Source organism: Balaenoptera ricei, chromosome 3 (assembly GCF_028023285.1).
Source record: "Balaenoptera ricei isolate mBalRic1 chromosome 3, mBalRic1.hap2, whole genome shotgun sequence".
NCBI classification, from domain to species: Eukaryota; Metazoa; Chordata; class Mammalia; order Artiodactyla; family Balaenopteridae; genus Balaenoptera; species Balaenoptera ricei.
The window spans coordinates 169,711,533-169,847,076 of NC_082641.1; the positions used below are offsets into that span (position 1 = coordinate 169,711,533).

General features: G+C 56.0%; 5 protein-coding genes, 1 long non-coding RNA gene and 1 other non-coding gene across 12 annotated transcripts; 4 read left to right on the forward strand and 3 right to left on the reverse strand.

The window, feature by feature from the left end:
- The first annotated feature begins 1,527 nt into the window (after positions 1-1,527).
- On the forward strand, positions 1,528-81,280 carry ELL (elongation factor for RNA polymerase II). 2 transcript variants are annotated; one of them, XM_059918083.1, is made up of 12 exons: positions 1,528-1,676; positions 52,849-52,896; positions 59,610-59,731; positions 60,107-60,270; positions 62,425-62,699; positions 66,250-66,374; positions 71,842-71,938; positions 73,188-73,659; positions 77,753-77,819; positions 78,042-78,213; positions 79,366-79,410; positions 80,154-80,362. In XM_059918083.1, the coding sequence occupies exons 1-12, from the start codon at positions 1,542-1,544 to the stop codon at positions 80,268-80,270; spliced, it is 1,839 nt and encodes a 612-aa protein (XP_059774066.1). In that variant the 5' UTR covers positions 1,528-1,541; the 3' UTR covers positions 80,271-80,362. The 2 variants fall into 2 exon arrangements, with proteins under 2 accessions (XP_059774066.1, XP_059774068.1); XM_059918085.1 differs by lacking the exon at positions 78,042-78,213 and having other exon boundaries at positions 80,154-81,280.
- On the reverse strand, positions 14,184-14,256 carry TRNAG-CCC (transfer RNA glycine (anticodon CCC)). Its single transcript has one exon. It is a non-coding gene; the product is annotated as a tRNA-Gly (tRNA).
- A 4,447-nt stretch (positions 81,281-85,727) lies between the features above and the next one.
- Positions 85,728-89,054, forward strand: ISYNA1 (inositol-3-phosphate synthase 1). The gene is made up of 11 exons (XM_059918086.1): positions 85,728-85,868; positions 85,975-86,103; positions 86,254-86,415; positions 86,783-86,915; positions 87,010-87,203; positions 87,395-87,544; positions 87,627-87,842; positions 87,953-88,117; positions 88,218-88,331; positions 88,405-88,622; positions 88,748-89,054. The coding sequence occupies exons 2-11, from the start codon at positions 85,984-85,986 to the stop codon at positions 88,947-88,949; spliced, it is 1,674 nt and encodes a 557-aa protein (XP_059774069.1). The 5' UTR covers positions 85,728-85,868; positions 85,975-85,983; the 3' UTR covers positions 88,950-89,054.
- Positions 89,055-89,289: 235 nt separating this feature from the next.
- On the reverse strand, positions 89,290-105,511 carry SSBP4 (single stranded DNA binding protein 4). 5 transcript variants are annotated; one of them, XM_059918089.1, is made up of 17 exons: positions 105,159-105,506; positions 97,064-97,136; positions 96,639-96,700; positions 96,468-96,552; positions 92,991-93,080; positions 92,211-92,270; positions 92,056-92,125; positions 91,821-91,888; positions 91,669-91,736; positions 91,291-91,336; positions 91,161-91,196; positions 91,006-91,060; positions 90,852-90,922; positions 90,695-90,773; positions 90,289-90,317; positions 89,912-90,135; positions 89,290-89,656 (listed from the first exon to the last, which is right to left on the reverse strand). In XM_059918089.1, exons 1-16 carry the CDS (start codon positions 105,215-105,217, stop codon positions 89,926-89,928), a joined length of 1,161 nt encoding a protein of 386 aa, XP_059774072.1. In that variant the 5' UTR covers positions 105,218-105,506; the 3' UTR covers positions 89,290-89,656; positions 89,912-89,925. The 5 variants fall into 5 exon arrangements, with proteins under 5 accessions (XP_059774072.1, XP_059774074.1, XP_059774073.1 ...); XM_059918091.1 differs by having other exon boundaries at positions 90,028-90,135; positions 105,159-105,503; XM_059918090.1 differs by having other exon boundaries at positions 91,669-91,888; positions 96,468-96,526; positions 105,159-105,511.
- A 2,879-nt stretch (positions 105,512-108,390) lies between these two features.
- Positions 108,391-112,644, forward strand: LOC132363997 (uncharacterized). The gene is made up of 2 exons (XR_009502680.1): positions 108,391-108,443; positions 112,171-112,644. It is a non-coding gene; the product is annotated as an uncharacterized LOC132363997 (long non-coding RNA).
- A 5,400-nt stretch (positions 112,645-118,044) lies between these two features.
- On the forward strand, positions 118,045-122,294 carry LRRC25 (leucine rich repeat containing 25). The gene is made up of 4 exons (XM_059919739.1): positions 118,045-118,247; positions 118,441-118,630; positions 119,147-119,946; positions 121,817-122,294. The coding sequence occupies exons 3-4, from the start codon at positions 119,156-119,158 to the stop codon at positions 121,953-121,955; spliced, it is 930 nt and encodes a 309-aa protein (XP_059775722.1). The 5' UTR covers positions 118,045-118,247; positions 118,441-118,630; positions 119,147-119,155; the 3' UTR covers positions 121,956-122,294.
- Positions 122,295-124,765: 2,471 nt separating this feature from the next.
- GDF15 (growth differentiation factor 15) lies at positions 124,766-128,011 on the reverse strand. Its single transcript, XM_059919740.1, has 2 exons — positions 126,986-128,011; positions 124,766-125,678 (listed from the first exon to the last, which is right to left on the reverse strand). Exons 1-2 carry the CDS (start codon positions 127,263-127,265, stop codon positions 125,035-125,037), a joined length of 924 nt encoding a protein of 307 aa, XP_059775723.1. The 5' UTR covers positions 127,266-128,011; the 3' UTR covers positions 124,766-125,034.
- Positions 128,012-135,544: the final 7,533 nt, after the last annotated feature.

Sequence of the window (135,544 nt, forward strand, 5' to 3'; positions counted from 1 at the left end):
CCCATATGTAAAACAAGAAATTGATAAAATGGCGCAGTTCCTGTGAAAAGCAGTTTGGCAGTTTCTCTGAAGGTTAAACATAGAATTACTGTATGACTTAGCAATTTCATTCCCAGGTATAGACCCAAGAGAAGGGAAAACATCTGTCCACACAAAACCATGTACATGAATGTTCACAGCAGCACTATTCATAATAGTGAAAAAGTGGAAACAACCCACATGTCCATCAATGGATGAATGGATAAACAAAATGTGGTTTATCCACACAATGGAATATTATTCAGTCATAAAAAGGGATGAAGCATTGATACAGGTAACAGCATGGACTAACCTTGAAGCCATCATGCTGGGTGAAAGAAGCCAGTCACAGGAGGTCACATATTGTATGATGCCATTAATATGAAATGTCCAGAAAAAGCAAATTCATAGATAGAGAAAGTAGCTTAGTGGTTGCTAGGGGCTGGGGAGGGGGGTGAGGAATAACCTGCTTAGTGGGTATGGGGTTTCCTTTAGGGGTGATGAAAATGTTCTGGAACTAGATAGTGGTAGTGACTGCACAGCAGTGTGAAAGTACTAAATGCCACAGTATTGTACACTTGAAATGGGTTAATTTTATATGTGAAACGTTTTTTTTAATAGGAGAACTGGACAACCACCATCTCTCAGGGCCCGTGGGGATGTAGGATTTTATTCTATTAAAAGGCTACTCTTGGGACTTCCATGGTGGTCCAGTGGGTAAGACTCCGTGCTCCCAATGCAGGCGGCCCGGGTTCGATCCCCGATGGGGGAACTAGATCCCACACGCATGCCGCAACTAAGACCCAGCGCAGCCTAAATAAATAAATAAATATTAAAAAAAGAAAAAGTCTAGTCTTACTGCCAGCAAAGTTTACCAGCCCCCACAATTCCCCAACAACCTTAGGGAAGCCCCACCAGCCCAACCCATCGTCCAACGCGCGCTCGATTTGTATAGTCACGCCCACCCAGCCTGCTGCTGGTTCCGCCCCCCCCCCCCCCCCCCCCACGTGCTTTGCGCCGGCCTGGCCCCCTCCGCGCCCTCGTTGGGGCTCTCAACAGAAGCCAAAGGCGGAAGACTTGGAGAGACCGCGTAAGTAATACATCAGCGGCTGGTGGGGCGGGGCTTCGACGGGCCTGGCTGTCAGCGTCATGAATAATACACATTGAGGCGGGGCCTGAAGGTGGGCGCGTGTCGGGGCGGAGTCCGGGCACGAAAGTGGACACCTCTAGAGTCTTGAGAGGTGGGGCCATCCGCGCCTTATGAATATGCAGGAAGTCGGGGCGGTGACTGTGGGCCTCACTAGGCCCACAGGGTGGCGTGGCCAGCCGCGTCTCACGAATAATGCAGCACGTCGGCGGCGGTTGCGGCGGCGATTGTGGTTCGCGTAGGATCCGGAGGGGGCGTGGCCAGTCGCGTCTCATGAATAATGCAGCACGTCAGCGGGCGGCGGGGTGGGGCGTGGCCGGCGCGCCTCCGGCCCTGGAGCCGGGAAGGGGGGAGGCGGGGGAGCGATGGTCGCAAGATGGCGGCGCTGAAGGAGGCTCGGAGCTACGGGCTGTCGTGCGGGCGAGTGAGCGACGGCAGCAAGGTGTCCGTATTCCACGTGAAGCTCACCGACAGTGCCCTGAGGGCCTTCGAGAGCTACCGCGCCAGCCAGGTGAGCGGCACGGGGCTTGGCGCGGCCGTCGGGGACGTCGGGGCGCAGGTCGGCCTCGCGCGCCCCTCTCCGTGGCGTCCTTGCCTGGGGGCTCGGGGTCCGGCGTCTGAGGTGCTGCTCGCGGGTTCCTGGGCCGGTGGGGCGCGGGGTGGGCGCCTGTCCAGCTCGGAGCGCGGGGAGCCTCGGCGCGGGGAGACGACCCTGGCGGGCGGCCCAGGGCGGCCGAGGGGCCCGAACTCGCGCGCCTGGTCCGGGGGACGTCTGTGTCGGCACCTGGAGGCGTCCGGGGCCTTTCCCGACTTACCAGGCACCTGGGCAGGAACTGGTTTTTTCACCTGACCAGGGGAGGGGGTGGAGGCAGCGCCGTCCGAGCACGGGAGGTGGGGGTTTGGGACTTCTCAGTCTGGCTCCTTGCAGGGTGGCTGGTGGGGATGGCTGACTGCACTCCTGGGGAGCAGCTTTTCCGTCTAGGACGCTGGCAGAGTGGGTCAGTGGGGCACCGCTGTCGGGGCATCTGTGGGTCTTGTTCCGTTTGTTTGCGGAGGTTGTGTCTACAGTTGGGGGCTGTCTTTGATGCTTTCCATTGAGGCCCCTGGAGTTGGGTTTACCCTTGGTTCTTGTGAAGGGGAGTTTGGGCAGAACCTGACAGCTTGTCCCCGGCTCCCTAGGTGAACCTGAATCACTGGACACCTTTAGAAAGTGGGAGTGTTTTGGGGGGGAATTGCTGGCATGGTGCCTCTCCCAAGCTGGGAGCCTGTTGTGGGCACCTGGGAAGGAGCTCTGGCCACTGCACCTGGCTGCTGACTCTCAAACTTCTCAGGGGCTGATTTGGGCCCATCTCGGGAAGTTCGAGGCGTTTCAGTTTTGCCACCTGGCCCGGGGGGTTGGGGAGAGGCGTTTTTGTACCTTCTTTCAGGCCTGACTTCGGGGCACATCTGGGGCCGTGGTCAGAAACTGCTTCTTCCCATTTCTGTTTGTGTCATGGCGCCCTCCTCCTGTGTTGGGACAGAAGTTGCAGGTGCCCAGTGGTCAGGTCCTGAGGGGAAGTGGTTTGGGAGCCCTTTTCTTCCTTTCCTGGAAAGTGGGGGCTTCATAGTCAGTGGCTCTAGGGGGAGGGGTCTGGCGTCAGGTTCAGGGAGGCCCTGCCGTGTGCGTGTGTGTGCGCGTGTGTACTGGGGATGGGGGGGCCTCGGGCGGGTGAGGAGAGAGACTAACTAGGAAGGAATGTGGCTTTCTTCCTGCCCTGGACTTGTTCGGCACCATTAGCTAAGCTGGGAATTTCTTCCCCTGTTTTGTTCCCAGTGCCCACCCTTCCCGCTCTTCTTCCCACTTTTTTGGACAATTTCCTTCCTGTCCTCGTGTCTCAGTTTCCCTTCATAGAACTGGGATTTCATCTTTCTGGAAGAGTGAGATCTCACCTTGTCAAAAGGGATTCCCCAAGGTGAGGCTGGGGTGCCACTGCAGGTGAGGAGGAGGGGGCACGGTGGCCAGCTTGAACCTCCCTTGAGGAATTCCAGCCGGGAGTCTTTTTCCCTGGGCAATTCTGACTTGTTCCCCTGGAAGGCAGGCTTTCCTAGAAACAGCTGGGGGAGAGCTTATGCGTCATGTAAATAAGGTGAGCTTGGTACCTGGTCACTGTGAGTTCGGAGCCCCGCCTTCCCTGCCATGCTGCCCTCCCTTGATCTAGTCGTCCGGAAGGCCCGCCTGTGCGTCCACCTCATGGTGTCACGCTGCTATTTTTAATTTAGGGTGTTGGTTACATCCCCTAAGCTGGATCTTCCTCCTGTGAGGGTGAAGGTATAACTGTAGACTCAAGTTCGTCCCACGGAGAGCCCAGCTGTGTATGTCTGTGTTGATCAGCCAGAAGGGGCTCCCTCGAAGAGCTTCTCCTTCTCAAGCTACTCGTGTTAACTTGGCTGACTGGGCTAAATTTTGGGGGTGACTCAAACTTTCATTTTTCTCAGAGGCTGACTTGTGATTTAAGTTACTTGGAAGTTTTGTATTTAATCTTATCCAGTGGGCAATGTAGGGGACTGAAGTAAAATCAGGGCAGCTTGGGCACACTCAGTGTTCTTGGATGGTAGGCATGGGGACGGTGACTTGAAGAACTTGTTGTGTGACTAGTGAAGTGTATTGGTTATTAACAAAATTTCATATGTTTGACTGTCAGTAGCGTCTAGAGTTTTCTGTTCTCTAGCGCTGTGGTTATATGGTTTGCCAGTGGCAACTTGTGGGGAGGGTTTTTACTTTTACTTTTTACAGTTGCCCCTTGAACAACACAGGTTTGAACTGCCCGGGTCCACTTGTATGTGGATTTTTTTTCACTGAACACATACTACAGTACTAGGGGACCCACGGTTGGTTGAATCTGCAGATTCAGCGTTCAGGATATGGAGGGCCGACTGTAAAGTTTATAAGAGATTTTTGACTGCTCGGGGATTGGTGCCCCTAACCCCCGTGTTGTTCAAGGGGCAACTGTAATTGCAGAGAGGTTTTTACAGACTCAGATGTGGCAGGGGACTGGAGAGGAGCATCCTTCAAAACTTTCTCTGTGGCTCCTGGGAGCCTAGCTGTTGGAGTAGCCGGAGAAGTCCCTGACAGCTTCCCTCTCCAGAGAGGTCTGGAGTCTGAGCTGCCTTTGTACAGACCTAGTGACCAGCCTGGAACATGGTGGAAGGTAAAGATGTAGTCATATGTGCAGCTGCCACCGTCCAGACTTGGTCTTCACGCAGTCTTGAGTGCATCCCAAGGCACTCCCATGGATCTCCCTTTTCACTGTGATGGGTTACTTCCGGGAGAGAAGAGAGGAGAAGCATAAACACAACCCATCTTTTGAAGACAGCATCATGCGCCTGTTCAGAGAAGTGTCCCTGACAGTGATTCTACGGAAGTGACCTTCCCTGGGGCGCCTCCCTCGACCACCTGAGTATTTCATTGTCGGATTTGGTGGGCTCTGTTACCGAGTGATCCTCCCCTCTCCCAGATTAAAAGGTCTTTGATGAAGAGTAGCATATTGTTGTTCAGCAAAAATAGAGGGCCCAGGGAGGGGCCCAAGCAACCTGGGAATTGGAGCCTATCTGGGTTTGAATCTCTGAATCTCGGCTCTACCTGCATGAGGCCTTGGGTCAGTGCCTGACCCCTCCCAGTCCAGCTCCTCCTCCTTAGAGCTATGAGGATCCCAGTGGCTGCTCTGGATCCTTCTTCTCTTTAGGATTATGAGTGTCCCAGTACCTGAGCCCTCTCAGCTCCTAATCCTTCCTCTCTCAGGGTTGTGGGTGTCCCAGTGCCCAACCCTCTCTGAGCTCTGGATTCTTCTCTCAGGGCTCTGAGGGTCCCAGTACCTGACCCCTCCCAGCTCCAGATCCTTCTCTCCGGACTCTGAGGGTCCCGGGCCCTGCCCTCTCTGAGCTCTGGCTCCTCCTCTCAGGGCTGTCGGGATTCCTTTGGCACATGTGCGGCTCTCAGTGCAACCCTGACCCCTCCCAGGTTCTCAGCACTTGGTGTCGGTACCCAGGGCTGGTTCCCACCTGGAGGTTTGAGCAGAGACTATGGGAGAGCCTGGGCTCCTACATTTTCCCAAATCTGATTGAGTGCCTGGTCTGTACAGGGACACTGCCCAGGGGCTGGACATTTATAAGTGACCAAATGGGTCCCCAGTCTCTCGAGCTGATATTCTAGAGGCAGGAGACAGATGATGAACAGGGTGGCACAGAAATCAGCATGAAGAGCTTGTCAGCAGTCATTGTCAGGAAGGAAATAAAATGGGGCGATGCGAAAGGGCGCTGCCTAGCAGATGCCAGAGCTGAGGTCTGCTGGGCGAGGGGTCCCCTGGGGGGAAGGGGTGTGGGTTCCAGGCATGGCACATGCATAGGCCTTGAGACATGAGGGGCTGGGGAGGGTGTTTGGGCAGGGGACAAGGCCCAGGTAAAGACGTGGAGGCAGCTGCAGGGCTGTCTCCTGGGACGGGCTTAGGAAGAGGAGGTCTGCAACAAATACTCTGTGACTGTTCTGGACCCACGCTAGGGGCTGCTTGCCTGCTGCTAAGGGGCTAGCTGCGTGGGTGTCAGCCTGGCCACCGGTGGCAGGAGGAACCTTAATTTAGCCTCTACTCCCCTCCCACTGTGAGGCCCCAGGAGGTGGGTTCGTCTCTCCTTCCTGGGGGGCCACCCCACTCGGCCCTAGCTAGGTCGCTTCTTGCCAGCCCTGTCTGTTTTTCACGTGAGCTGTCTTTATTTTTTTAATGTTTTTGGCTGCGTTGGGTCTTCGTTGCTGCACACAGGCTTTCTCTAGTTGCGGCGAGCAGGGCCTACTCTTCGTTGCGGTGCACGGGCTTCTCATTGCGGTGACTTCTCTTGTTGCCCCGAGCACGGTCTCTAGAGCGCAGGCTCAGTACTTGTGGCGCACGGGCTTAGTTGCTCCGCGGCATGTGGGATCTTCCCGGGCAAGGGCTCGAACCCGTGTTCCCTGCATTGGCAGGCGGATTCTTAACCACTGTGCCACCAGGGAAGTCCCCGAGCTGTCTTCAGGAATAGCCAAATTCGCTGCCCCTCCTGGCCTCTGGCCAGGCCCCTGTAAGCCCTTTGTCCAGGCACGTGTCATCTTCTTGACAGTCTTGGCAGGAAGGCTAGCTTATTGTTCCCACTGTTCATTAGGGGCAGTTGAGGCTCTGAGGGGCAGCGTTGACTGCCTGAGGTCACGCTGACTGTCCTCACTGGCCCAGGCTGCCTCTCCGGTTGGGCGGGAGTTTGAGCCACACCTATGAAAGGGAGTCCCACTGTGGTCTCAAGTCCTCATGACATGCCAGCATCCCAGGGTCCCGGGAGCATTGGTGACATGAGTGGCCATGCAAATTCCTGAAGTTGCCAGCTTTGACTGTACCGTGCCCTCTCCCCTGAGAAAGCCTGCAGGTGATAACCAGTGCCTGTGGATTGTGCCCTGCATGCCAGCGCTGGCCTGAGCTGTACATGTTACTTCATCTTGTTCCCTGGCTGTCAGCCCTGTGGTGGGGAGGGGTTCTCATTTCTCAAGTGAGGAAACAGGTAAAGTCTCTGGGAGGCCGAGTCACCAGAAGGAGTCTCCCAGCTGGGATGGGGCTGAGAACCGGGCATCTGGCTGGAATGCAGTGTGTGTGGCCTTGAGCTTTGCCTCCTCTGAAGGGTGGTGGCCGAGTGGACTGGGCTGGCCCATTGGTGTCAGGAGCATGACGTAGGGGTTCGGTTTGCCTGTGTGTTTCAAGGTGGGCACTCAATAGGTCTGGGTGGGGTGAATCCCTCCCAGAGGCGCGTGTCTCATAGGTACTGAGGGAAAGCAAGCAACCTGGGGTAGGGAGTAAGTGCTGGTCATTTCTGCAGATGGCCTATGAGTCTGTGTGAGGGGCCAAGCCCCGCATCTGCCACTGTGACCCTTGACTAGGCTTCCGGCAGCCATTCACCATGGTGACTGTGTGTAAACAGCCGATGGCTCTCGGAAACCCACCCTCTGTTGACTCATCGGCAAGGCCAGAGTTCATCACCCTTGAAGTAGTTTTGACATCACACCCGGATTGTGACATCTCTGGGGAGTCCTTGAAAAACAGGACTGTTTCTCCTGTTCCGTGCATCTCTCGTCCTGGAGCAGACCCTGGTTTTGGGAAATCTGCTTCTTCATGGCAACAGCCCTGCTCAACGTGCCTGGCTGGAAATCCATCCTGTGCCTTTGGGTTTTGCCCCCCCGGGTCCTTCACTTGTAGGGCCTTGCTCCCTTGCTCTCTGCCTTTATGACTTTCTCCTTGGTCTGTGACTCGCATGGCCTGGAGTTGTCTGAGATCTCATCTCTAGCGATATGTGGCCACTCTGCAGTCACCCAGAGACCACAGGGATGCTTTCTGGAACAATCCCTGCAAACATCCTCTGATCTGCAGTGCAGTAAGTGACACAGACAGCCACCATGTGCAGTTTTATCACTTTGCTTTTTAATAAAGAAGCTGGTGTCCAAGTGAACCATTCAGAGGGAGACCTCCTGTTCCCACACTAAGTGGCTGCACTGGAGTCTGATGCTAATTATATCCTCCTAGCTGGGTCCCTCCCTGGCCACGTTGAGATGCGGCTCCTGGCTGAGTCACCAGGTCCAAGGGGTGCATTGGTGACTCGCCACAACCCCTCCAGAGGGGAGGGGGCCTCGCATGTCTGTGAAGTTTGTGGGGTCACCGAACTCCTGTTTAAAAGCGACACATGTCAAAAGTTTCTTTCTTTTTCCCACAAAAGCTATAGAGTTCAGTGAAGAACACTAGCAATTCCCTGTTCCATGGGCTGTTGTTGGCACCTCAGCGCCTTCCTCTGTCTTGCATCCAGAGGAAGTGGACATCACAGTGGTGTTCTCATATAGTCTTAGGTCTTGATTCTTTTTTATTGCAGTGCTAAACTTTGTTTTTTAGTGGCTTTAGTCCTAGTCTGCTGTCCGGTACTGAGGGCTGTGCAGAGATGCTGAATTGCAGTGAGAGGCACCCCTGGTGTACCTGTGCATTTGCGAGTGGAGCTGGAGGTTGCAGGTGCTGAACGGTACAACTGTTGTATGTTGAAATCGAGGCCCAGGAGGGATATGGTCTGGTTTGTGGTGTTGGGTGCTCAGGGAGGTCAGGCCTAGAGGTGGGGAGGCTGGGGGTGGAGACTTTGATGGCCTGAGCTGGGGTCCACTGGGGTTCGGCAAGGGGACAGATGTAGAAGTATTTGGGCTGCCACCTGTACCTGGTTGGGGGAGGTGGACATTTCTAACCTTTCCTGATTCTGGCCATAGGATGGAAGTGTCTTTGCACACTCGGCTTATTGTCATGCCTGAGCTGGGTTTGTGAGAGTCGGGTCATGCAGGGCTTGATGAGACGCTAATGGTCACCTCTGGAGTGACTCTTGGCTGGAGGAAAGGCGACTGTGGCTGATCAGAGAGCTGCTGCAGGTCTGTGGTGGGTGAACAACATCAGCATCATCGTCATTGATGTGGGGCGAGGTGGAAGACGTGCGTGTGCAGCCGTGGTGATGCTGCTTCAGGGCCCGTGTCTTTCTGGGTTGCTGCCTTTGTCTCAGGGTGTGGATGTCATGAGTTTCTTGCCAGTGTCCTAACCAGTGCAATTTGAAGGTGGTTTAGAACGGATGTGGCGGCTGTGGAAGCCATCAGCCTTTCTTTTTCTGGTTCTTGGATTGTGTTCGTTGCTCAGGGGCAGTTGGATAGCAGGTTTCCTTTATTGTGCTGGCATTGACCAATTTCTGGACAGTGGGTGTTCTGGACACTGGGGGAGCCAAGGCTGGGCCTGGACGTAGGGGCTGCACCCTGAGACAGCATTTGGGTGTCAGTGTCAGCCCAAGTCAGCCTCATGGGCAGGCGAGCAGGTGGGCTACGCCGTCCAAGTGCAGATAACATTGGGTCGAGGGCCCAAGGCTTGCTTAGCACTCCCCAGGGTTCCCAGGCACACTCCATAACAGGAGGTCCTGGAGAAGTTCAGCCCGCCTTGGAGTGCTCTGCTTTCAAGAAATTAATGAGCCGCCTATGATCAAGGGCTGTGGTTAATGCTCCACATCATTGCTCCATCATCAGTGTTCTCCTGGTAGACCTTCAGAAAGGGAGACTGAGGCTTGGCACAGGACACCTTTCCCGAGTACGTGCCCTTCCACCTACCCCGGTTCCTAACCCAGGCGTACTGGGAGGGTGTCAGCTCCTCACTGTTTGCCTTGCTGCCCCTGTGTCTGTCTTAGATTCTAAGGGAGGGTGTCCTAACAAGGGAGTGCCTCCCTCAAAGGATGCTACACGTTGGGGTCAGGTAGCCTGGCTCCAGCCAGGTCCTGCTGACAGCCTGGGGGCCCCGGGCTGCTGGCTCTCTCCCAAGCCTCAGTTTCCTGGGTTGAAGCAACACCTGCAGTTGTAGTGGCCTCCCAGGTCAGATGGGCGAAACGTGTGGATGCTGACCACTCCTGCCCCCGTGTGTGTGTGCGTGTGCGGGCATACTCTACAAATGACCTGAGAAAGTGAAGCCCTTCAGAGTTTAAAATATCCATTTCTTTACCTCTACTGTCAAGGATTTTTTTGTAAAATAAAGAATGGCTAGATTAAATGGATTTCCCCAGTCTTTTTTAGCTACTTTCCTGCCTGGAAGTCCACCGCACTGTGTCGGAGGGAGCTGGGCCCTCTCATGCATCCCCCTTCTTGATCCCTCGAGTGGCCTCAGTGGGCAGTGCTGGTGGAGCAGGCAGTGAGCAGAGGCCAGATGGAGCTGAGGAGGGACAGGAGGTCGTGGCCGGGTTTCTGGAGACGTGTCCGGCTGGGCCTGGGGATGACTGCTGAGCCCGCTGGGTTGGTGGCCGCTGCCGGCAGAGTGTGAGGAATCAGCGCCAGAGCCCAGGGTGTGGTGGCTCCACCTTTGCCTTCAGGTTGTGCTCAAGCTTGTGAGTGTTGGGGAGTCACACAAGGGCAGTCTCGAGGGGCCAAACCCTCTCTCCATTCGAGAATGCTGTTCCCTAGGTATGTGAGGAGGGGTTCCTGGCCCTTCCATCATCCAGCTTGGCTGAGTGTGGCCCTGGCAAAGGTGTGCAAAAGCCGAGTAACGAGGGGCCATCCCGTCCGTCCCTTCCCTTTCCTGGGCCCCTCGGCTTCTTTTTGGACAGGAGTGGCAGGACACGGGCATGGGAGGCCTGAGGAGTCCCCGGCCTACCTCTCTCCCCATCTGGATGTGTGCCTGTGGCCTCCGTGTCCTGTTTATTAGACTGACTGACTTGGTCTCACCCTGCAGTCCCCACATCCCTATGGGGGAGGCCAGCCGAGGGCATGGTGATGATGGCTGCCAGGTGGGAGAAATGCAGCGGCGTTGGGGAGGGAGGTGCCCTCAGGAAGCAGGGCAAGTGAAACCATCCGGGAAAGGCCTAGAATGTCAGCGTGAGATCTGAGAGAGCGGCTGAAGGAGGGAGGCTGGGAGGGAGGCTGGGAGAGTGGAGCAGCCAGAGGAAGTTGGGGGTAAGGAGTGCCTGAGCCGGAAGTTGGGGTTAATTTCATCATCCAGGGAAGCCCTGAGTGAGTAGCTGTGGCTCCTCTGCTTTGTGTGGGTGTAGACGGCTGCAGCCCCTTCCTGGGGGCTCCCTGTGGAAGGCTCGACCCCATGGCTGATTTCACTCTATGCATGAACATTTTCCCTTGGGGGCTTCCTCCTGTGACAGGCAGGACTGGGGGCAGGGTTGTGGTCAGGGAGGCCTTGGGAGTGCTAAGACCAGCCAACCCCAGTCTTTACCTGGGATCTCTCAGAGCCTTTTTACAAAAAATTTTTTATTATTGTTATTTTTTATCTTTTTTTTTTTTTTTTTAAGAGTGAAACCATATATAGCTGAGACCACTCCTATTTATTTATAGCTGTGTTGGGTCTTCATTGTTGTGCACGGGCTTTCTCTAGTTGCGTGGAGCAGGGGCTACTCTTTGTTGCAGTGTATGGGCTTCTCATTGCAGTGTCTTCTCTTGTTGCGGAGCACGGGCTCTAGGCGTGTGGGCTTCAGTAGTTGTGGCACACGGGCTCAGTAGTTGTGGCTTGTGGGCTCTAGAGCACAGGCTCAGTAGTTGTGGCCCACGAGCTTAGTTGCTCCACGGCACGTGGGATCTTCCCGGACCAGGGATCAAACCCGTGTCCCCTGCACTGGCAGGCGGATTCTTAACCACTGCGCCACCAGGGAAGTCCTGTTATTTTTTATCTTTAATTGTAAAATTCACATAACATACATTTGCCATCTTAACCACTGTTAAGTGCACAGTTCAGTGGCATCAAGTACATTCACACTGTTGTGCAGCCATCACCACCACCCATCTCCAGAACTTGTTCATCTTCCCAAACTGAACCTCTGTCCCCATTAAACACTAACTGCCCATTCCCCTCCCCCAGCCTCTGGCAACCGCAATTCTCTTTTCCATCTCTATGAATTTGATGGCTCTAGGGACCTCTTAAAAGTGGAATCATACAGTATTTGTCCTTTTGTGACTGGCTTATTTCACTTAGCATAATGACCTCAAGGTTTGTCCGTGGTGTAGTATGTGTCAGTATTTTCTTCCTTTTTAGGGCTGAATAACATTCCATCGTTTTGATCTACCACTTTTTGCTTATCCATTCATCTGTCATTGGCCATTTGGGTTGTTTCCACCTCTTGACTGCTGTGAATGATGCTGTTATGAACATAGGTGAACAGTTATCTGAGTCCCAGCTTGCAGTTCTTCTGGATATACACCCAGAAGTGGGATTGCTGGATCATATGGATCATATTCTATGTTTAACTTCTTTTTTTTTTTTTTAAATAAATTATTTACTTATTTATTTTTGGCTGCTTTGAGTCTTTGTTGCTGTGTGCAGGCTTTCTCTAGTTGCGGCCAGCTGGGGCTACTGTTCGTTGCAGTGCGCGGGCTTCTCATTGCAGTGGCTTCTCTTGTTGCTGAGCACAGGCTCTAGGTACACGGGCTTCAGTAGTTGTGATGCCAGGGCTCAGTAGTTGTGGCGCACAGGCTTAGTTGGTCTGTGGCATGTGGGATCTTCCCGGACCAGGGCTCCAACCCATGTCCCCTGCATTGGCAGGCGGATTCTTAACCACTGTGCCACCAGGGAAGTCCTATGTTTAAATTCTTGAGGAACTTCCATACTGTTTTCCATAGCGGCTGCACCATTTTGTATTCCCACCAACAGTGCACAAGGGTTCCAGTTTCTCGACATCCTCACCAACACTTGTTATTTTCTCCTTTTTTGATAGTAACCATCCTGACGGGTGAGAAGTGATCTTGGAGCCTTTAAAATGTACTAAGATGCTTGTGACTCTCTGGTGAGAGTTAAGGTCTGAAGGGCCTCTGGCACTTGTTGGACCATTGATAGGCTCAGGAGTTCCCTGTGAAGGTGACAGAGAGCCTGACCCCAGCAGAATGGAGGCATGTTGGCACCCACACTTGAGGTGGGCTTGGGCTGGCTTCAGGTCCTGCCTGAGGGAAGATTTTGAGAGGGTCACCTGGGAGCAGATGACAGGAAGGGCAGGGAGAGCAGGTGTGGCCCCACCCTGAATGAGAAGCTGTGGTCCAGTGGAGATGACAGTGACAAGGGAAGGATAACGGTGATGAGTTGAGATAGCAGTGATGGTGTAGGAGCCTGGGCCCAGCCAGGACCCGCGTCTCTAAGTTGGGAGAGTTAGTACATACCTTGGGTGGTCTGGAGAACCTGTTGAGGGGGGCAAGCAGTGGGGGCGGAGGGCCAGGGAGAAGTGGGAGTGTGTGTGACATGGGGTCAGCTCAGGTAGCTCAGCTCTCTGCCACCCTCACCACTTCCTGCCCTTCCAAAGGCAAGCCTTCTGTGCTCCCCACTCCCCCTAAAACCAAACAGAGGCCCTGAGGTCATGTGACAGGGAGGGGCTGGGCTCGGGCACCTGAGGCTGCTGGGCCCTACCCTGGTCATGAGCTCCGATTGTGCAGAATCTACCCAACTTTTGTGAGTTTAGCAGTTTGTGTCCCATGTTGAATCACAAGGGGACTGTTTCGGAAAATGGGCTTTCTTCCAGGTGGGAAGCGGCCTGGAGACCCTAAGGGTCAGGCACTGCCCTATGTGGGGCACTGGGCAGGTGAAGGCTGAGCCTCAGCCTTCAAGACCACCAGTACCGTTGAGCCCGCTCCTGCCCTTGACCTGGCCTCAGGGCCTGTGTGAAGGTGCATGAGGGGGAGGAGGAGCAGTGTTTTTTTCTGGACCCTGTGGGCAAATGCAGCCCACTTGCCCTCGGGGGGGACTCCAGCAGGTGGGCTCCCTGTCCAGTCCTGCTTCTGCCTCCCCTCCTCTTGCATGGTGTGTGTGCATGTGTGCGCGCACACAGCGCGCACCCTGGCCCCCATGCTTTTGGTTCCCTCTATCCAGGGGAGGCTGATCTGAGAGGGCCCGAGGGCCCTGGTTGGGGTGACCACCCTGTTATGCTGCCCTGGGCTCAGGGTGACCTTGCCTTCTCTTACTAACCTGAAGAGAGTAAGTGGGCCGGGAGGTTCCTTTTTCCTTTTAAAGTTATATTTATTTATGTATTTATGTATTTATTTAGGCTGCACCAGGTCTTAGTTGCAGCATGTTTTAGTTGCGGCATGCAGGATCTTTTCTTTTTTTTTTTTTTTGGCTGTGTTGGGTTATCGTTACTGTGCGCGGGCTTTCTCCAATTGCGGTGAGCGGGGGCTACTCTTCGTTGAGGTGCTCAGGCTTCTCATTACGGTGGCTTCTCTTGTTGCGGAACACGGGCTCTAGGCGCGCAGGCTTCAGTAGTTGTGGCACATGGGCTCAGTAGTTGTGGCTCATAGGCTCTAGAGTGAAGGCTCAGTAGTTGTGGTGCATGGGCTTAGTTGCTCCGTGGCATGTGGGATCTTCCCGGACCAGGGCTCAAACCCGTGTCTCCTGCATTGGCAGGCGGATTCTTAACCACTGCGCCACCAGGGAAGCCCATGCAGGATCTTTTTTGTTTTTAGTTGTGGTGGGCGGGCTTCTTAGTTGCGGCATGTGGGATCTAGTTCCCTGACCAGGGATCGAACCTGGGTCCCCTGCATTGGGAGTGCAGAGTCTTACCCACTGGACCACCAGGGAAGTTCCCTCCCTTTTTTTTTTTTTTTTTTTTTTTTTTTTTACATGGTGACTTTTTGGGGAAATTCAGCTTCCTGCTGTGGACCTTGTGGTTCTCCCCACATCTGGAGGGAGGGATTTAACGGTCCCAGTGTAACACTTCCAACAAGGGGAAAACCCACTGAATTGAGTCAGGACAGCCTAGCTCACAGGGGCTAGAGTGGGGGCAAGCTCAGCTTGGCCTCGCCCTTGACGGTGGGTCCCTCCCTGCCACATTCTCAAGGTCCTGACGGTGAGCCAGTGCCACATCGCCCTTCTGACTGCTCCCTTTACGTGTGGGATTAGTGCTGGAACTGATGGGCCCTCTTTCTGGCCCTGAAGAATCCGAGGTCTCTTGTGCCCAGTGCTGCTGCTGTAGCTGTTGACCCCCAAGACCAAGGCCTCGGTAGTTTGCCACCATGTTAGGTGAACAGAATCGGATAAGGACGCTGATGAAGTGCACTGTTACGGCGTGTTCCTTTTTTCAGTGTCAGCCTTAGAGTCTAAAATGAGGGCCAAATCTGGCCCCCACCTGTGTTTGTAAATAAAGTTTTACTGGGACACAGTGCTGTTGTCTGTGGCTGCTTTCGCACTGCAACGGTGGCAGAGTTTTTGCAACAGGGACTATTTGGCCCTCAAAGCCTGAGACATTAACTCTCTGGCTCTTTACAGAAGAAGCCTGCAGTTGCTGGTCTGGAGTGTTGGGATGGGTGTGTTTAGCAGACTGTTGCTGTCCTGGGGGAAAGCTCAGGCCTCGGACCCCTGGTCCCTGGGCTGTTGCCTGCAGCCTTGTGAGCCCTGGCAGACAGCTTGCCATTGCATCTCAGGGCTAGACCGATGCTTCAGAGGGTCCTTTTTGTCCAGCCTCTCCATTTCATGGATGGGATATCTAGAGAATGGTGGTTGGCCCACGGTCACATCAGCATAGATTAAATCGAGCCTCAAACCCAAGGGTGTCCACTCTGGGACTGCCTGCCCTCCCAATTTCATGGAGACTCCGAGTGCTTCCTGCCCCTCTTGTGAGTCACTGGGTTTCCTGGGAACAGCTTTTCTCAGGCACAGTGACAGGCTTGGCACAGCTTCCAGTGGGCCTGGCCTTTTTATTTGTGACCTTCTGGTGAACTCTGGAAACATAACTGTGCAGCCTGGGTGGGAAGGGCTGTGTGCGCGTCCCTGGCCGAGCTGGGAGGGTGGGCGTCTGCCTCTGATTCCAGTCAGGCTCTGGCTGAAGTCCTTGTCCCACAGCCTCAGCTCCATGGGTGTACAGTGGGGCTGGTGTCACCTTCCGAGGGGGGATTGTGCCCAGTAAGGGGTCAGTTCCCACGGTGTTTTTGAATGTGTGTTTCATGACATGAGGAACAGTCAGATGACGGTGGTTTCAGATGGGTCCCTTGTGTGGAGACGGCGGGCAGCAGGCCTCTCCTGCTCCCCAGGAGTGAGCTGTCCTCAGGGGGGGCCCGGGGGTTGGCGTTTGGTGAACCTTTGGAGCTTTCTCAGCTCTGGACGAGTGCCACCTGTAGTTAGATCCTGACAAGTGCCATCTGTAGATGATTCTGAGTTGGACACTAGAGAAGGCCTTCTTGGGCAGGCCTCTGCCAAGGGTCTGCGGTTTCTGGGTTCTGTTCGCAGAAATGGCATGATTTTGCTGTTATCTGGTGTCGTTTCTCCCTTTGTAGAATCGGATGGGACTGTTGAGCTGTGGCAGGGTGGGCAGGGGGACCGTGTAGGGGGAAGTTCGAGGGAAGGGGGAGGTCCAAAGGGGGATCATACTGGGGACGTCCCAGGGTGGAGAGACTGCTGGGAGATGTCTGGGGCAGGGGCAGGCCACAGCTAGAAAAACGTGTTCCTTCCTCCTCTGGTTGTACTATTTTTGGTATTGGATGCTCACAGATGTCTGCTGGTTCCAGCAAAATATGCTCAGCTCACAGTGGATCTGGCTAGTGGGACGAGGACAACCAGCTCTGGTTGCCTATGTCCAGCTTGTCTCCTGCCTGCTCTGGGGAGGGCACCAGGCCCATGCTTGCTCCCTTATCTGTGCACAGGGTCCCACTAGTCGAGAGCCTTGTTTGTAGAGCCACATGACATGGTGATCCGTGCCAGCTTCCCCTGACAGGAAGCAGAGCTGTGTTAAGAAGGATTCTGAGGTGGTGTTTGGCCTGGAGTGTAGGATTAATGGTATGTGGCCCCTGGCCCTCCCTGGTCTTAGCCCTGCCATCTAGCATCTCTGTGGGGAGGGTCCCTTCTTGTCATTGAGCAGGTGAGGTTAGTGACCCCCCAGGTGAGCCTGGGCTGTGAGAGTGGGGCCAGTGAATGGGGTCTGCCAGTGACTGGGTGTACAGGGCGAGGCTCACAGGTTGTCAGTGGAAGGTGGACTGATGCCATGCCACAAATGCACAAGGCTTTGGACCTCTTTTCCCGCAGGGCTTGAAGGTGACTCACCAGAGTCTGTGCCCCAGAACTGTGGCTCTGATTGCACTTTGTCCTGGGATCTTCACACACATCCTGCCACCTGCCTCTCCTCCTCCTGGATTTGGTCTCTCATGTAAGAATTCACTGAGGCCTGGATGCTTTCGTGTGACAGGAATTGCCAAGTGTGTGATCTGCTGGGCACAGCTTAGCTTTGGTGAGTGGCTGGTCTGAGCGGATGTGGCTTCTGCCTCCACGCCCTCTTCTTGGAGCTCCTGGTGCTGTTCCTGGGGCTCAGCCATTCAAGAGCGAGCACACAGAGTGGGTGTTCCCCTGCTGTTGCTTAGCTCAGGGGGCGGGCGAACTTGGAGGTGTTGAAGCAGGTCACTGGAGGACGCAGGGCCCAGGCCTGGGGCAGTGAAGCAGGATACCTCGAATTGGCTGAGCTGGGGCTGGTTTTGAGCCAGCCTGCAGACCTGGGGAGGCTGCCCACTGCCCCGTGTTCATGTGGGCACCCAGCAGGCCTAGGTACAGAGGTTCCGGGTGTCTGAGCTCTGTCCCTCAGGCAGCTGAGGGCCGGGGTAGGGAGGCAGGCCGTATTGTTTCTGAACTCTCACTGGTATTGGCCATGCATGGGCTGGGTGGCTGCAGAGTGCAGCGCAGGACACGGGTTGGGGAGAGGGGACTGGCTGGACAGTGGTACCACCCTCTGGACCGCAGTTTACCCCCCTGCGGGATGGGGGTCATTTGTGGGGTCTGTGCCTTCCTTCCATGCTGCAGCCCTAGCTGTCTAGCATAAGAGTCAAGGCCTGGGGTGTCTCTGAAAGGTAGGCATTTGCTCCTCTGTTGGAGCCATAGGCCAGGGATCTCCTGGTTTCAGGCATCATAGACCTCAGGCTAGCCGGCTCCTCTGCTGCTCAAGGTTACGGGGTCTTTGCAGGCCCTCAGAGCCTGTTGCCTGGACAGGTTGGTGGCCGGACTCGGTGGTGGCTGTACAGGGCTTAGCAGAGTGGGCATGTTCCATTGTAAATAGCATTTCCCATGACAGCCCTTAGAGCACGTTAGAGGTGGTGAGCGGGGACACAGCTCATGCACAGACACTGCCGGGTCTTAGGCAGGATGCAGGCTGGGGAGCTCTGTTTGTTTAAAGTTGGGCCTTGTGTTCTTTGTTGTTACTTATTAAGCCATTGATTAACCTTGTGGGTGGTACTGAGCTGGCCTTAGGCCTGGCAGGTGGGGTCTGAGCTCTGCAAGCTGGCCAATTCTGGACGGAAGAGCATTGTTGCTTTGAAAACCGGGTCCTGGGATTGAGGATTCTGGAGCCTGTAGTTGCTTCCCCTTCTGGCCCAGCCATAGATGAACGTGACTGAAATCAGATGTGCACAGCAGTTTCACATAGGCGTCCAGGAGAAATCCTGAAGTCTGCGGAAAATTTAGGGGAAATTTAGAACGGTGATCCCCACGTCATCGTTTTCACTCAGGATGTGCATTGAGATTTTGGTAACTCAGAGAGTCACACGACTGCATTTAAAAAACAGAACAAGAGTGGCGTTAGTCAGCCCACGCGGGCAGATCCCTCAACAGGGTGGCTGGCCTCCTGCCTCTCTTCAGTCCCCTCCACCGCCCCAGCCTGTCTGCACAGTGGCTGAGCACCCGTTGCCCAGGGCCTGAAATGAAGCAGTGTGTGTCCTCTGCACACTGCAGCCACCTGGTGAGTCCTCCCCAGGCTGTGAGGCCCAAGCGAGGCCCTGGCCGCAGGGAGTAAGCAAGTGGGATGCTGACATGTGGGGTCCTGGTCAGCCCCAGGCATCTGGCCCAGAGCACCTGTCCTTAGGTGGACAGCCCGGGCTGCAGCCAGGCCCCAGGTGTGACATCCCAGTTTTGGAGTGCCTGGCCCTGTGCCGGGCGGTGTGGGTCCTGAGTGAAGAGCGACAGTCCCCTGGGCTCTAATTCCACCTACAGGTCAGGAGGGCTTGCTGGAGAAGGAACATTTGCTGAGACCTGTTGGAAAAGTGGAGTTCCTGGGGCCAGAGCCGGTGGTGGGGAAGAGCCTACACCCCAGGAGGCCCAGGAGGCTGTGCTGAGGAAGAAGCCCGGCCCTCTCCCAAGAGTGCCGAGATTAGACAAACAGGTCAGAGTGCTGGGGAGGGTGGCCAGCACATGGCACCGCAGGGCACAAGCTTCAGGAAACAGCGTGTGTGCCTGTGCCTCAAACACTTTTCCTCTAGGTCTCTGTGGGCCTCTCCCTCCCCCATCTTTGTAGTCTCTGCTCAGAGGGCTCCTCCGTGTGCCCCCAGCACTCAGCGTGTCCCCTGAGGCGTGTGTGCTCCTGTCCCAGCGTCTGGAGCCACATCGGCACGCTGTAGCAGCAGGGTGAACCGTACCTTATGAACATGTGGTGGGACCGTGTCCAGGAGGGGCGCAGGCCCTGTGTAGTTGCCTTGTCCAGCTCACTCTGCCCAGTCTGTCCTGTCACTCCAAGGGCCAGCATCCTGCTCCAGATTCAGGATGCCGTCAGCTCAGCTCCCTTAGCAGACCCCTGCCTTCAGGCCGTGACTGTTCTCAGTGGGGGGACTCTCCTCAGTCACATGTGTCTGATTCTCTCCCTTCCTCATTCTCCAGCTCTGCCAGATTCCTTTTCCAAAAATAAAAGCTCTGCCACCTCCTTCTCACCAGCTTTATCCCAGTTCTCACCCCAGGGTGGTGGTATTCCCTCCCAGAGCACCACAAAATCCCCTCTGGAGTTGCTTGGGGCAGCAGCGCAGGCCCCAGGGTGGACAGTGCCGCCAGAGCGCTCTCCAGACCAGCGGTTCACAGCACCTCCTCTGCGGTGGGCCTGGGCCTGGTGTGTTATGCTAATTTTAACATTTTTCTTTTTGAGTGGGGTTCCCTTTTTACCAAGTAAAACCAGCTTTAAAGGCCACTTTATAAAGCAGGTGACAGGGGTGACTCCGGTAGGGGCCGGGGAGTCCTACTGGGTGGCCCATGCCATGGGGGTTGGGCCCCGGCTCTGCCCAGGAACCCTTGGTGAGATTCTGGCCTCATCCCGGGCAGTGTCCTCCCACTCCCAGGGTGTTCCGAGCCTCCACAGCCTGCCTGGGTTGGGGGCACCCCAGATGGCAGCATTGGGGCATTTGCTTGGAGCCCCGTATTGTTACCAGTGACCAGGCTCCTTCCTGGGCATTGGCAAACCTTGCTAGGCTGCTGAATGCTTTCCTCAGGTAGGGGCTTTTGGATTCTGCATTTATGGGCCCAGAACTTCTTCCCTAAGTTGGCTCAGAAGCAAAAAGAGGAAAGTCTCTGAGTTTCCTCGCAGAACACTCATGCTGCACGCCCGCGTTCCTGCTCCTCTGTCCTGGAGATCTGGGGTGCGGCAAGTGGTGGTGCGGCTGTTTGTCTTCTTTCATGGATAGGGTTTTGGGAAACCTAAAAAGCCGCTGTTGGGGGTCCTGGAATGTCCTTGGTGGGATATTTGACCTTTTGACTCTAAAGGTTTCCTCCTAATTTGGCTGGTTGCAGGGTTTTCTGTGGTGGTGTGGTCCCCATTTGCAGAATTGACAAAGGCCAGCTCACCCTGGGTTCTGGCTGCCCCAGCGGTCTGCAGCACCTGGAGCAGTTGGTGCAGGCCTGCACCCCTCCCTCCCTAGGGGTCTGTGCCCCTTGCCCCCCTCACCTGGGATGCCCTCTGTCCCCTCCTGACTCACTCCTGTCACACCCACGACTCACGGAAAGCACTCTGTCAGCATAGATAGCTCTGTGGTCATGGCTCCCGGAAGCCTCTCTGTACCCACAGACACGAGGCCTGCCGTGTGTTCTTGTGCTGTCACCCCAGGGTCGCCGTGTCCCTTCTCTGGGTCCACTGCTTTCCTGGAGCCCTCATTCATCTCTGGCTGGGAGTGTGGGTCCTTAACAGGATATCCAGCCACAGTGATAGGGGCCACTCCTGTCCTACAGAGCTCTGGGACATTTGGTGGCCTAACATGGAGTTTCTGCCACCTGTTACAAACCCCTCATTTGTAACAGCCGGGTGGTGGTGCCACTCACTGCTGCTGGGGGCCACCTGTGGGTGGCGATGTGTGATTCACAGGGCTCCCAGGGACCCCGCTGCCCAGGCCCCAGCGTTCTCTCCTTGCCAGCCAAAGGCCTTTCTTTGAAAGTCTCCTCGGGAATTCCCCGGTGGTCCAGTGGTTAGGACTCCTCGCTCTCACTGCCTAGGGTCCAGGTTTGATCCCTGGTCGGGGAAATAAGATCCCACAAGCTGTGCAGCGCGGCCAAAAAAAGAAAGGTCTCCTCTTTAGGGTTGGTGCTCTTGCTACCTCCCCTCCTTCCTGCCCACCAAGAAGCACACTCCTGGAGTCCAGAATGCTCCCCAAGGACAGAGTGTGCATGAGAGGGCCTGGCACACACCAGGCCTTTGCCGTGAGCCTGTGAATTTGATTGGGCCTTCTCTTTCTGGATCAGTGGTTTCCGACTTTGTTTTGCTCTTATGTGGTGCAGCCAGCTCTTAGACACTAGCCAGGTGTGTCAGACAGACCAGTGGGAAGTGCCTCACTCCCGCAGAGCACACCCTGCTGAATGCTGAGGCCCCTCAGGTCCTGCCCCGTGACTCCAGTGCATCCTCATCTGCTCCCCTGAGCAACTGGCACCTGGCTCAAGATACTTGGCCAGCCCGACCACAGGCTCGAGGGAGGGCCAGGCTCTGCTGTCCTGTGGGTTGTGCCTTGTTCCCCACTGCTCCCAACAGCTGACCTTTCATGCCACCTCTGCGAGCGTGTCCCAGGACGTTTCCCACTTCTTTTTGCATACCAGATTGTCTCATTCTTCCTAATTCTGTGGTGGTGCTGGGCAAAAATGGTATCTCTCATTTGTGTTTTCTTGGTGGCTTCTCATGTATTTTAGCCACTTGTACCGTCTTCTCAGTCTGTGCCACTCATCACCTTTTCCTCTTGGTGTGTGTGTGTCTTTGAATGGGGCTCACTCCCGCGCCAGTTAACCCCCTCAGCTCTCTCACTGGGTGCCACCTGAGTGCTGTCTGCTTTCCAGAACGGCATTGCGGCGTGGTCATTTCTTCTCCCAGGTGTGACCCACCACACACTTCTTTTTAAAATAAATTTATTCATTTATTTATTTATTTTTGGTTGTGTTGGGTCTTCATTGCTGCACATGGGCTTTCTCTAGTTGTGGCGAGCGGGGGCTACTCTTCATTGTGGTGCGTGGGCTTCTCACTGCGGTGGCTTCTCTTGTTGCGGAGCACGGGCTCTAGGCGTGCGAGCTTCAGTAGTTGTGGCGCACGGGCTCAGTATTTGTGGCTCGCGGGCTTAGTTGCTCCATGGCATGTGGGATCTTCCCAGACCAGGGCTCGAACCCATGTCCCCTGCATTGGCAGGTGGATTCTTGACCAGTACACCACCAGGGAAGTCCGTGACCCACCACACTCTTGACCAAACAAGATCACCTCGGTTTTGGCCTGGCTGTCCCTGTGAGTGACACTTACTCATAGGCTCTTCTCTGGCAAGTCAGGTGTGTAAAGTTGGCAACCAGCTGGCCACTTGTCACTTGCTTGAGTGTGACCGTGGACCCAGCTGGCCAATGACTTTGAAGCACTTAGACTGTGTTGTTAGACTATTTTCCAGGGTCTTGGGTTTGCTTCCATTTACCTCAGTGACATATTAGTGGAAAAAACGTGCTTGTGGATTGGAAAATACTACAGTCTGTATAGCCCCTGTTGGTTCCCAAAGTTATTCCGTATATGTATAGTGTTTGAGCCCACGCCAACTTCAGGAAGCAGGGGTGGTCAGTTAGAGCCACTGTGCCAGGCCATGGGAGGCACTGCTTGTCCCTGGGGCAGAGTGAGGGCTCACTGAGAGGTCCAGGCCCCTGTGCCATGCTGGCCTTGGCTGGAATGAGGATGTGCCATCCATCAGGCCCAACACACCTGCTTCCCTGAAGGAAGCCATAATTCCCCTATCATCCCTCCATCCTGCAAGGGTGGTTCCTATTTCTACCTTTGACAGAGTCAATTCCTCGAGGAGGAATCTGCTGACAGGTCCTGCTTGGAGAAAACTGGATTTGACCTGCAGGATTTCAAATGTCATGACCAGAGGGTTGATGGGGCTGCTGTTAAAGGAATACACGACAGATGTCTGCGTGGTGAGTGCTTGGTGAGCACCATCTAAGGGGGTTCAGTCAAATGCTGAACATGCACCGGGGTCCTTACGGAGATACCCACCACGTACATGGCAGATGTGGAAACATGAGTGTGGCTAGTAGTCATGTTTTACTTAAATGAGCACTTATTATTATTACTTTTATTATTATTGACTTCTTATCACTTTGTTGAATATTATTTGAGGTCATCAATACAGTTTTGGGAAAGGATCCGTGGCTCTGATGGTTCCCTTGGTTTGGGGGGCGGGGCGCTCCCTTTGTCTGGGTCTGGCCTGTCAGCCGTCCCTGGTGGGGACGAAAAAGGCAGGAACAAGGTCATTCCCATTTCTCAGATGAGAAAACTGACCACACAGCTGATTAGAGGGTGGTTTCCCTCACTCTGGAGGTCCTTGGAGGTCTCTTGGCCTTGCCTTCTTCCTTGTGTCAGGGTTGGTGTTTGTTTGTTTTTTTAAAGAGTGTTGCAATGCTTTATTTTCCAGCGTTCAAAAGCTGAGAGGCAGGAAGGAGCTGGAGGTCACGTGTGTGGCAGAGCCGGTTTGTGCTGTTTCTGTACGTTGTTTCAGCACAGCCCCGTGTGACCGAGCCAGAGAGATTAAGTGTCTTACTTAGGTCACACAGCTCTTAAGTGACAGATCCTGAAGTGGAAGCGAATCCTCTGATCTTAGTTCTGGGCCCTGAGACAGAAGTTTTGCTTTTGAGTCCCAGCAGCTGCTGAAAGCCCCAGTGTATCATTCCTGTTCTTAAGCCTTTGGTTCCCTGTCTCTGCTGGGACCGGTTGATTGATGTTGAAGCCTGGCAGGTGCACTGCTCCGATCTCCTATAAGGAAAGGACAGGACACCTCCAGGTGCTGCCTCAGCTTTCAAGCAATGCCCAGCCCTTCCCCCCCAGCTATGGGTTGGGTTTGAATGGCTTGGAGTGGTGTGGAGGAGGGGACCCTGGACCTTGGAGGGGGTTAGAACCTTTTGGCTTATCTTTCCTGCATAAGGCTGTGAGTTTCATGTTGCAGTTCTCCTTAACCCAGCCCCGCGGGGCAGCATGGTGGTGATGTGAGGCTGGACCAGCCGAGGGCCCCCAAGTTCACCTGACCTCTCACCCTGGTTTATTCTGGGTTCCTAGTCTAGAAATCCAGAAAACGTTTGGACTGTACTGTGCAGTTTCACTGCCGATGCACGCGACTGTCAGTGCTAGCGAGACACTTCCGTCTTCCTTTCCTAAATAGACCTTCTGGTCCTCCTTCCGCTGAGGCGGCTGGCCTGGAGTCCTGCCAGGTTCTCCTTCTGTGATGGCGCAGATTGTAAGCTGCTCCCGAAATCTAATTTCAAGCCTGAGATAAAATGGTTTTGTTGACCTGAGGTTGTTGAGTAGGAAGGCGGGAGGCTTGAGTTTTCGTTCTAGGGGTTTCGTGTTGCTGGAGTGATGTTTGCTTGCCTAGAAGAAGACTCGGTATTCCGGCCATGGTGAGAGTCCACTCTGCTCCTCCCGTCGCTGAGGCTGGCCTCACTGTGTCTCCTACACAGACTACCCTTCTAGAAACTTTAAAAAAAGTTGTTTCTTGCACCTGACCTGGTTTTATTTATTTTCGAGCCCAGGAAGACGTGTTCTGTCACTCACAGGTGTGGCACGTGGCTGGGTCTCCTCAGGTTTGGCCTGTTGAGCAGCCGAGTGGTGGAGGTGGTACTTTCCTGGGTCACCCCTCGGGGACTCTGCTGCTTCCTGAGCCTGGAGGTTGCTCTGGCTCCGTTGTCTCCGAGATTACAGAATGCTCGCTGCAGGAGGCTCCTGCCTCTTTTGGAATCTCAGCCAGTGTCCGCGCTTGAGGTCCTCCTGCGTGAGGCAGGGGCTGCACCACCCCTGGGCTCACGCATGGCTCTCCTTTGCTCCAACATGCCACGTGGCACACACTCAGGCACGGCTGTCGCAGCTCGAGGTTGTCGAGATCTGAAGTTTGGCTTGGTGATGCCGAAAGGCACCTGCGTGGGGACCTGGACGGTCTGGGTTGAGTCCTCCTTCCCTCGTCGTGGGGCTCAGCATGGCCCGAGCCTCAGTTTCTCCCTCTGTGAGGCGGGAGCAGTTGCCCCTTCCCTGGAGGTTGCGAGGGACTGAGTGGAGTGTCAGATGAAGGGCCACGTGAAGGGGTGTCCTCTGCTCATTGCTGTCACGCTGAGGAGAGGATGCACTCAGCCACTCCTCCACGCCTGTCCAAACCCTGGACATCGTCTTTTGGGGCGTGCAAATCCCCGCCGTCAGGGCAGGGAGCAGGTGTGCCAAGGAGAGGCCCCTTCTGGAGAGTGCAGGGGACTCTGCTTGGCCCTCCTCCCTGAGCCCTGTCACCCCAGGCTCAGGTCAGAAGGTCAGCAGAGGCACTGGCCGCTGCCAGATCTTTCCCACAGCCCAGGCTGAGGTACTCGGGGCCAGCCCGCCCATCCCCTACCCTAGTGCAGACTCCCCGGAAGTGGCTGTGCAGGGGACCTGGCTTCTGCCAGCTCTGCCTAGCGCTGGGGGCCCCTCTTCCCTCCCCGTCACTCTGCTCTGCCCGGCTCAGCATCCTTAAGACTGGTCTCTCTGTTTGGACCCCCCCCAGCTTTCCTCCCTCAGCTGCAGTGGAGGAGCTAATGGGGACACGAGTGAGGAGGAACGGCAGAGGCCAGCATCTCCCATCTGGGGTCTCTTGCTGCTCCTTACTGTCTCCTGTTCTGTGCCCCAGCTGCCCAGAGCAGTGGTTGACAGGCGCATGGGACCAAGCAACACCCCTTTGGGTGCTCAGGCCCTTCTCTCCCTGCTCCGTTTCCCTGGTCTGGCCTCCCTTGAGGTCTGTCACCTCCCATCCTTCTGGTCTCGGCTCAGCGCCCCCTCTCATCCCATCACAACAGCCTCTCCCAGTGTCACTCTATTGTCCACTCTTAAAAACTGTGCCAAGGGGCCCTGAGTGGACAGGGCAACGTCTGTCTTATTGGCTGCTGGGTCCCCGCCTCCTGCCTCCATCCTTCCGGCTTGCTGTAGTGCTTCTGTTGCCTTCTCCAGCTATTAAGTCCTAGGCGAGATGGTTCTGAGATTGCACCTGCCAAAGGTGCCAGGTGTCCAGGTGTTGCCAGCTCAGGAAGTGGAGGGAGAGGATTCCAGTCTGGCATGGACAGAGCTGATGCAGCTCTGAAGGCAAAGAAGATGCTGGAAGATGCAGTTACCTGGTCTGGCGCCCAGAATGCTGGCAAGTGAGTGCAGGGTGGTGGGAGGGGTCAAGCTGAGCAGAGGTAGGGAGTTGGAAATTTTCGTTTGTGGTCTTTAGTGCCAGGTAGCAGAGAGGAGGGACCTGGGAGGTAGAAAGACCTGGGGGGATTTCAGGGGGGGGTCTTTGGTCCTTGGGGATCCTCATGCCCTGGGATAGATTTCTAGTATTGATTTTTGTTTCTGATTACCTGCCTGGTGAGAGAGACCTTACTGTGCCCTTGTAGGACAGGTCACCTCTTGGGGGTCTCTGGGACTGTCCTCTCTGGAGGACACCTGTGTGCTGGAACCAGAGCAGACAACACTGGGAAAAGTGATCAGTGACCCAGCAGGCCTTTCCCAGCCTGCAGGGTAAAGGACGGTGTTTCCCAGGGACCAGGTGGCTGGTGGGCCCTCTCCCTTTGTCTGTGGGGCTGTCTAGGTATGGATGTCCTGCCTGCCCTACCCGTTGGGTCACCTGGGTGGGTTAGAGAGGGAAAAATATGCCACGTTCTTATCATTTCATCCTCCTGAGTGGGGCGTCTCGCTCCCATTTAATGGTCTCTGGTTTTTGCCCAAGATGAAGCCCCACACCCTGCGTTCAGGGGAGCCCAGCCCTCTCGGCCCGGGCTGGCAGCCTCACAGGGGACAGAGGTGTCATTATGCTGCCTAGAGCCCAGGCAGGCTCTGCAGTGCCGCAGTACAGAGAGGGTGTTTTTTGGTAGGTGCTGGGTAGAGCTTCCCAGCAGGGCCTGGTGGGCAGCTCTGGTGACAGTGGCCCCTTCTCACCACCCTGGGGTCTGAGCTGCCTGTGATGGTGTCCTTCTTTCCTTTTTAGGTTCTCATACAAATCCCTGGGCTTGTAGAAATGGTTTGTCTTTGGCACATCCCCCGCTTTCCTTCTTAGTTACCCTCCTGGTCTGGTCTTGGCGCAGAAGACGAAGGCAGCCTGCCCTCGCCTCTGCTTGTCCAAGTTGGCTTTAGAAACCACACCAGATCAGGAGCAGCAGTTTGGCCCAGCCCGCTCTGTGAGGTGTTCAGAGCTGCTCTTTTCATTTTGGAGGTGGGAGGGGGTCTTAGGAGGAATTACTGGGTGTGGGGGGAACATGTTCTTATTCTAGCCTTTCCTGGTGTCATCTCAGCCTAGCTGATGGAGGCCCAGCTGAGGCCAGCACACAGGCTCTTCCTGCCAGGGGGTTTGGGGAGATGGGGCAGGAGGGACAGCCGCTCCAGGGAGTAGGCAGCCTGACGCTGCGGAAGGGCAACCTGAGTGAGAAGGCGAGGCTTTAGAGAGGGGCCTGCTCAGGGGGAGGTATTCCAGACAGGCGGGGAGGGGGGGGTGTCATTCATTTCCAAATGTCCTCTCAGTTGTGTGACATCTTGTGGCGCCTGCATGCACCTGTGTCCATGATGTAATAATGGCATTTTAAATAACTGGAACCAGATGCTCTAGGACTCAGCCATGTGTTCCCCACTGCATGGAGGACCCCCCACCATGGGCATCAGCAGCACTGGTGTGGAGGTCGGGGTGCTGACATTCCATGCCCGAGTTAGCACTTTACGTGGCTTAGCTGGTGATTCCTCACCCCCAGCTTTCTGAGGCCAGGTCTAAAATACTGTTTTAGAGACAGTGGATTAGTGGGGGTAATTTTTTTTGAACTACAGCCTACTTTATAAGCACCTTCCCAATCAGGCTGTCATGGCCGCACCCTATTTGGGGCAGCTTCTGGTAAGCCACTGAATCACAGACAGGGGCCTCGGCCCTTTCTGGGCATGATCCCTCTCAGATGCCTAAAATATGTAGAATTACCAAGGAAATGCGCTACACAGAGAGTGAATAAAGTATTAAAAAGGAATGTGTGACCTAGTAACAAATTTATTATGTTAATGTGTTAAGTGATGAGATCTAGCAGTAGATCTAGTTGCTGTAATTTTGAAATCGTGGTGAGCAAAAATGGTGTTTGAAGACAGCAACAAACCATCATTTGATGCGCTAAAGCATATCAGAGTTGATACTGCTCATAACTGCTGTAGTTTGTTGCCTACCTTTGTAACTGAAGGAAATGCTAAGTTACAGTTAGTGGAAATAGATGTGTTTTTTCTTCCCACCCAAATTCAAGGACGCCCCAAATGTGAGCCCTGTTCTGTACACTTCTTCCGATGTCAGGCCCTCAGCAGCTGTCTCGGTCATGGACCTCTGTAATCTGCTGTGAGTAATGAGGAAGCTTCCTAGTCTCAGTCTCGGAACTGGGGCTCCTTTGAGAGCTGGGCAACCCCACAGCTCTGGCCAGAACCTCTTGTGGTGCTAGGACGTCAGAGAGGGCTCAGAGGAGGGCAGGGATGAGTTGGGAGCCAGCACCAAGGACCCCAGGGCCAGTCTGAGACAATCTGAGTATCAGGATAAGTAAGGACTGGAATGCACTTGAGACCATTGCAAAAGGCAGTCCACAAGTCTGTCCATATCAGGGTTTTCCAGAGAAACAGAACCAATAGGAGTGAAGGAGTGAGAAGAGACGTGTGTGTGTGTGTGTTTGGCTGAGCCTCACGGTTTGTGGGATCTTAGTTCCCCGACCAGGGATCGAATCCAGGCCACGGCAGTGTAAGTGCCGAGTCCTAACCACTGGACCGACAGGGAATTCCTTTGTGTGTGTTAAAAAAAATTTTTTTTTATTGAAGTACAGTTGATTTACAATGTTGTGTTAACTTCTGCTGTACAGCAAAGTGATTCAGTTATACATATATATACGTTCTTTTTAAAAAATATTTTCCATTGTGGTTTATCATAGGATATTGAATATAGTTGTGCTATAGAGTAGGACCTTGTTGTTTATCCATTCTATGTATAATAGCTTACATCTGCTAACCCCAGTCTCCCACTCCATCCCTGCCCCATCCCTGTCCCCCTTGGCAACCACAAGTCTGTTCTCTATGTCTGTGGGTCTGTTTCTGTTTCGTAGATAGGTTCATTTGTGTCATATTTTAGATTCCACATATAAGTGATATCATATGGTATTTGTCTTTCTCTTTGACTTACTTCACTTAGTGTGGTAATCTCTAGTTGCATCCATGTTGCTGCAAATGGCATTATCTCATTCCTTTTTATGGCTGAGTAGTATTCCATTGTATATATGTACCACAACTTCTTTATCCATTCATCTGTCCATGGACATTTAGGTTGTTTCCATGTCTTGGCTATTGTGAATAGTGCTGCTATGAACATAGGGGTGCATGTATCTTTTAAAAAATTATTTATTTATTTGGCTGCTCTGGGTCTTAGTTGCGACATGTGAGATCTAGTTCCTCGACCAGGGACCAAACCTGGGCCCCCTGCATTGGGAGTGCTGAGTCTTAGCACTGGACCACCAGGGAAGTCCCATATGTATCGTTTTGAATTAGAGTTCTGTCTGATATATGCCCAAGAGTGGGATTGCTGAATGATATGGTAATTCTATTTCTATTTTTAGTTTTCTGAGGAACCTCTATACTGTTTTCCATATTGGCTGTACCAACTTACATTCCCACCAGCAGTGTAGGAGGGTTCCCCTTTTCCCACATCCTCTCCAGCATTTGTTATTCATAGAGTTTTTAAAAATTTATTTATTTTATTTATATTTATTTTTGGTTGTGTTGGGTCTTCGTTGCTGTGCGTGGGCTTTCTCTAGTTGTGGTGAGCAGGGGCTACTCTTTGTTGTGGTGCACATGGGCTTCTCATTGTGGTGGCTTCTCTTTTTGCGGAGCACGGGATCTAGGCATGCGGGCTTCAGTAGTTGTGGCACACGGGCTCAGTAGCTGTGGCTCACGGGCTCTAGAGCACAGGCTCAGTAGTTGCGGTGCACGGGCCTAGTTGCTCCACGGCGTGTGGTATCTTCCTGGACCACGGCTTGAACCCGTGTCCCCTGCATTGGCAGGCGGATTCTTAGCCACTGCTCGCCACCAGGGAAGTCCTCTTAGAGTTTTTAATGATGGCCATTCTGACCGGTGTGAGGTGATACCTCATTGTAGTTTTGATTTGCGTTTCTCTTAATAATTAACGATGTTGAGCATCTTTTCATGTGTCTGCTGGCCATTTGCGTTTGAGAAGAGACTTCTTTTAAAGAATTGGGTCATGCAGTCATGGGGGCTGGCAAGTCCAAAACCTGTAGGGCAGGCTGGCAGGCTGGAGACCCGGGGAAGAGCTGATGTTGTATCTTGAGTTCAAAGGCTGTGCGGGGGCAGAAGTCCTCCTTTTTCCAGAGGATCTTGGTCCTTTTTTCTCTTACAGCCTTCAACTGATTGGGAGGGCTGTGGAGGGTAATCTACTTTACTCAGAGTCTGTTGATTTAAATGTTAATCACATCTAAAAAATGCCTTCACTGCAACTGGTATTTGACCAAGCAATTGGGTTCCGTGGCCTAGCCAAGTTGACACATAAAATTCACCATACTGCTCATGGTAGCATGTAAATAAATTAGTGGGGAAAAGGGAGGGCTCCTGCTTATGGTGGGATGCCGAGGCTACCAGAGACAGGGACTGAGTTTTACAGCCACCACCGCGAAGCTGTGGAGAGTGGGGCTGGCTGAACTCGGGCTGTGGGTGGAGAGCAAGCGTCTGTTGTGACCTGCATGGGGAGAAGGCAGACCAAACAGGCTGGCCCTGCCTGGGTGATCAGAGTTAACCGTCCCAGAAGGGCAGACAGACCCCTCTGCGAGTGCCTCTGGGTGGGGTGCCGTGGAGGACGATGGTCACCTCCAGTCATGCGGATGGAGCACAGTGCAGTTCATCACAGTCACACTAGGTAGACCCAAAATGTAGCATGCTCTAGTAAAGAAAAGGCAGGGGCACCTGTATCCTCCAAAAATGTCAATGTCCTAAACGTCAAAGAACAGCCAAGAGGGCTTCCCTGGTGGCGCAGTGGTTAAGAATCCGCCTGCCAGTGCAGGGGACACGGGTTGGAGCCGTGGTCCGGGAAGATCCCACATGCCGCAGAGCAACTAAGCCCGTGCGCCACAACTACTGAGCCTGTGCTCTAGAGCCCGCGAGGCACAACTACTGAGCCCACGTGCCACAGCTACTGAAGCCCGCGAGCCTAGAGCCCGTGCTCCGCAACAGGAGAAGCCACTGCAATGAGAAGCCCGTGCACCGCGACGAAGAGTAGCCCCCGCTCGCCACAACTAGAGAAAACCCACACACAGCAACAAAGACCCAATGCAGCCAAAAATAAATAAATAAACAAACAAACAAACAGCCAAGAAACCTCCAGATTAAAGGTGGCTGATGAGACGGGGTGGCTCAGTGCTGTGTGCTGTTCTCCTCACTGGAGGGAGGGCAGTGGGAGGACACCACCGAGCCAGGTGGCAACGTGGAAGGTAGACAGTGGTGCACAGTGTCCCGTCAGTAACGAACATGGTGAAGCTGGCGGCTGTCATGTGGTTTACTCCTGGGAGATGCACTGAGTGTTTAGGGGTGAAGCACAGTGGTGTATGCAGCTCACTCTCAGTTGGTTTGGGAAAGCAAGTGTGCGCACCCAAATCTATATGTTATGGTGTGCATGTGTGCATAGGGGCAGAGAGCTTGTGGGCAGGTGGGGAAAAGTTAGCGGCAGGTCAGTGTAGGGTTTAAAGGTATTTGGGTGTTCTTTGTGCTCTTGCAGCTTTTCTGTGAGCTTGGGATTATTTCCAGATCATATTTAGGAGAGATAGCCAGGCAGGGGCGTTTGTTCCCTGCTCCCGGAAGCAGCGTCTCACCTGCCACACGGTGTGGTTAGGGCTGGCTCACGTCTCTACTCTGCATGTGGCTGAGCCCTGACTTGGGTGACCTGGTGCCAGACCATCTGCCCTGGAGACCAGCAGTGATAGGACATCCTCCCTCCTGGGACTCATCTTCAGACCAGCCCAGCATGTCTGTCAGGGAGATGTCCTCACCCGGTGGCAGGAGTCTGAGTGAGCGATCCCCACTGGGAGCCTTTCTGAGGAAGCCTCAGTTGAGGAGTCAACCAGGTGGATCCAGGGAAGAATGCCTCGGACAGTGGCTTGGGGGGGTCACACAAGTGCTGGGTTTGAGTATCGTAAAGGGGGTCACCGTGAGCCCCCAGGGCTGCAGGATGTGATTTGATGAATGCTTATAAGAGTCCTGGAAGGACTCCTCATTTACATCTACACTCTGTTCTTACTCAGATCCGCAGTTTGCTCAGCAGAACTCCAGCTGCCTCCTGGCTTCTGGGGCGCATCAGCTTTACACAAATACACAGTGCTTAATCTTGTCACTTTGAGCCGAGATCAGTCACTTTTGTTTTTAGGCAGGTGACAAGATGTTCTGTAAAAAGGTGGCTGACGGTTTCAGACTTCTGGCTCATTTGTGCTTTCAGGGCAAGGCTGTCCTCCAGCAGGCTGATGAATGAAAATGGATCTGCAGAAACAGGAGCGCCCCGTGCAGCTCCGGCGAGGACGCTGGTCAGACAGTTGAGGAGGGTGACAGGAGCATCCAAAGCAGCATGACCCCATTGATGCTGAAGGAAAGGCAGTCAGGGGAAAAGATCTGTCCTAAAGTAGTAGAGGGTCCTCCGCCTCCTGGTTTGGGGGGCAGTCCTGGGTTTGAATGTGTGCTCTGCTGCTTCCTGAGCTGGTGACCTTGAGCAAAGCTGCTGGCTTCCTTGAAGGCCTCAGTTTCCTCATCCACCCAGAGCTGATTGTGGAAACACGTGACCTTGTCCACGGGAGGTCCCCACAGTCAGGCTGTTGAGGGCCAGTGGGTGCAAGCTGCTGGCAGAACGCATGCTGCTCCCACCCCAGAAGAGACCAGCATTGCTGCCCCACCCGCTCTGCAGGATGGGCCCAGTTTGGTGACATTTCTCGTTGGGCTGTTTGCTCTGGGGGCAGGTCATGTTTCTGGGGGGGGCAGTCAGTTGGTGGACCTTGGTGGACACCTGTGCACAACTTAACCCAAGAACAGGGCTGATCCTTTTGTTTATGGGAGCCAGGTGGCAGCTGATGTGTTTGGAGAGGCGGCCTGGGCCAAGCGTCACTCGCTGCTCACCTGCCGGGGGCCCGTGGGCACATTTCTCAGAACTCCAGGTCAGGAGGAGTGTGGTGGAGGCAACCCGCCCCGCAGACTTCCCAGTCAGCCCGTCCGTGCTCAGAGACGGCTGTACTCACCACCTGGCAGCGGCAGCTGGCAGAGAGCCCTTTGAGGAGTTGGTCTGAAGCCAGTGGCTGGGATGACAGCTGGATGGGCAGCTGGGCCCCGCCTCCCTGGGCTCCAGCAGCTCCTGAGTGTCCAGAGTCTGAAAGTTCAGGTTGTTCCAGGAAGGTCTGTTCTGTCTGTCAGGGTGATAGAGGCTCCTGTTGTTCCCAGAGACTGACACCTGGGTCTGTTGGAAGCCAAGCAAGGGTCGGAAGGGACTGATCCGTTCTGGGCTCTGATAGTGATGAGACCTGAGTGCCCGACAGCCACACGGGTCCTCACTGTGGAGATGCTCTGAGGGTGCAGGACTCAGGGTGGTTTGGGTCCCAGGGCCTCCCCGAGGGTCCAGCACAGCCCGGCCTTGGCCAGGTCAGGTTAGGTTCTGTTTCTCAAAGACAAGTTTAAAAATGTACCGATTTCATACAGCCTGCTCCATGTCAGACCCTGTGAGGTTGAAGACTTTCTTGGGACATGTAGCTGGTAACTAGAGGCCCATATCTGAGCCAGCCACCTGGCTGATCAAAGCCCTATCCCCAAACTGCAGGCTGCACCCAAGCCCAGCTCCGTGCATGGCGCCCTAGTGCTCCTCCAGGAGAAGGAAGATCGTGGGCTGAATTCAGCGGTGTTAGCTTTCTGAGACCTTGCTGCCCAGAACAACACACACCTCACACGTGTTTGTCACATTTGTTCTGCTCTCTCCTGCCCCACACATTTGAGGGCAGGCCAGGCCGAGTCCTGGGCCCAGTCAGTGCCCACCCCTTGGTGCCACAAGAGCATGCCAATGACCAAGGGACCTGTGGGCGGGTCCCAAGCCCTAGGCCATCTTTTCTCCCGGATTTTTTTTTAAACAAATTCTTGTTTTATTTTTTTTGGCCCTGCCATGCAGCCTGTGGGATCTTAGTTCCTGACCAGGGATTGAACCTACACCTTTGGCAGTGAAAACGTGGAGTCCTAACCACTGCACCGCCAGGGAATTCCCTTCTCCCAGATTTTGATGGCTCTTTGAGACTTTTGGAGTTTTCTGGCTCAAAATATCAGAGTTGGGCTTCCTTTGTGGCGCAGTGGTTAAGAATCCGCCTACCGAGGCAGGGGACACGGGTTCGAGCCCTGGTCCGGGAAGATCCCACATGCCGCGGAGCATCTAAGCCCGTGCACCACAACTACTGAGGCTGCGCTCTAGAGCCCGTGAGCCACAACTACTGAGCCCGTGTGCCACAGCTACTGAAACCCGCGCACCTAGAGCCCGTGCTCCGCAACAAGAGAAGCCACCGTAATGAGAAGCCCGTGCACTGCAACGAAGAGTAGCCCCCGCTCGCCGCAACTAGAGAAAGCGCGTGTGCAGCAACGAAGACCCAACGCAGCCATAAGTAAATAAATAAAATTAATTTAAAAAATATATATATATATCAGAGTTGCTAGAAAGAGAGCGGTTACTCAGCTCTCTGGGGAGGTTGGCTTGTCCAGACATTTCTCCAAGCCTCCAGAATGTCTCTGGAACCCTCGGGAACAGTATCCCAGCCTGTGCTCCAAGGCCATGTCTCTGACCTAACCTTGTGGTGGAGGCAGCCTTTACTGCCCAGCTGCTCGAGAATCGGCTCTGCTCAGAGGCAGTCCCCCTTCCTGGGGTCCCCAGCTGGTGAGTGGTGGTGTGTTCAAGGCAGGGTCTGCATGGTGAGGCCTTTTCTGTGGTTCTGAGCAATTAGGATTTACTCCTTTGCAGTGGTAGAAGTGGCGGAGGGTGTTGAACATGGCCTGGAGCTGATGCCTGAAGCTGGTCAGAGGCTGGTGGGGTGGAGAGGAGAGGTAACATGGACTGGGAGCATGTGTCCGAGGTGACACGGTGGGACCAGTGCTGAGTGAGCTCCTAGGCTGGGAGGGCAGGTCCCTGACCTGGCAGCTCCCAGATCCAGATTGCAGGTCATTTGTGTGTGTGAGAGGGAGATACAAGAGAGTGACCCTGCTGTGGGCACCAGCTGGAGGCCATGGGGTGGGGTGGGGGATCGCATCTCAAAGGGGAGAGGAGGCCGAGTTCTCAGCCATGGCATTTATTTGTCTGTGATTTGTGCCTGCATCTCCTGAGACAGGTTTGGGGTGCTTTGCAGGTGATGAGAAGGGAGCAACTCGAGCTGAGCCCCGTGCCGAGATGCAGAGCAGCCTCCTGGGCTGCGCCCCAGAGGACCCGGGCCATCTAGGTGAAGCCCTCAGCTTCCTCCGCTGTAAGATTCCAGTCTGAGAGTGAGAGAGTGAGAGAGAGTGAGAGAGAGTGAGAGAGAGTGAGAGAGAGTGAGAGAGAGAGAGAGAGAGAGAGAGAGAGAGAGAGAGAGAGGTGTGTGTGTGTGTGTGTGTGTTGTCATGTTGCCCCCAGGCCATGGGCAGAGGACAGGTTTGGGCAGAGTGAAGTTTGATGCTGAGTTCAGTGCCTGTTGATGAGTTTCAGTGAGCATTTAAAAAGGAAAAACAGGGACTTCCCTGGCAGTCCAGTGGTTAAGACTTCGCCTTCCAATGCAGGGGGTGTGCGGGTTCGATCCCTGGCCGGGGAGATAAGATCCCATATGCCTTGCGGCCAAAAACCAAAACATACAACATAAAACATAAGCAGTATTGTAACAAACTCAGTAAAGACTTTAGAAGCGGTCCACATCAAAAAAAATTCTTTTTTAAATATTAAAAAAAATAAATAAATAAAAAATAAGAAGGAAAAACAAGCCCACCCAACATTCAGGCTCCTGGTGAGGCACGTCAGAAGCGCAGTGGTGCAGAGTGCCCCAGGTATCTTCCTGCCTATTTGTCTGCATTTCCGGAGTGCTTCCATCAGCCTTGTCAAGGGCTCCCTGAAAGTAAGATGAGGCCAAGGACACAACTCCCTGAGGTGGGCTCCTGCTCAGAGGGAGGGGGCCTCAGATCCCCGGAGCAGAGCAAGGGGCCTGGGCTGCAAACTCCAAGACACGGTGCTGTGGTTCTTTGCGCAAGCTTGCTCTGTTCCCACAGGGCAGCGGTAACACAGACAAGATGAGATCCGAGGTTCGGCCATCTGGGGACAGGGAGCTGAGTCCAGCGTGTGGACCTGGCTCCTCCACAGGCTGTGCTCAGTGCTGCAGGCTGCGTGTGCCGGGGGCGTGCAGCAGGTACTGACGTGGGGCGGCTTCTTAATTTTTCTATTTGAGGAAAGGCAGATGGGAAAGATGAAATAATAATGAGGCAAAGGTGTTGAAAAGAGGGCCTGGCACAGGCGTGGGTTGCAGAGCTCAGAGAGGTGGCAGGGTTGGTGGCTCATGAGAGCGCACTCCCCTGGAGGCAGGCCTGGGATGTGCTGCGGGCAGCTGTGGATGGAACAGGGCTCAGTGGAGTAGAAGCACTTTAATGTGAAGAATTGTTTAGCAAATGTTTGTCTCATCCCATTACCACGGGGTCACGTGCGTTTCACAAAGAGTTTGGATAAATTGTGAAGTTGGGATACAGTCTAATGGGGCGGTGACCAAGCGTGAGCCGGGTGAGGGCCCCAGGACTGGCCTTCCTGTGAGGTTGGTATCAGCTCTGCTGGTGGAGTGGGGCCCCCAGCCCTGCCCTGTGACCTCCAGCAGCCCTGTCCCCCCTCTGTACCTTATTTTCCTCAGTCGTAACAGCAGGAACCCTGATATCTGAGTAGTCGAAGATGGGAGTGAGTTTCTTGATGGAGGCCTGCTGTCCTTGATACCACAAGTCATCATGTTCAGTTTGGCTGTGATTTCCATGGAGAGCCTGTGCCCAGCGAGTCCGTGCAGCTCCCCTCCAGTCAGGGCTCAGATGCCGCCCACCCACCAACATTTAAGTAGAGCACACACCAGACCCTGCCCTGCGGGTCCTTTTGCCCTTCCTGTGTACCGACGTCCCCTGTGCTCTGATTTGTCTAGTGCCCCTCTGTAGAGTCACTGCTTTGGACACCTGGGGCAGTCGTGTCGGCTGGCACACGAGGGACACGGGACCCGGCAGGGGAGTGGTCTTGGTTCCACACGGCCTAGGCCCGACTTGTTGGCTTTATCGGTGTGTGAGCAGTGGAGCAGCATGTGCTGCCGCTCAGGGTGAGGCAGGGGTGTCAGGGGCAGGGAGGACACCACCTACCCCACCCCACCCCACGGGTGTTGTGAGGCTGAAACCAGATGATGTCCTCAAACCTTGCACCATCTGGGTGGTCAGCACCCAGGGAGTGTCTGGGGTCATGATGCAGAGAGCATGCAGACATGGAAATCTGAAAGAGACCCTGCAGTGGGATCTGGGGTGGGGGTGGTGTTGGACTCAGCAGTTCTCTGGAACTTCTTTTTGGGGAGAGGAGAGGGAAGTTGGTAAGAATTTAGAAGATTTTAATAAAACGGAGCCATTTAAAAAAAAGAAAGGAGCGGGACTTCCCTGGTAGAGCAGTGGTTAAGAATCCGCCTGCCAATGCAGGGGACACGGGTTTGATCCCTGGTCCGGGAAGATCCCACATGCCGCGGAGCAGCTAAGCCTGTGCCGCACAACTACTGAGCCTGTGCTCTAGAGACAGCAAGCCACAACTACTGAGCTCGCACGCCACAACTACTGAAGCCCATGAGCCTAGAGCCTGTGCTCTGCAACAAGAGAAGCCACCGTGATAAGAAGTCCGCACACCACAACGACAAGTAGCCCCCGCTCACCGCAACCAGAGAAAGCCTGCGCACAGCAACGAAGACCCAACACAGCCAAAAATTAATTAATTAATTAATTTTTAAAAATAGAATTAAGGACTGCTTTTTGAAGGACATTGTTAAGAGAATAAAAAGACAAGCCACAGACTGGGAGAAAAATCTTTGTAAAACTCATCTGCTAAAGCTCTGGTATCTAGGATATAAGAACTCTCAAAACGCAATAATAAGATGACCCAGTTTTAAAAAATGCGTTGGAGATTTGTATAGCTTCACCATAAAGATACAAGAATGGCAGATTAGTCCATGAGAACATTCCACGTCATTAGGGAAGTGCAAGTTGAAACCACGAGATACCACTTCACACCTACGAGAATGGCTAAAATAGAAAACCTGACAACATTAAATCCTGACATGGATGGGGAGCAAGTGGAATTCTCCTTCTTTGCTGATGGGACTGCAGAATGCACAGCCACCCTGGAAGCCAGTGTGGCCATTTCTCATGAAGTTAAACATACACTTACCATTCGGACCCAGCCGTCACGCTTCTGGCTGTTCATCAGGTGAAATGAAAACTCATGTCTGCACAAAAACCTGCATGTGAATGTTTATAGCAGTTGATTCATTAGTTCCCCAAACTGGAAATGACCCCAGTGTCCTAACTTAGTCTGCAGATGGATGAACAGACTGTAGTATAATATGGTGGGTTAATACTAAGCAGTATAAAGGAATGAACTTCTGGTGACAGCAGTGTGGTTGAATCTCCTAGGTATTATGCTAAGTATTGTGTGGTCAGCCGGATAAGGGCCCCCTTATCTATTGATGTCCAGGTCTTAATCTCTGGAACCTGTGAATGTGACCTTATGTGAAAAAAATGACTTTGCCGATGGGAGTAAGTTAAGGATTCTAAAGCAGATTCACAGATACAGAGAACAAACTAGTGGTTACCAGTGGGGAGAGGGAAGCAGGGAGGGACAGTATAGGAGTAGGAGATATTTTTAAAAAGGGTTATTATGGGATTATTTGAAATCATGTGGGTGAAACTTCTGAAAATTGTAAAGCACTGTAGAATTTAAAGAATCTCTCATTGAATAAAAAAAGTTTTAAAAAGTTTAAAAAAATAGTAAAATATGATAAATGTAAATCTATGTTTAGATCAAAAAAAAAAAAGCCAAGAAAAAATTATTTTAAAGAGTTAAGAATTCTGAGACGGGATTATCCTGGGTTTATGGGCGCTAAATGTGATCACAAGTGACGTTTTAAGAGAGAGCAGAGAGAGATTTGATGCAGCGGAAGAGAAGGTGATGTGACTACAGAGGCAGAGATTGGAGTGATGCAGCCATAAGCCAAGGAATGCCTGGAGCCTCCAGAAGCTAGAAGAAGCTAGGAAGGATCCTCCCCTAGAGCCTTCGGAGGGAAGTCAGCCCTGCCAGTGATGCTTTGATTTCAGCCCAAGGGTACTGATTTCTGGCCTCCAGGACTGAGAGAATAAACTTCTGTTGTTTTACACCACCAAGTTAGTGGTGACTTGTTACATAGCCACAGGAAACTAATACAGTATGATTCCATTTATATGACCTTCTAGAAAAGATGCAACCATAGGGACAGAACACAGATTGGAGGTCTCTGGGGATGAGGGGAGAGTTGGAGTACAGGTGAGCATGTGGGAATTGCAGCAGAAAGGAAGGTGGCCCGTCTGGTGCTGACCGTGTTTATTTGCTGACCCAAGAAGAGCAAACAGAAATGCATGGGAAGGTGTCAGGGCCAGTTGCAGGTGATTTACATCTGTTTTTCTAATCCTCAGGATGTCTTAAAATTTTTTCCCTAAGCTTTCTGTGCACTTCTGTGACTTCAGATAGAAATATTTGCTGTGCTGGCCACCATGTGGGTCCTGATTTACACCTGGCTTATGGCCACTCGGAATCCCTTTTCTTGCCTTTACATGTCCCTTCACATAATGATGAATGTTGTGCCGTCCTCCCGGCCAAGGGGAGGAGCTGCTGTGGGCCCCTGTGCTGGCCTGCCATGCCCTTGCTCTGCTGTGACCTCATCAAGTAAGGGTAGAATCTTATCACTGTGTCCGCCCAGGTTTCCCAGCTTGGCCCTGAGCTGGCCACGCCCACAGGACTGATCTGGGGATGCATCCCAGGCCTTTCTACCCGCCTGTGGTTCACACAGTTGGCCCCTCTTGGTCCCAGACACTGTCTAAACTCTCTATGGTCTCAGCATCCCACTCGGAACCTGCCAGGAAGTCGCAGGGAGGATTCCTGAAAGGCGTTTCCCAATCGTCTCTGCTTTACTGGAAATTGGGGGACAGTTGCCAGGAGGTCGGCTGACAGGCCTTTTCTCAGGACCTAACCTCCCCCTTTGCTGGCCACGCACTGCTCAAGAGAGGTTGGATCCCAGCTCTGCAGAATCAGCTCATGGGCTTCGTTTGTGCTTTGTAGAATCAGAAAGACAGACTGTTTAAGGAGGAACAGAAGCCTTCCCTCCCATCACTTTCCACAGGCAGCTGTGAGTTACGGGGGCTTCAGGCCACAGGGAGCGTGCTGCCTGGGCACAGTTGCCACTGTCCCCAGTGGGCACTTCAGGACTGAGAGGGGCAGTGTTGGGTACTGATGCTCCCCACGTTCAGCCAGTGGTGGGCATCCTGGGACTGTGTCCAGATCTGCCCCGTCCTTGATGGTCCTTCCACCTCCACTGGCTCCATCCCTTTCCCCCACGTGAAGCACCAGCTCTGTGCTCACCATCCTCACACCCTCCCACACCGTCCATTCTGTGTGCCTTGGGTGGGGGGTCTTGTACATGTACACTTTTTAAAAAAAAAGTATTTATTTATTTATTTATTTATTTTTGGCTGCATTGGGTCTTCGTTGCCGCATGCGGGCTTTCTCTAGTTGTGGTGAGCAGGGGCTACTCTTTGCTGCGGTGCGTGGGCTTCTCATTGCGGTGGCTTCTCTTGTTGCAGAGCACGGGCTCTAGGTGCGCAGGCTTCAGTAGCTGTGGCATGCGGGCTCAGTAGTTGTGGCTCACGGGCTTAGTTGCTCCGCAGCATGTGGGATCTTCCCGGACCAGGGCTCAAACCCGTGTCCCCTGCATTGGTAGGCGGACTCCTAACCACTGCGCCACCAGGGAAGTCCCGCACTTTTTAATTTTTTTAAATTTTTTTATTCAGCAGGTTCTTATTAGTCATCAGATTTATACACATCACTGTATACATGTCAATCCCAATCGCCCAATTCATCACACCCCCGCCCCCACCCCCCTGTGGCTTTCCCCCCTTGGTGTCCATACGTTTGTTCTCTACATCTGTGTCTCAATTGCTGCCCGGCAAACCGGTTCATCTGTACCATTTTTCTAGGTTCCACATATATGCATAAATATACAATATTTGTTTTTCTCTTTCTGACTTACTTCACTACTTCACTCTGTATGACAGTCTCTAGATCCATCCACGTCTCAACAAATGACCCAATTTCGTTCCTTTTTATGGCTGAGTAATATTCCATTGTATATATGTACCATATCTTCTTTATCCATTCGTCTGTCGATGGGCATTTAAGTTGCTTCCATGTCCTGGCTATTGTAAATAGTGCTGCAGTGAACATTGGGGTGCGTGTGTCTTTTTGAATTGTGGTTTTCTCTGGGTATATGCCCAGTAGTGGGATTGCTGGATCATATGGTAATTCTATTTTTAGTTTTTTAAGGAACCTCCATACTGTTCTCCATAGTGGCTGTATCAGTTTACATTCCCACCAACAGTGCAGGAGGGTTCCCTTTTCTCCACACCCTCTCCAGCATTTGTTGTTTGTAGATTTTCTGATGAAGCCCATTCTAACTGGTGTGAGGTGATACCTCTTTGTAGTTTTGATTTTCATTTCTCTAATAATTAGTGATGTTGAGCAGCTTTTCATGTGCTTCTTGGCCATCTGTATGTCTTCTTTGGAGAAATGTCTATTTAGGACTTATGCCCATTTTTGGACTGTGTTGTTTGTTTTTTTAATATTGAGCTGCATGAGCTGTTTATAGATTTTGGAGATTAGTCCTTTGTCTGTTGATTCGTTTGCAAATATTTTGTCCCATTCTGAGGGTTGTCTTTTCGTCTTGTTTATGGTTTCCTTTGCTGTGCAAAAGCTTTTAAGTTTCATTAGGTCCCATTTGTTTATTTTTGTTTTTATTTCCATTTCTCTAGGAGGTGGATCAAAAAAGATCTTGCTGTGATTTATGTCTATAAGAGTGTTCTTCCTGTGTTTTCCTCTAAGAGTTTTATAGTGTCCGGTCTTAAATTTAGGTCTCTAATCCATTTTGAATTTATTTTTGTGTATGGTGTTAGGGAGTGTTCTAATTTCATTCTTTTACATGTAGCTGTCCAGTTTTCCCAGCACCACTTGTTGAAGAGACTGTCTTTTCTCCACTGTATATCCTTGCCTCCTTTGTCATAGATTAGTTGACCATAGGTGCGTGGGTTTACCTCTGGGCTTTCTATCTTGTTCCACTTTTTATTTTAAATCTTTTCACATGGGACTGTGCATGGGTTGCTGGGACAGAGGTGAGAATAACGATTGCCCCCTGGCTGTCAGTCTCACCCTCTGAACTTTTACCCATCTTGTCTCAACTTTTCCCTGTGCCCTCCTCATCCCCCCGTTTTTGGTTTGTTTGGTTTTGCTAGAGCATCTTTAAAACGATCCCAGGTATCTTTTCATTTCATCCATGGCTATTTCAGTCACTGTCTTGACTGTCAACAGATGCAGACTTGTGTTTTTTAGACATGGCCTCCGCGCAGCTCCCTGAGAGCACCCTTGCTGGCCCTCCACAGGCTCCTCACTGAGGCTAGTTCAGGTAGGGTCCACACAGAGCCACACGCGACATTCGTGTTAGGTCTGTGGTAATTTATAGCACTCCATTCTTCCCCTCGAGCCATTCATCTGTTGAAGAAACCAGTTCATCGGCCGCAAGGAATTTCCCATGTTCTGCTCTGGCAGGCACTGTCCTCGTTGCCTTCCGCGTGGCGGCAGCTAGCTCAGGGCTTCTCGGCCTCGGCTTCACTCACATCTGTGGCTGGGTCACTCTGTGGTGGGGCCATCCTGTACACCGTAGTCTGTCGGGCAGAGTCTCTGGCCTCCATCCGTCAGATGTCAGGAGCAGCCCCCCACAACCAAGTCACGACGTCCTAAAATGTCTCTGCGCGTCGCCAGTGTCCCCTGGGGCAGAGTCACCCAGTGGAAAACTGCAGGTGTAACTTGTTGCCTTACCCACTGCGCTTCCTACAAACTGGTCGCTAGACCTGGAGGTGGATTTCATAAGCCACTTCCTGTTGCTTCACCCTCGAAGTGTTCTTCTCCATGGGGAGAGAGAAGAGGATCCTGGCCGTAAGCTTCCTTCTCGCCCTCGCCCCATCTTAGGGAAGAGGAGTTTCAGGCCAGGATTCACACCTTCTCCCACAGGCCTGCCTGTTCCCCTGACCGTCACTGCCCTGTGCCCACCCTGTTTTTTTCTTACATGCATCAACATCTTTATTAAACAGGTTTCTTCACCCAAGTTGCGCCCCCTGCATTGGGGAGCTGCCTGGGGGCTGAGTGACCTCAGGGCGTGGACGCCCCTGCCCTGCTGTGTTGAGGCCTCCCCACTGCCCACCACTGCCAGGCCTCCCAACTCAGCCCTGGGCTCTTAGTCAAAGCATGGTACTAGCAGTGACACTTGTCCGAGCAGCTCCTGGTTTCATCCTCCCTGCACTGCTAATGCGGGATGGTGTTCTGCTACTCGGGGTGCTGACAGGGCTGGTGTGGGGGTCGGTGCCTGCTGCTTGGGAGGTGCCACACTGGGCAGCTTGGCCCCGGGGGAGGGCGTGACCTGTGAGCCTGCGATGTGAGTGACACAAGACCTCAGAGGGTCTGAAGAGACTAAGTGTGTCGTGTGTAATGCTGCCAGCCTGAGGCGTAGCCCATGCATGTACCAAGTGTGACAGGCATGGAGATGGGCGGTGTTGTGCCTGGGGGTGGGTGTCATGGGAAGTTACATTACCTGGTGGCTTGTTAATCACCGTATGAGGGCTGACCCAAAAGCTGCTGAGGAGACAGGGACTTGGGCATTGCCCGGGCTAGTCCGTCAGTCCCTCTTGGTCCCTAAACACGTAGAGGAGGTAACAGGATGGCAGGTACCCCTAACAAGCGGTGCGTCCCTGATCCTGTGAGCTGTCAGCCCCTGCAGGGAACAGCCAGCCAGAAGTCAAGGAAGGACCACGTTTGCACATTCAGCCCATGCACCACCAGGGGCGTCCTAGCTGCTGGGGTCCAGGGCAGGCTGGGTGGGTCTGGAGGGTGACGCTGGTCCTACTATAAAGACACCTCTGCCTGTTTGCTCAGAAGACACTGTTGGTACCACATCTACTTTCTGAGAGGGCCCACGAACCCAGGGGGACCCCTGTCTCCCTCATACCACGGCTGCCCTCAAACCTTGCCTTCTCGGGCTTCCCTGGTGGCACAGTGGTTGAGAGTCCGCCTACCAATGCAGGGGACATGGGTTCGAGCCCTGGTCCGGGAAGATCCCACACGCCGCGGAGCAACTAAGCCCCTGCGCCACAACTACTGAGCCTGAGCTCTAGGGCCCGTAAGCCACAACTACTGAGCCCACATGCCACAGCTACTGAAGCCTGCGCGCCTAGAGCCCATGTTCCGCAACGAGAAGCCACGACAATGAGAAACCCGTGCACTGCAACAAAGGGTGGCCCCCACTCACCACAACTAGAGAAAGCTCGCACGCAGCAACGAAGACCCAACACAGCCAATCAATCAATCAATCAGTCAGTAAAACAAAAAAACAAAAACCTTGCCTTCTCACCCATGGCTGCTGTCTCTGCCACTCTTGCTGCCTGCAGTCCAGCTCAGTGTCTCCGCTTGATCTCCTTACGCCATGTGCACTGTGCCCCTTACTTCTTCCTTCCATGTGCAGTCACGGCCATGTGGTGTCCTCTCTGTGTCCAGCTGTCCCACTCTGTGAGGCATGGCCTGGGACCCTCGAGGCTCGGGAAGTACCCCTTGAGGGCAAGAACGGGTAAATGGTCCGACCAGGCCAGAGGTGCATGTTCAGCGTGTCCAGAGGCAAATATGCGGGTCCATCTGCTCCACGTCCCCAGAGCTGAGGTGCAGGGAGGCCCGGGTCAGCTCTGGCACCGGGAGACCATGCCCTCCCAGTTAATCTGCTGCAGTGGGTCAGATGGTGTCAGGACCCTGGGACAGTCTGCTCCCATCTCCCCCTCCTCCTCCTTGCCCCTGGTTGCCACCCATTTAGTGTTGCACATCCAAATCCCGCACTTCATTATTGTTATTTTTGCCTTCAACTATCAATTATCTTTTACAGAAACATAATGAGAAAAAAGTCTTTCATGTTCATAAACGTTCACCATAACCTGACAGTCTTCATCCTCTGTGCAGATCTGCATGTCCATCTGGTGTCACTCTCCTTTCCTCCTAAAGAACTTCCAGAACCTTCCTTGTAATGCAGATCTGCTGCAAACAGACTCTCTCAGCCTTTGTCTGAACAAGTCTTTATGTCACCTTCTCTTTTCACTGTATATGGAATTCTGGGTTGGCAGTGTTCTTTCCTCAGTATTTTGAAGATGTCCTGCTGTGGTCTCTGAGCTTGTTTCTGACATTTGGCCTCGTGAGTGCTTCTCCGTTTGTGGTGCATCAGTCAGCCCGCTGCACTTGTTTGCTTATGGTGTGTTGCCACGTGGTTCTTTGTTTTCTGCTGGAGCTTCTTAGATCTGTGGATTTATAGTATTTGTCACATTTGGGGGTTTGAGGCCATTATTTCTTTGGATATCATGCCCTTGGGATTCCAGTTACATGTATAATGGATTTCTTAGTACTGTCCCACAGTTCACCACGGCTTTTTTTTTTTTTAGTAATCTTTTTATTTTCCCATATGCATGCACACACGCATATCTACAGAGTTCTTGTCGGAGTGTGCAAGCGGCGTGGGAAGACAGTTTTCACCTAACATAGGTTTCTGGGCCATGGCCCCGCACCGCCATCTACGCAGCACTCCATGGCGAGGTTCCAGAACGTCCCACGCAGCCTCGCGACGCTCATTGTCGCGGTGAGACATCTGGACGTCTTCCTCATGTCCGGGCACTACTTCGGCTTTTCTGTGTTCCTACTCCCACAGACTGGCCTTGGGGCGCCCGTGGTAATACTCCTCCCCTCACGCTTCCCACGCCTGGATTTCCCACCGTCTAGGGCCACGGGCTGGCCTTCCTCACCTCCCACAGTCTTCAGACACGCAGCCGGGCTCACCAAGGCTTTGTTCATTTTCCTGTAGATTTTTTTCTGTGTGATTCATTTTGGGTAAATTGACATTACTTTGTCATCAGATTCACTAACCTTTTCTTCCACAGTGTTTAACGTTAATCCCACCCAGTAAGTATTTCATCAAGATACTGCATTTCTCAGCTCAAGAAGTTCCATGTGACTCTCCTCTGGTACTTCATATTCCTCTTCTCACCAGTTCAAGGTTCTCTTTAAGCCCTTGAGCATTTTAAATTTAGAATAGTTGCTCTAAAGTGAAACCCTTGTCTGATAATTCCATCTTCTCTGTCCTTTCTGGGTCTGTTTCCATTGACTGATTTTTCTCTTGGGTTAGGGTTCACATTTTTCTATAGCTTCACATGTCTGGAGAGTTTTGGTTTTTGGATACTGTGTGTTGTAGATTCCATGGGATTGTCTGCTGGATTTTATTGTCTTAAAGCATGTCAGTTCTGCTGGCTGCTGGCAGGCAGTTTGGTTAGCAGTGGATCAGCTGATCTTGGGGAAGCTTGTTTTTGAAATTTCTTAGTAAGGGGAATAAAAGAACCCCTTAAATGAGGGCTGGTTTAGCTCCACTGCTGAGTGGTGCAGTGTGGACTCCTCTGGGCTGGCTGCCTATGGTGTCTCCTGGCCCATATCCCTGGGCTTGGGGACCCACCTCAGGGAGAGACCTGAAGCCTTCCTGGGCAGCAGCTCAAGGCCCCGTGCAGGTGCCAGGAGCTGTCCCTCTGCACTGTCCCTGCCTTCATGGGCCTCTGCCCGCACATGCAGTTCCTTCAGCCTCCCTGGCCCGTGGTCCAGAGGTTCCTGGAGGCAGTGAGCTGAGCAGTCAGAGGCTCCCTTGGCCGTTTCCCTTCTTTCACATCTCTGGCCAGTGCTGCCTGCATTCACTTGGAAAGCATTGTTGTGTGTTTTGTCCAGCACCCTAGTTGTTGCCAGTGGATGGCTTGTCTGGTCCCAGGTGGTCTGTCTGGCCCTGACATGGGTGCCTGCTTGTGAAGAAACTGAGAAGGTTCAACGGGACAGCTATCTGTCCATTCACCCCTCCATCCATCCAGTGAATATTTCCTGGGCTTGGGTGGCCCACCATGGCCTTCCAGTGGTGGAAAGGCCTGCCCCCCTCTAAGTGGAGTGCAGGGCATGAGTCACCGGCCTAATCACCAAAATCTCCAGACAGAAGGTTGGAGGTGACTGCAGCAGACGTGGCTGTGTCCTCCTGGGGTCAGCCTACAAGTCCCTGAAGGGCTCAGAGAAAAGGAGGCTGCAAATGTGTGTACCACCCAGCACAGAGAACCTTGGAGGTGGCAGGTGGAGTTGGATCCTGGCCCCGTGTGGGTTTGGGCGAGTCATTTGACCCTCTCTGATACTTGAGGTTTGTGGTGGAGTTTAGCGATAACAAGCCTAAAATGCAGCTCTTAGCCTGCAGCCTGCAGGATGTGTTCCTGGGTGCCATGTGCCCTGGTCCCGTGGTGCCCCCCTGCTCAGGATGGCTCTGGGTCCCGAACCTTCACCAGGCTGTTAAGTCAAGGGAAGTGCAGGTGGGCTGTTCCTCAGGGATCCTGGATCTTTGGCTTTCAGTGTGGCCTGCCTACAAGAGGTTGTAAGTTGCCGGCCTGGGGCCTTGAGGCTACTCTGCCCAGGTTTCCCCGGAGCCTTCGGGAACAGCCAGCATCAGACCTGCACAGTGTGCAGCGCTGCTGGTAGACCACAGCCACTCCTACTCCCACCAGCCCAGTGGCCACCCACTGGAGTCAGGCACAGGCCTTTGATGGGTGGGGCTTGTGTCCTGAGCGCACCCAGTGTCCACCCAGCAACCTCCAAGTGAGGGTCCCCGTTGGCGTCCACTGCAGCTTGCTGGTTGGAGCGGGAATTAGCCCAGATGGTCCTGTCCTGCCTTGTTTAACAGCAGAGGGTGGAAGTGGGGCCATGGCCCCAGGTGCTGGGAGGCACCTCTGTCATTGTGAGCGACCCATATGGCAGGGTTTCCAGAGGGGCCCACGGCACTTGGGGTTACCCTCAGACTACCTGCCCCACTTTGAACCTGACTCAGAAGGAAGGGAGAGAGCTGATGAGTTATCACGTGACCAGCTTCCTTCCGGTAGTTTCTTGGAGGTGACAAGGCTGGATGCACTTTGAGTAATTCAAATAAAGTGTATTTGCTTCACAGGAAGCACCTGAAAACTTCCGTTTAAGAAGATAGAAACCTTACTTTGATCTAAAACAGATCTCCATTTCAAGTAGCCCCTGCGCCACAACAAAACAGTATGTGCCAAAGGCCACTTTGGTGGATGTTGAAGACGCACAAGTAGTTTTTAAGTACATTTTAGAACGCTTTAGAAAATTCTCTTTTCTTAAACCTTCTTGTAACAATTTTAATTTTGTTGTGCTTCATTAAAATGTTATTGGGCCTCCAAGCTGGGAGTCTGTGACAGGTGGGATTGTCACGTGCCAGTGTGCAGGACACTCCAAAATCAGAGACTCCTGCAGCCCTTGGAGAGGTGCCCTGGCCAGTGCCTGTGTTTCCTCTTGGAAACCAGATGGGGGGGACGCAGTGGTGAGCAGGCAGCTTACCTACAGGCACCCCATGTGGAAAGGTCTGCAGAAAGGGTCAAGGCTGTCGCCCCCAGGACAGAGGAGAACTGATGGGCGAGAGCCACAGCTAGCTTAGGCAGCTGCATTAACCCAGATCACTGAGGGTGGGCCCTCTGGTGCCAGCAGATGTGCTTTTGACTGCTCTTGGTCGCCAGCTGTTAGGCGGCATGGGCTGAGTGCCATTAGAATACACCTCAGGGGAGGGACTTCCCTGGCGGTCCAGTGGTTTGGACTCTCTGCTTTCACTGCTGAGGGCCCGGGGTCAATCCCTGGTCAGGGAACTAAGATCCCACAAGCTGCGAGGTGCAGCCAGTCAGTCAGTCAGTAAACAAACAAACAGCCGTGGAGCAACTAAGCCCGTGCGCCACAACTACTGAGCCTGTGCTCTAGAGCCCGTGAGCCACAACTACTGAGCCCACGTGCCACAACTACTGAAGCCTGCGCGCCTGGAGCCCGTGCTCTGCAACAAGAGAAGCCACTGCAATGAGAAGCCTGTGCACCGCAACGAAGAGTAGCCCCTGCTCGCCACCAACTAGAGAAAGCCCACACACAGCAACGAAGATCCGACGCAGCCAGAAATAAGTAAATAAATAAGTAAATTTATAAAACAAACAAATGAACGTACCTCAGGGGAAGTCCCTGGCGGTCCAGTGGTTAGGACTCTGTGCTTCACTACTGAGGGTGCGGGTTCCATCTTTGGTCAGGGAACTAAGATCCCATAAGCCGTGGAGCGTGACCCAAAAAAATGGAAAAGAAGAAAAAAGAATACACCTCAGTCATTGACCAAGTGTCATTGACTCCTCTTTTTGTTCTAAAGTCTTCCAAATGGGGCTCTTGTCCCCTCTGCCGGCACAGAGGCTGGTGGAATTTAGACAGGTCTTGGCTTGGTGTCTTTTTTGCTAATGGCGATAGACAGGTGGCCCATCACCTACGTGTGTGTGTGCGTGCGTGCGTGTGCACACACACGCGCACAGTGGTGTGAGTGAATTGCTTTGTTGTTGACGAGAAGGACCTGGCCTGATCCTCCTACTGGAGGGAGGAGACACCACAAGAACCCATGTGGCCCGGACCCTGGTTCTATGATGAAAGTCAGGCGGCATGGGGACACGCACTTGAAGCCAGCCCTCCTGGCATAGTGGAGGAAGCTTGGGCTTTTAGGCCTCTTGGCTAACTTCTATACAGTATAAAGTCTTATTCTCAGTGCCTTTGGGGATTGAATGACTTTGTGAGAAAGCAGTCTCCCAAATAACTTGCTTGACAACTAGGCCAGTTAAATGCTTCACTAGATGGCCCACAGGGAGCGTGTGATCCAGGGGAAGGATGGCCCACCACACCATCGAGTCAGGCAGGCACCAGGGGGGCTGCCCTGGTGGAGTCTCTTCTGGGAAGGTGCACCCTTCTTAGTTCCTCTCCTTCGCTACCTACATCCGGGCTCGCATCATTGCTGACGTCATGGCCCCTGTCCCCCAAGCCCCTGGAACACAGAGGCCTTGCTGTGTGTGGATGGCAGACACACATGGTGCTATGGTTAGCCCCGAGCTGAGTCTTGCATGGAGGTCTGGACCGAGAGACCTGGGGGCACGAGAACCAGGTCCTGCATGCTCTCTACTACCATGGTGTCCCACGTCTCTGCTCCGGGCTTTGCACTTGCTGTTCCCTGGCCAAGAACACCCTGACTTCCTACCTTTCATGATCAGGTGATGTCAGTAGAGCGCTCCGTAATGACAACAGACAGGGTGGCTTTACCTTGACGCTGTCTTTGCTGTGTGCTTGTGTGTTCTGCTGTTTCCCTTCCACCCACTTTACATCACTCTTGCACTGAAAATGGTTAACGGACGGGAGTCTCTCCCCATGTTCAGGTGGTGTTCCTCAAAGCCCACACGAGTCTTCAGAGAAAGACCCTCTGTATGCCCTAGGGCAGGTCACAGCATTATGGAGGCATCATTTATAACCCATAGAACTTCTCCATTTTAGGTGTATAGTCAGTGAGTGTTAATGTTCCACCCAAGAAGTTCCCTCCAGCCTGTCTGCAGGCACTCCCCACTTCCAGGCACTCACTGATCTTTAGTTTTGCCTTTTCTGGAACTTTATATAGATGGAATCATCCATCGTGTGGTGTTATATGTTGGGCTACTCTCACTTAGCTGGTGGCTTTGAGTTTCGTCCATGTTGTGTCCATCAGGAGTTCGTTTCTTTTTATTTCTGGGTATTATTCTGTTGTTTCTCTGTCCACCAACTGATGGACATTTGGGTTGTTGGCTATTTTTTTAATAGTAAGAGTAATTCTGCTGTGCACATTTATGTATGTTTTTGTGCAGACATATATTTTCATTTCTGTTGGGTATATCCCTAGGAATGGAATTGCTGGGTCATGTGGTAACTCTGTGTTTAACCTTTTAAGAAACTGCCAGACTTTTCTACAGGACCTTGTATGTTCCCACCAGTAAGGGATGAGGGTTCTGGGGTGTCGTCTTCTTTCTTTTAGCTATCCCAGTAGGTGCCTGTGCCGTCTCTTCCTCACTGATGAGTAAGGGCTTCTCCCGTGCTTATTGGCCACTTGCAGGTCTTCTTTTTGATCTCTGTCTTTAACCCATTTCCAAGCAAAGGCCACTGAAATGTTGCATCTCCAGGGGCCCAGCTAGGCGGGGCCCCCACTGGTGCTGCTCCTCTAGTGCTCTGAACAGCAGCCCAGGCAGTGGTCTGGTTGTGGTTTGTGGGACGGGTCATCTGGTCCTGAGCCTGCTTTGGAGGGAGCCTGGCCCCTGTCTCAGCAGCACAGTGGCCCTTGTGCCTGCAGGGGCTGGAGCAGCACAAGGGGCTGGAGGACCTCCCATATCTGCCGGCCTGGTGGTGAGGGGTGTTGTGCTTTAGAAGTGTGGGGTGGTTTCTGGGGTGTCAGATCCCATGGAGATAAGTGCTGGAGCTCCGTGTGACCTCTCAGGTCTGCTCTAAATGGCAGAGTCCTTGGAGATTCTTGGCAAAAGGGGAGGCTCCTGGTAAGCAAAGTGGGGTGAGTGTGTGGCCCACAGGGTCCAAGCTGGCTGAGCCCTGTCTCCCTCACATGCCTACAGCCCTCAGCCCAGTGGCTGACGGGGTCACAGGCACTGAGAGGCCATTCTGCCCATTGGTTGGTTCTCCCCACGTGTATGTAGCTCCTCTACCCACCCAGGGCTTGCGGTGGGCCTGACATTCTGGGTGGGGAGCAGACAGGTAGCCACTCCAGATGCTCTGAGAGAGGCGTGGGGGGCCCAGGTGGGAGAGCCTCCCCTCCCTCTAGGGGGCACTAGGGTGGAGACCTGAGAGGTGGTCTCTGATGGAGGTGGGAGAGCCCAAGACTTCGGCATCCTGTGGAGGAACTGGGGAGGACAATGGGCACAGAGGCCAATTTGGGCCCTGTGGGTTTGGAGGTAGAGGGAAGGGGTTGTGGTGACAAACCAGCACCACACTGTGGGGTGATGTCTGCTACACAGAAGGTGGGTGCTGAGGGCCCCAAGATAGATGAGAAAGAGAGGTGCGACCCTCCATCTGGATCCGTGTTCTTTCTAAAATTCCACCAGAAGGCTGATCTCTGAATAGCTAAAGCTTAAATTATTTTGAGTTTTTTGGTGTATTTTTTCTTGTGACATTTGGAAATTCCGCCACTCCAAGTGCAGTGACAAGCTGCTCTGAAGCTGTGACGTGGGAGCTGGGCAGGCGTTGGGCTCTGTCCTGCCAGGGTGTTGGGGGGCAGGGTGTCACCTCATCAGCCTGCCTCCTGGCTGGTGGTGCTCACCCATCCCAATTCCTTTCCAGCGGGGTGTCTCTGAGGCAGGATGACCTGGGCTGTTGTTGGTTTTGGGAGAATGGTGAAGGGGGGCTGCCCATTGCCTGTATCTTCACTCTTGCCTCTCATGTGTACCTTCAGCCCTGGACCCTGTGCCATCTGAGGAACTCCTACTGATCCTTCAAAACCCTGCTCCGGTAACCTTTCCTGTAATTTTCAACATGTGTGGGTTTTTTTTTCACCCCTCCTGAAAACACTGTCCTTATCTGGCTCCTTGTATGACTGGGAAGTGAGTCTTTGGATTTCCAGATATCTTTATTGACATTTTTCCATCTTGCTTTTTTGCAGGATTCTGTTTCACTGAGACCTTCGATCCGATTTCAAGGAAGTCAGGGGGTGAGTCTTTTTTTGGTCTTAATCATATTTAGAATTGTGGAACTGGTGTGCTCCCTGCCCTGTTAGGGCTTGCTGGGCACAGCAGCCGGCTGGGAGCAGTGTTTTGGCCCCATCCACCTCTGTGCCAGGCTGGGCCCTATACTGAGTCAGGGTCTGCCTCTGGTTACCTCCAGGCTGGTCCTGTGGCTGGGGCCACACCAACAGGCCATCTGTGGCCTGACGGCAGCTCTCCTGTCCAGTGGCTCCTCGGTCTCTCCCCCTTCCTTCCTGTAGCTGCCAAACCCCTGTTCTGACTTGATCTCTGTGCTGATTCAAAACTATGGCCCCAGAGCCCAAGCAAGCCTGGAACTGTGCCCCCCCAGGGTGGGACACTTGTCTCTGTCGGTGGACCTGGAACCATGGGTGTTTGTCTGGCTTTTGGTACTGGGCAGGGGGGTTATAGAAACTCAACATTCCCATTTTTTCGTGAAAGGTATTTGATTCTCAATAACCATCTTACAGAAAAATTGGGGAATGGAAGAAAGGGTGGGTTGTCCATAATCCTTACCCCCCCAGGTCTTAGGACCCCCATATTGTCCACCCACCAAAGGTGCTTTAGAACACTTTAGATTTTCTTCTAGTCTTCATTGCAAGTCTTTTTTTTTTTTTTTTTAATCTGAAAAGTTGCCACATGTGTCTAAGTCAGTTTCCACCTGACAGCCTTCTTACAGGGTTCTGTGGGTTTTGCCCCAGCCAGCATGCTCCAGAGAGATGGAGCCTTGAGGAGATATGTGTCTGCATGTGCAGATACATCAATACCAAGAGATTTATTGCAAGACATTGACTCATGTGGTAGTGAGGCTGATGAGTCTGAATTCCATGGGGCAGGTAGGAGCTGGCACTGGGGTTCATAGGTGAGCTTCTTCCTCCTCAGGGAAGCCTTAGTTTCCTTCTTAAGGCCTTCAGCTGATTGGATGAGGCCCACCCAGACCATGGAGGGTCATCTCCTTAAAGTCAGCTGGTCGTGGGTGTCACTGCTTCTACAGAATACCTCCACGGCACACCCAGATTACCATTCATAGAGTCATTGGGAGCTGTGGCCTGGACAGGGGGACTCACGAACTGACCATCACACCAAGACCAGTCAAGGGTCGGTGAGACGCCCTTAAAGGCCCCAGGGCCCTCCCCCCGCCCACCCACCCCCGACCCGTGCCTCCTCTGGGGCTTCCTCCGCACCTTCATTGGCCCCATCAGTCTTCTGCCGGTCACCCTTTTGCAGCCTCCACTTTATCTTCCCTGAGACATTTCCCCAGGGGTTAGAGGTCAATGCTGGGCTTGCTGCCAGACTGGCCCAGTGGCACCCTCTTGTGGCCCATGATCACTCTGTGCCCTCAGCAGTCGTGGGAAGATGAGGAAGCCAGTGCACGGATTGGTGTTCATTTATACAGTGAGCGATGCTTTCTAGTCAGCAAGGCACCACTTGGCTGCTCATAGAAGCGCTGTGAGGTTCTCCTGGGTTGTACCCTGTGTCGCCCAAATTCCTGTGCAAAACCTAAGAGCCACATCCATTCAAGTTAGGGGTCCCAACATCTTAGTTTTAGACTTATGCTTTGCCCACATTTCCTTCCTTCTGGGCATTCTCATGTGTAATGGAGTTCCTAGAAGGTTCTGAGGGTGTGGAGGCCCTGCGCTGCAGCTTGGGGCAAGCCAGGCCATGAGTCTCCACTAAGAGACTCTGTATGAGACCATGTGAGGGCTGGAGGGGGCTGTGTGATGAGGGGGGTGCTTTCCCAGCTTGCTGTGAAGGATCAGGTGCTAAGTCTGCCCCTTATGACCTCTGGACCTTGTCCTTCTCCTCCTGGGCATTGATGGAATGTGACCATTCCTCCTTGCCAGGTGTGAGAGGCCTGGCCTGGTGCCAGGCACACAGCAGACTCTGTCCCGGCCAGGCCATGTCTGCATGGTCACTCAGAGCGGAGGAGGGGAGGAGGCAGGGTGCCTCACTCTCCGCTCCCACTTCTCCTGGTCGCTCTGTACACTCCACCTGTGGGGTTGGAAATAGAGTAGGAGGCTGGCGGGTGGAGTTGGGCAGGCTCATTCAATGTTCCTGATGCTTGGGCTGACTCGATGTTCTGGACCCCGTGTAGGCTGACAGGGCCCGCTTCCCAGAGGCCCATGAAGCTGGCAGACTGAAGATTGAGACCCTGTTTGCTCCTTAGCTCAGGGACCTAGGCCAGATCTTCTCCCTCTGTCCCTTGGCCTCGCTGCCCAGGAGATGGGCCACCCACCTCAAGGGTTGTATGCAGGTTAACATGGCCTTAGGAGAACCAGAGTCCTCCCTGCAGTCCAGAACCCGCTCACTCAGTTCCTGGTGCTAATCCCCACCTGATGTGAATGCAGTACAGCTGGTGTAGGGTCTCGGTGTCACTCAACTCCTGGGTTGGGAGTCACATCCAGTCCAGCCACATCCCCGCCTGTGCTGTGAGTGCCACAAGGGCTGGGTGCTGTGTGGCTGGGCCCCCGTGTTGGCTGGTTCCTTGGGGCGACTGTATGGCATTTGCCAGGTTCCCCGGAGAGCCCGGCCCCACCTGTAGCACGTCCATGATCTAGGGCATCGTCTTCAGAGCAAAATGCTCACCTTTGTTTCATTTGCCGTGTACATGTGTGTTCTCTGCCCTTTCACAGACACTGAGCTGGCTGACCTGGGCCCCTCTGCCATCAGGGGTCACTTCTAAGGTGTCAGCCCCTGACAGCTGGTGAAGCGTCAGGCTACAGAGGGGAAAAGAAAACCCCACTTGGCCGGCTGCAGCCCAGCACTCTTCAGTTGATGAAAACAGAAAGAAAGGGAAGTAGGGTTGGCATCCAGGGCTGTTGAAGGCATTTCCATGTGCTGCAGCAGGAACCCAAATGGCAGTTTACAGAATGAGGTTTGGTGGCACTTGTCAAGGGCCTTTGACCAGTGTCTCTGTGATCTAGGAGCCAACTCTGCGGGAATCATTAGGGATGTGCACAAGATTGAGCCACAGGGGAGCTTGTTGCTGTGTCACGGGGATAACTTGGAAAGCCCGGGAAGGGGCGGGCAGGCGGGCGGGCATTGTGCACTCCCGCTTCCCAGGGCCCACAGAGTGTGGGAGCGGCTCTCGAGAAGGAAATAGGTGCTTAGAAAGCGCCCTGGGTTTGGGGTTGAGGAAGCTAGGGCCTCCCAGTGGACGGAAGAGGCCACTACAACTCTTAGGAGTTGTATTCAGCTGTGCAGTAGTAACTCTTTACCCAAAATATGTTTTGTTCTGAGGGTTCCCTGGAAAAGAAAAATAATGAAAACGAATGTTCTCTGAAAACCCCTCTAGCTAGAGAGAGGCTGGCTAGTCAGTGTTTGGTTCCTGTGTGTGCCTGTTTTGTCTTGTTCTTACCTGACTGGAATACCAAGTGCTCCCCACCATTTATCCCCCACCCAGCTCGGGACTTGATTTGTCTCATTGAAGCCCCCACCTGCACCGCAGACAGACCAGGCCCCGCAGGTCTGGGGGAGGGCTGCCGGCCTGACTTGGGACAGATTTCAAAGGGGGTTGATTTAAGGGCTCTGGCAGGGACTCGACCTACTCGCAGTGGAACCAACAGCCCCTCTTGGGCCTCAGGTGGATGTCAGTCCCTCAGGTGCCCAGGACCATCTGGGTTGGGACAAGGCTGTTTGTTGCTCCAGATCCATCTGTTTGTCTGTGAACACAGACACATGCTTAAGTTTATGGCAACTCCCTCTGCCTCCCCATAACCAGGAGTTGGGGCTAACATCAGATGCACCCAAACCTGCCATGCTCGGGCCAGCTGAGGGCCACGTGGTGGTCCCCATGGGACAGCCGAGACTTGGTCCGGAAGGCACACGTACTGCTAAGCGGGGGCCAAGTTTCGGAAGGTGTCAAGCTCTCTGCTGTCACAGAGAAAGCCGCGCATTCCTGAACCATTCATGCCCAGCTGGCTGGTTTCCCTGCTGGTTTCCAGTGACTGGTAGCCATTAACCAGCAGCAAAACAGCCTGTTAACCAGAGGATTCCATAGGCGGTGGTGCCACAGAGCTGGGGAGGGCCTGGGGCTTCAAGACCCTCCAGTGCCAGGCTCCAAGCAAGCCTCCCCTTCCCACCGTCCTGCAGCCCCAGTAGCTGCACAGACCCTCCTCTGGGCTCTGTGCTGTGCCCCCGCCTCCAGGATTTTGGAAGTGGCCATACATACCCATGTGGGAAAGGTTCTCACAGGGTAAAAGGATCACACTGAAGGTTCCACCACGCCCCTGCCCAGAAAGAAGCACGGCTGTATCAGGACTCATGCTGTACGTACCCTCACCATTCCTCTTAAGGGCGATAGCCTGATGGGGACTGTGGTAGTCATGGCAGCCACTGCCCTTTGAGCAGCCTGAGATGGAAAAATGCCCCCTGGGGAGGCCTGGTCTCTGCTAGAGCCAGGATGTGGTGAGGGAGAGGATCAAGGTCAGGATGGAGGAAGAGCCACCCGTGTTGGGGTTCAGGCTCCATCGGAAGTGCCTTTTGATTTTTCTGACTTTGTGGTGCGCAGTCGTCCTGCCGCATTCTGGGCAACTGCATCAGTGTGTACCTGGCTGTGGGTGCATCTCCCACAGTGACCCTCAGAAGCACCTGAGTGCTGGGTTTTCAGTTACTTCTGTAATGGAGAACAAAAGTCACATCTGCAAAGGAATGTGCAGACAACACAGGGTGGCTACTAGTGCTGGACGAGATGCTGCACACGCACTGGAGCGTGTGTGTGTGTGTGTGTGTGTGTATGCGTGTGTGTATGCATGTGTGTTTTCCTGCCCGAGGTGAGTGATAGCAGGCAGCCTGGGTTTGATTTTTTTAGATGCTGAGTGTGAGTTGCTCCATCTCTTTTTGACCCTCATAAAGAAACAGGTGTTTGTGTTGAGATGAGGGCCTGCGTGGCTGGCCAGAGCCAACCTGGCATTGCCACCCTGCTGGTCTCCTCCATGGACTTTGGCCTCACCTGCCACTGGGTGTGTGTCCTGGGTGGGCCCTGCCCCCGAACTGCATTGACAGGAACATGCCGGAGGGCCAGGAGGGAGTGCTGGACAGACCCCGGCTGGGTGGCTGGGTGGAGCTGGGCCAACGGGGCAGCCTTTCTCCTGGGCAGCATTCATTCTGGGGCGGGGAGGTGGGGGACAGGGATGATCATCGGCGCAAGGTCATTTGCAGTCCTTGGACGGCTGGTGCAGACTGTCCCTCTCCCCCAGGCCAAGCTCTTCCTACCCTGAGCGGCTGTGCCTGGGAGCCACTCTGTGACGCCTTGGCTCTCAGTGTGCACGGTGGAGGCCTCTCTTTGGAACAGGGACTGGCTGTGCATTGAGGGAGTCCTGCAGCATTTTGAGCCAGCCCTGGGTTGTGTGACCTCCCAGCTTCCCTTATGGGTCTACACACCACCCTGAGGGCTGGGGCGGGGGAGCTGCATCCCTCCCTGTGGCCCAAGCTGCCGTGTCCTTGCTCTCACAGACAAGGCTCAGACAGGCTAAGCCGCCTGCAGTCACATGTGACAGCTGGGCACAGGGCAGGGGGGATTCAGCGCTGTGCCACATTCTCTCCAGCGCTGATGGGGCGTGTTAGTGTCCTCACACCACCAAAGAGGAGACGTGCTCACCTTGGCCTGCTGAGCCGGTGCGACAGCCCAGGAACGAGGCCTGCTGCCCCCTAACCCCCAGTGCTGCCCCTTCTTGTTGACCACTTGTGACTCTACCTTGTGTGTCTGCCTAGCTGTGATGAGCTCCTGTGCTCAAGCCCAGGGATTACTATAAGGCTGGTCACCTCTGGTGACAGGGTTCTAGAGGCCCTTCCACTGCCTGCACAGGGGCTGGCGGCCGGAATGTGAGGTTTTCCTGTCTGTGTTTTTCAGCAGCTGCTGGCCTTCACCCAGTGTGGGCAGGGGGCCAGAGGGTCGGCCTGGAATTAAGTGGCCTCTGGATGGCCTGCCTACGCTGAGCCCTGCACTTTGGCCAGGACTAGTGCTGTCTGTCTGTCTGTCTGTCTGTCAGCCAGGCCGTCTGTCTGTTCTCTCTGGCGGTTGTGGTTTTGCCTCGCTAGGCTACACTGGTGATCTCTGAAGTTGGGGTTACATAAACCATGGCACACGCATCCCCTGTCATGGTTGATTGGGGGGCAAGTGCTGCCCATCTGTGAGCCCCTCGGGGCCCGTGCCTGCCTTATTCACAGCCACACAGGTGGAGTCAGTGTTCGGCCTGGAGGAGGTGGAGGGGGCGTTGCTAAGTGGGAGTGCGGGTCAGGGCATCTCGACCTCTCAGCATGCCCTGCCCGCTGCTGACGCCCACCCATCTTGTCTCATCTTTACGGTTGTCCTGAACCAGATCAGCCCTGTTTGGTGGGGAAACTGAGTCATGGCCCAGCTTGGGGTGGGGTCCCTGCCTCTGGTTGTGTGCTGAGTGCTCTGTGCTCCTCAGACTGAGTTGCCATTGCTGCTTAGAAACCAGACACAGGACCCCACCCCCCGCCACTGCATGAGAACCCAGGACCCACCAGCAGCCTGTCTGTGGTGACACGCTGGTCCTGTCACTGTCAGGAAAACAAAGGTGCGTTTCAAAGGAATGTGGTTTTACATTCCCACTGTAAGGGGCATGCTTCAGGGATGGGCCTGGGTCCTGCGCTGGCCCATCCTGTGGTCCCCTCTGTGCTGTGGACCTACCGGTGATGTCCCCCCCTCTCCACGCAGCACATCTCCATCCCCCAGCCTGACTGCCCCACGGAGCCGCGGACGTTCTCCTTCTACCTCTCCAACATCGGCCGTGACAGCCCACAGGGCAGCTTTGACTGCATCCAGCAGTATGTGTCCAGGTGAGCCTTGCCCAGGCTGCCCCAGGTCTCCCAGTGGGCAGACCCGCCTCCCCCGACTTCCACTGTGGCGTCCCCCGCCCCAGCCTGCTGTGCAGATGTTTGCCCACCACCTCCAGCCCCAGCGCCCCTTCTTCCTCTTCTCAAGTGAGCTACCCTGGCTCCTTACAGTGTGTCCAGGGCACAGGTCTAGGTCCTGGCGTGCCACCCGTGGCCCAGGGACCTGGGTTCCCTTGTTTCTTTTGGGTCAAGATGTGCCTTGAAGAAACCCTGTTGCCCAAGTCAGCACCAAACCCCATTTCTTGGGCATGGGGGTGGTGACCATCTCTCCTGGTCATCCCAGGTGCTCATCTCGGCTTCTGGCCCCTTGTCTTGCAGCCATGGGGATGTCCACCTGGACTGCCTGGGCAGCGTCCAGGACAAAATCACAGTGTGTGCCACCGACGACTCCTACCAGAAAGCGCGGCAGAGCCTGGCGCAGGCTGAGGAGGAGACACGGAGTCGAGGCGCCATCGTCATCAAGCCCGGAGGCCGTTACCTGGGTGAGGATCAGGGGCCTGGGGCTCCACCTGTGGGGGTCTTGTACCTGCTGGGCAGCTGTCGGGGGAGCAGGAGAGACTCAGGGCCCATCCAGACCAGGAGCGGGAGTGATGGGTTGACAGAGGTAGGATGAGCTGGGTCAGTGTTGGGTCAGGACAGAAGGTCCTTCCTGGGTGGCATCTGCTGCCTTCTGAACCCAAGATGGGCTAAGGGGCCTGAGAATTCCAGGCATTCTGAATCTCAGGGCTCCTCTCCCAGGCTGTAGCCTCAGGGACCTCTGCCCATCATGGAGACTCACCCTACATGAAGCCAGAGCTTCGGTCTGTCCTTCAGCTGCCACCCCTGCCCTCACCTGCCCAGATGTCTCCTTCCCAAGACCGACGTGGCTGGGGCAAGGTGCAGATGATGAGATGCACCCTATGGCGGGCGGCCTGCTGCTGTGTTGGGGCCAGCGAGGGACCGTAGGGTGGAGACCAGGAAGGAAACGCATTGATCCCTGTTCACTGGGAAGGCTCCGGCCCCTCAGCATCTGCTTGGAAACAATTTGAGTGAAGTCGAGACACTGACAACATTAAAAGTAGAGAGAAAAGTACTATCTATTTAGAAAGCTCCATCATCTTGCTGTAGTCTTCCTACCTCCTGGATGCAGATGGAGTTAAAGAGTCATTGGAATTTATTGCCAGGCAAGAAAGGCCTGAGAGAGGTGTGAAACGGCTTACAGCAAGGGAGAACCTTGATGGCTTTTGGGGTTTTTTTCTTCTTTAAGAAAAAGCAAGAGCGTTGCACATTGCTCCAAAGAGCATGCGATTTCCCTTGCTTGGCAGTGGGGTTGGCTCTGAATGAAACCCCAGATGGTGCAGGAATCCGTCCTGCCTGTCAGCGCTGGGCCCCAGTGGATGTAGCTGTGAGTGACCAGGGAGCCTGGGCCCTGGGCTGTAAGCTGCCCAAGAGGTGCCAGCCAGAATCTAAAAGGGCTTCAGAGCCTGCTTTTGCCTCAAGATACAAATGTGGACATTTGTACACATTTTAATAAAGTTTGGGTGGGTCTTTCAACTAAAAACTTGGTCCAAAATTCATCTTACGGTGTCATTTTGGGTACAGTGAAGGTTTTTGCAGTAGTTTACGTTCTGGTGGAAGTGCTCGTGTCCTGGCCTCTTAAGCCACCGACATGCACGTCCTGGGTGTGTCAGGCCTCTCCCCCCACCCCATGTCGGCCCGTCAGATGGGTCCTCTGGGGACGAAGTCTGGCCCTGAGGATTCTAAAAGCACTTCTTCCCTGTGTTCATTTGACAAATCAGATTTGAGGGATACATGCAAAAGGAAGTCGTCGTGGAGAGGTTTCTGGCCCAAGGATTCAAGATGTGCGCTGACTTTGCTCAGCAGTCCTCGTTCCTGCAGTGGCGGGGGCGCCGTCCAAGGTGGAGTTAATGACTTAGGAGTGGAAGCACCCTCCCTCGAGAGCAGTGCTGGAGGCTCCATGGAGGATCCCCTCGTACGTCTCTGTTTGCACCAAGAGGGTGGGGGATCGGCCTGCTGCCCCCGGGCCTCCGAGCACAGCCAGGTCTGCCCAGGGAGCACTTGCCAGGGCCACCGCTGGGGAGCTGCTCACACGCTGGGGTCTCCAGAGCAGCTGCCCAAGTGGCCCTGACGCCTTTATTTTCTTCTCCTTTTTCATAAAAGAGAATGGCGGATCCTATGGGACCAGTGTAGTGCTGTGAAGTTCAGGCTCTGGGTGCCTGCCTCTGGCAGTTCTGGGACTCCCTTGTTACCATCAGCCCCCTCTCCCCATATGGGTCAGGTGTTTCGGGTCCCCAGGATGTAGGCTGCCCATGATGAAGTCAGTTAAGGCTCTAAGCCCGCTTCTATTTCCTATAGCTCCCGCTTCTGAGACTGTGGGGCCCTGCAAGTGCCCACTGAGCTGTTTGTGGTCAGCAGGTGGCAGTCTCGGCCGCCCAAGGACCCCACTGAGCAGGTGGGGCTGGACGAGGCTCGAATTGCCTTCCTCTTGGGCTTAGTGAGAGCTTGGGGCTGTCGGCCATCGGCCATCCACGGGTGTCCACGAGCTTGCTCAGGAACTTGGCGTCGGCCCCAGGCAGTGGGACGCGGTGGCCACTCCCTCACCCCTTCCAATCCCTAATGCCTGTCTCTTATTGCAGGCAAAAAGGTTCAGTTTCGGAAACCGGCCCCGGGGGCAGTGGATGCTGTGCCCTCCCGGAAGCGGGCGACCCCCATCAACCTGGCAAGCGCCATCAAGAAGACCAGCACTGGCAGCGTTAGCGGGGGCAGCGGGGTGTCTCAGAGGCCCTTCCGTGACCGGGTGCTGCACCTCCTGGCGCTGAGGCCCTACCGGAAGGCTGAGCTGCTGCTGAGGCTGCAGAAGGACGGCCTGGCCCAGGCGGACAAGGACGCACTGGACGGCCTCCTCCAGCAGGTGCGTGCTTGCCCTGGGCTGGCCTGGGTTGCACGTGTGACACTCACTGCCCAGGGCCCTCCTCCTTACCAGCTGCGGACACACAGGCAGTGGGCGTAGCACAGGGGATCCAAGACTTCAGCTGCACAAGGTTTTTAGAATTGAACGAAGCCTGAGGAACCCACAAGCATGAGTTAGCAAGAGCTCGGGCTTCACAGTCAGACAGCAAGGGCCTCCTTGTTGCTCATCAGTTGTGGCTGCAGGCAAGGGGCTTCATGTCCGGACCCTCAGGCTTCCATCTGCGGCTGGGGCATGACCACAGCACCTCTCTTGGGGTCAAGAGCTAAGCGGGGAGGAACGTGGTGCCCGCAGGTGGAGCCTGCTATTAAGCAGCCGGGGCTTTGGAGCAAGGGCGGTGGCCCCAGCACCTTCCTGAGGCCCTACCCTAGCGGAGGCAACTCGAGGACCCCTGGGAAGGTGAGTGGCTCACTCCGGCTTCACCACATCAGCTGGGCCACGTGGATACCACTTTGCCATGAAGTGGGGATGGGCCACCTCAGAGCGCTGTGAGGATGGCACAGCCAGCAGCAGTCACACCAGCATCCTGAGGAGGAGGCGTGGCCCTGCCTCAGATACTCTGGGCACTTGGATGGTGCCTCCTATAGCAGAAAGTACACGCTGTGACCATCAGTAGCTATGTCTGAGGATGAGTTTCAGATTTACCGAGTTCTTCAGCAGGCCTCCTGGCACTACTCTTCCCCATCCCCAGTGCAGTCCAAGGCTGGTGTGAGCACGCAGCACATTTGTTGGGAGGATGTCGGCATGGCTCTCGTCCCCCCGTGCTCTGGCTGGGGTCCCTGTGTTACCCATTACCCCCAGAGAGTTCAGGGCAAAGGGAACGGGTGAAGAGGGAAGAGAGACCTCTGTGACATTCCCCTGCATTCCGAGCACAGATTCAGGTCTGGGCAGGGGCTGGGCCCCATCCACAGAGCAGGTGAAGGGTGCCTCCCCCATCCTTCACCCGAGGAGAATCCTCTTGTGTCCTGAGGGCTGAGGTGCTCACCGGAGACTCACGTTACTGTCAGGAGCGCCCATGTCCACTCACTGGGTGCCTTTGTGCGGATTTGGCCTCCTGAGCCACTGTCCCCCACGTGGAGGTCATGCTGGCAAGGACTGAGTAGCACTGTTTCTCCCTGCAAGCTTAGGAGTTGGCTCGGGGCCTATTAGAAGATAGACGCATGGCTCTGTAGCTCAGAAGTTTTCTTTGGCAAAGGGGCTTGCCGAAGCACCCAGAAAGCTCCAGAACCAGGAACGACATTCCCAGGGCGCTCGTTTCCTTGGAAAGTCGCGTGCCGACCTTGCCCCTGGGAAATTGGGGGAAGTACATGGGAGGCCCTTTCCCTGGGCTGGGGGCCACCCAGAGCTGCCTCCTGCAGCATGGGGTGACCGCAGCAGGGCTGAAGGGAGCTAGACAGAGTCATCAGACATGAGCCAGGACTGGAGACAAGTGTGGCAGCCACGCCCGCCCCTGGATGTGCCCGTAGCTTGCATTGCCATCCAGCCGGGCCCTCAGCCCTTGGTGTAGCGTTCTTAGAAATGCCCTTGCTCCCGCTCTCTAATCTCGTTCTGTTTGTGCCCAGAATAAAAAAGCACAATGCAGAATGTGACCCTTAGCTGACCGAGCACTTGATTACACCTGAGATTTACCCACTGAGCAGCCCTCAGATGCGGCAGGGATGCCAGGCTTAGTTCTCTGGAGAGAGGGGGGTCTGGTGGTGCTGACTTAGGTCTGCCTGGGGCACTGCTCCATTTTTAACCCCTGTGACATTCTCATTGCTCCTGGTCCTTTCCTGGGACCAGAGAGGCACCGTACTGGGCTCCAGCTTCTCCAGTGGACTTGGGTTTGGCAGCTCCTAGGGGGTGGCCCAGCCAGTGTCTTGGGGTAGAGCCTCCTCCTCGTGCCCGCTCTGATTTCTCCTAAACTGTCCCATCTGCCTTGTGCTTCTGTGTTTACTACCCAACTTGTTCTCCGCCGCGGTGTGGGGGGCAGGAGGACCCCCGCCAGCTTGGGGATGGGAAGGTGTCAGGGGCTGTGCCTCACCCAGGATGCTCATTTTCCGCCCCCGCAAGTGACCAGAGACTCTGATGAACAGCACTAACAAAACCACACTGCTCCAAGGCGCCTTCTCTATTCCTTCTGTGAAAACATCCACAGAAAAGAGTTAAGGCGTTCCATCTTCCTGGTGGGAGTGTTGACGGGTGGGTGGCTCTTCTGGAGAGCATTTTAGCAAAACCAAGAGCCATAAAAATGTTCAGAGCCTTTGACCCACTAATCCCACTTCCGGGAAGCTGGCTGAAGAAAACCATCACCAGCATGGAAAAACCTGCACAAGTGACATCTGTTTATGCTACAGAGAAACTGGAAACGGCGTCAGCATCCAACAAAGGAGAAACGTTTGAGTAGATCACAGTGTAGCCACTTGGTGGAATGTTACTCAACCATTAAAAAATGCTCCTTGTGGAAACTGCTGTGATGTGGAGAACTTGTAGACTCAGTGATAGTGAAAAACAGCGTGCCAACCACACGGCTACACACGCGTGTTCTGGAGACCATGGTGCCCAAGTGAGACACTCAGGGAAGTGCCTGCTTCGGGTCAGGGGCCTGAATTCCATCAAGCATCTTACGGCAAACGTTTTAAATCCATCTTCGCAAAGAGTCTTGGAGACAAGCTCAGCTTTTGTTAACCAGCAGCAGCAGGGCTGGCTGGTTGCAGGGAAGGTGGGCTCAGCCTGTCCCCTGGAGGCACCCCTCACCCAGCACTCCAGTCTCGGCCGACTCTGCCACAGGAGCTCTGAATCCGAGAGCGGGTATCTTAGTCCATCGGGCTGCTGTAACAGAATACCATAGACTGGGTGGCTTATACACCACAGACATTTACTTCTCACAGCTTTGGAGTCTGGGAAGTCCAAGATCAAGGCACCGGCAGATTGGGTGTCTGGTGAGGGCATGCGTCCTGGTTTATAGACAGCTGCCTTCTTACTGTCATCACAGGGTAGAAGGGGTGAGGGAGCGCTCTGGGTTCTGCTTTATAAAGACACTAACCCCATCATGGGGGCTCCACCCTCATGACCTAATCACCTCCCAAAGGCCCCACCTCCGAATACCATCACCTTCGATTAAGGGGGTTAAGATTTAACGTGGATTTTGGGAGGACAAAAGTGGTTCAGTCCATAGCAGGGGAATGGGCTGGTGATGCAGTCTTGGGAGTATAGATGGCAGCCTCCCCTTTTTGGAGCCAACCTGGCCTCCAGCAGCTATAAGACATGTGTATCTGGACCTGCTGCCCTGACCCTTCTGCACCCCAAGGGTTGCTGCGCTGGCACGCAGGGGAGCTGTGGGGTGAGGTGTTGGCTTGGGGAGGGAGTGTGCTGTCCTCTTTCCCCTTTCATGTCTGTCTCCGCCTCTCCCTGCCCGCCCGTGCGCCGCCCCCCCCCCCCCCCCTGCAAATGCTTTCAGGAACATCTGTCTCTCTTGGGCTTCACACAAGGTGACACCAGCTCTGTCTTGCAGGTAGCCAACGTGAATGCGAAGGATGGCACGTGCACGCTGAAGGACTGTGTGTACAAGGATGTGCAGAAGGACTGGCCCGGCTACTCGGAGGGGGACCAAAAGTTGCTGAAGCGGATGCTCATCCGGTAACGCTGCCTCCCTACCCCTGAGCGAGTTCCCAGCCCCTGGACCTGGGGCAGATCTCATCCCAAGGATGCTGGGGGGGCCTCATCTGGCCCCAAAGGCTGCAGGGCCCGCAAGCAGGATAGAGGGGTCTGTGGAGACTGCCTGGGTGGCCCACCGTGTCCTCCTGTAGGGAAAAGGCCAGCCCTTACCGAGTGGGGTGGAGGGCGTGAGTCACCGTCTTGAACACCAGAATGCTCGGACAGAAGGCCCCAGACCGTTCCTTCTGCCCCCTCTTTCCCTTCCTGTCAAGCTTGCTTGCAAAACCTGCACATCCCCACAGGCGTCTGCTGCAGGCCCTCTTTCTTAAAAAGAACCTCTCAAGAACGAGAAGCAGAGAGAAACAAAACAAAACAAAACTCCCCACAGACATGATTAAGCAGCATTAATTAAATGCATCCCCTCTCTGGTTAATTGGGGCCCAAAGTCAGGAGTGGCCACGGTAGCTCTAGGGAGAAGTGGGTAAGTAGGCCCCCGTCTGAGGCAAGCAATTAATGATTTCCTTCTCAATTGATGCCTGGCTCTGGAGCCCGGGCTGTGAAGTGAAGTGCTGTTCAGAACAGCCTGATATGCTAATTAGTCCTTAAGTGATTTCTCAGGGACTTGGAGCTATTTATGAAGATTTTTTTGTTTGTTTGTTTTTTAAAGTTTAGCTGTTTAAAGCAGTAATTGCGTCTGGAAAGCAGAGCTGAGTCGGGGCCAGTCTAGGTGAACCCTGAGTTCCTCCTTGGTCCTGTGGGACACTCACTTGCTGTCCCGGGGTCACTGCTCTGGCTGTCTGGAGGTCTCTGGGTGCTCAGGGAGGCTGAGAGGAGACGGTCTCGGCAGAAGGTGCCCCCCGGCCCCCAGTGCCCTCTCTGGGGGTCCTTTGTTGCCCCAGCAAAGCACATCTTGGGTAGGCAGTCACCTCCTGCAGGTGTTCACATCTATCACGTTTTTTGGCAAAGGGTTGAAATAGTCACTTACACCCACCCTAGTGCTTTGAGGTGGCCAGGGGCACATGGGGGGCACCTTGAGGCTGCTTCCACTCTTCCTTCAGAGCCTCTCACTGGGTGCCTCTCGCTGATCTCAGACCCCAAGGGTCTTGGCCTCCCAGAGCTCCCGGGAAGGGGTGTGGCCAAGAGCAAGCAGCCTGTCTGTGTGTTGGTGGGTGTGGTTTGTAGGAAACAGCACCTGGGCTGAATCTTGAGGGGTGTTAGGTGGGAGGTTCCTAGGGATGCGGACTCTGGAGCTCAGTGTAATGCCAAGCTCATGCTTCCTCCCTTGTTTTCGCTCTGGGCTGTCTTGATGCTCTTCTCTCCGTCTGCGTGGGCCAGCTGGGAGAGCAGCCTTGCCGCCGGAAGCCTCTTGGGAAGCTGACAGCTCCTACTGCCCTTGGAAGCTTGAACTGATTGGCGTGCAGAGGTCAGGGTCAACATCCCTGATGCCCGCAGCCACACAGAAGGTTACTCCAGGCACCCCTCTGCACAACTTTTTTTTTCTTGTTTAGGTTGCTCCCTCCCTGAAGAAAGCCCCAATTATTAGCAGGTCTTGATGCTGTGGTCTCACGGCAAGAAGGAAAAAAATAGGATCTTGGGGTGTTTCTGTTGTTACAGGCAGGGTGTGGGGACTTGTGTCACCCCAGGGGCTATAACACCTTTTCCTACAGCTTGTTCTAAACTCGTACCTGAGATAAACATGCTCATGCTTCCAGGGTCTGCCTGGGCCCCCGTGGCTTTGCTCTGCACGGACATGCACTCCCAGCATCTCCGCTGTTTATTTGGATGCTTCCTCTGTGCTTTTAGTCCCCATGTGTGTAGCTGCTTGGGCCTGGCCTGTCCCAGGAGGAGTCTGTGGACGTCCCAGTGCAGGATGAGGCCTCAACTCCACCTGGCCCTGAAATCAGTCACCCCGACCTGCCCGTGTCCTGGCCTCACCTCCCCCAGGGCACAGCCTAGACAACCCGAGCCTCAGTCCGTCTCACACGCATCATGCTTTCCCTGGAGTTGGTAACCTGCTTGGCCTAGTTGTTACTTTCTCTGCTCAGCGTTCTGTGTCCTTCATGTCCAACCCCAAGCTCCCCGTGGTTGTCCCATGGCCTTTTATCACTTGCAGGGGATCAGGGGTTCCACCGGGAGCTGCCCCCAGCCCTTGCGGGTCCTTCTGTTCCTGGGTCTGTGATTCTGCCCTGGGGTTGAAGGGACGCAGCTCTTGGAGCATCTCTCAGAGGAGAGGGCTTTGGGAGGTCCATCTGTCATATCTTCACACCTGGGTGGCTGTCACACTGAATTGGCAGTTGGCGAAGTCTAGTCTTCCAGATTGGAAGGAACTTTCCCTCCACGTTGAAGACCCGGCCCCCGGAAAGCCGCGGAGGTTCCTTCCTGGCGCTGTGTGCATCTGCATGGTCACAGGATGGCCTGTCGGGTGCTCTGGGCCCGGCGCCCCAGCCCTTGCAGTCTGAAAACTTGCCTCGTCCTTCTTCCCGTCCTGGGCGTGGTTGTGAGAGGCCTCACTGTCCTCCCTCGCCCTTCCTCTCATTCTGCCGTTGGGGGCTGTGCTCCTGCACCATTCGCCATTGTCTTCCCTGTTGTTTCTTTTCATTTCTTCTACTTTGGGAAGATTTCTTCAGCTTCTCCCTCTGTCTCTTTTTTTTGCCATTGTTGCTAGTTCCCAAGGTGCAGCTACCACTTCTCTCTAGTTCCAAAGCAGTCACCCCAAAACGAAACCCCACGTTAACAGTCACTCCCCGTTCCCCCTCTCCCAGCCTCTGGCGACCACTAATCTGCTTCTTGTCTTGATGGATTTGCCTGTTCTGGATATTTCATATAAATGGGATTATGTACTATAGCCTTTTGTGTCTGGCTTCTTTCACTTGGATTAGGTTTTTGAGTTTCATCCACACTGTAGCATGTGTCCGAGCTTCACTCTTTTTTATGGCCAGGTAGTATTCTATCGTGTGTGGGTATTTTTTTTATTCATTTATATGTCCATGGACACTTGGATTGTTTCCACCTTTTCATGATTATGAATAGTGCTGCCATGAGCATTCATGTACCAGGACACGAATATAGCTGACATAGATTTTCAGTTCTCTCAAATATACACTGAGGAGTGGAATTGCTGGGCCATATGGTAATCCTATGTTTAACTTTCTGAAGAACTGCCAGACTTTTTCTCGGTGGCCATGGCGTTTTACATTCCCACCAGCAGTACACAGTTCCAGTTTTTCTACATCCTCACCAACACTTGTTATTTTCCATTTTTTTTGATTCTAGCCATCCTAGCAGGTGTGAAGTGGTATCTTATCATGGTTTTGATTTGTGTTTCCCTGGATGAATAATGATGTTGAGCATCTTTTCATGTGCTTATTGGCCATTCGTATGTCTTCTTTGGAGAAACGTGTATTTAAGTTCTATGTCTTTCTAAGGCTATTAAGGATGGTGTTTTTCTCGTGGATTTAAAGTTTTCACCCCCTTACAGAGTCTCTCTTTCTTCTCAAATGCATTTTCCTGTCTGTTTTGGGGTCTGACATTTGTTGCCTGGAAGCCCGGGTGCAGCCTCTTCAGGACTTTCCCATAGGCAACTCAGCCTCCTCAGGAGCACTGCTGAGGCGTTTCTGAATCCCCCACAGGCCCCTCTGTTTCCTCTTCTCCTGAGGCCACGTCTCTCTCCATCCTGTGTGGCCCAAGCATCCTGGAGAAGGCCTGGGCTCCTTCACTCCTGAACGTGCTGTGGGCTCCACTGCTGCCCCACAGCAGGCCGGGACCCAGAGCAGGGCTCTGGGGGGACAGCCTGGCAGGGGCCCCTCTGCTGAGGTCTCTGAGGCACCCACCCTGGGCCCGTGGGGTTCTGTGGCCTGGGACTCCGTTTTCTTGGATCCTATAGGACAGTCACCACTTGTACTTCTGCATTGAATATCATTGCTCATTTCTCTCTCTCTTTTTTTTTAAATAAATGTATTTTATTTATTTTTGGTTGCGTTGGGTCTTTGTTGCTGCGCGCGGGCTTTCTCTAGTTGTGGCGAGTGGGGGCTGCTTTTCGTTGCGGTGCGCGGGCTTCTCACTGCGGTGGCTTCTCTTGTTGCGGAGCACAGGCTCTAGACATGTGGGCTTCAGTAGTTGTGGCAGGCGGGCTCAGTAGTTGTGGTGCACGGGCTTAGTTGTTCTGCGGCATGTGGGATCCTCCCGGACCAGGGCTCGAACCCATGTCCCCTGCATTGGCAGGCGGATTCTTAACCACTGCGCCACCAGGGAAGCCCCCTCATTGCTCTCTTTTTCCCTTTCTCTTTTATGCCTTTTTAGTGGGGACTTGAAAGAGAGTGGATGTAAATACCTGGTTCTCTGTCTTTAACCGAAAGCTCTGGTTGCTTTCATGTGGCTGGAGCAGCAGACTTGCCCTGGCTGCCCTCAGCCTCGTGGATTGTGTTGCCCCAAGTGCCTGCATGTTTCGTGCCCTTTTCTTGTGGCTCTGCTTGCATTTCAGGCCACCGTGGAGGGGACAGCAGCAGTTGTCTAGAGTGTGGCTGTTGGTCAGGGGCTGGGCTCTGTTTGTCACTGGTTAGAGCAGCGCAGACGTGGCCCTGGACCTCAGCTCAGCTTCCCTGCAGGGCCTGGAGGGCCCTCAGCACCGCTCCCAGCACCGGGCCAGCTGCCTGGGCTCCCACGAAACGCACAGTCTCTGGGAGTGCAAGAGGCTAAGCGGAGACCCCCTCCCCACAGCCGAGCCGGGGTGACTGTCGAGGCCTCCATTTGTGTCAAGCATTGGGGTGTTTCTTCTCTCTTCCCTGGCTACATTGTTGTGCTCGCGTCCCGCTGGACTGGTGGCCACCCCTGCCATCCCTGGAGGTGCTGTGGCCTGGGCTCCCAGGACGATGGGAGCTGAATCTGGGAGGCCGTCCCACCACAGACCAGGGCATCTCAGTCCTCTTCTGTGTTGTCTGTTTCTGCAGTGAGTGTTGTTTATTAGGATGACAGTTGTTTTTAAAAGTGAGGACCAGCACCCCAGTGACAGCAGCTCCCCTGGGGACACAGCATGGATCTTGAGTGTCTGGTCAGTTTTATATGGGTCCTTGGTCTCCATGGTAATGGGAGTCTAGATGAGTGGGTGGTCATCTGACCCTTCTCTGGGCGCAGAACACCCAATGGGACAGTCCTCCTGGCAGTGAGGCTGAGACCTTGGCCACAGGGCAGCTGTGGATAAACCCAGGGCGGAATGTGCTCAGGCTGCTCTCTGCCTGCCGGGCCCTGGTGTACCCATCACACTCAGCCCTGCTCTGGTTCTGCTCTGGTTCTGCTCTGGTTCTGCTCTGGTTCTGCTCTGGAGTCAGGCCCTCCCCAAATCACTGGGCGTGAGTGGGACAGCGTGGTGTCAATGCAGAGACAGGTGGGCGTGTGTGTGCCCCACAGGGCACTGCTGAGGATCCCTCCAACCCACCCTGCTTCTCCTTTGCAGGAAGCTGTGCCAGCCACAGAGCACAGGCGGCCTCCCTGGGGACCTTGCGGCCAACAGTCCTCCAGGCGAGCATGGGAGCTCGGCCTCACCCCCTCAGGTAGGAGCGTGGTGGGGAGGGAGGGTGGGTCTCACCGGAGCCAGTGGACCTGACCTGACCTTGGTTCTTAGGGAGCCTGTTGGGCCTTTGGCTCAGGGCTGGCAAGCTTTCTTGAATGAGTGAGCAGCTGGCTGGGGGTTGGGTGTCCTGGGCCTGGGACTTGGATGTGGTTCCTTGGTTTACCTGTGGGTATGTAGGCGAGGGAGGGCAGGCTGCTGAACCACACTGAGCCTCCTGCTTTCTCTGTATGGTGGGCGCTCCTGCCTCCCAGGGCCGTTGGAAAATCAAGCGTATGGCTGCAGCCCAGCCAGGGCCCAGTGGGGTCCTATGAGCAGTGGCCACTGCCATGTTAGTCAGTAGTCGAGAAGGGCATTTGGTGGGGGGGCCTTGCTGTTGGGGGCTTGATCTTCAGCAATACCTGTCTCACCGTTGCTTGAGCTGTTTGGTGAAAGCTCTCCCCACCCACCTGCATGCTCTGATTTATGAGTCCCACGTCTCTATCCCCTGCTTGGCCAGCCCCTCTTCTCCCTCTTCTCCCTCTTCTCCCTCTTCTCCCTCTTCCTCCTCTGCCCGGGAGGCACCCAGCCTAGGCCCATGACCCTAAAGCCTCCCTGTGGCTGTAGGGCCGTTGTGGAGGACAGAGGGCCTCATTTCACTTGCGTCCCCACTGCTTCCCTCTGATCCTGGGTTGCCCATCTGCCATCTTTCACCCTACAGCTGCTTCCCTGGGCCTGGGCCACCTGGTCTGATCCTGGCTCCATTCCTGTGTTCTGGCCTTGCCTCACAGGCCTCAGTATTCTTGTCTGTGAAATGGGGATGAAGCCTGCACCATGTCACAGGGTTGCCATGGGGATCCAAGTAATCAGGGGCCTGGAGGTGTTGGTCCTGGCCTGTGGGGCTGCCCTGTGTCACTCAGATTTGGCTCTGTCACTCTTCCCATCGTCCAGGGAAGATGCTGAGCACAGTGATGTTTTAGACCAGTTCCCAGAGGTGGCCCTTATGGGCTGCAGCCAGGTCCACTAATGACCCAGCGCCCTTCCTCTGCTCTGGTGGCCTCTGGGCAAGCAGCCCCTGCTGAGCTCTGGGCATCCTGGGCCTGGCTAGTGTTCGCGCGCCCCCATGTGGTCAGCGCGGGCCTTGCGTGTGGGCACTGGGTTTCCTCAGGGCCTGCGGTGCCCAGCCTCTCCCTAGGGAACACCGTAACTCTAGGCACAGGCTCCCCTCTGAAATTGTCTCCTTTCCTTCCCAGAAACGGCCACAGCCTCCTGATTTCATCGACCCTCTGGCCAACAAGAAACCCAGGATATCGCACTTCACCCAGAGAGCTCAGCCTGCAGTCAACGGGAAACTGAGTGTGCCCCACGGCCGTGAGGCCCTGCTTCCCACCCCGGGCCCACTGGCTGGTACAGACGCCCACCTGCCCCTGCGGCTGGAGCCACCACGGGCCCACGACCCCCTGGCCGATGTCAGCAACGACCTGGGCCACAGCGGCCGGGATTGCGAGCGTGGGGAAGTGGCCGCCCCAGCACCTGAGTGCCTCAGCCTGCCCCTGCTGACGGACTGTGCCCAGCCCAGCAGGCCCCATGGCAGCTCCTTGCACGGCAAGTCCAAGAAGAAATCCAAGAAGCACAAAGACAAGGAGAGGGCGGCTGAGGACAGGCACCGGCCCCGGCCGCCAGACCAGATGCCGGGGCCCCTTGGAGCCCCACCAGTTGCCCCGGGTAAGTGCCAAGAGGCAGGCCTAGGGGCAGGGGCTCTGCCGGAGGGTGTCGCCAGGAGCCTGAGCGCCGGCCCCACGCCCACCACCCTCACTCCACAGAGTGCCGAGAGGGCTGCCTACGAGCCGCCACTTCGGCTCAGCCTGCACATTAGGCCTCTTTGCCTCCTGTGTCCTCGCATCGGCTCGTCTCTGACTGCCCTGGCAGTGTTGTTCTGAGAGCCTCTTGCAGTCCTGTGTGTGCCAGGCCAGCTCTGGGGGCCAGGGGCTTGGAGCCTGACGGAGCTGAGGCTCACGGGAGGAGACATCACACAGGGAGAGCAACAGTTCCAGGGCCCAGCTCTGGCTGCAGGGAGGTCCCAGACAGAGAGAACAGGGTGGGGCTGGGGCTCAGGGAAGGCAGTGGGGGGCAGGGCCTGGTGGAGAGGGAGGTGGGCAGCCCCTGGATCACCAGGGACCTGGTGTGGCCTGCTAGGCGAACATTTCAGCCTGTGGAGAAAGGTTTGGGAGGTGGGCCCAGAAGGAGGTGGGAGACCGTCCATAGAACAACAGACGGTAAGAGCCGGAACATGGTCTTGCAGTTGCAGCCTATGGGGAAGCTGGCAGTTGAGAGACCCTCAACAGGATGAGGGGTGCAAGGCTGGCCAGGGCCATGTGCTGAGCAGGGAAACCTTCTCAGGCCCGGGGCACTGGGGAGGCGCATGGATGGGCTAGGATGGCGGTGGGGCTGGGGTCATCTCCCCCAGAGCCTCCCCCGCCTCCAGTTATAGCCCTAGGCACCTGAGCCGAGCACCCCTTGTGGCTGCTGTCAACCCCAAGAATAATTCAGGAGGCTGCAAATAAGAAAATCGTGTATTTGAGGTCTTAAGAATTACAGTTCCGGAGACATAGATTCAGGTGAGCGCGAAAGAGTGTTCTGAGGAGGAGAAAGAGTCGGGCTTATCAAGACAAAAAGCCACGAGTTTGTTAAAGGTTGCCTGGTGAGGATGGTTTAACTCTGATGCAAGTCAGAAAATATTTGTTTTAGGTTAGGGGTCCAGTAAGTAGACAGAGTGTCACGAGTGTTTTTAGGGTAGGGGGTCTGATGAGTAGATAGGCTGTCACAAGTTTCTGGCAGATGACTTCATCGGGTCAGAAGGTCAGATTCCATCTAGGCTGAGACGTGCACAAGTCACACTTCCTTAATGGCCTCTTGGTTCCATTTTTAGAGAGCTCTCTTAGCAATACTGACTCCATTGTGAATTTCCTTTCATGTAATTTAACCTTATCAGCATGTCGTGGCAACAGAGGCTCAGTCATGTGGGCCAAGTCACCTGCTGCAGCTTTCTGATTATTTCCTCAGGAGGGTCCCCAGCAGGGGGCATTCTTGGATCGGGTGGAGCCACTTCTCCTTAAGGCTTTTAAATTTGTCCTCACCTGTCCTTCAAGGTCGTGCCAGCCCCTCCCTCTGTGGCTGGAGGGCAGGTCCTGGAAGAGCAGGGTTGGTCCGGTGAAGACGGACACTGCAGTTCCATCAGTCCCCTGGTATTCCTCAACCCTGTTGCGCGCTAGGCTTCCTAGCACCTGTGGGTGGGCCGCAGGGGAGAAGGCGCCCGGTTCCCTGAGCACGCGCCATCTGATTCGGCTCCTCAGGGAGACAGGCCCTGAGCAGCCGGGCAGCGCATTCTGTCCCAGATGGCGGAAGCGGATGCCATGTGCTTCTGGCAGGGCCCTGGGCAGGAGGACTGTGGGGCTGGGCATCAGATGGGGCCAGGAAGATGCTGCCCAGGCCGGCCCACACGCAGGGCTCAGATGGCTTTGGGTTCTGCCCGGTGTGCGTCAGCTCCAGGCAGCTCCTCCCCAAGCCGAGGTGAGAAAGTGATGTTTGGGATCAGGCAACCCAGGGAGTAGAGGCCCCAAGGAAAAGGAAAAGGGTAACTGAGGCACCAGAAGCTGGGTCTGGCGCCAAGTGATCCACCTTAAGCGGTCTCTCAGGCAGCTCAAATGATAATGATAATAGGTGGGTGCAAAGCCCCCCCCCAAGCTCCCAACAGACACACACACACACACACACACACACACACACACACACACACGCGCAGCTCAAATGATAATGGTAATAGGTGGGTGCAAAGCCCCCCCAAGCTCCCAACACACACACGCCACACTCACACGACACACACACACACACACACACACACACACACACACACCACACCCCTGCTGTAACATCTGTTGTGACTCCTTCCTGGGTTGGGGGCATGTGCAGGCGGGAGCTACCCACCCACCGTTAACAATAGCATTGTTCTCTGAATGCTCCCCCAGCCTTGCTGGAGAGGGCTCCAGGTCAGCCCCTGAGGAAGCTTCCTCACCCTTATGTCCTATGGGGCAGAGGGATGGGCATCTGTTTAGCCCACCCTTCTGCGTGACACTGTTCCCCTAGTCTGGCCCTGCTGTCCCAGCCCTGCCCTGTGATCGCCTCTGACCTTGACAGGTGTGGCGGCCTCCACCTGTCAGGCAGGTGGTTCAGCTCAGCCTCCCTGTGGCCCCCACTCTCGAGGCCCCCCCTGGCCATCTTCATCCCCCTATGCCGCAGGCCCACTCCTGGGTCCTATGCCCACCCTCGTGCCTGCCCCCGACTCTTGCTCAGGCTGTGCATCCCTCCTGTGGCCAGAGGGTGCCTTCCTGGGCAGGCTGGCATGCTGGGTGGAGGGCTTGGGCTCAGCCAGGCCAAGCTGAGGCCCACTGACCCCTGTGTGGAAACGGGGGCACCCTCTCTCATTGGCACCCAGACCTGGGTCCTGCAGGGTGAACTCGCAGACATGTCCCTGCACCCCCTGCCCTGGGGAGGCACAGGAGAAGCTAGTGGAGGGGACACATGGGTGTGGGAACCAGCTCGGCTGGTTCAGGGGCAGCCAAGTGACAGCCTCACGCAGCCAGTGCCGGAGCAGGAGTGGGGACCACAAAGGTTTGCCACAGGCTGGACCCCAACGGTGTCTTGGGTGCCAGGTCAGTCTGACCCTAAGCCTCAAGGCGGAACACCCCAGGAGGCCTGTCTTGTGTGGGATGTGGGTGGTGGGAGTGTAGACTAAACCCTCATGTATGTGCCTGTTGGGCTGCATTCTGGGGGGGCCACAGCCTCTTCAAAGACGACAGCCGGGTGGGGGTGGGCTCCATCCATTGGTGGGAATTGCACCTCGTGCTGGAGTATAAAACCACAGAAGGGCTCAGCAAACTGTTGATCCACTGGGTGGGCTGCTTTCCTCTGAGAGAGGCACAAAAATAAGCACTCAGGATATGCTTCAAAGCGATAAAATTGCTTCTAAGTTAGGGGGAGGGGGAGGCCAGCTGGAAGAATTTCCCAGGGGAAAAGGACCGGACTGTAGCTTTGGTTGACTGCAGCCCAGGCAGGCCTCGAGCCCTGTGGACAGTCTTGTGTCACAGTCCCTGGCCTCTCAAGCCACCAGCCCAGCCCTGTTCCGGGGCTGCCCCTCTGATCCTGCAGTCCCATCTCTGGTGTGGAGAACAGGAGGATGGGGAGGGGGGGTGGCTCAGACCAGGGACCGGAGCCTGCAGAGCCTGCGACTCCATCCACAGGGAGAGGCGTGGACAGGAGCCAGGGCTTTCCCTGCTGGCTGTCTGTCTTTGTCCTGTAGGGCCGGAGACCGGGATACCCCCGGGACTCGATTATCCAGGGGTCACCGGTTTTCAGCTTAGTGATCTTTTACACGAGGTCAGTGGAGGCGGCAGAGGCTCTGGACGAGTTGCCCAGGCTTTGCCCTGCAATGAATCTGTCCTTTGGGGTGCTTGCTGAAAACGTACCCATGATGCCATCTCTGCACGGCTGTGCTTTGGGGACACACACCATGCTGCCTCGCCACTTCTCCCACGGGCCGAGGGCACTCCTGGCTCCAGCTGGACCCCTGAGGTAGCCAGACAGCACTTGCCCAGTGCTCATGCCTCCTTTGCGGGTCCTGGCTCCCGCTACGTGGCCTCAGCAATCCTCTCCACGCAGCGTCCCCTCCAGGGCCTTCAGACAACAAGGCATCAACCTTTTGAGGATCTCACCGTGGACACACGAGCTGTGGACTCAGGAATTATGCGTTTGCTCTTTGTAGGTTTAAATGGGACCTGCAGCAGCTCAAGTGTTCCCACGTCGACCTCGGAGACGCCCGACTACTTGCTGTGAGTACTTCCCTTGCCGGCTGCGCCTCTCCCCTCCCAGCCCCTGCCCTGCAGGTTAGCAGAGGCAGAGCTGACCCCAGGCCATGTATGTGAATTCCTGGCCCAGTCGGCTTGAGGTCAGGGCTGCTTCCTGGGTGGGAGCGGCCGCAAGGCTGTGGGCACTTCCAGGCTCTCTCCTGCCGCCCCCTGAGCCCCTCCTGCCCCTCTCTCTGGTCTCCCCAGAAAATACGCCACTATCTCCTCCTCGGAGCAGCGCCAGAGCTACAAAAACGACTTCAATGCTGAGTATAGCGAGTACCGAGACCTGCACGCCCGCATCGAGCAGATCACACGGCGCTTCACGCAGCTCGATGCCCAGCTCCGGCAGCTCTCCCAGGGCTCCGAGGAGTACGAGGTAGAGCCCTGCCTACACACATCCAACGGCTCTGCCCGGTGCTGGCATCCTTGGGCATGTTCCCTTGTATTCTGGGCTGAGGTCCCTGCTCGCCCCTCTTTCCCACTCCCCAAGTGGTTTAGGCCTGTCCCTGGAGCTCAACGTCCTCAGCAGTGGGGCCGGTTGTGACTGACTCCACAGGTGGGAGATGACCCGCGGGGGCGGGGGCGGGGGCGGTGTTCCGAGCAGTGGAGACAGCGGGGAGCAGCGGGCTAGGGTGCCTGTGTCTCCACCTCTGAGAGCGTCTGGGGTCCTCTCTGCAGCCCACTACCCACATCACACGAGAATTCTCAGTCCCCCAGCCAGGAGGGGCTGGGCCAGGCCACACCCCACGGCCCATCAGAGCTGTCACAGACACGGTGGGAGGGGATGGAGGGTCCTTGGGGTCCCCCCACCACAACCCTCTTCCTCTGGCCAAGGGCACCTGGGTTCCCCAAGCCATCCCATGTGGGAGCTCACTGCAGGGGGCTTGGTCACCAGCCCTGGGACACCACCCCTCCCCCTTGTGCCACCTTTCAGAGCTGGTTACCTGACTGCAGGGCCAGCCCTGATTAATCATGGTGTTGGGGTCCATCTCCCCTGGTGGAGGCCACTTTGGTTTCCAGAGGAGATGACTCGTGATTGGGGCAGAGCAATGGGGCCTCTGAGGGTCTAGGACAGAAAATCCCCAGGGTATCCCCGTCCTCTCTCCTCCGTGCATGCCCCACAGGGACACTCCCCAGGTGGTCAAGGGGCCTCTGTGCTTGGCCTTGAACGGTGCACAGGCCAGCTGGGTGTGAGGGAAGGAGGCCGTCCCATCTGCTCTTTGCCTCCTCCCGCGGCTCTGGCCAGCCTGCCCCTCCTACCGCGTGGCCTCGTGCTTGTCCCTGAGGCTGGGCCCCTGCCCCTCGCTCCCCTGGCCCAGCTTCCTCCCCCACCTCCTGCCCTGCTCATCCCCCAGCCTGCCGCCTGCCCCTCCTCTGTGCTCCCTCACGCCATCATGCCATGCTGAGGCCATTGTCCCCCAGCATGCGGTGACCTTACAGGTCGCAGGTTATCAGGGAGAAGGGGCCACTCAGTTGGGGTGTCCTGCAGGTACTGCATTGTTCGCTTTCTCTTTTGTTTTTCCTCCAGACTACTCGTGGGCAGATTTTACAGGAGTATCGAAAAATCAAAAAGGTGAGTGTCCATCCCATTGTGGGGGGTAGGTGGGGTGGGCTCAGAAGAAGCTGTTTCAAGATGAGTGGCGCCAAAGTCTGGGAGAGGAGGGAGGGAGGAAGGGCCTCGCTGGGCTGGTCTCAGGCCCTCGGAGTAGCCCCTGCCCCTGGTCACAGCTGAGGAGCTGAACCTGTCCTGTGAGCTTGGGTGCAGCCCCTCCCCGGGCACCCCTGCAGCCCCCACCCCCGCTCTCCCAATGTTTGATGGGCACAGCCCCAGGTCCTTTCCGCCCCCCTCAGAGGTCCAGGGGAGGAGCCGTAGTTCCCTGCCCCCATCCTGGCCCCATCTGAGTCCTTAGCTGCTAGAGTCTGGGAGGAACGCCCAGCCTCCTGGGCTCAGGCCGTCTCCTTGGGAGCACCAAGCCCCCAGCCTCGGGCTCCCTGAGAGTCTCCTGCGATGTGGTTCCACAACAGCAGCTCTCGTTCCTGAGGGCCACGTGTGCCAGGGCGGCTCTCTGCCAGCCAGGCCCCGGCCCAGCGTGGAAGCTTCATGACCTGTCTTGCCTCAGCCTCTCACCCTGGCTGTGACCGTTTCCCAGGGTGGAGCCGAGGGACAGAGCAGGGGTCCCCGTCACGGCATGGAGAGCTCAGGCTGCAAGCAGGGCGAGTGGGAACCTGGGGCAGCCAAGCGGGGCAGCTCAAGTTCGGGTTGGGCTCTCAGCCTTGGCCGTGTGGGCGAGTCTCAGCCTGGCCGCTCTCTTACAGACCAACACCAACTACAGCCAGGAGAAGCACCGCTGCGAGTACCTGCACAGCAAGCTGGCCCACATCAAGAGGCTCATCGCTGAGTATGACCAGCGGCAGCTGCAGGCCTGGCCTTAGCCCAAGGCCACAGGGCAGGAGGTCCCACCCAGCCAGCCAGGCCAGCTCACCTCACCGGGCTGACCGTTCTGGATGGTGGGGGAGCTGGGGGCGAGGGGGAGCTGGACGAGGAAAAAAGAGATTTATTTGAAAAAATAAACGTGAGGAAGACGCATTCATCTGAGCCAGGAACGCCGGCTTTCAGGGGAGTCCCTGCAGCCCTGGCACCCACAGGTCACACAGACCCAGGTGGGGTGTCCAGCTCCCCCGGGGCCCCACACACCTCCTGAGCAGCCTCCCCACCCAGGATGGGCTCCCCAAGAAGCCCACCTCCTCGCCAGCCACCCCCCGCCCCCCAGGGGCTTCAGCTTCCTGTCAGTGAAAGACTCCAAGGCCGGCCTGCCTGCCCGCCTTTTCTAGTTTTATACAGACAGCCACTTTTAGCTACTGCTTATGAGACTTGAGTCTATTTTTATACGAAAGAGAAAGCATCTTTTTTCTAAACCTGTGCCTCCCCTCCTTGGACGCCCAGGGTCTAGGCGCTGCCCTGTGTCCTTTCTATAGTATTAACAGATGCTCGGGAAGTTCGGCGTTGTTTCTGCGAGCTCCAGGGCTCCCAGGAGAGAACCCGTGGGGGGCGGGCAGGGGTGCCTCTCCCACGCTGGTCTCCCTCACACACAGCCTCTCCTTTGCTCTAAGGGGGCGGGCAGGGCAGTGCGACCCCCGCAGCTCTATTTGGAAAACTCCAGCTGGTCCAGGAGCAGCTGCTGGGAGCCACCAGGCCCACCCTGCTATTCCAGGCCCTCAGCTGTCAGGGGTCACTGGGAGTTTCTGTGCTTGTAGCCCGCGCTCTGCGGCAACAGTGTCGGATTTTATTTTACTGTCTTCTCAATTCTCCCCTTTGCTGCTGCTCTTCATTTCGCACTGTTGAGACCAAGTGGTCTCCATGCTGTTGACCTCGCTCCGCCCCTCAGCCCACTTGTGGGTCCTGGGGTCGTCTTTGCAGAGCCACCACGGGGTTTGCACTCAGGGAGGGGCTTGGGGGGTCGATAGAGCCGGGGGTGGGGGGGCGGGGGCAAGAGTGAGCTCGGAAAAGGCGCTGGATCCACCCATTTTGGGGGTGCTGGCCCGAGGACACCCCAATTGCTGCTTAGTCACTGTGCCTAGTCTAATGCCCCCAAGGGCGTCAGGGGGCGTGCGTGTTTGTGTGTGAGGGACCCCCGGGCGCGGTGGGGTCTAAAGCGAGCGTTCACATGAATTTGGAGCCGCGTTCAGCGAAGCCACAACTGGGGAAGGTCATGGGGGTGGTTGCAGCCCACAGCCCAGGGGTCACGGGGGGCGGAGGTGCTGCCAGGAGCAGTAGCGAGGGAGAGCGGAAATGCTCACGTAGACACGTCTAGTTTTCTGAGCTGTGGCGGTGTCTCCTAATGGCTTCCCAAAGAGCAGGCACGCCTGCAGTGTGCCCACCCCACCCCAGAGTCTCTGTGGGACCCCTGGGGTGCCTGGAGTGCCGAGGATGCTGATCCTTTCTGTTTCAACAGCTGTTGTTTTGTTTCTCATTTGGGATGGAGAGGGGGAAGGGCTGAGCAGACCCTGGGACCCCAGGTTCCCCCGACAGCCATCTTGTACTCAGCCTGGACTGCAGACTCAGGTGAAATGGGATCACTCAAGGAGGCCCCACCCTGGAGGGCCGAGCCGCCCTCTGCCCTGGGATCCAGTTCAAGGGACTCTCAGTTGAATTTCCTCCTCCTCGTTGTTTTTTGTTGTTGTTGTTTATTTTCTCCTTTTAAGGAATCATGAAGCTAAGAAAAGTTTTGTGCTTTGGGGGTTGATGGACAAAAGTTCTAGCTGATTAAATATGGTCTAACTTATTGATACTGTTTTTTTTTTTTTTTTTCCTTTTAATATTGTACTGTGGAGAAAAACTTTTGAGCCATGGAGTTGGTGTTTACAAGAACTTTTCACTTTTGCCAAAATGTTACAATTGAAAGGCATCTGCATCTTTAGTTTCCTAATATTTTCTTAAAAGATCTAGTGTCCTTTTTGTACACTAAACAGGTGAATGCTGATTTTTTTCAACCTACAATAAATTTCACTGAACTGAACCTGTCGGCCCAAGCTGGGAGTGTATGTGTCATTCCCCGGGGGTGGGCGGCTGGTTCCGTGTTGGGGGTGGGCTGGGGTGAGGAGGCAACCTGGCCATGGGGCTGCCATGGTGATGGGCAGGGCACAGGCTAGTACTGGGCAGAGAAAGCATCCTGGGCAGCCTGCCAGAGCCACTGCCCAGGAATGAGGCCGGCAGGTGGAGGGCTGAGCTGAGGCGGAGGGCCCTGCAGGTGCCAGAGCAGGCGGCCAGACAGCCTGGTCATGGGTGAGAAATGTCAAGAGATGGGAGGTGGAAGCAGCGGGGAGCCATGGCCGGTGTATGAGCAGGGCAGTGCCCCCATGGAGTGCGCAGGGTGGGCTTAGCCAAGCAGGGGGGTCCCCAGGGCTCCCACAGGGCCAAAGCCCCCAGTAGAGGGGCCACATGGGGCAAAGGGAGTGCCTTTATTTGGGGTAACAAGCTGTGACTGACGAAACGGCGATGAGTAACGGCACTGCTTGATTATTCCTCCCGGGCCACACGCTGGGGTGGGGGGGATCCCCTTGCCCCCCCCATGGGGACAGGGACACCAAGGCCCAGTGGAGCCCTACAGGCTCAGGACACCAGCCGGATGGCCATCCTTGCCCCTTGTTCTAGGTGAGGAGCGGAAGGCAGGGGGCAGGTTCTACCCTCCAAGGACACAGTGTGGGGGGAATGTTTATTTTAGGAAGGAAAAACAGACAAAGAATAAGACCAGGATTAAAGGGGTCCAGGGGTCAGGGACTGTGGGCCTTAGCCTCTCTGGTGGCTCTGCTGGCCAGTGGCCTTGGCCTGAGTTCTGAGGCAGCCCAGGAATCTGAGGGGCACGGGAGGGGAGGTCAGGCAGGCCCTGCGGGGCAGAATGTACCCTGCTACCCAGGCGGCCTGGCCGCGCTGTTCTAAGGAGTAACAATGTCCCTGCCGCCACAGCCCCGGGCCCAGGGCCGACACCTGCCTCCTTTGGCCTCCCACGCCTCAGCCTCACGTTGCCCACCTGCCTCCCCAAGCCTCCCCCACGGCCCCCACGCTGCCCCATGGCACCATGGCCACAGGCGGTTCCCTGACCATCCTTCCCAGAGCCGATGGCACCTGAGTCCAGTCCCTCAGGGGCCCAGAAGGGTCTTCCCACCCTCACGACCTGCACCGTGGCCAAGGGGCTTGGGGTCGTCCACCGGCCCCTGCCACTTGCCGGACAACATCCTGCACCCAGATTCTGCAGCCCCTCCTGTGCACCGGGCTCCATCCGGGCGCTGGCACTCAGCAGTGACCTTGACAGCTCTGCCCTTGCCCTCGGAAGCCTGCGGTCTGGTGGGATCGGGGGTCTCCAGTCGCTCACTGCTCACCCCCAGGCAGCACACTCACCCCGTGTCACACACCTAGGCGGTCCCCGCAATGGCCTTACAGCACCAACTGACGGCTTGGAATCAAAGCAGCCACGTCCCTCCCAGCTGCCCCAACACTGACCCTCCAGGGATCCTGCCCGGGTCCGCTCTGCCCCCACCACCCTCCTGCCAGCACCTCCCACAGGTTGTCCTGTGAGTGCTGGGGTTTCCCAGGGCTGGGTCTTTGGGGACATTTCTGTACCCATTCCTGTCACACACGGCCTGAAGGCGCAGCCTCGCAGATTCTCCGACACCAACTGGAGGTCCAACAGTTCCATTACCAGGTCTGGCATCAGACGCCACAGGTGAAGGGGCTCAGGTCCCCACTTCAGACACCTGCCACAAGTCCCTGGCCACCCAGACTTCTGACCAACCCGCTATAAATCAGGGGTTCCCTCCCGCCCCCTCAGAGGTTTGGTGAGTTGCTAGAATGGCTCACAGTGCTGAGGAAAACACTTCAACAGCCGAATGGAGGAGAAGCCAAGAGCAGGGTGTGGGGAATGGTACAGGGCTGCCATGACTTCTCCAGGTGTGCCACCCTCCCAGCACCTCCATGTGTTCCCCCGAATCCTGTTGTTTTAGGGGTTTTTTTTAACAGAGGTTCCATTACATAGGCATGATTGAGTAAATCGCTGGCCGTCGGTGATTTTTTTTTTTTTTTTCTAATTTTTGGCCGCACCGTGCAGCATGCGGGATCTTAGTTCCGCGACCAGGGATCTAACCCTCGTCCCCTGCAGTGGAAGGGCGGAGTCCTAACCACTGGACCACCAGGGAAGCCCTTGGCCATTGGTGACTGAACTCAATCTCCAGCCAGGAACCGGGGACAAAACCCAAATATTTATTGTAAGGAATTCCCTGTCCCCAGCCCTGAGGGTCTGCCCTGGTCCCCAAACTGCCTCCCTCTCCCTCACACCCAGCCCCTTTTCATCTGCCCCTGAAACCAGTCCCCCAGGTTTTTGCCTGGGCAGCTGCTCTTCAAATCGTTGATAGGAGATGTCTGAGTATCTCAAGACCCCTTCCAGCAGCCACCTCCTCCAAGCAGTCTGCCCTGCCCACCCCTGCCTCATAGGTCCCTCTGGCTGGGAGTGCCCCAAGTCCACTTCTGAATCCCCTACACTGGGTCCCCTTGACGGCAAAGCCTGGACCAGAGTCTTAGAGCCCCCATTCCCCAAGGCCAGGCTCTGACCGTTTCCTGCAAACGTTCCCAACGATCCACCTTTTGGGCCAGCTCCAGTGGTGGAAACTTTCCAGCCGGAGGAGGCCGCTTGTTTTGGAAAGTTCCTGGGGGAGCCGCCCCCGCCCGCCTGCCGAGTTCCCACGCTCCTTTATCACTGGGCGCTTAGAGGGGCTCAGTGCTGTGCAGGCCTAGCTCCTCCCAGCTGGCCGCCTCTGCCCTGCCCATCCCCTTCCCTCCCTTCCCCACAGAACAGTCTCTCCCCCTGCCCCCACTCCAGCCCGGCCCTATCAAGCCCTCCTGCCATAGGTGAGGACACCGAGGACTCGAGGACTCGCAGCCACCCCCGCTCCATGCGAGCCCTGTGGGGGTGGAGTGCCTGGTGGGTGCTGCTGCTCAGGAAGTGGGAGGAGGAGGCAGCCTGGACTGGAGGAGCGTCTCGCTTTGAAATCCGAATCCTGACTTGGTCTTCTGCCTCAGTGTCCCGTGCCTCAGTTTCTCCAGAGACAGCCCCCCGCCGGTCCCCCCGACGCAAAGAATGAGCTTCCTAGCCTAGCTCCCCCTCCTGCCTGCCTTGTGGTTGGGGCCTGGCGCTCACTTACAGCCTTAAAGTCCTCTTTTGTAAAATGGGGATAAGCGGCCGCGGGCCCTAAGTGAATCACACGCGCCAAGCTAGGGCCGGGGCGGGGGGGCGGGGAGGGGCTGCGGCCCACGTGACTGCACGGCCGGGGACCAGATAGCCGCGGAAGCTCCGGGCAGAAAGGCCTCGAACCCGAGCCCCACGGCCGGTGCGCGCCCTCCCCCCCACCCCGCGAGCGCCCCTCCTCCCCTGCGCGGGCGGAGCGAGGGGCGGGGCGGGGGTGGGGCCGCGGCTCTTTTCTCTGGAGTTCGCGCGCCCGGAGCCCTAGCTGTCCCCCGCTGTGCCAGCCGACTCCGCGCCGGTGAGTGCCGCCCCAGGAGGGGTGCAGGCTCCCCGGGGACCGAAGTCGGCTTGGCCCGGCCGGTTCTCGGGTCCCCTCTGACCTCCTGCCAACCCCGCGCCCCCAGCTCGTCGCGATGGAGGCCGCAACCGAGTTCGTGGTCGAGAGCCCCGACGTGGTCTACAGCCCCGAGGCCATCGAGGCGCACTACGAGTACCGGACGACGTGCGTCAGCCGCGAGGGCGGCGTCCTCAAGGTAAGCGAGGGACCGACTGGGCGGGCCATGGGGCTGGGGGAACCAGGGAGCCGGGAGGGAGCGGGAATTGCCCAACGTCTGCGACTCCCGCCCTGCAGTGAGGCGGGAGAGGCCTGCGGCCCCGCGGCTCACCGAGCTGCCCGCCCTCAGGTGCACCCCACGTCCACGCGCTTCACCTTCCGGACCGCCCGGCAGGTGCCCCGGCTCGGGGTCATGCTCGTCGGCTGGGGCGGGAACAACGGCTCCACGCTGACCGCTGCCGTGCTGGCCAACCGACTGCGCCTGTCCTGGCCCACGCGCACCGGCCGCAAGGTGGGGGGTCGGGCGAGGCTCGGTCGGAGAGAAGGCTTCGCAGGAATCCATGCGGAGGGGGAGGGGCTCTACGGAGGAGTGGGCCCGCAGTGGGCGGGGTTTCTGGCTGCGGGCGGACTCCGGGGAGGGGCTTCCGCGGGGGGGAGGGAACTCCTCAGGGGTCTTGCGGGGGCGGAGCCTAAGGTGTGGGAGGGCTTCGGGGTGGGACCTCCGGAGCGGAGTGGCTTCCGCCCAGGCTTGGAGCGCCAAGGGGAGGTGCCCAAAAGTAGGGCGGGGCTTGAGGGTGCCGAGAGGGGTCCTGGCCAGCTCGTGGCCCACGCCACGCCCACCCTTCACTCAGCCCCGTCTGCCCACCCCCCCAACCTAGGAGGCCAACTACTACGGCTCGCTGACGCAGGCGGGCACTGTTAGCCTGGGTCTGGACGCCGAGGGCCAGGAGGTGTTCGTGCCCTTCAGCTCGCTGCTGCCCATGGTGGCACCCGACGACCTCGTGTTCGACGGTGGGCGGGGCCCTGGGTCGGGGGTGGGGTGGGAGGCGGGGCCTAGAGGGGCCCAGGATTGGGGCCGGGCCGAGCTTGAGGGTCGCCCCCCCAGGCTGGGACATATCGTCGCTGAACCTGGCAGAGGCGATGCGGCGCGCACAGGTACTGGATTGGGGGCTGCAGGAGCAACTGTGGCCGCACATGGAGGCCCTGCGCCCGCGGCCCTCCGTCTACATCCCCGAGTTCATCGCAGCTAACCAGAGCGCGCGCGCCGACAACGTAATCCCGGGCACGCGCGCGCAGCAGGTGCAGCCCCTCCCCGCGTCCGTTACCCCTGCCACTTGTCCTCCCTCCCCACCACCTGTTACCCCTCTTTTGTCCCCATGCTCCCATCCCGAGGGTCCAGGTCCCACTTTGCACTTGGGGAACTGAGTGGCCCAGGCCTCCAGAGGTCGGGGGAGCCTGTACAACCTCCCCCCCCTCCATCCCCCCCCCAGCTGGAGCAGATCCGTAGGGACATCCGCGACTTCCGGTCCAGCGCCGGGCTGGACAAAGTCATCGTGCTGTGGACAGCGAACACGGAGCGCTTCTGCGAAGTGGTCCCGGGCCTCAATGACACCGCTGAGAACTTGCTGCGCACCATCCAGGTGGGCGCGCCCAAGGGGTGGAGTAGGCTCAGGGCCAGCCCCCAAGGACTCTTCTGTGCTGACTGCTCGCCTCTGCCCGCAGCTGGGCCTGGAAGTGTCGCCCTCCACCCTCTTTGCCGTGGCCAGCATCTTGGAGGGCTGCGCCTTTCTCAATGGGTCCCCACAGAACACGCTGGTGCCTGGTGCCCTCGAGCTTGCATGGCAGCGCCGTGTCTTTGTGGGTGGAGACGACTTCAAGTCGGGGCAGACCAAGGTCAAGTCCGTGCTCGTGGACTTCCTTATCGGCTCTGGCCTCAAGGTGTGTGGGCCTGGGGGGCTGCTCAGCTCAGTATGGGGGGCGTGGACCCTGAGGTGTGGGCTTGTGTGCTGCGGGGCCTGCAGCTGCCGCGGGTCTCCTTGCCCCCGCAGACCATGTCCATCGTGAGCTACAACCACCTGGGCAACAACGACGGGCAGAACCTGTCGGCGCCGCCACAGTTCCGCTCCAAGGAGGTGTCCAAGAGCAGCGTGGTGGACGACATGGTGCACAGCAACCCAGTGCTCTACTCGCCGGGCGAAGAGCCCGACCACTGCGTGCGTGGGGCGCAGGCGCGGCAAGGGGCGGTGGGTGGGGTGGGGCGGTGCTCCCCACAGAGAAGGGCAGGGACCCGTGTGACCTCGTGCCGCCCCCCAGGTGGTCATCAAGTACGTGCCATACGTGGGCGACAGCAAGCGTGCCCTGGATGAGTACACATCGGAGCTGATGCTGGGCGGTACCAACACGCTGGTGCTGCACAACACATGCGAGGTGCGGGGCACGAGGGGGCAGGAGTGGGGCTGCCCACCAGCCCGGCCCACCTCCTGACCCGCTGGCCCCGCAGGACTCGCTCCTGGCCGCGCCCATCATGCTGGATCTGGCCCTGCTGACTGAACTGTGCCAGCGTGTGAGCTTCTGCACCGACATCGACCCGGAGCCGCAGAGCTTCCACCCGGTGCTGTCGCTGCTTGGCTTCCTCTTCAAGGCGCCGCTTGCGCCACCGGGCAGCCCAGTGGTCAACGCGCTCTTCCGCCAGCGCAGCTGCATCGAGAATATCCTCAGGTGTGCCCCGACCTTGGGGATCCCCACCTACGGCCCAGATGTCCACTGGCGGGGCTGTGCACAGGGCCTAGGGACTGCAGGGCAGTCTCGGGGTCTGGCCCCGCTGAGCCGTGACCATCTCCCAGGGCCTGCGTGGGGCTCCCGCCGCAGAACCACATGCTTCTGGAACACAAGATGGAGCGCCCTGGCCTCAAGCAAGTTGGGCATGTGGCCACCGCCTGCCCCGTGCCTTGCAAGAAAGGATCAGCGCCAACTGCCCCCAATGGCTGTACTGGTGACGCCTATGGGCACTCACAGGCTGAGGCACCCCAGATGCCCACCACCTAAGGCCATGGCCATACAGCTCCCCTGTAACTCCTGCCCCCATTGCTCCTCAGCACCCGACCCTTCCAGGCCCCCTTAAGACAGACAATAAAGCCAGTGCCACTATGAGCCACACCTGTGGATTCTTGGTACCTGCGACCTAACCCTAACGGCCCTCAATACCAGCCACATCTCCCTTTTCCACCAGGTGGACTTCTACCTACCCTTCCAAACTCTGCTGTCCCAACTCTCAGGGGCTTTCCAGAACCCCCGGGGGGAGGGGGGCTCTGCCTAACCACAACCCTTGAAGGTTAGGCTAAGCAGGCTGTGGCTGTAAGCCAAAGTGAAGAAACCCAAGACCAGATGCCAAAAACCAAAACCGAGTTATGTTTATTGATGGGGCCCACCCCTGCTCTCCAGGGGAAAGGAAGTCCCCCAAGGAGCCCCCTGGACAAAACAGAAATGGCGGGAAGGGCCCATACAGGAAAGAACGTCTCTGAGGTCCTTGTGTTTTTTTATAAAATGAATGAGTCCTTTGCGCGGGGCTCCCCAGCCATCCAAGCCTTGACCGGGAGTCCAGTTGCCCGCGGTGTGACCTCAGACCCTCACCCTGCAGACCACCCGAGCCCCTGGACCTTGGCCCCGGGCAGGGGCGCTGGGCAGAAGCCGAGGTCGGCAGTGGGCAAGGGGCTGCGGCCCCATCACACGCTCATGGTCATCCCGGGGGAGTACTGCGGAAAGACGAGGGGGTGGCGCGCGGGGGCCGGCTCAGTTCCGGCCTAGGCTGGGACCCGCCCCCGAGGGGAAGGGGGTACAGGGCAGTGTGGACGTGGGATGGAAAGGAACCAGGTGGCGATGCGTGAGGAGGCCGCCCTGGGCCGCGGGTCCCAGGGTTGGGGTGGGATGTGGGCGGGGCGGGGCGATAGGGTGGGCCTGGGGAGGGGGAAGGCGGGAGGAAGGGAAGGATGCCGCGGCCGCCCCCCCACCTGGCCCGCCGCGGTCACGGTCTTGCTCTGGCCCCCCGGCCGCCCCGCCGGGGTCTGCCCGCCAGGCCCCTCCGGCCCGACGCCGCCGCGGGGGGGGAGTCGACGCAGTCGCTTACGCTTTCGCTCGGGAACGGGTGCAGGAAGGTCCCGGCGGCCGCCATCTCGCCGTCGTCCCGCGGGGTGCCCGGGGTGTTGCTCAGGCCGGCCACGGCGCCGGGGGAGCTCTGGGGGCGGCCGCGGTCAGAGCGGAACACCCCGCCCCGCGGGCCAGGCCCCGACCGCCGCGCGGCCCAACCAGGACTAGGCTTCTCCACGCGGGTCGACCCCGCAGCCCCGCCCCCCGCCCCCCGCCCCCCGCAGGAGCGCGGCCCCCTCACCTTCGGCAACCCGTCCAGATCGCCCGAGCCTGTGGACCGACAGACGGCGGTGACGCGGCTCAGACGCGCCTGCGCCGCCAAGCCGGCTCCACCGACCCCCTTCCCGAACTTCCCTGGCGGCCGCGCCCCCTCCCTCGGCCCAGCCCACTGGGGCACCGCCGGGGGTCCCGGGCGGAGGGCCCAGATCGGGGGTGGTGGGTCAGTGCTGGCGGCCGGTTTAGTTACTGGACCCTCCCCGCAGCGCAGCCCCAGTCACTGAGCCCAGAGAAGCTCGGGGCGCGCCCCCAACGCCGGCCGAGCACAGAGGCGGAGAGACTGAAGGGGGCCGCCAGGGGGCGCACGAGGCTCGCGAAGCAGCGGGGCGGAGGCGTGTGTGTGGGTGTGTCCCGGGACTCCGCCCACTCACCCAGGGATCCGTTTACATGGTGAGGTTCCATCGCACTCATGGCGGCCATGGGGGCCTCCGGACCAGGGCCAAGCGGGAACTAGAGGCAGAGGAGCAGCTTGGGCCTCGGGCCACCACCTCTGCGCCCCCACCCCGACCCCCGCAAGCCCCAGCTCACATTAGTCCTGCCGGCGCCTGGCCCGATGGGGTTCATGATGGTGTACATGTTCTCACTGGAGTTGGTGGAGTCTGAAGCAGCACGTGAGGGGGTGGGGTGTGAGAGGGCCTCACCCAAACACACCCCTCCCTATGCCCCGCCCAGGCTGTAGTACCTCCAGGGCTGGGCATGATGGGTGTTCCAGGGGGCCCACCTCCTCCTGGGGGTCCCTGCACACAGAGGGAGACACAGAAGGTGAGAAAAGCCCTCCAACTGCCACCCCGCAACCCCTGCCCCCAGGTCGGGTGTCCCAGCTTCGGCATCACTCACCGTGTAGCTGCCAGGGGAGGAGGAGGAGTAGGGGATCTGGGGAGATGGGCAGCTGTGAGCAGTCCGCCCACTCTACCAACTCGCACACTCCTAATCCCCCCCCCCCCCCGCACGCCGTCCCGACACTCACCGAGTTGCCACTGGGGCTGGCCCATGGGCCACGCACTCCGGGTCCCCTAGAACAGACAGTGGTGGACCCTGGGTCTAAGCCAGGCGGTACACAGCCCCCCAGCACACACTCCCTGACACCCCCAGCCTGCCCCACGTGCCCTCAGAGCAGCAGACGTTGGCCGAGAAGTAACCAAGCACAGATGCCAGGCCAGCCTTCAAATCCCAACCGCATCCATCACTCACTGGTCTTTTGAGCCTTAGTTTCCCCACCCAGCAGTGGCATAAAAACAGTATCGGGGCTGTTGTGCGGCTTCGGGGTCTGCCCCAGCATACCCAGCCCATGAAGCTGGGTGGTGGCCCGCATGGGCACACTCCCGGGGGTTCCTGAGGGCCTTACATGTTCATGGTGGGCAAACCCGGGCCAGCAAGAGAGTTGGGTGGGGGCCGCATGCCACTTCCATAGCTCTGTGAAGGTAAAGGGGCCGTGAGAGGGCAAGCCGAGAGAGGGCAGCCCCTGAAGCTCCCCTGTCGCCTGGGCCCAGGCCTTACCTGGGGCCCAACGCTGGTCATGCCCCGTGGAGGCGTCACCCTCTGCATCGGGCCCATGCTCGAATGCCCTGGGGGCAGAAGGAATAGGGCTCAGGCCGCGGCCGTTCCCCGGTGTGGACAGGCGCTGTGCTGGGGGTTGGGGGTGTTCCTGCACGGTGGGCGGCGGGGAACTGGCTCTGGGATCCTGACGGGGGGGGGGGGGGCGAGGGACAGCAGCGGGAGCTTCCCTACTCACCCTGGGCACGTGGGGAGGGGTCCATGGCGCCAGGGAGGAGGGGCTGGGAGCCGGGTAGGCCCACGGGAGGCTGCGGAGGGGGAGTGGCAGCACTGAGTGTGGGTGCCCCCACCCCGGCCCAATTCCTCCCCCCCCTCCCCTCATCCCTCTCTCACCTGACTCGGCATCCGCAGGGTGGGCCGGGGGCCCCCTGGGAACCGCGGTGACATGAAGGGCTGGAAGAGGTGGGCCGGGGATCAGCACCTCCCCCCACCTACTCAGCCCCCAAAGCTACCCGCTTCCTGCCGCACCCGGGCCCCCAGCCTGGATACTCCCCCTCCTCCAAGACCAGCCGGCAGACCTCAGCCAGCCGCGCCGGGGGCGTGGGAGCGCAGTAGGACGGGCCCAAGGGCCAGGGGGAGGGGTGTGCGTGCTCGAGGGGGCGGGGCACCACAGGTCCTTACCGGAACCTGAGGCCCCATCATGGGGGCGTTGGGGTTGTGGGGGGAGTCTGGGAGCCGGGGGGGCCCTAGGAGGACAGAACCAGGTGGGTTGGGAGGAGCGAGGTCACCCGAAGTTCCATGGTTTCCTGTGGCTCTGCTGAGCCTGGCCAGGGAGGGGAGGGGACACCGTGGAGGCAGGAGAGTGGGCCAACTAGCCCCATCTGCGGGATGTGGCGGGGGTGGCGTGGACCCTAAGGGGAAGGTCATGGGCAGGGCCTGTGGTTCAGCGAGCCAAGCTGTGCGGGCCCAGGCGCCCCGACACACACAGGCGCCGGCCTAGTGCAGAGACCCCGCCCCCTCCCGCAGCGGGGGGCCCAGGCCAAATGGCCCCTCCCTCACCGGCACTACCGAGGCCCGCAGGGGCATACCCACCCCCTCATTGCCCCTGCCTGTCACCCTCCCACACAAGCCCACCCAGGGTCAGGAGACAGGGAGCCCCAGCCCTGGCTATACCTGGAAGAAGCCGGGTGCCATGGGGCCTGATGCCATTGCATCATTGGGAGCCATGCTCCCCATCACCGGGCTGGGGGCCGCTGCAGCGCTCTGCAGGGGTGGGAGAGATGGCAAGAGCCAAGTCAGGTCACTTCCTGTCCAAGTGTTTCCTTCTCTCCTCAAGGAACCCAAGCCATCCAACTACTCAGGAACGGGAGGATTTGCAGGGGGGGGGGCGTGGGGGGAGGGGAGGAGGTGGCTCTAGGTGAGGGAAGAGCTGCGGCTCCTGTCCCCACCCTGGCTTAGCAACCAGATGTGCTGGGTGGCCCTCGGCAAGGGTTCTGCCTCCTTGCTGAACCCGTGACCCTGGAGGTGATCAGGGGCCAGCCTGGCTGAGCCCACAGCCCAGGTGATCAGGGACCTCAGCTCCCAATGTCCCCACCCTGAGGATTCCGAGGGTCTGAAAATGCCATCCACCCAGGACTCCAGTGTGTGCCGCATCCTTCTAGCACAGGCTTATTTTTTGGTCTGAATCTAACTTCAGATGGGTGGGGGCACAGTCCCCCACTCCCAGCCCAAGCCAACCAGCCCTGATTCCTCCTGCCTGGGAAGGCAGCTTAGCTGGGCCCCCAAGACACCTCAAATCAACAGACAAAAAAAATCAATAGACAGTTTCAAGATGAACCTCCCTCCCAGAGGGCTCCTCCCTGGAGCTACTGTACAGACCACTCCCCCTCCTCCTCCTCCAGGAAGGAGGGGAAGGAAGAGAGCAGAACTCTGCAGTGGGGTCTCCAGGCCCCCAACCTCTCTTCAGATGGAGGAGGGGAGAAGACCGGGTGCCTGAGAGGGGAGTTCCCATGTCTGCCAAGGGTGGAGATGCTGGTGGCAGGCCCAGAGTTGGCAGGGGGACAGGCTGACAGGCCACTTCCTCTGGTCGGTTCCAAGTCCCAGGCTTGTCTGCCTTTGGGGCCCACAGAGCAGGGGGAAAGGGGGAGATAGAGGCCTAGTCTTTAGGGTAGAGGAGACACATCAAAAGGATAAGGAAGGGGGAAGACACTGCAGGCACTGAGTAGAGCACTTCTCTTAAGGCCCCTTGACTCTTGTCTCTGCATCATCTGCCCTTCCCCCTCCGCCTCCAGGCCCCAAAAGGAAGAGGCTGGTCTGTCTGGGTCACTGCTGTCCCTGCAGCTGGCACAAGCCAGCACACAGGGGCACTCAGGAATTTGTGGAACTGCAGCCACTTGGGTTCCGAAGAGTTAAGCACTTAGCCCATGGTCACACAGCGCATCCTGCCCTACAGCAGTGGGGAAAGGGGCCCCTTGTCTGGGTCGGAGCAGGGCCCCTGGAGTCACACCCTTCCCTTTGGGGACTGACACCTGCCCCCTTCTTGCTCCTTCTCAAAGGTCAGCCTCTAATGGATTTCTACCCAGGCCCAAGCTGGGAGGGTACCAGTGGGAGCACTCCCAGGGCCCAGCACAAATCTTTGAAAACCCAAGCGACCCCGGGGGTGGGGGTGGGGGGGACGAAGCTCTCAGCCTCTCTCCAAAATGCTGGGTCACCCCTGCCCTCCACCTCACCCTCTCCCACAAACACAACACGATGGCTTAGAGCAGCTACTCTCGCTGGCGCCGGCCTCAGTGGCTGGAGGGAAACAGCTCTGAGCCCTGGGTCTGTCCACTCCTCCCCAACTCTTACAGAGGGCAGGAGGGCAGCCCCCCTTTTGAGCCGCAGCAGGCGCCAGAGCATTTCCTGGTTGGGGAGGGTGGTGGTGCGGGTGGCTGCTGCTCCAGACCATGAGGTGTGGGGGCGGGGAGAAGATGGGGCTCCCCAACTCTAGGCCTTGAAGGGTTAATCCAGGTTCGGGGGGGTGGGGGGGTAGGGCCCACCCTCCCGGTCGGGTGACCTGAGCTGGACCCCCCAAGTCAATCAACCACCCCCGGAGGCGCCAGCCTGGCCTGCGTTGCCATAACAACAGGCTGGGCGCGCTTGCGTTTCCTGGCGACGCTGAGGTTGGCCCCCAGCCGGGAGGCTCTGACTGAGCCCCCTCATAATGCGGAGGGCGGGAGGAGGGAGCCCCGACTGCGAGGGAGAGGCGGCAGGACGCCCCTTCACCCCACCCCCAGTAAGTGCGGAGGTGGGGCAGAACGTGTAGCTGGCTTCAGTCTGCTGACACAGGGACCCTGTCACCCCAGGGACGGGGCGCCACCCCCTTCCCCTGACGCGCCCCGCTGCCATGGTAACCAGCAGCGCGCCTCAGGAAGCGCGCTCATTCCGCTGGGAGACCGCGCTCTCCCCTCCCCTCTCCCCTCCCCGGAGGCGCCAGGCTCGGGGGCGGGGACGAAGCCAGGCGCGGAGAGGGGAGGGCTGCGCAGCCCGGGAGGGGAAACAGCTCTAGGGGCCCGGGAGAGGCAAAGGGAGGAGCTGGGGGCTACACTGGGGAGAGAGAGACGGGCCCACGCGGAGTCACGCACGCACACAGCTCCACACACTTCTGTTACCCCAGTTCTGGCGGGACCACAACATGAATAGTGGGACCTGATGGGGGTGAACAGCAGCGACCTCGGCTCCCATAAATGCGCATACAGCGTGCATGGGGCGTCTTCAGGGACATGGTGAACCCCAGCCTTCTCGGGCTGCACCCTGGCCCTGCAGAGGCCTGCACACCTCCACGGGGGGCCTCTCTGTTGCGAGGCGGTGCGTGGTGTGGGACCCAGACTAACCGCAGAGGGCGGGGAACAGCCAGGCCCTGAGGGGCACAGCAGAGCAGAGGGCTCAGGATGTGAAGGCGCCCGCTGCAGGAAGAGTGGTTGCGAGGGAGGGGGGAGGGCAGGGGGAACCTCTCTCAGGGGCCAGGTGGCCAATCCCCACGGGCCAGGGTGAAGAAGTTAAAGGCAGGGGGCTGCCATCTCCCCAAGACAACAAGGTGCCTCCCGCCCCCTCATGTTACCCACCCTCCTCTCGGGACAGTCCTCTGACTCCCACTCAACTTGTACGAAACTGAGGCCAAAGACGTGAAGTCAGCAGCCCCAGTCGCAGAGCAAGGTTGGGAGATCTGCCAAGTGCTCGGCCTCTCCTGCTCCAGGGTGCACGGGCAGTTAGCCTTCCCCCAGCACCCCTGCCTGGGCCCCCACCCCAGAAGGCTTGGAAAGGCTGGGGTGGGAGGGGACAAGCAGTGGTGGCTGCCCCGTCCCGCCCCGCATACATGGGAGCTGGGCAGGCAGGAGCTGTGGTTCTGTCTACCTGGTTCCACATGGGGTTCACGTGAGGGGGAGCAAAGGAGGGGCTGGCCTCGGGAGGGTATGGGGCTCATGGGGACCTTCAGGAGTTGGGTGCAGTGGGGGGCAGAGGGACCCCACAGAAGCCATGATCTCAGGTCAAACCCCACAGCCTGGCCCACTAGCCCACCTGAGCCAGCTTCGGGCCGTGCAGCCCCCCAAGACCACAGGCCCCTGCCCACACCCGTGAGCCCTGGTCCCAGCCCCCGGGGCGGGGACTCACGTAGTCCTGGAAGGCCTTGGCTTCACTCGAGTGCTCGCACGCCTCTCTGCGGTCGGGCGCTGCACAGTACAAGTCCCAGAACACGCTGTGGGCGGCAGGGGGGGACGATGGTTTCCCCACGCACCCCCCCCAGCCCCCCCCATGTCCCACCCACACCAGCCTTGCGCGCACCACCACCAGGAATGCAGGAAGCCCGGGGGCTCCCCCAGCGTAATGTTCTTCTCCCATCGGATCTGCGGGGGAGAGGGAAGGAAGGTGAGGGCTAACGGCCTGGTCCTGTCTGACCCCTTCCCCTCCCAAGAGGCAGCCCCAACCTAACCCTGGGGCCCAGGAAACACCAGGGCAGGAAACCAGCAGATCAGAGCAAGGGAGCCAGGAGGGGGACAGCTTGGTGAGGAGAGGGACAGAGGAGCGGAAGGCAGATCCTCAGATGGATGGACAGACACCAGGATGCCAGCCCTGCCGCTCCGCAGCCCTCAGTTCCCAGGGCACAACCCCACCCCACCACGGAGACCTGATAAAAAAGGGGGGACCCCAGGGTGTGGGTGCCAGGGAAGGGGCTGGCTGTGGGGGCCCTGCCTGGCAGGCCAGCTTACCTCGGACAGAAAGGTCTGGGCTGACTTCTGGGCACCAACGTGCAGCAGGTACTCATACACGTACAGCGCCAACCTGCAGGGAGGGGTGGGGGCCGGCTCAGGCTCTCAGGAGGCCTGGGCGAGACCCAAAGCTCCGCCCCGAGGGTCCCTGGGAGGGGCTTTAAGGCGAGGCACCTGCCCTCTGGTGGGAAGGTGGAGAAGGGCAGGGGCCCACAGTGAGCCCCTCATTGTACCTACCACCTACTGCCAGCCTCACTCACTTCCCTCTGCTGGTCCCCCCCTTGCCCCACCTCCCCCACCCCTCAGAAGAGATGGCCTCCTCACCAGTTGCTCAGCCTGGCCAACTCCTACACATCCATCAACACACAGCCTGCAGGCCCCTCCTCTAGGCAGCACTCCTAGCAGTCCCCAGCCCCCACCTCCAGGCCAAATTCTGCTCAGTTCAACACCCCCTGATGGACCAAGTCCTGGCCCCAGCCTGCCAATGCTGAGACCTTATAGCAGCCTTGGCCCCAGGGAGTTCCTCTCCTTGGAGAAAGGGCTCCTGGGCTTCACTCTAGATTGTGCTCTGGGTGGGGTCTCCCAGCAGGCACCCTAGGCCATATGGCCAGGGCCCAGCGCCTAACTCACTCCCAGCCTCGCCTGCCAAGGAAGAAAAGGGGCTCTCTGACCCGAGGTCTTCCTCCTCCAGGTTTCCCTAGACCCCATCCTTTTCCTCAGGATCAGTTCCCATCCACCAGTGGTGGCTATGACATATCCATACCAGCCCCCCAAGGGGGAGTCTGGGGAAATGGGAGGTAGGGCCAGCAGTGCCACTCAGCTGCCACGGCACGACCCTGTCCAAATGCCCACAGTGCCCAGTACCCCTGGACACACCAACTCGGCCACTGCCCACCCGAAGAGCACAGGCCACGCTCCAACCAGCAACACCATCTGTGGGCCCACACAGGGAGGCCAGACCATCCACATTGCCTTCCAGGCCTTTCCATCCTTGGCCTCCACCATCCCCCAATCTGTCTTCCACACCTGCCAGCAGAGGGACAATTCCCCACCCGCTAGGGTCACCCATTCCCCAGCCCCCACTCTACCAGTACCGGCCCCTCCGGGCACCTCCAGGGTCTTCCTACTCCCCAGCCAGGCCCCAGGTGGACCGAGGGGAGTCTGGATCTAAGACCGGGGGCTCCCCAAGAGCCGGCCTGAGGCTGCTCCGGTGAAAGCTGTAGGCCCTTCCAGATGCCTCCCCGCTCAGCTGGCCTCCCTCCCCTGGCTGACGGCCCCATCCTGAAATAACCTTGCTTTGACTCATGCTCCTGCTTTCTCTCGCCCTTCCCAGCCAGGCTGCTCAATCCTCACATCCCAGCCCCCTCTGCAGAGCACCCCCGCCCCCAGCTCCAGCTCAGACCTCACCAAGGCAGTTCTAGTCCTTCTGTCCCAGGCCCCACCCCAAGGCTTCTGCCCTTGCCCTGGACCCTCTTCCTTCCTTCATCTATCCATCCGTCCTTTCAGTCATTCATTCAACAAACATTCACCTCCTTGAGCAGTGAACACAACAGACCCCTGTCTCCCTGGAGGCTACCTGCTCACAGGGAGAGACGGAGGAGCAAAAATATAAAGGAGGAGGTAAGTCATCTGGTGGGGTGGAAGGTAGTGTGTGCTACAGAAGTACAAGGGGGAGACATTAGGGAGTCCAGGTGGGCAGCTGAACCAGGGCAAGGTATGTCCACAGCTCACATTACACCACGTGAGCTGTGACAGCCACCGGAGAAACAGAAACAGGGCACAGAGGGGTAGGATTTGTGGGGCTCACATAGTTCTGAGCATGGGTCTCCCCCAAGACTGGCCAAGGTTCCTGCCTCGTCATCACACCCCTCTCAGCAGCGCCTCCAGCCCGGACGCCCCCAGGTTCCAACATCGCACCCCGGCAGTATCCAGCATCCACCCTTCCCCAGCCCAGTGGTCTTCCTCACCCCCCAGCCTCCAGGCTCACCTGTCCAACTCACTCCTGGGATCCCCCTCCCTTTCTAGAGGCTTCCTGAGCCTTCACGAGTGGCTGCATCTACCAGGCCCGAGTCCATCAGTGAAGAAATGAACATGAAAAGTCAATGGGGCCGGAGGAGACCTGAGCAGCCCCAGCCTGCTCACCAACCGACCCTCCAGGCAAATAGAGAGGTTTGAAGAGATCCAGCTGGCCTCCGGCCACCTTGGGGAACAGTGCAGAGAATGAGGTGCCCAGAGACAGGGAGCAAGACGGAGTGGGGGGATCCAGGTAGGCTGCCCAGAAGGGAGCCTCCTGAAGAACATGTTGGCTCCCACTAAGGCCACCAAGGGCTCTATGCTGCCAGCCCATCGGGTCCCTCTCCATCACCTCTCACCCTCCACTGTCCAGGGGTGGCATCGGACCCAGGATGCAGGTCCCGGAGCCCACCACTGCCCGCTCTCCTCCCTCCTCCCGCCCTGCCCCAGCTCTCCTCTCTTCTCCCTGGGTGGCCTCCCCTCCTGCTTTGATGTTGATGACTGACGTGGTGCAGCTGCCCACAGGGTTGCTCCAACCTGGCCTCCCCCAAAACTCAGGATCTGCCGTCCACTTGACATCTTAAAGGCCCAGCCCCACCCCATCTTCTTCCTCTCCTTCCCCTCCTGTTCCCTGACCTGGGTGGTCTTGACTCACATAGGTGCGGCGCAAGTGTGAAGATCCACCTAGCTGTCCCCCAGAGATCACTACATTTATTGAATTTAGGGGAAAAACTTAAGGAAAAAGCACTCTCTCTCCTGATTCTGAGCCTTCTCCCTTCCTTCCTCAGCACACACTTGGTCCAAGCCACCACTATCACTTACCTGGATTTCAACAAGGCCCCTCCAGGGGCTGCTTCCTCCCCTCCCCACCAGCACTCCTCACTCAGACCCTCCAGTGCCTTCCACACACATTGGCCACTCTCTACCTCTCCACCCCAGGGCCTTTGCACAAGCCATTTCCCTGCCTGAGACACTTCTGCTAGAGACCCTCATGGCTCCAAAGTCACGGGGCAGAGGCTTCCCTATCACTTCTAACGGCAGCCCTGCTCCATTCTCCACTTGCCCCCCATCATATTTATCTCCATTTGACACAAGGCCCTCTGCTTACTGCCTGCAGCCCCCACTGGATGTAGCTTTGGGAGGGTGGGGACTTTGTCTCACTACTGAGCTTACACAGCGCTGGGCATCCTGGGCCCCCAGCCACCCCAATGAATGAACAAACCAACCCTGAACCCCCTTGCTCCCGGAATGTCCAGTAGGCACTTATGAAGGTCAGCACTTACTTACTATTCTGATGTTAAGGATTTGGGGTTTTATCCCAAGAGCAAAGAGAAGCCAGAGAAGGTTTTCAGTTTTGCTTGATTTCTCTTATATGCTGGTACTTTAATTTTTATCAAGATCAAGTCTCAGAGAACTGTGAGCAGCTTTCTTTGTTTGTTTTCAGTGAAAACTTTTGAAGCCTGGACATCTGGTCAGGTTGTTTCGGGACCTCCAGGGCCCGCCACTCAGGGAGGGCTTCTGGCTTGCAGGTCACTGTCTAGGCCCTGAGCTGGGTTGTGGGAAAGGGCCTGGGCTCTGGATCCAAATCCTGGTCCCACCCCAGCCCTGGTCAGCAAATGACCTGCAGAATGAAGAGCGCATCCATCAGAGGGGCTCCCGCTGCAAGATGGCAGGAGATGGGAGGGAGTGTGGGGTGCACCGGGGGCCCTCCCTCCAGAAGGAACGGTGACCTGGAGGATAAAGGGTGCCCGGACCTGGAGTGCTCATGGGGAGAAGCTGCAGCTGCACAGGGAAGTGGTGACAGAATGGGGTACTGGAGCCTCCTGGACTAAAACGCAGCAGTACTACCTTCATCATCAAGAATTACCATAATAACCAAGAATTAAGGTAAGAGGTGCTCCCTGCCCGGCTCCCCCTCCCCCTTAAAGCCCCTGGAGGCACATGCTGCTGGGGGCTGGGAGAAGCCCTCTCTACTCAAGGCCTTGTGTCACCCCCTCACCCCCATCTAATCCATCACAAGGTCCCACCGATGCCCCTAAGGGACTCTCCTGCCCACACATTCCCTCCCTCCCCTCTGCCACCCTCATGGCCAGGCCTTCAGCTCTTAAGAGCCAGGGTGGTGGCCACCCTCCTCACCGGCCTCCTGGAAGCCTCCACATTTGCCCCTTGCAGCCTTTCTCCTACCCAGCAGCCCCCACTAACAAATTCCATCCCAGCATTTGCCCCCCAGATACTGCCTCAAGACCTTCCCAGAAAGCTCTCCTGTGTCCACTGGCTCTGCTCAGCCTCCAGGACTCAGTTCGGGGGCTCCTTTCTCAAGAATCTCTTACCCATGCACGCCCCTCCAACAAGGATGCCCACGGGCACGGGCACCTGGAAGCCCAGCTAGGGATGGGACAGACACATGGTGAGTCCCTTGCCTGCTGGGATAATGAACAAACTACCTGAGGCCATGTGTCCATATCAGAACTAACCCTGGGGACTTTCCTGGTGGTCCAGTGATAGAGAATATGCCTTCCAATGCAGGGGACGCGGGTTCCGTCCCTGGTCAGGGAACTAAGATCCCACATGCCGCTGGGCAACTAGGCACGCGTGCCACAACTACTGAGCTCACGCACCTCAACGAGAGAGCCCGCATGCTGCAACCTACAGAGCCCACACGCCCTGGAGCCCACATGCCACAACTACAGAGAGAAAACCCGCTGCCACAACTAAAGAGAAGCCCGCGTGCCGCAACGAAAAAATCTGCATGCCTCAACGAAGATCCCATGTGCCACAACTAAGACCCGACGCGGCCAAAAATAAAAAAAATAAATAAGTACTAAATAAATCTTAAAAAAAAACAAAAACAAAACTAATCCTGGGAGAAAAACACAAGACACCCAGTGACACTGACAGTGACCATCACTTACGGAACTATTCTAAACCCACGTGGCAGCACTTAAAGTGTTCAAGGATATACACACACGATGCAAACATTTAGATCTCTCCCCTCAACTTAGGACAGCACAGCCTCTGGGGCGGGAAGGGATGCAAAGGGGACACAGGGGCCTTCAACTGTCCCTGTCACCTTCATCTTATTTAAAGAGACCTGAAACCAGTGACCGAATGCAAGCGCTAGTTAGTTCTGGGTGGGAAGTGATCTCGGGGTCTCCCTGTAGGTTGGAGTGTTCATCATTTACACAAGGAGAGGCTGTGTCTTCCTGCAGGCAGCCCACTCAGACCCCAGCCTCCTTCTCGCCCACCCTGTCATCCCTTCCCTGTATTCCCTGGACCCTGCAGTCACCACGGTTTGCTGTGAGCCCCCAAGAGGAGGGACCCACCATCTGTGTACCCAGCAGGCGCTAAGTCCATTTCTGGGACAGGCTAGCCCAGACCTAGTGCTGAGATGGGGAGCCAGAGGGGGCTCAGGACAGGGGCCCAAGAAGGAAAAAGAGGAAGGGCAGGAGGAGTCCGGAGAGTGAGATTAGGGAGGAAAAAACAGTCCTGGAGAGTCGAGCAGTGGAACCCCCTTCACCCCATTTCACGGAGGAGGAAACCAAGGCCCAGAGACAGGAAGTGGCATGATCGGTGGCTGCCTGTTAGGGGTGCTCTATCTGCAGCCTCTCCCCCAGTCCTCGTGAGAATCCTGCAAGGCCGGCTGTCCGCGTTTCAGAGGGGAAACTGAGGCTCAGAGCAACTAGCCCGCCTCTCTAGTGTATCAGCCCCAAGCGTCTGAGAGCTCTCCTGTGCCCCAGAACCTGAGTCTTCAGCAGGGCCCTTCCTCTCCAGGGCCTGGCATCCCCGTCAGTGAAGTGGATGCCACCATCTGGTGTTTTCCAAACTTTCTTTAGCGGCAGAACCTCGTCTCCAAGCCAACGCTGCTACAGGACCCTCTCGACAAGAAATGGATGAGCGCAGGATGGCTCTGGCCAATAAGTCAGATAACCCCCTCTTCCACCCCTAGCCAAGAGCCGAGGCCGGGTTCAAAGAATCAAAATCTCTCCTGGACTGTCTAGTGGGATTGAAACGCAACTCCAAACACCACCACCCCAGCTCAAACCTATTTCCTCCCTTCTCTTATCTCCATGGCCACCCCCTAAGCTGCCACCATTAGCTCTCTCCCAGATAACTGTGCCTGCCTCCCCCAGGTCTCCTGGCCCTCTACCTTCACCCGACCCCCAATAAGCCCCACTCCACAAAGGAGCTGGATTGTACTTTCGAACACAAGCCTCTCTGGCCCCCACAGCACATCCCCGCCCTGGGCACCAGCCCCAGCTCTTTGGCCTGGCCTCGCCCTAGGGCCTTTGCACTTGCTGTGCCCTCAGCCATCGGCTCTTCCTCCAGGTCTCTGCACACCTGACACACCTCCTCCCACTTCACTACCGCCCACTTTCCCATTTTGCTTTTTTCAGAGCATAGCTCCAGATCCTTCCATCGGCTTGCTGAGTAACTCACTTGCCTCCTAGCTAGGATGTGGGCTTCTTCAGGGCCAGGGCCTGGCTTCCCAACCACTACACCCCAAGACCCAGCCCAGCACATGTCTTAACAAGTGAACGATTCCCACTGGGGGAGTGGTAGCCCCCTGAGCCCAGAAGCCAGGGTACAAGGATGGCTGGAGATGTGCCAAGATCCCCAGGAGTGGGGTGGCTACACACCCCCTGCTTCCAACCTGGGCAGGAGCCAGGTGCCAGTTTCAAAAAGTCTTCCTGCTTAATGGTGCTTGGAAATGGACCCCAACCTCATAACTGTGCAGATAGACAAGAGAGGTCTGGAAGGGCAGTCATCTGTCTAGCATCTTGTGGCCAGAAGAATCTCTTCTCCAAAATGACCCCGAGGCTGGGTAGAGAATGGACACTCATCCTTGGGTTGGGGGGAGAGGTGGTGTCCCAATGTCAGTCCAGGCAGAAAAGACAGGAGAGAGCCCATAGTCAGGGCTCCTTTTCACTGCCCAGACGTTCAAGTCCTCACTCTTGCTCTGGCCCTCAAAGAGAGTCATCATGGGACCTCTCCCCAGTAACCCAGCCTCCTAACTGCTCCAGCAGCTGGTTTCCCGCCCTAGGTGGCTTGACTTCTAGGATCCTGCAAATCAGCCATTAGCCATCAGACATCAGAAGCCTTCTCTTTTCCCTGGCACTTTAACAATATCGCAAACTGCTGGGTGCCCTTGCTGTGAGACACTCACACGTCCTAGCACCTTTCAAACGCTCCCCAAACCTAAGAAATGGCACTGTTATTATGTCTGCATTTCTCAGGATAGGAAAAGTAAGCCTAAGACGGAGTGCTCCCTCACCCAAAGCCACAGGGCAGGTAAGTGGCAGGGCCAGGAGGCAAGCGCAAGAGCTCAGCTGCCTCCCCACCCCAAGAAGCTCTGAGCGCCCCCCGCCCCTCACTGCAGAGTCTGGGAGTTAGGAACCTGTCCCTCTACCAGCCTGAGACCATCTGCTACCCACGACCCAGCGCCATGCCCAGAACAAGTGGGGGCCCCAGGACTGTGAGCCTGCGGCTTCCCCAAGGGCCCCACCCAGCTGCCCCAGGCCCGGCTGGACAGGTGGCCTTTCAGGGGTGGGGCCGGCGCCCCTCAAGTCCTTCTCGCGTCTCTCAAGCTTTCAGTAAGGAGCGGGGGAGGGGGGAGGGGGGAGGCGCCCAGAGCGGCCAGTCTTGCCTGTCCGGGAAACTTCCCCAGAGGATGGGGGAAGCGGCACGAATGGCGACTCCGCGCGCACACGCGTTCGCAACCTCCCACACCCAAGGCTCAACCGTCGGGAAGGTCTCGCAACCCTCTAGTCCCGCTCGAATCTCGTGCGCCCCCGCAATCTCGCCCCCCTCGGGTCTCCGGGGGCCCTTCTACTCTCACGACCTCTCGAATCTCGCGCGTCCCCTCAAATCTCGCGACCCCTTAAGCCCCTCACGCCCCTTGGGTCTAGCGAGCTACCCCGTAGCTCGCGACCCTCCAGCCCCTCTGGTCTCGCGCGCCCCTCAAATCTCGCTCCTGCCCCTCACCCACGTGCCCCACGCGGTGCCCGCCGGCGTTAGGGCCACGGAAGCGGCGCGGCCACCGAGCCCCGCCCCCGTCTCCCACAGTCCCGGACCACCGACTCACTTCTCTCGTGCCTGGCTGTCGGAGGGCACGGCCGAGCCCTTGCCCCCCTTGGCGTACATGCTGCTCCGTGCCGCCGCCGCCGCCGCCGGGGCCCCACACCTGTCAGGCGGCGCCGCGGGCCGCGCTCCTGGTCGCCATAGCTACCCCGCGCCCCGGGCCTCACCGCCCCGAGCCCCGCGCGGGCATCGCGGGCATCGTCCGCGCGGGGGAGCTCCAGACGGCCGAGACGGCGGCGGCGGCAGCTCCAGCTTTGGCTCCGGCCGCGGGTTTTATTTTCTTCCTCTCTTCCCTCAGCGCGGGCTGTTCCGGGAAGCGCGCGCCCCCTCCTCCCGCCGCGCGCGCCCCCGCCCGCCGCCTCCCCGTCGCCCGCGGGCGCCGCTCTTAAAGGGGCGATGGCGTGAGCGCGGGTGGGTCCCGCCGCCGGGACCGTGGGCCGGGCGCGCACGCGCAGTGCCCGCCGCGGGGGGAGGGGGCGCGGGCATACACATACTCGGTGCGACTGGGGACAGCCATCCGGGGGCACACAGCTGATCACGGCTACACACACACTTTCCAGATACACCCAAATTGTACACCCAAGAACACAGCCACACACTTAGTTGCGGCTACACTCTCCGACACAGAACTCTGCACACATAAGTCTGCATAGCTACTGGAACAACTACTGATAGCCCCGTAAAGCTACAGGCAGTTATACTGGGTGTATCGCCCCGCAGAGCTACCCACGCCCAGCACGGGTGGGAACCGCCACACACACAGTCTGCCCAGGGATATACTGTCATACACGCAGGTATACACAGCTCAAATAGTGGCTGTTACAGAACATTGAAACACACTCGACGCTCACATACGCACACAGCCGCACAGAGACACGCATCGGCACCGCTATGCCACAGCTTCCAACAACTGTGGAAAGAGCCCACGCAGCTACTTGCTGCCACCCTGGGGCACATCGTCGCAGCCTCCCGAGGGCTCCACACAGGGACCTAGGGTCTCACCGAACCACAGATGGCTCAGTCACACGCAACACACAGTCACACAACACAGATACATGCAACACAAAGACACCACACAGACAAGAAGCTCCTGGGGTACCCAAGCCACACCCTGGGAGCTACCCTGCACTGCCCCACAGTCACACTTCCGTGTCAATTGTAGGTGCTGGGTGACTTGACTGACTGGGTCATTCCCGCTGGCTCCGCCTCTCAGCCTGTGCTGCCAGCTGTAAATATTCCAACTTTAATAGCACCTTTGCAGGAGTCAGGGGTGCAGGCAGTGGGCACCCCATTCTCCCTCCTGGGGCCCTTCTTCTCCCCCCAGGAGGTGTGCAGAGGAGGTGGAGGCCGACACTGAGGCAAGGACACCCGCAGGGCAGAGGTGTCTGGGGTGGGGGTGGAGACCTGTGTGCCAGGGTACCTGTGGGCAGTGTGCGCCGGACGTGCGTGGGCTAGGTGGCGGGAGGCCGTCCAGTTGTGACTCTAGGTCTAGATGCTTCTGTGAATGTTTGCCATAGGTTTTTTTTTTTCTTTTTACGATCACAAGTGTGTGTGTAAACACGCGGTTCCTGTGTGAGTGCACGTGTGCGTCGTTGTGCGTGGGGGGTTGGCAGGCACCCAGTCGCTGTCTGGGCAACTGTCCCTGGCTCTGCGACGGTGGTTATGTGTCCGCGGCGGCCGTGCGGGGCCGAGTGACGCCGCGTCAGGTTTTGTGCACTAGTGTGTGTGCCTCCCCGAATGGGTGGATTGCTGGCCCCCTGGGACGTGTGTTGTGTGGTTGTGCGCTCACATTTCCTGTGTCGTGTGTTGTGTGTTGATCGGAGTGCCCCTCCCGCTGCCGGCCGACCCCCCGTTATGCCTCCCTCTTAGAAGTCCCCCAACGGCCCCCCACCCCCAGGTCTTCTGCCGGGCGGGAAGTCTTGAACCGCTGCGGTTCCAGGCAGGCGAAGAGGAAGGGAAGGGCCAGGCCGGCCCCAGCCCCGCCTCCATCCCGAGGGGCCACGGCCGGGGGGAGGGGGGGACACGCCAACCCTTCCCACTTCCTGTCCAGCCGGTCGTCCCCTCCCCCAACTTCCTCTCCCGCGGACCTCCCGGGCCCCGGGCCGGCGCGGAGGAGGGGCCCGCGCTGCGCACTAATGGGGCCGCGGCAGGCCAGCTTCAGTCGGACGTCGAGATGGGGACTGCCCAATGCCCCGGGGGCCACCGGTGAACGTGGGCGTCAAGGACACCCTCATCGTAATACCCGTTCCCATCACCGCTCTCCAAAAACTACTCCAGGCCAGGCACAGAGAGGGTGTGACTCACCCAAACCACACAGTGTATTGGTGACAGCTGTGATTCCCACGGACTCTCCCACCACCACCCCAGGCGCCCCCATTTATCTCCTAATACTCTGTTGCTCCCCAGGATTTTGTGTGCCCTGGGCGGGTCCATGGCCCTCTCTGAGCTCCGGTTCCTTGAGTCGATGTGAGTCTTCATCCTCCCCACAAACATTTATTGAGTGCCTCCTGTGTGCCGGGCTCTGTGGACCCAGTCGGGACACGTTGCTACTGCTTGTGGAGCAGAGGGTCTAATGGGAAAGGCGTACAGTCAAAAGCTGGCGAACAGTAGGATAATTTCAGGGAGTGCCACGTGATGGGCAGAGGGAGGGGACCCCGGTGAAGAGGACGGGGCGACCGCAGGGGCGGAAGGCGGAGGGAGGGAGGCTGGGAGGCGGAGGCGCCCGTGGCGGGGCTAGCTGCGGAGGGGGAGGCGCGGCCGGCGGGAGAGACTAGCGCGGTTCTCATGGCAACAAGGACGGATCTCCAAAACACTGCCTCGGCGCCGGCGGAAAAGTCGGAGAAGAGCAAGCTCTGGCCCCCATGCGGCGTCCGGGGAGCTGAGCCGCGTGCACAAGCAACCAGAACGCACGCCTTGCCAAAACATATATATATATATATATATATATATATATATATTTTTTTTTTTTTTTTAATAAGGGGAGGGGGTGGATCCGAAAGATCTGGAAGAAGAATGTTCAGATTGTAGTCACGGCAAGTGCAAAGGCCCTGAGGTGGGCACACGGTTAAAGTGTTGGAGGCAGAGCGAGGAGGGCGGGGGGGGGGGGGGAAGGAGGAAACGGGTCGGGCCATTCCTGGCGGGGACGGGTTGGGCTTTGTTTTAAAAGGAATAGGGAGCCACAGGAAGGTGTGTAGCCGCGAGGGGCGGGATCTGCGTCAGGATTTTAAGAAGCTCCATGGGGCTGCCAGGTAGATCGGGATGGCGTGGAGGAGGCAGGGAGGTTGACCCGGTAAGAGGCCCAGGAGGACCTGGCAGGCCCGGGAATTGATTTAGGAGCCGGTGTGGGGGCGGGGGACGGTAAGCAAGGAGCGCTAAGGGTTAAGGCTGGGCCCCAGACCTGCTGCTCCTTTGCCGGCTCCCGGTCGCCCCGTGTGGCTGCCGGGGACTGCAGCCCTGAGCTGGGTCTCTGACTCTTGGGACCACCGACGCCCCCAAACCCCAGCCCCTTAAGGTCGGAGTCGGTGCCTGGGAGAGCCCGAAGTCGGCTCTGCTTGTAGGGCAGGGGGATTGCCTGGAGGAGGAGCCATCCCTCCCCTCACTTACTCCCTTCCAACCCTTCCATTCTTCAGACCCACCTCTCGGCCTTTGCACTGGCCGTTCCTGCCGCCTGGAGCGCTCTTTTCTCTGGCTCTTGGCCTGGCCCGTTCTGGCCTCCTTCGACCTTTGGCCGCATTATTCCTTCTTCTCCCCCACTCGCCCTTCTCTTTCTCCTCCTCTCCCTCTTTTCCCTTCTCCTCCCTCCTCCTCCACTTCTCCTTCTCCTCCATCTCTCCCTCCCCCTAACTCCTTGCCTTCCGTGGCCATCTCCTCCAGATTACTGGTTCTGCACTAGCCTTGGTTGGACTTGTCACTGTTACGATAAAATAATGCCTAAGTCATCTGTTGGCAGCCTCCGCCTCCCTCTGGATCTGCTCTCCCTGCAGACACAGCGGTAGGGGTCCATGAATATGTTGCTTGAGTCGTTGGGAAGGCTAGTTTGGGTTTTCCCGATGATGGTTTTTCCTCTCCACAGGAGGTGGAAGCTGCCCGTTAATGGGGAGGGGGGACGGAGGGATTCGGGGAGGGGCTAGGATCCAGGCTGGAGACCCCTGCAGCCCCTCCTCAGCCGTGCGTGGGAGGCGGCCACAGCTGGGAGCAGGGTCTGCGCCGTGAGACGTTTCCTTTCAGAAGCTGTAATTATGGGTAATTTTCTAACTGCAACACAAAAATTAAAACCCAAACAACACCGGGAGGGAAGAAGCCACAGCAGCTGGTGAGCACCGGCGCGGGCTGGGCTGCGGGTTCCAGCCTAGACCTGGTGGGAGGAGCAAGTACGGGGGGAGGGGGTTGTGAAGGGACACAGGGCGGAGGGTCATTAAGACAGGCTGGACTCTTTGGACAGCCAGCAAACCCTTGTAGTCTCGGGTTTGCGAAATGGGGGTTATACCCCAAGGCTGATCACCTGGAGGCGGAACTCCCCGCATGGAGGATCTGGACCTGGGTTTGAACCCTGGCGCTGTCGGTCCAGCTGTGTGGCCTTGAACCTCAGCCCCTAGGCTCTCAGGGTCTTGAGGAACTCAGGCGAGAGAGGGGACACAGGAGGACTGAGTGGAGGAGCCGCAGTCGAACCTACAGCTCACTCCCCCATTCATCCTCCGCGAAGCTCAGCCTGAGCCAGTACACTGCCAGGCTTCCAGCACCTTCCGTGGCTCCACAGCTCACAAATCAAGACTCCGCCCCTCCGCCCTGCACTTTCCAGAGTCAAACTAATCAGTAGGAATTGGTACGCCCAGCTCTGATCATCCCTTAAAATCCTCCCAGCAGCCTCCTGAGAGAGGCAGCATTTTTTTCTCCCCATGTTACAGAATGGGGAAACTGAGGCGCAGAGAAGCCTGAATGAATGAAGCTTGAATGAAGGGAGATACATGGGCGACCCAGAGGCAGCACCCCGCTCACTGGAGTGCCCCCAGCTCCCTGTCTGGGTCTGGGATACTCTGGGAGATTGGAGGCATTTTGTGGAAGAGCAGGGAAGGGAGAAATGGGGGAGGGAGAAACCTATAGCAGCTACAGAGAAAGTTCTGCAGATAAATCTGAGGCTCAAAGCCGGGGAGCCACTCGCCCGAGGACACACATTAGAGAGTGGAGGCACCGGGTCCCACTTTGGCGTGCCCTGGCAACGCCCCTCCCTCACCACCTCTCTCTGGAGCTCCGCCTCTCTTCCTGTGGTGGAGTTTCCATGGCAACCTAAAGTCCTAAGATCCCCGGTACAGGGGGAGGGGTCTTTTCTTCCCTTTTGGTGGAGGGGTTCCTCTGCTGAATACCAGCAGTGGGGAGTGGGTGCTCACTAAGCACCAGAAACTGGGCACTTTTGTCCATGATCCTGTTGCCTGCACCCAGCTCATTCCCACCCCAAAGCCTCTGCACAGGCTGTCCTCCCGGCCTCGGACACCCTTCCCCAGCCCTTCCCCATAGCCCGCCTCCCTTTGTCCTTCAGGCCTCAGAGAGGCCCTCCAACCATCTGGATCACATTGCCCTGTTGGGTTTTCCCGCAAATCTTATTTTTGCACGTTGATTGCCAATGTCCCCGGTAACCCATGAGTTCTGTGAGGGCAGGGAATTCGATTATTTTGTTCAGTGCTGTGTCCCTAGCACTTACAAGTCTTGGCACACAGGCGCTTGATAAATACCTGTTGCCGACCGAATGAGTTAAAAATTACCAACGTCCCCTCTGTTCTGAGGTCTGAGGCCTCCAGTGCCCTCCTTCAGGAGTCTCAGCCTGAGAGCGACACAGACCGTCTTGAACTCCCCCCATCCTCCCCGTGTTGGTCGGGATGGAGTTTGGGAGTCAGAAGTGGGAGGGACCAATTCTCTGCCTCTGCCAAAGCCACCAGAACCTGCAATCCCTAGCCTGGCCACACGAGGGCAGCAGAGACTCGCAAGTACAACTCCGGAGGGTCCCAGCGAGCCCCGCCTTAGCACGCCCTTTGGAGTGGCTCTTGAGACCCCAAGTTTCAGGCTTGGAATCTGGTACACCTCTGTTGACCTTGTCCATGCCCCCAAGTAGGCTTCCAAACATATATTTACATATTTATGTACTGAATTATTTCATGGCAAAAAAGAAGAAAAATCACCCAGTTCTCCCATCCCCCCCCAAAGTGTTCTCATTTTGAGCTCTTACCTGCACATCTTTTTTTCGTTTTTTGTCTGTTTTCTTTTTTTTTTTTCCCCTCGAGAGGTTTTCTTTGACGAACCCTCTTCAAAACTGCAAACCGCCCTGTTTTTCTCTCCAAATCCCCCAAATTCTTTTTAACTTTTCCTCTCCCCAGCCCTATTATTTCCTAACCTCCTTTAAATTTGCTAATTTACGGTTCATCGGATCTCCCCCAACCTCCCACCCCTCCCCCAATTCACCTTTCTAAGGGTGAGAGTTTTGCTGCATCTGGTAGGTGCTCAGTAAATATTTCTGGAAGGAAGGAAATCTTACCAAAAGTAAAAAATAAATTAAATAAAACCTAGCAAATAAGCTAAATAACCTTCTTAGCCCCACCCCCCCCAGGCAGCCACTACCATGAAGTCAAGTCTAAACCTGCGCATCCAGGAGCGGCAGATTGTCATCGTGTGCCGTGCAATGGCTCTGCACATGCTTCTACGTAGATGCAGACAAATGAATCTTGTCTGAGCACAGTGTAGCCTAATGGTTAACCACATGGTTTGAGGGCTCACCCTCGGTTACTGTAGAGCCTTGGGCAAGCTACTCAAACACACTGTGGCTCAGTTTCCCCGTCTGTGAAATGGGGGGTAATGACAGTTCCTAGCTCAAGAAGCTATAGTGAAGATGACATCGCTGAATGCTACTTAAATAGCCAGTGCTTGGCTGCTGCTATTTATAATTACTTAAAATGTTTAAAAAATCTGACGGCTTATAATGTTTCTTTATATTCCTCCACCTATCTTAATTTGGGGCCCCCTGGAAGTAGACCGGAGATCGGAATTCAAGACAGTAATTATTTGGGAGGAAGCCCTGGTCCGGGTGAGAAGAGAGACGGGGACCTGCAGGGGGCGCCAACGAGCAGGCTCCACAAGGCTGGGTTCCCAGTGGGCCCTCAAGAAGGCCGCCAAGAGCAATTGCCTCAGAGACGTCCTACCCGAGGGAGGAGGGAGGAGGAAGCCGAAGCGTTTCTCATCAACTCTCCTTCCGTCTGTGGTCAGGGCTGCTCCCAGGAGAGCCGTGTGGGCCAACAACGTGGCCTCCTGTGACCAGAGCAGCCTCAGCAAAGAAATGCCGGTCTCGCAGGTGGAGGGTGCTTGCCGACCGCAGCTGCCCTGGTGCCACATTGTGTTTGCCCACCCCTCTCCTAAAGGCATTCTTTGGCTTCTAAAATTTTACTATAACCAACGAAGCCATGTGACCTCAAATAAGGTCTTTCCATTACATTAAAAATCAAGCTTTACCTTCTGAATTCGATTTTTGTGCGTGATGGACCATTTACACCTCCCCCACCCTTGGGACACGCAGCTGGTGTATTAGTCACACACGGCCTGGTACCAGGCACATGCTAACGTTCACATCCGTCTCCCAGCCCTTCACGGCCACCTTGCACGGTGGTTTTTACTGTCCTCGTTTTACAAAGGAGGAAGCAGAGGGATGTCCCTGGTGATCCAGTGGTTAAGACTTCGCCTTCCAATGCAGGGGGTGAGGGTTCGATCCCTGGCGGGAGAGCTAAGATCCCACATGCCTCTCAGCCAAAAAACCAAAACATAAAACAGAAGCAATATTGTAACAAATTCAATAAAGACTTTAAAAATTGTCCACATCAACAAAAAAAAAAACTTAAAAAAAAAAAATTGGGGCTTCCCTGGTGGCGCAGTGGTTAAGAATCCACCTGCCAATGCAGGGGACATGGGTTTGAGCCCTGGTCCAGGAAGATCCCACATGCTGCGGAGCAACTAAGCCCGTGAGCCACAACTACTGAGCCTGCGCTCTAGAGTCCGCGAGCCACAACTATGGAGCCTGCGGGCCACAATTACTGAAGCCCGGGCACCTAGAGCCCATGCTCGGCAACAAGAGAAGCCACCACAATGAGAAGCCCATGCCACCACAAGGAAGAGTAGCCTCCACTCGCCACAACTAGAGAAAACCCGCCAATCGCAGCCAAAAATAAATACATACATAAATAAATAAATTTATTTAAAAAATTACAAAGGAAGACGTGGAGGAACAGAGAGTTTAAGGTACTGGCCCCAGGTCACACAGCAATGATGCGGCTCAGTGCACTGTTTGCTGAATTAACGCATGGAGGTCTGCAGTTGCTGGAGTCTGCTCACATTCCAGGTTTGCCCCTAAGTTGACTTGGCCACCTTAACCCAGCCCTTGGGCATCATAACTGCCTGTGGTCCTGACCAGCCAGCTCCAGAGCTCCTCAGACGCCTCAAGGTTCCCAGGCCTTGTAAAGGGCTTCTACTGTGGCTTGGGCTGCCTAGCAACCTGCCCTCCACCCTCCCTCAGGTGAGACTGGACTCAAAGAGTAGCTAGACCAGGGCCAGGGGATGCGGGTGTCGGTAGTTCAAAGGTTGTCACAGGGAGAATGGAGACGGCAGGAAGGGACTGAGGCCGGAGATTTAGAGACCTCGCCCTCGGGAAGCTCGGAGGTGGAGAGGGGTTGATTCCAGATAAGTGTGAGAGCCTCGGGACAGGACTGGAGGTGGATGTGGGGAGGGGAAGCCCTTGGCCCCTCTCCAGCTCCCCAGACTAGGGGCTCCTGGGGACACACCGAGGCCTCACCCAGCACAGAGTGCGTACAGGGGATCAGAGGGTGTTGGGCAAATGTGGCAAAATTGTGGGACCACAAGTTGGTGGCCCTGAGGCTGGGTTACCCCAGGGTACTCCCTGCATCTCTGTCTTTGTCTTTGGGAGTGGTCTCTGAATTTCTTCTAGGTATCGCTGGGGTCTTGGGGATGTCTGAGTTTTTCTGGGTTTCTCTGGGGTTTCTGAAGATCTCTAGGTGTCTCTGAGGCTCTACAGAGGTCTCTGTGCTGACAGGTTGGCCCTGCCTGGGACTCATATGGGCAGCAGGGGGAGTATGAAGATGAGCCCTCTGGAAGCTTCTGGTTCCTCTCAGCCAGGTTGAGGGCCAGTGTAGCCCCTCTTCCCACAGCCTAGCCATGGCCTGCCGGGGCTGCAGCAGGAAGGCCCAGGCCCCAGGCTCCCCCAGACCCACCTCCAGAACCCACTGTCTCAGGCCCCAAGCCAGCCTGTCCCACGCCCACACAGCCCACCCCAAGCCTGAGTGTCTGGCCCTTTAGTTCCTCATTTCCTTCACTTAATTTCCTCATTTCCTCCTATTCTAAGAGGCCTCAGTGTTGGAATCCACCCACACCCAGGCCCGCCAGCTGGCGCCCCTCTGTCCCTCTCATCCTAAAAGCCTGAGTTCTTGTGTGTGCTTGTTGGCTGATTTCAATGTTTGGATTGAATGTGTTGACTGTGATTTGTATTCACATGATATGATAGGATTCTAAAGGAAAAAAGATAAAAACATACATGGGGAACTTCTCCCTCCCATCCATCTGCCACTAAGAGGTAACCCCAGGGTATTTGTTTTTCCTGTTTCATCAAAAGTGTCTATAAGGGGGCTTCCCTGGTGGCGCAGTGGTTAAGAATCCACCTGCCAACGCAGGGGACACGGGTTCGAGCCCTGGTCCGGGAAGATCCCACATACCATGGAACAAGTAAGTCTGTGTGCCACAACTACTGAAGCCCGTGCACCTAGAGCCAGTGCTCTGCAACAAGAGAAGTCCGCGCACCGCAACGAGAAGTAGCCCCTGCTCACCGCAACTTGAGAAAGCCAGTACGCAGCAACGAAGACCCAACGCAGTCAAAAATAAATAAATTTTTAAAAAAAGTTTCTGTAGGAAGCTGCTTTTTTTTCCCCTCCAGTTAACATATTCATTTGAAGACATCTGCTCTCACCCAGGCCCACTCTCGCCCCAGGGCCTTTACACAGGCTGTTCTACTCCCTGCATGCCCTTCCCACACCTCCTTACTCAATAAGCCCCCTTATCCTTTGCAATAAACCCTCCTTTGATCATCCCATTAAAAAGTTGCCACCCTCCCTGCTTGCTTCTCAACTTTATTTTCTCTGCCACCTGTTACATATTTTTTAATTAATTAATTAATTAATTTTTGGCGGCGTTGGGTCTTCGTTGCTGCGCGCGGGCTTTCTCTAGTTGCGGCGAGAGGGGCTACTCTTCATTGCGGTGCACAGGCTTCTCATTGCGGTGGCTTCTCTTGTTGCAGAGCAGGGGCTCTAGGTGCACAGGCTTCAGTAGCTGTGGCATGCGGGCTCAGTAGTTGCGGCTCGCGGGCTCTCGAGCGCAGGCTCAGTAGTTGTGACGCATGGGCTTAGTTGCTCCGCGGCATGTGGGATCTTCCCAGACCAGGGATCGAACCTGTGTACCCTGCATTGGCAGGCGGATTCTTAACCACTGCGCCACCAGGGAAGTCCCATATTTTCTTGATAGATTCCGCATGTTGCCAGCCTCCCCGACTGCTACAAGAAGTCCACGGGGATTGGGAGTTTGTCTGTTTTGTTCATGGCTGTATCTGCAGCTCCTAGACCAGTGCCTGTCACACAGTAGGAGCTTAATAATGGTTTGTGGAGGAAATGAATGAGTCTTTCCTTATTGTTTCATAGAGGTCTATAATTTCTTTTTCATGACTCTGTAGCACCTCCCAGGATAGGTGAACTGTTATCGATCTAACCAATCCCTTAGGTGGTTTCCAATTTTTGTTTTCATAAAACAAACAATGCTGCAATGAATCATCCTGTAGCTCTGTCATCTTTTTGCCTTAAAAAAATTTTTTTTTATTGAAGTATAGTTGAGTTACAATATCTTGTAAGTTTCAGATGCCTTTTTTCTTTTTAATTGTGCAAAGTACACTTAACACAAAATTTACCACTTTAGCCATTTTAAAGTGAACAATTCAGTGATTTTTAGTACATTCACAGTGTGTGCAACCATCATCCCTATCTAGTTCCAGAACATTTTTATTACCCCAAAAGGAAACCCCGTCCCATTAGCAGTCACTCTCCATATCCCCCTCCCCAGCCCCTGACAATCACTAATCTACTATCTGTCTCTGTGGATTTGCCTGTTCTGGACGCTTTATATTAATGAAATGATACACTATGTAGTCTTTTGTGTCTGGCTTTGTTCACTCAGCATAATGTTTTGTTTTTTGTTTTTTTTAAATTAATTAATTAATTAATTTTTGGGTGTGTTGGGTCTTCATTTCTGTGACAGGGCTTTCTCTAGTTGCGGCAAGCGGGGGCCACTCTTCATCGTGGTGCGCAGGCCTCCCACTGTCGCGGCCTCTTGTTGCGGAGCACAGGCTCCAGACGCGCAGGCTCAGTAGCTGTGGCTCACGGGCCCATTTGCTCCGCGGCATGTGGGATCCTCCCAGACCAGGGCTCGAACCCGTGTCCCCTGCACCGGCAGGCAGACTTTCAACCACCGCGCCACCAGGGAAGCCCCAGCATAATGTTTTTGAGGTTCATCCACATGTAGTGTGTATCAGAGCTTCATTCCTTTTTATGGCCAAATAATATTCACTGTATGGATGGACCACATTTAGTTTATCCACTCATCAGTTCCTGCCCCTGTCATTTTGTAAACATGAAAATATTCAGGAGTCCCAGGATTGGGATGCTGGATCAGTGGGCATGTGCATTCATAATTCCCATGACAGGATGCCTTCCATCGGGCTGCACTACAGATGCTCCCCCAGCAATGTGTGGGGTTGCCTGTTTCCCCACAGCCTGGCCAGCACAGGGTGTCATCACACTTTTGAATTTTTGCCCAGCTGATAGATGGAATCAAACAGTATCTCAGAGTTGCTGTGATCTGCTGTTTTTTACTAGGAGTGAGTATCTTTGGGTTGTTGAAGAACAAATTGCAGCCCTTCCCCAAAGTCTCAGTTCAAGACCTTTGACCATTTGTCTGAGTTTGGAGATGGAAAAGGGGCAGAGTCTGAGGAGAGGGGAAAGCATGGGGGAGTAGACTCCAGCCTCCCAGAGTCCAGGAAAGACTCTTGACATTTATCCCATTTTACAGATGTGGAAACTGAGGTACAGAACAGTTAAGGTCAAGCAGTGAGCCAGGGGCTGGAAAGGATTTGAACCTGATCTGCCTGAAGCCCGGACCCCAGTGAGGCTGAGACTCTCTGCCAGCCTACCTGTACCCATTCCCTCCTCAATCTCTCTTGTGTCACTATCCCTCAGGTCTGACTCAGCTCCCCCTCTCCCTCTGGGACTCTGGGCTCCTCAAAAGGTTTCCCACCTCCAGACCCCAGACTCACTCCAGAAGAATCTTTTGACACAGTGCCCCTCCCCTGCTCACACACCTGCATGGCCCTGGGAATAAAGCCCCACTCCTCCGCCTGGCTTTGGAGGCCTGTGCTGCCTCCCCACCCTGCCCATGTCACCAGTTCCTCCATTTAGTCTGTCCCCTCCAGCCACTCCACTCCTAACTATGCTGTCCCAGCCGGCCATGCTTTCTCAAGCTGCAGGACCTTTACTCCTGCTGTGCCTTCTGCCTGGAATCTGCAATGGATTCGTTTCTGCCTGCCACTGCAACTCATCCTCCAAGCCCCAGACTCAACATCCCCTCCCCCAGGGAGCCCTCCTCACATCCCCCTGCAGCATAGAGGCATAGTTTGTACGTGAGGAGAGCTCTGAGCTTGTGGGAGAGGCTAGGAGCTTGGAAAGTCAAAGGCAGTTTGCCAAGGAATCCTTGGCAAACTCCTACTCATGTGTTGAAGCCCCAATTCTAATGTCTCCTCTCCAGGAAAGCTTCCGGTACCCTGTCCCTCACTCTGGACTTGACCTGACTCCATCAGACTCGGGGTGCCTGTGCCCTGTTCTGTCTTTTTCCGAGACTGGTTGCTCCTGAAGAAACTGGACAGGGCTGAAGTCTCTTGGGGGCTCAGCATGGATGATGTTTGTTGAACAAATAAATGAATGCATGGGTTGGGAGTCAACTGAGCTGAGACCAGGAAGTGAGTTGATGAGGTAGCAGTTAGTTGGGGTGTTATTGGGGGACATGTAGTCATTGGGTTCCAGCAAGAAGGAAGCAGGCTGCCCCTGCCCTTCCCCTAAGAATCCTGGTCCTTGAGGCCTTTCGGCGGTGACGAGGGGCGGGGGGGGGGGCGGGTCTCTGTGTCTTCTTCATTCTTCCCCTCTGCACTTCAGCGGACACCAGTTCCTCTTCCCCTGAGTCGCTGGCTACAGAGCCTGAAGAGCGCCAGGCACCACAGTGGATCCGGATCCGCGGAGGGTCAGACCCTCTGACCCCCGCGTCCAGGTGAGCCAGGACGCAGCCCCTCCGCGCCGGAGACTTCTAGCACGACCGAGGCCAAGGCGTGGCAGGGGGACCAGAAAGGTAGGACGGAGACACTAGAACTTGGGTCTGTGCAAACCAGAGCTAGTGGGACCCCGTCAGCAGCCCCCCCACCCCCACCGCCAGCCCAAGACCCAACAGCCTGCAGTTCGGAAAAGAAAGGCAGAGGGGCGGGGTCGTTTCCGGGGCAACGGCTCATTTGCATATAGTCCCGACTTGGCCAAAGAGGGGTCCCGAAATGTTCGGGGAAATTGGGCAACTTAGCCCGAAGGGGCTGATCTGAGAGAAGGGGAAGGGGCTGTCTGGGTCAGGTCTCCTCCTCGCCTTCCAAGTCCCTGAGGCATCCGGGTTAGGTACCCATTCCCCGGAAGGGGAGACTGAGGCAGGGGGCCAGAGCCAATCAAAGAGGAGCCACCAGCGGAAGGGCTAAGTTTTAACACTTCAGAAGTGGCCTGAGCTGCTCTCAGCTATTAAGAAAATATATAACAAACATAGGTGGCGAGGGGGAGGGTGACCCCAGACTGAGGTTGGGGCTCGGATTCTGGTGTCTCTGCCTAGGTTGCCTGCATGGGGGGCGCCCTGGTATGGGTGCTGTTGTTGCCGCTGCTGCTGCTGCTGCATCCAGGCAGCCAGGAATTGTCGTGCCCCGTGTCCTCGGGGGATGTGGACTGGACCAGGGAGTTCACGGACACATGCCTGAACTTCAGTGGCCAAAGCCTGAGCCTGCTGCCTCAGAACCAGTCTCTGCAGGCCAGCAGTGTGCTTCTTCTCGACCTGTCTGGGAATGGCCTTCAAGAGCTCCCACCGCTTTTTTTTGCTCACCTGGGAAAGCTGCAGGTCCTGGATGTGACCAACAACCCCCTGGACCCCGTGGGTAGGGCACTGGCCGAACGCTGTGACCTTGACCTGAGGGCTGACTGCAGCTGTGTCCTATTACCCTGGCACAAAGTCCGGCGGGACAACTGCTCTGGCTCACTGCCTCTGCGGTGCCTGGATGTGTCCACCAGTGCCTGGCACAACGTCTCTGCCTTCTTGGAAGTGGGCTGCGCCCCTCGCCTGACCATGACAACCATAGGAGCGCTGGTGGCCAGTGGAAGCCTGTTGCTCGTGCTTGCCATTGCTGGCCCAGCGCTGGCGTGGAGACTCTGTAGACATCGGGTAGGCAGTAGCCGGGGCATGAGCAAAACGTGGGCTGCTCAGAATGGTCCCAGCTCTGGCTCGGGCCAGCAGCCACGGTACAGTAGCCGGGGCCTCAGCCCTAAGCTCCCAGCAGCCACCCGGCCCGGATCTTCCACTTCTGACTATGAGAACATGTTTGTGGGCCAACCAGCTGCCAGGTACCAGTGGGCTGAACACAGGTGAGTGACCCACACACATCTGCCTGCAAGACTCTGGAGCCAGATGGCCAGGGTTCAATTCCCAGCTCTGCCTCTTACAGGCTGTGTGATCTTGGGCAAGTAGTTTCCACCTCTCTGGGTCACTGTTTCTTCACCGATAAAATGGGGACGGTAACAGCCCTCCACCTCATGGAGTTGGGATAAGAATTGAGTTCTTGTGTATGAGACAAGCGTCCCTCTCACGACCTGCAAACCCAGCTTCTGGCTGCCAAGGATTGGGAGAGAGGAGGCAGGTGTTCAAGGCAGAGTCGGGGCTCTGCCGTAGCGGTCAGCGGCCTGGGCTCAGATGTCGTGTGACCCAGGGCTGTCTCTGAACTTCTGTTTCGGTCTCCGTAAAATGGGACAGCACTCCGGTCTCCTTCTGACACATAGGAGATGCTAAGAAAGCCATCTGTGTCTCTCTCTACCCCACAAAGCCCTGCCTCCAAAGTTGCCTGGGCTTAGATAGATGGGTTCAACTTTTCCAGGTTGGATGAGGGAGTGGAGGGGATTTCAGGGGGGCAGGCACAAGGAAGGGCAAAAGCCTGGAGGTGGGAGAGAACAGAGAATCTGCTGTGGATGTGTTTTGAGAAGGCAAGACATCAGGGCTGAAGTTGGAGGGGGCTGGGAGGATCCAAGCAGGAAGGGAAGAGGGTCATGGCTGGGTTTTGGGGCAGCAGAATCCAAAAGGTGGGGAGGCCTGTGGGAGGCTGTTGGTGAGAAATAAGAGAATATGCAAAGCAGATGCAAATATGGCTCAAAAGCAGAAGTGGGCTGAGGTAAGGAGTTGAAGGCACCACACTCCCTAAGGCAGCTTGTGTTCTGATGCTTGCCTCTGCCTCGCTGTCACCAAGACCTCAGGACCAGTCTCCTCTAAAAACAGTTTAGAATTGGATGTGTCAATCCCAACCTACATTTTACAGTTGCAGAAATGGAGGTTCTGGAAATTCCCTGGTGGTCCAGTGGTTAGGACGCTGTGCTTTCACTGGTGAGGGCGCAGGTTCAATCCCTGGTAGGGGAACTAAGGTCCCACGAGTCGTGCGGTGTGGCTGAAAAAAGAAAAAGAAAGAAAGAAAGAAAGAAATGGAGGTTCTGGAAGGCAGGGGAATGACATGCCCAAGGTCAGAAGCAGAAGCAAGAAACAAACCCTGACTTCCATCCCCATACAACCATTTATGTATTTGGAGTAATTTATACTAAAGTACAAATGACTGATAGACACCACTTACCCAAAGTGGCCTTTTTTACAAGAGGAGCGGGGGTGGGGGTGTTAGGATGTTCTGGAGGCAGGAAAGTTCTTCTCTGGGTGTCTTGCCCACCATAGCAAGACATTCCTAAGAAGCTACCTCCTCCCTGATCCATTTTGTGGATGGGGAAACTGAGGCTCAGAGATTTATTTTTGTATCAAGACCACAAATTCAGTTGCTTCTGGGGACCTGGTGAAAACATTTCCCATCTGAAGGGGCACTGGTTCAGCTCCAGCCACTTGTGTTCATGTGGCTGGTGTGACTAGAGCTTCCAGTTTTTTAAGAGGAAAACAAAATCTAGAATTTAATGTAAAAAATGGGCAACCATCTCAACTTTAAGGAAGGAAAAAACCCTACAATGACTCAAGGTCCTTGGACCACAGTGTTACAATGCTGAATCCACAGAATCTTCCCTGAATCACTGCACCTTACTTGCTTTCCTCACAGAAAGTTGGGCCAGGCTGGGAGAACACTGCCCCATGACTCACTTTTCTCATATGTAAATATTAGGAGTGGACTCAATTGCCCTGAACTACTTTGCCTCTCAAAGCTGATGTGCCTGCTCCCTGAATCCTACCTGCCCTCCCATCTGTCTGTGCCCACAGGCCTCACCCTTCAGAGGACAGCGACTTCTACATGAACTATAAGAGCCTCCACCATGATTCCCAGCCTGTCTACTGCAACTTGCAGTCGCTGGGCCAGGCCCCACTGGATGAAGAGGAGTATGTGATCCCTGGACGCTGAGCCTTCAACATCTCAAACTCCAGCCTACCCCCTTCCAGGTGACTTTGGGCACCCTGGATCTTCCCTGGCCTCAGTCTTCCCATCTGAGGAATGGGACCAGGGAAGGATCATCCTTGAGGCCCCAGGGAGGCTCTGCAGCCCCCTCTCTAGACCACTCTGCTCCTCAGGCCACTCGGCTGCTAGAAGTGGAGAAGGAGAGACCCCGACACAGGGATGGGAGGGTCAACGTGTGAACTCTGTCGTCACCCTCCTGTTGGTGTGCAAGTATTGCCCAATAAATTCTGCGGGACAGATGAGGCTGCTGGGCTCCCAAGACAAGAGCTCTGGGACTCCCAAATTGCTCCCAACCCCCAGTCTCTCCCCTCTGTCACTCTCAGGCCCCCTTCTCAGGTGCCTGGTATCCAGACTTGGCCCCCCAGGGCAGCCCACACTAGCCTCAAAGGGATCCTTATAACTCATGAATGGGACTGCGCCCCTCCCCTGCTCACGCACACTCTATGGCTCCCCACTGCCCCCAGATTCTCAGCCTGGTGGTTGAGACCTGCGTGACCCAGCCCTGCCCAACCCACTGCCCTCTCCCATTCCTCTGCCTTTCTGGTCTGGGCCTCCTCCCCATCAAGCTCACCTCCCTCCTGAAGCTTTCATTTTCTCATGCCATTTACCCATGCCTTTCCTTTTGCCCAAATTGCCATCCCCTTCCACGTTTTCTCACTCTTAAGCATCTGAATACAGATGCAGAACTCTGGTCTGGGCATCAGGAGGCATGGGTCCACTTCCTGACTCTGCCATTAACCCTCTGGGCTTCAGTTCCCCCATCTGTAAAACAAGGTGATTAAAATTGACCTCTAAGGCTGTTTTAGCTCTAATATCCTGAGATACCTTAACTCATCCTTCAAGGCCCAGGTGCAATGCCAATGCCACTCCGAGAACCCTTCCCTGGTTCCTCCTCAGGCAGAGTTCACCACTCCCAGAGCTCAGTGTATTTCAAGAGTTTGTTCAAGCTCATGCCTCAGCTGGGTTTCCTGTCAGCTGCTCCCAGCCCGACTCCTGCCAAGCCCCCAAACTAGGGGAGACAGAGCTGGACACAGACACCCCCAGTCCTGGGAGGTCAAGCCTGGGCCAGAAGGAGAGATGGAACGACGGTCCCCAGAGGGAGATGAATGAAGGAGTTTAAAAAGGGCTGTATGTAAGAGGGGAATCTGAAGTGGGTTTTGAAGGATGCATAGGTGTTCGAGAAGTAGAAAGGACAAGGCACAGTGGGCAGGGGGACCAGCCTGGAGGTGTGAAAAGGCACACGGGCAGCAGTGTCCGGCAAAGGCAACAGTTGATGTTTGGGGAGAGACTCAGTATGGCAGCTGCTACCTTTGGGTGATCCTGACATTGAGTTTAATTTTGAGGCTCCCTTGGCTTCCCCAACACCTGGGAGTGACCCAGGGTGGGAGAGGCAACCTATGAGGGTCTTCAGCTTCCTTGCATCCCTGCATCCCTGCCCTAGGCACTACTCGAGCCCCCACTCCTGCTGCCAAAAATCTGTCTTCCTCTGCTCACTAATGCATTGCCTGGGTTGACCTCTTTGCACGATTCTTACTACAATCAGCCACTTATGATCTATCTTATACTCATTTGTCCCTGCACTCAACTGAGCTTGAATGGAGTGGTTTTTGCCTGCGTTGTTCCTTCGTGTCCTCAGTGCCCAGCCATGGCCTGGCACAAAGTGGGTACTCACTGAGTACATTCAGGGGCACCTGCAGTCATTCAGATCTGCCTCTGGATGGTGGGGTTCACAGGGGACACATCTCACTCACTGCTGAAGCTGGGTGCTCTGTCCTCCAGACTCCCATGACAGTTCCTCAGGGTGAACAGGCAAGTGGGTGTGGGGAAGGGGCTGGGCTTAGTACATCTCAGCAATTCCAAGATCCTAAGTAGGAAAAGATATAACCTGGGAGACGTGGTGTGCATGAAAACGTTCTTCACAACTTACTTCTCCCTGCTCTTTTTTTTTTTTAATTAGTTAATTTCTTTTTGGCTGCGTTGCTGCGCACGGGCTTTTCTCTAGTTGTGGCGAGCGGGGGCTACTCTTCGTTGCGGTGCTCAGGCTCCTCATTGCGGTGGATTCCTTTGTTGCAGAGCATAGGCTCTAGGCATGCAGGCTTCAGTAGTTGTGGCCTGCGGGCTCAGTAGTTGTGGCGCATGGGCTTAGTTGCTCCATGGCACGTGGGATCTTCCCAGACCAGGGCTCGAACCCACGTCCCCTGCTTTGGCAGGTGGATTCTTAACCACTGTGCCACCAGGAAGTCCCTCTCCCTGCTCTTTTTATATGAAAGGATAGAGGCATCATTAAAACGAAGGGAGGTGCCACAAACAGGAGAGGTAATGGGACTCTTCCAGGTCGGGGGCAGATTCACACACAATGCACTTGACTCTGGGCTGCCTGTGTTTGGAAAGGTGACCCCCATGGAGGGAGAGAGAGCAGGATAGTGATAGAGACAGGGCCAGATAATTACAGAAACAGGAGTACTGAGAGATCAGAAGAGATGGAGGGAGACTGAGACCCAAAAGGGTCTCAGAAACCAAAGCAGAGGAATAGGGAGGTAGAGAAGCACAGAAACAGAGAGAGGGATGTCTCCGGCTGCACTTGAGGACCATTGGCATCATGACCACCGTCCAATTTCTTGGCATCCCCAAGAACGTCCTGCCACCCATTCCCCGGACTGTTCCAATCATCTCATATCAGCTCCCCTGAGGGAACTGAGGCCAGCGGGGGTGGGCTCTTCCCAAGGTCACCAGCTCCATCCTGGACACCACAGGGGTCAGGTCAGACAGCTTCATTTTTATTACCAGAGTTTTCCATAAACAACACCCTGTCAGACCACCCCTCCCCAGCCCTCCAGTACCCAGGCAGATCACCCCAATAAATTAATAATAAATACATACATAAATACATAGGTTTGGGCCAGGAGGGAGCAGACAGCAATGGTTAGGAATCGGGTATTTCAGGTTCCACGAGCCCATTAGACAGACAAGGACAACTGAAGTCATTTCCATTGCATTTGTGCCATAAGTGAAGGACCAGGGCCGCTCACACGCAGTGGCAGTCCTTGGCCACGAGGTCGTCGAAGGGCGTGAGTGACACGCGGCCGTCGCTGTCTTGGTGCATGAGCACCACCGGATCGTAGCTGGCTGGCACGCAGCATGGGGCAGGCGCAGCATCAGGGTTCAGGCCATGCAGGCGCGCTTGCATCTGCGCGTGCGTGTTAGCCGATCGGAAGTGGCTCGGGCACGCGCCGATGCACATGCGCACGTCCAGCTCGCGTGGCGCCAGCACCCAGTCAGCCCAGCCCAGGTCCTCAAGCGACGCGCGCAGGCTCTGCAGGCGACAGCAGCGCCCCTCCCCGAGCGGGCAACCGTCCCGGGTGCGAGCATGCGCGTGGCGTCGCCCCCTGGTGGCGCTTGTCCGCCAGTGCAGCTCAAGCTGGGGCTGTGCAGAAGACAACGCCTCCAGCAACTGGTCCGTTCGCCGCAACGGTCGCAGGCGTATTGCGGGAGCCCGGGAGCTTCCGAGGCTGAGCTGACGCTGTAGTGGCCGCGTCACATCCCACGAGCTCCGCGCCTTCGGGGACAGCCGGAGAAGGGCCCTATGCAGGCGGGAGGCTGCAGGGAGCCCCTCAGTTAAGCCGACCCGGGGGATGCGCAGGTGCAGGTGGCCACCTGGCCCAAGTCGCACTATGGGAGAGAGGAAAACCCGTCACTCACGGGCCTACTGTGTGCCGGGCGCGGGGTGGTGGTGGTGTGTGTGTGCCCATTTTCTCCAACACCCCAAGCTGGATCCTACCTCAGGGCCTTTGCACAAGCTACTTCCTCTACCGGCCACACTCCTCCCCTGAATCTCAACATGGCTGGTTACATACCACTCCAGCCTGCCTAAAATTGGCACCGACCTATTTTATTTGGTTGTCTATTATTTGCCTCCCCCACCAGAATCTCAGCGGGGATTTCTGTCTGCTTCGTCACCACTGTGCCTGGCACATAGTAGGTGCTTAGTTAATACTTGCAAGAATGAATGTATATCTGATCTTTTAGAGAGACTGAGATTCCAATGCTGGCTCTGCCTCCTTCTGGCTGCCAAAATCATTTTTACTGAAGTTCTACTAAGTGCCCGGGGCTGGGGACACAGCAACGAGCTACTGTGTTTTCAACTCTCTGGTTTCCTCCATATCTGAGAAATGAAGGGTGTCTGGCTCCCCAGGATTCTCAGACCTCCAGGCTGGTACATATGTTGGGGATACTGGGGAGACTGAGGTTTGAGGGCTCGCAACCCAGTCTATAGGCTCAGAGAGAAAGAAGTTTTCCTGGAGTCCCACAGCACAAGTGGGATTAGGGCGGGGTAAGAGCTCTCCCTTCTGGCCTGACACCCTCCCCTCAACTCCTCCCAGTTCCTAGCGCAGCCCACATCTCCTTGCACCCCCTCCGCCCGCTGGAGGCTAGGTGGAGGGCGTGAAAATACTCCACTCCCTCCCTAAGGCACCAGTCACGTGCAACTTTAGCGGTGCCTCGGCGCGCCGATTGCATCAGATTCGGAACCAGCCCAAGCAGGTTCTGCGCATCTCTGCGCACCGCTCTGTCCCCTCCCCCGCCCCTCCCTTCCGCCGGACCCCTGGATCCTTCCCACTGGAAACCCCCCTCCAACCCTTTCCTCACATCCAAGGGCAGGGACCACGTCCCCTCGCCCGACCTTGTCTCTGGGTTCTCCAGGCTCTTTGAGTCTTCAGTAGAGTCTCTGGATTCTGTGGCCTTAGTTTCCCCATCTGCCACCCGGGGAGGTGTTGTAACATCTCAGGTTGGCTAAGCCTCGCCTGGTCCTGATGCAAACCCAGCCTTTAGTTCCCCCATCAGCCTCGAGGGGTGACTTTCTTGCCGGGTTCACGGATGGGGAAACTGAGGCTCGGCGGAAGGTCTAGGCCTCTATGTCTAAGAACCACTGGTTAAATGATGGGAGCTGCCCAGGGTGGGGTCTCCGAGATTTTACTCACGCTTTGGAGTGACTATCCGGACTTCAGGGGGAATGAGGTCCGGGTTCGAGTCTTCCCGGGTCTGGTTCGCTCGAAGCCGGGTCAGCAAATCTTCGTAGCGTTTCCGCAACTCCCGGAATCTGGAGACATCAGGACTGGAGTGCACGTTTGAGGGTCCCGGGAAAGCGGAGAGGTGCTCCTGGGCCAGAGATAGGGCGCCTCCCGACGGCAGCCAGGAGAACATCAGCAGCATCAGCAGCATCGGAGAGCGGTGTGGTGGTGTCGGTCGCTGCCCTGGCATGACTGTGTTAGTTAAGCTCTAAGCTGTGACTGACCGGACGCTGCTGGACTAGCCTTTATAGTCCCCGGACTTTGTCCGCCCCCGCCTGCCTGGTCCCGCCCACCGTGGGTGCAGAGTAAACACTCCAGGGACCACAACTGGGCGGGGTCTTCGGCTGCTTTTCAGGGGGCAGTGCTTTTTGATGGGTGAGGGGGGGTGCTCCTAGATATGCTGGGGAACCCCCTTCAGGAGCCTCTCCGAGCCTCAGTATCTTCTTCTGTGAAGTGGGGACATCATCCCAGCTTGGTGGACTGGAGGGAAGAATAATTTTCTCAAAAAAGATTTATTACTATGTGCTAAACTCCACAGCAGGAGCTTAAGAGGTGAGGTGGCTTTCTTCCCTGATGAGATTCCCACTCTCCCCTCTTTGCTTAGGGTCAAAGGCTGAAGATAGTGAAAAACAAAGGAAGCAGAGGAAAAAAAGGGCCAGAAAGAGCCAGATAGTGCAACCTGAGGCAAATCATTCCTCTCCATCACACCTCTATTTCTTCATCTGGAAAATAAGGAAGGATTGAGACTTTCACTGGAGAGAAGGTCAAATGAGGTGTAAAGGACAGAACCAGGCACATAGCAGGTGCTTGATAAACTGGGTGTTTTTGCAGTTACTCTTCTTCAGCTGGGGAACTCCTAACCATTCCTCAAAACCCTACTCAGAAAGCCCCTCCTCCAGGAAGCCTTCTCTGACATTTCCTTTCCAGGCTCAGCAGGGTGCTTCCAACCCCATCCCTTCCTCCAGCCCAGCCCTGACCCCACAGCGCTGGGAGTGTGTGTGCTTGGCTCTGTCTGCCCCCAGACTGGGGGCTTCTTGAAGGCTTGGGCAGGGATGAAGCTACTCTGGGCCCCCATCCTTTGGCTGGGCCTGAAGAAGAGGTGGCAGAGAATTGGGGTGCTGGGGCCTGGGGCAGTGAAGGCTGGTATCAGGTCCAGCCCCCAGAGGATAGAGGAGTAGAGGCTGCCCCAGGAACATCCTTTCTCCTGGGGTACCCAGCCCTTGCTCTACTGCTCAGGACTCCTGGCCCCAGGCATCCATCCCTGTGCCTACTCCCAGCTTCCTGGCCTCAGAGAGGGTGGGCTGCTGTGCAAAGCAGATCGTGGGGGTGTGTAAAGTGTGACAGGGTGTGTGCAGGCAACAGATACAAGGGGGGGTGTCACACAGCAAGTCTCCTACTGGAGAAATGGAGTCCAGGCCCTCCCCACCTTCAGCTGTGTGAGCCCCACCAAGCCTCTGGCTCCATTGGGTCTCAGCCTCAGCTTCTGTGCAGTGGGATTATCGCCCAGCTATCGGGGTGGAGGGCTGAGGCTCTCAATGTGACGCCCCGGGAACTCAGCAGGTGCTTAGTAGAGACGTCTCTCTGCTCACGTCACCATCATGTCCATCTGACTGCAGCTGGTTGGGAGGCTGGACCAGTCCTCTTCTTTCCATGGGACTCATTTCCATTCTAAGGATAAGGAAATCAAGACTTTGAGGGGCAAGTAAGGTGGGTAGAGTTGTAGGGGACGATCCCACCATGGGATCTTGCACGTGTCCACACAGGCCACGCAGACCTCATGTGAGTCTTGTCAGAATGCCTGGGTCCCCTGGGAACCCAGAGTTTGGAGGCCTGAGAGGAGTTTCTCGGAAGCCATCACCACTCACCTCCTTACCTCTCTTGGAAAGCTGTCATGGGACAGCTTCTCATGCCTCCCAGGTATGAGCCTCCCCAGGAAATTAACAGAAAATTCAACTTTTAAAGTGAACAGGACTTCCCTGGTGGCGCAGTGGTTAAGAATCCGCCTGCCAATGCAGGGGACACGGGTTTGAGCCCTGGTCCAGGAAGATCCCACATGCCGCGGAGCAACTAAGCCCATGCGCCACAACTACTGAAGCCTGCGCACCTAGAGCCCATGCTCCGCAACAAGAGAAGCCACCACAATGAGAAGCCCGTGCACCGCAACGAAGAGTAGCCCCCGCTCACCGCAACTAGAGAAAGCCCACGTGCAGCAACGAAGACCCAACGCAGCCAAAAATAAATAAATAAATTTATATTTAAAAAAACTAAAGGAAACGGATCAACAGCCAGATGGAAGAGATGCATAGGGCAAGGTATGTGAAAAGGGCATGGATTTTCCATGTCTGCTTCCAGCGCACCACCCTCCCAGCACCTCTGCATGTTCATCAACCCAGACGCTCTCCAAAGCCCATCCTTTGGGGGTTTATGCAAGCTTCATTACATAGGCACAGTTGATTAAGTCATTGGCCATTGGTGATTGAACTCTAGCTCCAACCCCTCTTCCATCCCCGGAATTGGGGGGTATGGGGAGGTTGGGGCTGAATGTTCCAGCCCTCTAATTGCATGGTTTGTGCTCCTAGCAACCAGCCTCCATCCTTGAGTTGTTTTTCAAAAGTCACCTCTATAACATAACGAAAGACACCTTTATCTCTCTCTTCACAGGAAATCCCAAGGGTTTTAGGAGCTCTATGCCAGAAATGGGGTGGAAGACCAAATGTATATTTCTTATTATAAGTCACAATATCACATATATAAACAGAATCATGCAGCATGTGGTCTTTTGGATCTGGCTTCTTTCACTCAGCATGTTTTCAGGGTTCATCTATGTTGAAGTGTGTATCAGTGCTTTTCTCTTTTTTATGACTGAATAGTATTCCAGCGTATGAAGACACCACACTTCGTTCATCCATTCATCCATTCACGGTCATTGGGTTGTTTCCACCTTTTGAACTATTGTGAGTAGTGCTTTCTTGAACACATACATGAAGATTTGAGGACCTGTTTTCAATTCTTGTGAGGTTGTACCCAGAAGGGGAATTGCTGGATCATATGATCATTCTATGTGTAACTTTTTGAGGCATCACAAAAATGTTTTCTACAGCCCTCTGCCTTTTTATTTTTAAATTTTTATCAAGATATGACTTACAGAAAGCAAAAAGGCCTAATCTTAGGTGTTGAGTTCGATGACATTTCACATAACCACCTCCCGAAATGAGGTTCCAGAACGTTCCCAGCTCCATCACTCTCCCTACCTTCAGATAACAGCTGTGCCCACCTCTGTTACCATGGATGAGTTTGCCTATTTCCTAACTTGATGTAAACAGAACCAGCCATTGCATCCTCTTTTCTGTCTGGCGACTTTCACTCAACACCATGGCTGTGAATGGCTGTGTTCTTCACCTATTGTGTGCCTTGTTCTTTTTCCTTGCTGTATAGTATTCCACTGTGCATGTCCAGGAGTGGAGCTGCTGATTCATGAGTGGGTGTCTGTCACTTTACGAGCAGGACCAGTAATTAGTTCCCTTTATTCCTGGAACTTCTCAAGGGGACACAGCCTGTGGGTGGTCCCTAGGGACAGGAAATGGTGACATTAGCTCCATGGTGGTTTCCACTTCACCAAATTCTGGAATGCTGGCAGCCAGGCCGATCTGGCTCCCGTTCACAGCATTGCTAGCCGATGACCTCATGGCCAGTCCCATGGCCAAGCTGGGAGGAGCAGTGGGGCAGGCTGCAGGCAGCCAGCCAGCGATGAGCTCAGTCGGCCGGGACCCTGCATTCCTCACTGGCAGCTTCCACGAGTCCCAGAGGCCACGCCACGGCAGAGGTAAACAGAGCACAGAGGCCGGGGGTCAGGCTGTTCCCTCCACTTAGCTTAGCTCCTAACCTCCTAGAATTTTTCCTCACCACCTTCTGTTGGCCGTAGGCACCCTCATCAGACACACACGACACACAAGAAACAACCCAAACCCAGTTGTTGGTTTCTCATTATGTGAGGCAAACACAGTCATGACATGAGATCCGGAAGAGGTGAAAAAGCAGGTTATTTAAAAATCTCTGAGTTCAACGGACAAGGAGAACTGCTCTCCTGTAGCTGTGAACGTCCCTCCAGGCCAACGTGTGCCTGTGTCATCGATGGGGGTCCACAGGCAGCCTGGGTTCAAATCGTGGCTTAGTCCTTGAGATGCCAAGCAGATTTGGGAAGCATTACTAATCTCTCCAAACCTCAGTTTCTCAGTGCAGCCTGTCTCTCAGTATTACCCTCTTATAGGGCAGCACTGAGTAGATGAAGTTTGATTGGAGCTACAATCCCAAGAACTAATAACTATTGGTATTATGGGTAATTGGCCAATAATGTCTCAGCTTCAGCTAGAGTTGAGCTCAGATAGGTCTGGGCAATCTTACTTAGAAAGAATGGCCCCTACCAGCAAACTCCTATTTACCTCTTAAACCCCAGTTTGATGCCCCATCTTCCAATAAGACTTCCTTGTTCTCTGCCCAGGTTCCCTCAGGTTGAGGGGCCTCCCTCTGGCCTCATCTTGACCACACAAGGCTGGAAGGTCTGAGTCCGGCTCTGTGCACTGCCAGACCAGAGCTTTCTGGGACCAAGTCCCAGTATCACTATGTTAGTTTCCTGTGGCTGCCGTAATAAATTGCCACAAACTGGGTAGTTTAAAACAACAGAAATTTATTCTCTCACAGTTCTGGAAGCCAGAACTTTGAAATCATAGGTTGGCAGGGCTGTGCTCCCTCCAAAGGCTCTAGGGGAGGATGCTTCCTTGCCTCTTCCAGCTTCTGGTGGCCCCAGGTGTTCCTTGGCTTGTGGCTGCATCACTTCAGTCTCTGCCTCTGATTTCCCATGGCCTTCTCCTCTTCTCTGTCTATCCCTCCTCTTCTCTAAGGACACCTGTCAGTATGCAGTAAGTCCCCTACGTGCGAACGAGTTCCATTCTGAGAGCGCATTCATAAGTCCAATTTGTAAGTCCAACAAAGTTAGCCTACATACCCAACTAACACAGTCGGCTATATAGTACTGTACTGTAATAGGTTTATAATACTTTTCACACAAATAATACATACAAAACAAACAAACACAAAAAATAAAGAAAACATATAAAATTTTACAGTACAGTACCTTGAAAAGTACAGTAGTACAGTACAACAGCTGGCATACAGGGGCTGGCATCGAGTGAACAGGAAAGAAGGGTTACTGACTGGAAGAGGGAGAGGAGGTGGGAGATGGTAGAGCTGAAAGATCATCAGCAATAGGAGATGGAGGGCAAGATGCAATTTCACTCATGCCCCACGTTGATGGAATGTATGCTTGCATCTTTGAAAGTTTGCAACTTGAAGGTTCATATGTAGGGGACTTACTGTATTTAGGGCCCAGTGTAAATCCAGAACAGTCTCATTTCAAGATCTTTAACTTAATTACTTCTGCAAAGACCCTTTGTCCAAATGAGGTTACATTCACAGGGACTGAGGGATCTGTATCAGCTCATCAAGGGAGGTGTGGTCCAGAGAAGGGCCATGAAATTCCCTGAGAAACATCACAGCAGTGAATGATGGCAATGGTGTGGGGAGACACCTACATCTGCAGCAAAGTGTGGAGCAAAGAATAAATACCAGGGGAAAAATTTTGAGCACCTACTGTTACGAAACTGAACTCGGGTCAGCTCACCCTACACACAACAAAGCCAATCTACTGACACCAGGTTGTGTTGAAGGAAAGTACAACGTTTATTGCAGGGCACCAAGCAAGGGAGTGGGAGACCAGCCTCCAATCTACTCCACCTTGGCCCCTGAGTTAGGAGTTTTTTTTAAAAGGGAAGAACAAAGAGGCTGAAATTAATCATCTTGTGACATTGCTGTGACATATCTGGTTTTTTTTTAATCAGAATTGTACCCATTCTTTTTTTTTTAATATTTATTTATTTGGTTGCACTGGGTGTTAGTTGCAGTACTTGGGCTCCTTAGTTGTGGCATGTGAACTCTTAGTTGCAGCATGCATGTGGGACCTAGTTCCCTGACCAGGGATTGAACCCATGTCCCCTGCATTGGCAGGCGGATTCTTAACCACTGCACCACCAGGGAAGTCCCGGAGTACAGAGTCTTAACTACTGTGCCACCAGGGAAGCCCCTGCTGTGACATTTCTTAATCGTAGTTTCAGGCATCAAGATATGTCTGGTTTACGATTCTCTGGCCAGGTGGTCCATGGCTCTGGGGTCTGTGAGCTCATCTTGCCCCGGAGAAACAAGCTGAGTTTGTATGTTAGCGATGTTATCTACAATAGCCATTTTGGTACATTAACAATGTTATCAACATCAGCAATTTTAATCATCTGACTCTGGTTGATTCGTGTTCAGTTAGCACAGGATTGAGGTCAGACAGGACAAGAAAGGGAATGAAGTTTGGGATAGAGGGATTAATCCTAAACTTGGTAAGGGAACTCGGTTTTAGGGGGGCTCAGTTTCACTACTGTGTGTCTGGCACATAAGACATAATCCTTATAAGACCTGATGGGGGCGGATCATGATCTTCATTTCACAGGTGACAACCTGAGGCCGGAGAGGCATTGTGCCAAGGCCAGAAAGCTTGAAGTGAAGCTGGGCTTGAAACCCAGGCAGCCAGCTCCCTAACCTGCTCCGTCTCTCCCAGAGCCTCTAAAAAGAGGGAATCTGGCCACCCTCAGGGGCCAGCGTGAGATGTGGGGCGGGGAGGAGGAAGACGAATTCTCCCTCTACCCTTCTGAGTTCTTGGCTGAGACTTCCTGGAGTAAAAGACAGATTAGCAAGAGAAAAACACACAGAAGTCTAACATGTATATCTCGTGTATATATGGGAGATACAGAGGGAAACTGAGTAAAACTCCCCAAGAGGGCCCCAGCCACTCCCTTAAATACCATCTTCCGCTAAAGACAAAAGAAAGGTGCTGGGCCTGGGGTGGGTGTTGAGGCCAATTCTGGGAGATGACCAGGAAAAGCACAGTAGACAAGGGTAAGGTTCGTTCTGCAGGTTTTAATTTGTGCTCTCTCCACTGATAAGATTCTCCAGGGATTTAGAGCCATGCTCTTCTTCCTTGTTCAGAGAGGGAGACACACTTAACAAATGGAGACTTCTTTTATAAATGTAAATGCCCCTTACAAAAGCGTAACTTCTACTCTGTTTTCAGAGTTTCTCCTGTACCTGCAGTTTCTCTAAAGAATCTTTATGCCAAAGAGGCAGGCTCTGGAGTGTCAACTTCTGCTACCTTTCAGATGGGACTGATGAAATTGCAATGTTGGGCATATGATGGGCTTGCAATACCTGGGCGTTGTGGGAAGAACCCAGGCTCAGGGAAGGGAGATCCAGGTTCGAATCCTGACCATGCCAGTTCCTGGCTGTGTGACCTTGGGCAGGTGGCTTGGCCTCTCTGTGCCACTCTTCCTTCAATGTCCTGAGCCCTGGACAGGCCACAGTTGTGAGGATCCACAGGTCTTTCTCCTTGTGCTCACATGAGAGGTGCTTTAAAGGAACTCATCTACTCATTTGTCCATTCACTCCTTCATCCATTCGCTCCACAGATATTTCTTTAACATCTATTATGTGCCAGACCTCCTTTCAAGTAGCAAAAGAAAAGTCTCTAGGCATGGGAGGAGTAGAGGAAAGGGTGATTCCGGCAGGGGAACACAACATGTTCAAAGACCCTGAGGTCAGACAGTCAACTCCAGGCACCAGGCTGGCAAAGGAACTTGAAAGCTGACGCAGGCCCATGAGGCCATTCACAGCAGACAAGCCTGGTTCAAATCCCAGTTTGGCTTCTCCTTGGCTCTGTGACCGGGGCAAGCAAGCACTTCACATCCTAGAATCTTTTCCTTGTCAAAGGTAGTTTTCCTCACCTGGAGAGGTGTTTTTGCAGCTCTTCACAGTCAAGGTAAGTTTTAAAAAAAAAATCTGTGAGCATTTGAATGCACCCCCAAAGGTGCCCAATTGATGGCCGGGGTTACTTGAGCAAAGTCACTTTTAGTTTACTTTTTTTTTTTTTTTAAAGGTAGATGCTGGAGTATCTATTTATTTATTTATCTATTATTTATTTATGGCTGTGTTGGGTCTTCGTTTCTGTGCGAGGGCTTTCTCTAGTTGTGGCAAGCGGGGGCCACTCTTCATCGTGGTGCGCGGGCCTCTCACTATCGCGGCCTCTCTTGTTGCGGAGCACAGGCTCCAGATGCGCAGGCTCAGTAATCGTGGCTCACGGGCCCAGCTGCTCTGCGGCATGTGGGATCTTCCCAGACCAGGGCTCGAACCCGTGTCCCCTGCATTGGCAGGCAGATTCTCAACCACTGCGCCACCAGGGAAGCCCTAGTTTACTTTATTTTATTTTATTATTAAAACAATTAAAAAATTCTTTTCCATTACGGTTTACTACAGGATACTGAATGTAGTTCCCCTATGCTATGCAATAGGACCTTGTTTTTAAATAAATTTTTTCATTGT

Bases quoted from the DNA above. Each gene is read 5' to 3' on its own strand.
- ELL (XM_059918083.1), top strand. From the start codon at position 1,542: ATGGCGGCGCTGAAGGAGGCTCGGAGCTACGGGCTGTCGTGCGGGCGA. The intron at 78,214-79,365 runs GTAGAGCCCTGC...TTTTTCCTCCAG, and splicing joins AGGGCTCCGAGGAGTACGAG to ACTACTCGTGGGCAGATTTT. The intron at 79,411-80,153 runs GTGAGTGTCCAT...GCTCTCTTACAG, and splicing joins AGTATCGAAAAATCAAAAAG to ACCAACACCAACTACAGCCA.
- ISYNA1 (XM_059918086.1), top strand. From the start codon at position 85,984: ATGGAGGCCGCAACCGAGTTCGTGGTCGAGAGCCCCGACGTGGTCTAC. The intron at 86,916-87,009 runs GTGGGCGGGGCC...TCGCCCCCCCAG, and splicing joins CGACGACCTCGTGTTCGACG to GCTGGGACATATCGTCGCTG. The intron at 88,118-88,217 runs GTGCGTGGGGCG...GCCGCCCCCCAG, and splicing joins GCGAAGAGCCCGACCACTGC to GTGGTCATCAAGTACGTGCC.
- SSBP4 (XM_059918087.1), bottom strand. From the start codon at position 105,217: ATGTACGCCAAGGGGGGCAAGGGCTCGGCCGTGCCCTCCGACAGCCAG. The intron at 92,126-92,210 runs GTGAGAGAGGGA...CCCCCTCCGCAG, and splicing joins CCCTGCGGATGCCGAGTCAG to CCTCCCGTGGGCCTACCCGG. The intron at 90,318-90,694 runs GTGAGTGGGCGG...GTCGGTCCACAG, and splicing joins CCATGTAAACGGATCCCTGG to GCTCGGGCGATCTGGACGGG.
- LRRC25 (XM_059919739.1), top strand. From the start codon at position 119,156: ATGGGGGGCGCCCTGGTATGGGTGCTGTTGTTGCCGCTGCTGCTGCTG. The intron at 119,947-121,816 runs GTGAGTGACCCA...CTGTGCCCACAG, and splicing joins TACCAGTGGGCTGAACACAG to GCCTCACCCTTCAGAGGACA.
- GDF15 (XM_059919740.1), bottom strand. From the start codon at position 127,265: ATGCCAGGGCAGCGACCGACACCACCACACCGCTCTCCGATGCTGCTG. The intron at 125,679-126,985 runs GTGAGTAAAATC...TCTCTCCCATAG, and splicing joins CCGGATAGTCACTCCAAAGC to TGCGACTTGGGCCAGGTGGC.